At 42.1% G+C, this 116,794-nt stretch overlaps 3 protein-coding genes across 8 annotated transcripts in view; 1 reads left to right on the forward strand and 2 right to left on the reverse strand.

Annotated features, from left to right (window-relative positions):
* The first annotated feature begins 9,406 nt into the window (after nucleotides 1-9,406).
* TBCE (tubulin folding cofactor E) lies at nucleotides 9,407-62,654 on the forward strand. Of its 2 annotated transcripts, none has more exons than XM_075924789.2 (17): nucleotides 9,407-9,547; nucleotides 11,728-11,865; nucleotides 13,323-13,407; nucleotides 33,107-33,299; nucleotides 36,218-36,302; nucleotides 37,607-37,706; nucleotides 41,194-41,296; nucleotides 43,909-43,985; nucleotides 44,265-44,360; nucleotides 48,622-48,686; nucleotides 48,768-48,832; nucleotides 56,842-56,994; nucleotides 57,630-57,783; nucleotides 59,395-59,463; nucleotides 60,480-60,539; nucleotides 62,071-62,162; nucleotides 62,392-62,654. In XM_075924789.2, the coding sequence occupies exons 2-17, from the start codon at nucleotides 11,766-11,768 to the stop codon at nucleotides 62,482-62,484; spliced, it is 1,590 nt and encodes a 529-aa protein (XP_075780904.2). In that variant the 5' UTR covers nucleotides 9,407-9,547; nucleotides 11,728-11,765; the 3' UTR covers nucleotides 62,485-62,654. The 2 variants fall into 2 exon arrangements, with proteins under 2 accessions (XP_075780904.2, XP_075780905.2); XM_075924790.2 differs by lacking the exon at nucleotides 9,407-9,547 and adding an exon at nucleotides 9,557-9,827.
* On the reverse strand, nucleotides 61,431-102,061 carry B3GALNT2 (beta-1,3-N-acetylgalactosaminyltransferase 2). 5 transcript variants are annotated; one of them, XM_075924794.2, is made up of 13 exons: nucleotides 101,849-102,061; nucleotides 94,213-94,360; nucleotides 92,477-92,577; nucleotides 90,724-90,917; nucleotides 85,472-85,567; nucleotides 78,652-78,762; nucleotides 77,794-77,872; nucleotides 74,749-74,932; nucleotides 71,852-71,977; nucleotides 65,576-65,735; nucleotides 65,057-65,113; nucleotides 63,953-64,061; nucleotides 63,685-63,821 (listed from the first exon to the last, which is right to left on the reverse strand). In XM_075924794.2, exons 1-13 carry the CDS (start codon nucleotides 101,940-101,942, stop codon nucleotides 63,817-63,819), a joined length of 1,464 nt encoding a protein of 487 aa, XP_075780909.1. In that variant the 5' UTR covers nucleotides 101,943-102,061; the 3' UTR covers nucleotides 63,685-63,816. The 5 variants fall into 5 exon arrangements, with proteins under 5 accessions (XP_075780908.1, XP_075780906.1, XP_075780910.1 ...); XM_075924793.2 differs by lacking the exon at nucleotides 63,953-64,061 and having other exon boundaries at nucleotides 61,431-63,821; nucleotides 65,576-65,729; XM_075924791.2 differs by lacking the exon at nucleotides 63,953-64,061 and having other exon boundaries at nucleotides 61,431-63,821; nucleotides 101,849-102,060.
* Nucleotides 102,062-112,023: 9,962 nt separating this feature from the next.
* Nucleotides 112,024-116,794, reverse strand: part of GNG4 (G protein subunit gamma 4) — a 22,933-nt gene continuing 18,162 nt past the window's right edge. Inside the window, exon 4 of the mRNA XM_075924802.2 lies at nucleotides 112,024-114,316. Within this exon, the coding sequence (XP_075780917.2) occupies nucleotides 114,188-114,316 (129 nt within the window). The 3' untranslated portion in view covers nucleotides 112,024-114,187. The remainder of the gene's footprint in view (nucleotides 114,317-116,794) is intronic.

Genomic DNA, 116,794 nt, shown 5'->3' on the forward strand with positions numbered 1-116,794 from the left:
CAAAATTGGACAAAAACTACCAGCAACTGTCACACCAGTGCCAAATACAGAGGTAATAAAACCACCTTATCCCCCTTTCTACATAGCTGTCAGGGCTGTTCCCTGCTCTGGAACTTCAAGTGCAGAAGATGAGGGCCTGCAAGAGACCTTAAATACCTTGCCTCTATAGGCTCTGCTTACAAAAACTCAGATTCACGAGGGGAAACAAAAAACAAAAGCTGCCACCATCAAGTGATTTAACCCTGGAAAAAAAAGCAGGCGGGAACACTTGAATTCCTTCCCCAATGGTACCTCAAGCTCTTTTGTCCCAAGAGAGCTTGGAAAGAGAAGAAAAGCTGCAGTCTCTGGTAGTTGACCTCTCAGTATTAGACAGGCACATACACACACAGACCTCATGTTTTCTTCCAGGACACAAGAATCAAATCATCGCCTTAAGAAAAGGTAATTTTATTAACTAAACAAAAAGATATACTTGATAAAGAGCAACTGAGTAAAACAAATTAAAACACAGAGAAAATCTCTGGGTATACGTTCAGATAGTCAATGGGGAGAAAAGGCATAGACTCACATAGAGAAGTTTAACCAAACAACCAAAACAAAGAAAAATACCCTGATTTTGACTAAAAACACTTTTTCCCTTTACTCCCGATTGGTGCTGATCTGTACTTCAAGGTCCAGTTTACTCCCATGTCCAATATTTTTTTTTATAGGCATGGTAATTCTGACGACTGCATTTGCTTCCTCCAGAACTTATGTTAGAAGACACAAAAGAAGAGCAAACTAAGTATCTATATTCAATTCAGATTTCAGCACTGTATCCCCATTGGTTCTTCTGGCTCCCTGCCATCATCCTTGCTAGCTACTAGAGTTTAACCCCTTAGTCACCGGGTGCTGGCTAGCACACCTCCAATCCATCACAATAACCAACTGCATTAGCCTCTTTGGTCACAGAACACTAGTGGAAGTTCATATTCAATTAATGATGTACCATAAGCCCCCAGTCCTTTTCTGAGGCTCTGCTTCCTTCAGCACGGTGTCCCCCATTTTATAAACACAATCTGTATTCTTTGTTCCTAGATGTATGACTTTACAATTATCTGTATTAAAATGTGATATTGTTTGCTTGAGGCCATCTTACTAAGCACAGGCACCGAGCACTACCTCCAGGGGTGCTCTGTTCCTGGAGCATCCATGGGGAAAAATTAGAAGGTGCTTAGCACCAACTGGCACTCAGCTCTTTTTGCATAGGATGGTGGCTGCTCTTTTTGTCTCTGGGTGACAGTGAGATCAAGTGAAGATTACCTGTTGTGTTCCCTCCCTTTGGGGCATCTGATATTGGCCACTGTTGGTAAACGGGATACTGGATTAGGTCAACAGTTGGTCTGACCTAGTATGGCTGATCTTATATTCCTATGCGCCCCCAGCACCACCTGCCTGCTAGCAGCCCCACCTATCAACTCCTCCCCATTCCTCCTAGTGCTTCCCACCCACCACAGTCAGCTGTTTTGTGGCACGCAGGCTGTCCAGGGAGGAACGGGGGGGGGAGGGAGGGGAGCCTGGATGGGGTGCACTTGGGGACAGGGCAGGAAGATGCAGGATGGGAAAGGGAAGAGGCAGGATGGGCGTGGGGACTTGGGGGAAGGCCCTGGGGCAGAGCAGGGGGGCTGAATACCTCTGGGCTTGGAGGAAGCTGGCACCTATGTTATCAAGCAATATAGATCACTTTATATCCATGACAGGTCATTGAGACATATTAGCTGGCCTGTTAATTCATTTAAGGTATCTCATGTTATTTATATTCTAGGGCTTTTTAATCAAAATTTGTGCAGTACCATCTCAAATGCCTTGTAGAACTCAAAGTATGTTACATCAATATTTTCAGATTTGGCAAACAAAACACGTGGGCTCATTAAAATTGTTAGTTTGACAGGATCTGGAGTGGACCCCCTAGAGTTATGAATTGATCAGCCATCACATATCTCATTTTGCATGCAATCAGGCGGCAGCAGAGACCCAAAATAGGCAAATACAGTACAGTACTGTATTAAATGTAAACTATTACGAATACAAAAGAAATGTTTAAAAAAAGATTTGACAAGATCAAAAAACTCTGTGCTTGTTTTGTTTTATTTAAATTGAAATAGTTAAAAGCATTTTTTCTTCTGCATTAGTTGTTTCAAGGTTGTATTAAGTCAATGTTTAGTCATAAACTTCTGAAAGATCAATTATAGCATTTTGTTCAGAGTTATGAACATTTCAGAGTGACTAACAACCTCTTCTATTCCTGGAGTATTTGTAACTCTGCAGATCTGCTGTATTTTCCATAAACTCATGTTAATTGGCATTAATTACATTACCTTCAATTTAATTCTTTAACTGAGTTTCACATTAACTGTTCCATTATTTTGCACAAGATTGCTATTAGACTGACAGGCCATATAGCTAGCTATCTGCGTCATCCTGTTTATTCTTTTTAAAAATTGGTGTTTCCTTAGCTTTTTTTCCCCAATCCGCTGGAATCTTCCCAACGTTCCAAGACTTATTGGGGAAAAAAAATGTTGGTCTAGTGAGGAGTTGTATTAATTTTAGATTGCGTAAATAGACCTACAGACACAAAGGTGTTAATATAACCCTGGCAGCATCCAACAACTAAGATTTTGGATTTTCTCTTAGTAACATGACAACACACGCTATTAAAGATACTAAGAAGGAGAAACAGAACATTGTAAAAGTAAAGTACTAAGTAAAGCTTTCATTTTAACAACATCTCTTGTTTTCTATCTCTTTGGAAAAGTATGGCCCCTCCTCCTGCAACTGACAGTCTTTTAGATGGCATTAAGGATAATGGCTACTGTTAGTGGGGGAAAGAAGAAATTAGCTGAGCTGCACTGTAGATGCTGTTGTGTTAAAATCCAATTATGTTTCCTGGAAGACAAAACACACACCAAAGGGAAGAGAAAAATAGAAAAGAACAGAAAATAGAACAGAAAAGACACAAAATCCAGCTTCTGTCTTTGGTTTTGACTCTCATTTGTCATTTCCTGGATGTACAAACAGTCCGAACACATGTTTTTTGTCAGCATTACAGGCTGCAGTCCAAACCAGTGAGGGGTTGTCATCACCTACCCTGCAACTTTGTGTGCTTCACAATGCTTTGTTGGTGTAGCCTCTGAGCCTGTGCTGTTCGCATGCAGCTCATACCTTGAGTATAGCTCAGGGTGGGCAAAAGCCTTTGTGGGCCAGATCCAGCCCACCTAGGGCTTTGATCTGGCCTGCAAGGCAGTTCCAGACCCTGCTCCCCCAGCGCAGTGCCTGGGAGCCAGAAGGAGGGACAAGCCCTTCTAACTGCTTCTATTTAAAGAGCTTGCGTCTTCCCCATGCCTTGTCTAACAGCTGCAGGGAAGGTGCAAGCCCTTTAAATAGAAACAGTTGAAAGGGCTCGCGTGTCTCTGGCTCCCTAGCAATGCACTAGAGGCGTAGGGAACTGTGAGCCCTTTTAAGAGCTTCTATTTAAAGGGCTGGCACCTTCCCTGTACCTGTCAGGCAAAGTATTGCCTAGCAGCTGTGGGGAACATGAGAGCCCTTTAAATAGAAACAGCTGAAAGGGATCGTGCACCTCCAGCAATGTGCCCAAGGCCCTGCTCCTTCCACCCGAGGACCTACCCCTTCTGGGTCAGCTCATGGCCCCTTCAAAAATTATTGCCCATCCCCAGTATAGCTACTGCTCTGGCCCAGCAACTCTGATCCCAGCAGCCTGTCAGCCATACTCTGGCTTCTAGCAGCCTTGGTTATTACATGTACGGTAACCTCAAAACATCCCCAGTCCCAGATTTCCCCAAATCACTAGCACTAGCCAGTCCTCTCCTGGACAAATTAAATATTAGAGGTCCATTGCCTTTGCAAGGGGCAAATATGCAACAATTTGCTACTTTCACTGGGAGTCCTCAAACAGTCCAGTTTAAATACAGCACTGGATTAGTCATGATTTTTGAAAGTTTATTCAACTACAAAAAGATTTTAAGTGGGTATAAGATAAAATGTGAAAGTAAAAAATGGTTACAAGATTAAAACACTTTCTAGTGACGACTAATTAAGCGAGACTTGGTTCAAGATAAAATCTTTACCATGTTTCCAGCAACACTGCTGACCAAGTTCTCAGATTAGAACCCTTCCCATGTACAAAGGCCGGTTCCTTTGTCGTCTTATGTGAGAAAGGGAGAGAGAATACACCTGGGCTACGTTTACACTGGCAGCAGCTTGCGCAAGAACAGCTGTTCTTGCGCAAAAACTTGCCTGCTGTCTACACTGCACGTGCGTTCTTGCGCAAGTAAATTTGCAGTATAGTGTTGTAAAAGAGGGCTTCTTCGGAAGAGTTATTCCTCCCCCACGAAGAATAAGCCCTCTTGCGCAAGAGCTCTTCCGGTGTAGACAGGCAACATGAATTTCTTGCACAAGAAGCCCCTATGGTAAAAATGGCCATCAGAGCTTTCTTGTGCAAGAGAGCATCCACACTGCCATGGATGCTCTTGTGAAAAAGCACATGCCAGTATAGACGCACTCTTGTGGAAGACTTTTTGCACAAGAACTCTTCCACGAAACAGTTCTTGCGCAAGAAGCTGCCAATGTAGACGTAGCCCTGGGGTATTGTTACTCCCTCGCCTTTATAGTCCTGAGGATTAGTTACCCCTAGATAAAGTTCCTTTCAGCTGTGAGGGCAGACACATGTAGTCTAGTGGTGAAAGATGTTCCATGTTGTGTTAAAATGCAGATTGATCTGTTCCTGTCCCTCTACATTGCCAAAGAATGGCCACTTCGCCAGTGATTAACAGTCAACTTATGTAAGGTCTACACTACAAAGAAAAGTTGGAAAAAGATACGCAAATTGGAAACTGCAATTTGCGTATCTTTTTCCAATTTGCTTTCGAAAGAGACTTTTCCAAAATGTGGCGTCTACATGGCGCCAAATTTTTGAAAAATCTCCTCTTTCGGCACATCCCTTCTTCCTTGTAGAATGAGGATTACAGGGATGGCGAAAGAATGCATCTGCTTTTTTGGAAATTGTTCCGAAAAAGTGGACACATTATTTGGATGCGGCATTGCTTTTCCAGGATATATTTGGTATCCTGGAAAAGCTCTGCAGTCTAGACGTAGCCTTATGTTAGGAAAAAAAACTGCCCTCCCCGCCCCCGGTAAAAAGTTTGGCCAGGCTGCTCTTACTATAGTGGGCTGTAGTACTCCTCGGGAGAAACCGGCCGCACCCTTCCTGCACACCATTGCCTTTAGAAAAAGGGAAGGTGTGAAAAGGGGAAAATAGCCTCAGACTCTCCCACCCGTCACCTTGGTGTGAGAACTGCGGGGCTTACCTGGTCGCATGAAACCTGCTCAGTTTCGGCCCAACCCCTGGGACACAGACCCCCCACTTGGTGACCATTGGGCCATATATGGTAATATGCAAGTGCGGGAAAGCGATGTGCAGATTTGGGGATAAATACCCATCGCACAGTTCGCTCAAGGAGGTCTTTGCAACACACGTACCACCGTGCGTGTGCCTTCCCGTATACTCCAAAGTGCTGCTGGCCTGATCAACCGACCATCCACCTCCCCAGACTCTCGGGAATACCCAAGGCCTTCGCAACCGAACCGATATCTTGGAAATGTTCCGTGTGCTGTGTAAGTTGGTATGTATGATTTGATTTTTCTTGTTGTATAAGCTTAGTGTTATAGTTGTTTTGGGTAGTACATAGCGTTTGTAGTTATCACTGTTATTTAATTAGTGTACCTGGATATTTTTAGAATAGAGACTATTCCCCTTGCCATTCCCATCCTTATATCTCTGACACGTTTAACTAGAAATCATAGAATAAATATAATAAATACTGTAAACTCGTTATTAACACGGTCCATTAAAATCTCAGAATAAATACTATAAATTCATCACTGTTATAAATAAATATTTTTTTATGTGATAAAACGGTCCACCTGGTTCTGTCCTTCCCCGCTTGGGTATGCATCATCAGACCTGTGATTCTCGCGACACCTTAGATGATACCTGCCTAGAGGTATTAGCTTGTACTTCGTCTTTAAAGAACAACTTTACCCCTTCCCCAGACTTGTCTGGTGTAAACACTTCATCATGATTTAATTTTATCTTCATAACTTTACATATAGTGTTGCAACACCTATTTCACCATGATATTGACCAGTGAATTATTATTTTTCAAATGATACTTCACCAGGCCTTTTTTGTACAGAGTTTATTAGTGCATTGGGTGCATTCAAAATTAGTTTTACGGGGTGCTCTGAGAAGCCTGGCAAAGTTGTACTAGCATTGGGCTCTTTAAGGTGTTGCAGTTAGCTGCACCTTTCTAGTCACAAGCTCACAACACTGTTGCAAAATACACAGCCTTGGTTGACTAAGCTACACTCTTGTTAAATGGAAGACAAAAGGAGAGAGAAGGCAATGAAGAAATAAGGGGATGGAAAAGGACATCAGAGGATGTGGAAGTGACAAGTGCCACAATTGAATTAGAAATTTTTACAGTAAACTGCCGATAATCCGGCCCCTTTAGGACCCAGGGGGTGCCGGATTATCAGATATGCCGGACTATCAGAAGGGGAGACTATGAGGGGTCTGGGGTGCGGTGGGGGGGATGCCACCCAAGACCCCTCATAGCCCCCCCTTCCGATAGTCCGGCTCTACCCTAGGTGTCCCCGATTCAGCCGCTGCTGGTCAGTTTCAGCAGCATCTGAATCGGGATGCCTGCGGCAGAGCAGCTCCAATTGTCCGGCTGCCCCGAACACTTCCGGGTTCGTGATGGTGCCGGACCATCAGGAGTGCCAGAGCATTGGATGCCAGACTAATGGCGTTTTACTGTATTTCCTTTTATTAGTTACTTTCACCTTTTGATTCAGTTGAATGTCCCCTTAGTTCTTGTGTTATGAGACAAGGAGACGAAAGTTCCCAGTCTACACTATTCTATACCATTCATTATTGTATATGCTTTTATCATGTCCCCTCTTACGTGTTTCCCTTTCTAATGTAAACAATCCCAATTTTTTTCAGTCTCCCATATGAGAGTTTATTGTGCTCCGTGGTTGTTCTCTGAATCCCCTCTAATCCTGCAATAACTTTTTTCAGCTGAAGTGGAGTAGTACTGCACATAGTATTGTAAATGAAGCTGCAATATTGATTTATGGAAAGTCATCCTGCTGCTGAATGGCTCCTGCTGCAAAGGAGGCGAGCCTCTGCAGCCTGATTTCATTGGAATGATTGAATAGAGCTGTGACAGTAGAATTACAGAGATATGTTCCCTATGTTGCTGCAGGGCTGATGCTACCCAATGCAAAGTACAGGGAAGGGTGGAGTTTCTGCTCTGCCCTGCCCTGCCCAAGTCTCCCCACTCCCGTAGACCTGTAAATAATCAAAAGGGTAAGATCAGAAACAGCAGCGCAGGGAGCCCTCTGCAGCTCAGCTGTCATAGAAATAAGTGAGTGAATTCATGACAATGGAATGGCAGAGGGCTCCCTGTGGTGGTGTTCCTGCCCTCTTGCTTATCCAGACAAAATCTGTGTCCCCTGTGATAAGAAGATAATCAGGAATATACTGTAAATTTCTGAATTTGAAAAGGTTCAGATAAATAAATAAATATATAGAGATAAATCTTTATTTTTATGTTTGACTAGACATGATATAACATAGAGCATAGGTTCCCAAACCGGGGGACGTGAAGAAATTCCAGGGGGGGTGCAAGGCAACCCAGTCCCCTGCCCCACAAGTTGTGCTGCTATTTTTGGTTTTTGGCCCCGGTCAGTTCTTTTTTTTTTTTTTTTCTTTTGCTCAACAAGTTTTGCTGCTATTGGAGGGGTGAGGGGGAGCGTGAGGGTTTCTCAAAAATTAAAAAGGGGACGTGATATAGTGTGTTCTGTTCATTGGAAAGTTGCCTTAAATTTTAAATGACAGCTGAAGTTAGTGGGAGCAATGAATTCTCTGAAAATTACACACAAGGTATCTCCATTGGGAGCATCTACAATCTGAAATATGTCACCTGTAACTTGCTCAAAGTCACATAGTGAATTTATGCCTGAGCCTCTGATGCAGGGGTTCTCATTCCCAGCTGAATATCTCATCCATGAGCACATATAGGAGATACTGTATCCTTATGAGACATTGGGAGGAATTACTAAACAAAAGTGCCAATGCTAAGGTTGGTTGATTTCAATCACTGGTTTTAGTAATTCAAATAATTGAATTTAATCTTTTCATGTTTATACATTTTGTTTTCCTAAAGATAGTTTAATTTTCATTGGCTGGTAGCCATGAACACCTGTTGATTTGCCACTAAACATAGCCTCTGCACTAATATTGGTGTTCCTATTTGCCAACCAGGAGAACACATGCGATATGTATACACAGGTAAGCAATTATGTAGTTTAATTTACATTTATTCACATTTTAAATGTTTACTTTTTTGTTACATTAGAAAATGGTGAATGATGCATTTCTTTATTAAATTATTAATTTTAATTTGTGTCAAGCTATGTTTGGTTAGAAATCCAAATTAAATAAAAAATGCAGAAAACCAGCACTTGGAAATGTTTTGATTAGATATATCAAAGGATATATAAGAAGTTTTATCAAAAAGTATATGAAAACATATTTCTTGCCTATTGCGATTTAAATGTAAAACATCTGCTCATGAATTGATTATGTTCTTCACAATTTTAGAACTAGTCAATCTTATCACAAACCTAGCTTGTATTCATATTTTTGGAAGCTGAAACTTTCTCAATTCCCACTTACTTTTCTGAATGGAAGTAGTTGATTAAACTGAAATAAAAAAGAGAATATCTTTACACGTGCAGAAAAGGCTATTTATTGTTGGTTTAAAACTTTAGAAGTACTTTAACAAACTCTAGTTACAAGTGAAGCAAAATGCAGGACAATGTAGCACTTTAAAGACTAACAAGATGGTTTATTAGATGATGAGCTTTCGTGGGCCAGCCCACTTCCTCAGATCAAATAGTGGAAGAATTAATAAACCATCTTGATAGTCTTTAAAGTGCTACATTGTCCTGCATTTTGCTTCAGCTACCCCAGACTAACACGGCTACATTTCTATCACTATTCTAGTTACAAGTGATTGCCAGGGGTTTCAGAGGCTAGACTTGTTTTAAAAAAGTAGGTGCATTGTTCCTTTTTACATGAGTATTCCAGTCTTAACATAAGACCACTGTAGGGCGCCTGCGCGTCAACTAGCGCCTACTGAGTCATAGCTGCACCCACGCCGCGGACGCATGGAATTGTTCGCCCAACCAGGAAGGATGCATCATGGGATTTGTGGTCCGGGGAGCTCGTGTTTGCCGATGAGAAGCGACTGAAGAACCACGTTACCCAGGCGCCACTGCGGCGCGGATGATGAGGCCGGGGAGGGAGCGTTCTAGTGTTTCCGAGGGGGCGACTACTGGTGGGCGGCACTTGGGCGCTGTGAGCCAATGGGAAGGCGGCGGGGCGGATCGCCGGAGCTGGGCGCGCCGCTGCAGGAGGCAGGTAGGGGCCGCACACAGGCTGTGGGGTGGGTGCGCGTGGCCGTTCCGCGGCGCGGCCTGGGCAGCGCTAGGTCCCGAACCGCCGTCTCCGCGCCTCGCAGCGCTGCCCCGCGCGGACTCCTGGCGCTCCGGGCCGGGAGGCTGAGACCGCACCGCCCTCCCCCTCCATCCCCACCCCTGGGATGCGGCTCCCGGGGGGCTGCTGGCTTGTCTCCCCCAGGCCTAGCATCACTGGCCGCCCACAGCTTTACTCGAGGGGCTTTCAGTGTCAGAGCGCTCTGGTCAGTTGAGTGTCTCCGCCCTGGTACAGTGGGGGCGGCGTTGTAGGGCTGCCAGATGGTTTCAACAAAAATACCGGACACACTCGATCTCAGACCCGGGGGGAGCGGGGCTGGACGGGAGGGGGTCGAGGGGAGAGGGGTTGGGGGCGGGGAACCAGCTGGCAGAGAGTGGGGCTGGCCCGGGTGCACGCTGATCCCGGAGTGCTGCCCATCCCACGCACGGTCCCGGCGGGGCGCACGGGCAAGTCCGGGATTCCGTCCCGTCCCCACTGAGTAGTTGTGTACTGCCTGGCTGGTAGACATGCTCATGCAGCATGAGCGTGTCTACCAGCCAGGCAGTATGCAACTACGTACTGATACTCAAGATAATAATAAAACTTACTTATTTAGAAAATACTGGACATTTATATGCCCGGTATTTTCTCGATTTGTTTTCCGGACAGAAAGCTCAAATACCGGACACCTGGCAACCCTTGCTGCCTGGCGTTAGTTCTTTTCTTAAGGGATAGTGCAGTGCTAGACATTGTATTGTTTACTGGAAAATCTGTAGTGACTGTGTCTTTGGAGAAAGAATAATACCCTTTATGATTCTCCTTTGAGCTTATGTAATGTGAGACTCTGTCTCAAATATGCAGTTGAAGCAAAATGCAGGACAATGTAGCACTTTAAAGACTAACAAGATGGTTTATTAGATGATGAGCTTTCGTGGGCCAGACCCACTTCCTCAGATCAAATAGTGGAAGAAAGTAGTCACAACCATATATACCAAAGGATACAATTAAAAAAAAATGAACAAATATGAAAAGGACAAATCACATTGCAGAACAGAAGGGGGATGCGGGGGGGGGGGGGGGGGGGGAGGAAGGAAGGTAAGTGTCTGTGAATTGCTGATATTAAAGGTAGGGAGAGTGGGATGTTTGTGAGTTAATGGTATTACAGGTGATAATTGGGGAAACTGTCTTGTCTTCCCCAATTATCACCTGTAATACCATTAACTCACAAACATCCCACTCTCCCTACCTTTAATATCAGCAATTCACAGACACTTACCTTCCTTCCTTCCTCTCCCCCCCCCCCCCCCCCCGCATCCCCCTTCTGTTCTGCAATGTGATTTGTCCTTTTCATATTTGTTCATTTTTTTAAATTGTATCCTTTGGTATATATGGTTGTGACTACTTTCTTCCACTATTTGATCTGAGGAAGTGGGTCTGGCCCACGAAAGCTCATCATCTAATAAACCATCTTGTTAGTCTTTAAAGTGCTACATTGTCCTGCATTTTGCTTCAACTACCCCAGACTAACACGGCTACATTTCTATCAAATATGCAGTTGTGGGAGCATGCCCAACAAAGCAGAGTCTTTGAGATGGTCTGCTGGTGGATTAGGGTGGTGGCCTTTTATTTGCAGACCCCTACCACATTTCAAATGGGAGTGCAGACCTCGTTGGAAATCTTCTTTGCCCCACAGGTTGAAAACCACACTTCTGTGTTTTTGGCAACACTTTTTCATGGAGCCCTTAGACATGGTTTGTGAGCCCTCAGGTTAAAAACTACTGGATTAGAGGGTCAGTCTTAAAAACTACAGGTAGTTTTCCACATTGCTGGAGGCATGAAACTCAGGAGTGAAAATCTGCATAATGATCTTTAGAAAAAGATGTGTTTGTATTGTGTTCCTAAAAAGCTTGCTGAGTAATAAGTGGCACTTCCATAGCTATTCCAGTAACAATAATAGAAAAATCAGAGTGAGATGGAGAGAAGAGTCAGCATTTGCCTGGCTGACAGATGAAGAACTTTATTTTCTTATCTCTAAGATAAAATTATGGATAATGACAAACACAATCACAGTTTTTAAATTTAAAAGCACCTGTGCATAGTCAACAATGTTGTTTTCCATTTCCCAGGTCCTTAATTAAGTGTCTTGGACTCCTGCTTTCTCACAATGACTAGTAGCGTGCCTTCTGATGTGCTTGGTCGAAGAATTCTCTGTGATACCGAATACGCAACTGTGCGGTATGCTGGTAGCGTTCCTCCCACAACAGGTAAAGTTAATGTTTTGTATCTGTAATGGTTAACTTTTAATGAGAAGCCAGTAGCTGCAGATCATAGTGCCATATGCTATCTGGTTTTAAGGTTTTGGTAGCCTTGTAAAATACAGTTAACTTCAATACAGTCCCGTTAGTACTACAATTTCCAATGGTTTCATAATACCTGAAGTAAAATGGTGATGTGGGGAAGTCATAAAAGTAGTTTAGAAAGGGTAGAGGTGTAGTCTAGTGACCAGAAGCCTCACCCTTATTATAGCGATGTCTTATTCTTAGGATAGTAATCCCTTTGTATTTACTGACCTTTTTATCATAAATACAGTGTCACACTATTCCAGGATGGATGATAATATGGAGTGATGCTATCTAGCATCCCTACTATGGAAGGACCCGTTACTCTCTTAGAATATACTCACTGGATAGGGGTAGCAAAGGAATGCTGAAGAAAGAGAACAAGAGATGGCCTAGGGTGAATACCTTGCAGCAAACTCATAGACTGAACATTCGTTTTCTTGAAGTTATTATATCTTACACAAACAGTAAGGCTGGGTGGTGTCTCCAGAACCCTTTCTGTGTACTGGAGCTTTATACACAGTTGGGGTATGTAATTTCTTAAACCAAATTCTTATTGACATTTCTTAAATTTTGAGGAAGCTTTCTGATTCAGACATCCTGGGTTAAACAACTCCTAGGAAAATGACTTTGTAAGTCATTAGCCCAGAAGAGGGAATATATGTATAATTTGCGTAGCCCTTGTAAAATTTGATGATTCTTTCTGTGCTGGCACAAACCCCCATTTGTGGTCCTGGTTTCAGGGAGAGACAACAGTCCCTCTCCTACCTTTCTGTCAGACCCTGCATAATCCTGGATCCCTTTCCCTGTTGCTGATTTTTCTCTCTCCAGAAACTTGAGCCTTTTTGAGGCATTCCTTAACAGTTCCACATTAATAATCTCATCCAGAATCTAGCTTTTGTTAAAAATATTAATAAGTATACATTTCGAGAACTAGAAGGAGCAAATCTGCAGACACATTTTTCAGTGGTCTCAAGTTGCAGTGGGGGAAGACTAGGTTGGATATTAGGAAAATCTATTTCACTAGGAGGGTGGTGAAGTACTGGAATGGGTTACTTAGGGATGTGTTAGAAACTCTAGCCCTGGCTGAGAAGATTTAATTAGGGTTTGTCCTGCTTTGGTCATGGGGTTGGTCTCAATGAGGTCTCTTCCAACCCTGTGATTCTATGATTGCCTTCAAAGCAAGTGAGACAACTTTCAAGCCACATTAATTGTTGAAGGTCAAAATTATAGATGGACTTGCATGTAGGCCTTATACTGGAAACTGGTTATGACCTTTTTCTATGGAGAAACTGTTATGTCCACATCACACATACTGGGTTGAAAATGTCTGAACTCCATTTAAAAAATATTTTTTAATCAATGTATTATTATTGTTTAAGGACTTTGGCTTGGAGTAGAATGGGACAATCCACAAAGAGGAAAACATAATGGCAGCCATGAAGGAATACAGTATTTTAAATGCAGGTAAGTATCTTTTTAAGAAGATTACATATTTGGCCAAGACCACAAAGGGGGAAGAAGTGAAACACAGACCATATGTAGGAGCAATAGAAATGCTGAATATTAGCAAAATACTCAAGAGTTCTGTCCCTCAGTATTTAGGGCCTGTTCCAAGGGCCATTAAAGTTGCATTAAATCCTAAAAGCTAGATTCTTATGCTGGCTCCACTCCTAGGCATCTTGCACCCGTGTGGACAAGTTGCAGGATCTAACCCATAGCAACTAATATTGAGGTGTTTGCTTGAAAGATCTATTGCATCTACAGGGTTTGATTTCTAAGACTTTGGCTGCTCGGTGTTGAGTAAAACTATATAAGAGAAAAATCACCGTGTCTGCTGACCCTCCTTACGCAGTTCTTTGGTCTTTGTTTACTGTCTTGAGTAAGGTATAAAATTGTTCACAAATGCACTTGTAAAGGGAGGTACAAAGTATTACTTACTACCATTTTTCATGGTTTGAAGAGGAAGATGTATAATGGACCAAGTTTTTTTGCTGCATTAATGAACTAAGATTTTTATTGTAACAAAACCTGGTGAGATTAAGCATATCATCTTTGGCTTCCATTCTGTGTAAAACCAGTATACTTTCATTCTTCCTTTAGTTTTTTGTTTGATGTTACTGTTTTTGCCTGATGCTGTTAAGAATGACATTTTTGTATTTAAAATTGTGTTAGAATTTTGTGTGATTAGAAAAACAGGAAAAACTTGCAGGATTTGGAAATACAATCCTGACAAGGATAACTGGTTAATTGGTAAGTATCACTCTTAACGGGTGTTGCTTACCGGTTCTGATTAATCGGTGGTGGCTGGAGCAGCTCCCCACCTGCTGTGGGTAGGGGGTTGCTCCAAGGCCTGCGGGGCCTATCGTGGACACTGCTGCTCTGGGTGTCCAGAGCTGCCCCTGTCTGCAGCCCTCTGTGTGCGTTGCAGGCAAGGGCTGCTCCAGGCAGGCTCCTGCAGTCCCTGTCTGGCAGGGGCCATTCCATGATGGGGACTGGGAGCAGTAAAATCCCACTTAGTCAGTTAACCAGTTAAATGTTAGGGCAACCTAACATTTAATTGGTTAACTGATTAACCTGGATTTTACATCCCTAATCCTGGTATAGCTTCTCTAGTATGGATTAGGGATGTTAGCATATAGTTGTGTAAACGATTAACTGATAAGCCTAAACTTATTGGTTAATTGCCTCGACTTCATGCAGTCGCAGTGGGAGCAAGGCGGGGAGTATCAGGCAGCAAGGGGGAACAGGAGCTAGTGCCTGTGAGGAGCTGGTTTTAAGCAGGCTCCCCCCAAGCACTGGATCTGCCTCCACTCCTTTTCCCTCCTCCCCACTGCCTCTGTTAGAGAGGCAGCAATGTGGAAGGTGAGGGGGGCAGGCTGGAGGCAATAACGTGTGGGGAGCCAGCTTTCAAGCTGGTTCCCAAGGACACCCCCTTTGCCCCCCACTGTGCATTACAGCAGTGCGGGGAGGGCAGGAGAGGCTGCTGTGAAGTAGCCTGTGTCCACGGGGGGGGGTTTCCAAGCTCCCCATGGACAGAGGCTGCTCCATATCCCACGGAGAAGCCTCTGTGATAGAGAGGCAGTACCATGGGATAGCGGAGGACTTCTTGGGAGTGGGGCTGGAGTGCACTAGCTGCTGCCCCTAGGGACTATCAGTTAGTTTTGCAACTGGTAATATTTTATGCAGTTACATGATATCTAACATCCCTAGTATGGATCAAATCAGGAAAACTTGCATAAATGTAAACTTTTGTATTTAATATCTACATTGATATAATATTAAGGTTATAAATAGCACTCCCAAGTTAAGAATTGCAGTAGACAAGGTTCTCATAGCAATGTTTGTTGCCTGAATTGTACGTTGGGAGTAATTCGGCTTACAGGGGTAAAAATTATACTCTTAAGTACATAACATAATGCATTAAATACAACTTAATATTTTATGTAAATGTTAAATCTTGTGTTTCCTGATTTATGGGTCTATTAAATTAAGATTAAAAATATACCTTAACAAAAATTCTGGTAGAAATGTTTAAAAGTAAAATTATGCTGACTTTGTGACATCATAATGTTTTATATAGAAGATCTATGATTAGTGTAGTGGAAGTGACTAATATAGGAAACAATGGATTGCTACCACAAATTTACCCTTCTTTTATGGAAAGTCAGGCTCTCCCTATCGCTACTGTACTGAATAGTCTTTGAAGATCTTTAGAGAACAGCTTCTGTGATCCTTCTCACCCTGTTGTCTCCTAAAGTTCTGTTATTTCTAGAGGTCAGTTAATGTATTGTCAGTATTAAATGTTTGAACCAACATTTTAAGGATATTAAAGAGCAGTTATTCCGCTAGTTGTGCAGTTGATACAATTTGTATTGGCTACACCGTTAGGCGATAAGGGAAGCCACTCTGCAGAGCCGCAGCGGGGGTAGCTCCGAGAACTGGCGCGAGCTGGCACTGAGCAGTCCTGGCTCGCACTAGCTCTGGGATCGCTGTTCCTCTGCATTTTAAATGTTGTAGGAGCCCAGCGGCTCTTACTACATTTAAAATGCAGAGGCGCAACAATCCTATACCGGCGTGAGCTGGGACTGCTTGGTCCCGGCTTGCACTGGATCCAGTAGCCCTTCTTCGCAACGGCCCGATCTGGCTTCAGGCAGGAGTGGCTACCGGAGCAGTCTCTGCCCGCAGGCAGAGGTTGCTTCGTAGCATCCTCCCCTAACTCCACCCTTGCTTCTGTCAGAGGTGTGGGGGAGGGCAGGTGGCATTGCAGAGCCAGTATTGGGGGAAGTGGCTTTTAATCCGACTCCCACCCAGCACTGGCTCCTGTGTCGCCCCCCCCCCCCCCCGTTTCCTTTACTTCCCCTCCCCTCCCCCGCTGCCTCTCATACAAAGGTAGCAAGGGGAGGGGAAAGCGAGTAGTTGAGTACTGAACTACTTGCTTATGTCCCTACAACATTTGTTATTGTTAAAAAAGAGTAACAATCTTTTTAAATCCAACTAAATAATTAAATGTATTGCCATGATTATTTGCCATAAAAGGGGCAGTTTTTCCTGTTCACATTTTATTTTTTGTATTCTGTAATTTTTTTAAATGTTAGGTTTTTATATTTTACCATTGGAAATGACTGCTGCAACCAAATGACAAAAATAGGAAGCGCTGTCTTGTATAAGATAACTTAAATACCTCCTGTGTTTTGTGGTCGAATCTTTATGCTGTTTGTACAAAGTAAGCAGACTTTTATCCCCATTACAAATCTGAACAGCCATCTGTTCATGCTAGTTGATTTTGGAAACTTTATCTTCTTGGCATCTGCAGATGATGAGCTTTTCACTTGTGATTGATACATACAGTTCAAATTTATAGGAAAAAATTATAATCCCTGTCCCAATGCACAACCAGAGTTTCCTTAAAAAAATGAGTGAAAACTGTCTGTATCTGCCTTACTCTTACTCTTGTAACAGGAGAAATGTGATATTTGAGAGACTTTGTTCTTCCTCCACAAGCATATGTAGCCATTCTCCAAGTACCTCCCAGATATGTGTTCTCAACTTGTAGGCTTCACTGAGGCCTGGCATGAGGAATATGATCATCCATCTTTCTTTATAACTAGGCAGGAAGGGAGTCTTACCACTGTCTTCTGTTAGAATGGGGTTATGAGATAGAAAAGACTAAGAAGCATTGTTCTAGGATGTCCTGTAGAAGCAGCACTGTGAGATTTCTTTTTCTCAAAAAAAAAAAAAAAAAAAAAAAAAAAAAAGAAAGAAAGAAAGAAACTAACTGGATCTGGTTTACTCCCAGGTCACAAAAGAGCTGTTAGACTTGAATGAGAAACATCTAGGTGAAAAGTGATTCCTATAGTTGAATCAAAAATTCAGTAGCATTACAAGACTCTCTAAAGAACTTGCTACTGGAAACCTGGTGCTCTGAATTCTTAATGAGGGACAAACACTTTAGGCTCAGCTTGAAGCCATAAAGGAGTTTATCAATTATTTTGTTTAATGACTCAAATGAAAAACAAGCTAATGTTCCCCAGAAGGATTTCAAAATAGCTATTGCTCACCCTTAGCAAAGATGCAGAAATAGAAAGAATGGATTAATCCTATTTGCTAAAGTAAACCACAGCTTTCAGCCTATATCTTCTAAAATTCAGGACTTATTTGGCATGGAAGCCTAAGAGGTTTTATTATCAGCAAATGAGATGAGAAAACTAAGTTTATCCTGTTTGACAAGGAAAGGAAAGGAAAGGAAAGGAAAAGGGGAAAAGCATACAGCTCTTGAGGAATGGATACTTTTTTGCCCTATGCCTGATAATAGTAACTAATTATAAATTAGTCTTAAGGCAGATGATATTCTTAAAGGAACATAAGAATGGTCAAAGGTCCATCAGACCAAAGGTCCATCTATCCCAGTATCCTGTCTTCGGACAGAGGCCAAAGAAAAAGGAGTTTGGTAATGTGTAATTCTATAAGCTAGAGAATTCCAGTTCAGAATCCTAGGATTGCCATTCTTCTTAAACGATGTAATTAATAATGGCAGTGGCCCAAATGCTTTGTATTCAGTTGAAGAATAAAGGAGTAAAGAGCTCCTGTTTCCAAGAGACAATTAACTACACTCTGCCTCAGGAGAGAGAGATGATACAAGTATGTGGAGTGTACGTGTCTTGTGTGTGAGAGGGCAGGCACCTGGCAAGGAGTCCAGCCTGAAGAAGCAACTGACACAAAACCGTACATATTACAAAAAGACAAAAATGAGTATGTAAAAACACCTGAAGATGATGCAGGTGTTGTTTTTCTACTATCAAATATTGTGATTCTAGGAAAGGAAATCTTTGAAAGGGTATGATAGAGCGCCAAAGCTGTGCAGTTTCTCCTAGCATATTGAAAATAATTAAAAATCTGTGCATTATTTAAATTTGTTTTTAATACCTCTATTCAGAACTGTGCTTTGATTAGTGTTTCTCAAACAATCATTGGTCTATATTCTTAATTCATTAATGCAGAGTATTTACATTCGAGGTGAGGCTTTCACTTCTTTTCCTCAGAGCCATTGTTTCTGTAACTTGGGAAGACCTTTCTGGAGAATACTAGAGTGCATGATTATCACGGTCAATCAACCTGATTGACAGCTTTAAAGTATTCTGTGTACTGATCTATTTTTGGATGATGTGCCTGTTACGCAGATGTAGTTATGTTAAAAACTGTAATATCAATCTGAATTGATAATATTACATTCCCTACTCTTAGATCAGAAAGCAATTCTTCCTCATATCCTCCTGTCCTTAAGAAAACCTTTAATAAATCTATGCTACTTTCTAAATGTTAAAACACAAGATACTAAAAGAGAGGGCAGGGGAATACATGATGTCTGTTTAAATATACAATTAGCACTATGCTTTAAATATACAATTAGCACTATGCTTTAACTACCTTTCTAACTTTCTGAAAATGTACTTTTGCAGATAAATTAGATATTCTGCAAAGATGAGTGAGGTGGCAGGACTGAGAGTTACCTTGTTTTACCTTACCCCCTGCCTCCAGTGAGAGGGGGCCTTTCTTGTGGGTAGATTGGTGTCAGATCCCAGACACCACCAATCTTTCAGCCATTGGGCTTATGCTGGCCTTTGTCTAGCAGGTTAACGATATGTGTACCCAAAGGACAAGGCCATCCCTAGCACTTCTGGGGCACTTCAGGGCTGCAGGGGCAGGAGCTGGGCAGGGAGGCAACAGGAGTTGCTCTGCACCCTTCTCCCACCTGCATTCACCTGTGACATCTGAGAGCGGAGCAGGCTGGGCCAGCTCACTCTGCTTCCTGCCACCACAGGTGAGTACAGGCACAGGCCCAGGCCCAACTCCTGCTGCTGGTGCTAAGCCCTCCACTAATCCCCTGGGCCGCATTGGGGAAAGGTGGGACTGGAGGAAGGGTTAAAGTAGAGAAGGGGCATGGCAGGGGGGTTGTCCCTGGGCTCAGCCTATTGGGGGGGCAGCCTGGCAATGGGACGGGCTTCTGGAGCATGTGCTGCCCTGTATGCAGCACACTGCTGCCTAGGGTACCATGAAATTTGAGGCAGTTTTGTGCCCCAGTCTTCATAATACCCTACACAGCTGTGTATTTTATGTATTGGTAGGGTTGGCTTTCCCTAAGCCCCTTGGAAGCATTTCCTTATTGCATTTAGTATGTTATCCATTGAACTCGTAGTATAATGCCATTTATGCTGTTTCCAAAGGAACAGAATATACATCAACTTGTTTGGTTCATTTGAGGATCATCTTCTATACAACATCACTGCAATGGGACATGTGAGATTGCCTGGGATGTTAAATTTTGATTAATTAATCGAATAGTTGATGGGATTTCCATTAGCTATTCAATTAGTTGATAAGAACGTCCATGTTCTGCCTTTGAAATGTACAAGGAACTCCCTGCTGGCCCTGGGCTCCATGCTGCCTTCCAAATTTGAAATGTACAAGAGTCCCAACTGGGGCTTTTGTACATTTCAAAGTTGGCTGCTGCTGTGGCCCTGCCCCCTTCCACAGAGCTGGAGCTGCGGGGAACCGGCTTTTAAGTCAGCTCCCTCCAGCAGCCCCTCCTTTTCCCGCCCCTTGCTGCTGCTTTGTGATAGAGGCAGAAAGGGTTGGGGGGAGCGACTAGTTGACTAGTGTGTTGACTATCCACTTTTGCTTATCGGATAGTTGATTAATCGCTTATATCCCTAGCACCAACCTCCATCCCAGACCCCGCACTTCCTCCATTGATATCATGGGAGAGTGCAGCCCTCAACCACTTTTCAAATTTGTGGAATGGCCCCTCCATCAAAAGTTATTGTCTACTCCTGCAGTAGTACAAACCAGAGGAGGTATTGGGGAAGCATAAATGAGCAAGGGTTAATTTGGCTTGTACTTCCATCTTTAGCTTTAAATTTTTGTCAGTCACTGCAGTTAATGTAATGAGGTTGTCAGATAAATTAGTTTTGAAACTAGTTGCTCCCCTCTCTGGATCACGCAGATCGCTGCGCCTCTGCATTTTAAATGTAGTAAGAGCCCAGCAGCTGCTCTGTCCTGGCTTGAGTCTGCTCCTGGAGATGCCCCTCATTGCTCCTTTGTAGAGGTGCTTATCAACTAATTGATACCATTGTATCAACTATATGATTAGCCAGATCATCGCATTTTAACATCCTTACTGAACAGAGGTGAGACTCGACATATTGATAGCATGGGGGGAAACAGGCTGTGAAAAGCCTTGAAAATGAAAACTAGTAACATAGGTTTCATTCAGTAGGAGAAAGGGGTGCAAAAGAGGGGTTATATGGGTAGGAAAATGAACTTTCAACTGCTTTCTGAATGGATATGAGCAAGATAAGATTGCAGGTGGTGACACCAGAGTCACAGATCTTGCAGTAAGCAAAATGTGAAATGAGAGTCTGGACCAGAGTTTTGGCTGTGTGGAGAAATAGATAAGGCCATAACTTAGATGTGCATAGCGACTAATCGACTAGTTGACTATCTGATAAGCAAAAGCTTATTGGATAGTCCACACATTAATAGACTAGATGTTCTCCCCTTCCTTGCTGCCTCTATCAGAAAGTAGCAGCAAGGGTGGGGGAAGAGAAGAGGGTGCTAGGGGAAGCCAGCTTAGAAGTCAGTTCCCCCCAGTTCCGTGGGAGGGAGCAGGAGCACAGCAGTGGCATTCCACCTTTGAAATGTACAAGAGTCCCTGCTGGGGTTCTTGTACTTTTCAAAGAAGAAGTGTTGCATTGAGTCCGGCTGGCTCTGAGCTCCATGCAGCATTTCAAAGCAGAAGCGCCATCAACTATTCAATTAGTTGATTAATCTAATTTTAACATCCCTAGTTGTGCAGAAAGAATTGGCAAGATTGAGACCTAGCCTGGATGCGAGGACTTAGAGAAAGGTCTAAGGTTACGGGACTAAGTGCCAAGCAGGATGTTTGTGTTGTCTACAGTGATGGAGAAAGAAGATGGAGAGATGAGGAGCTCTGTCTTAGCCATGTTGAACTTGAGTTGATGGCTAGTCACCAATAGATAGGCCAAGATTTTAGTTTGGACAGAAGGAAGCAGATCTGGAACAGAAGGGAAGATCTGTGAGTCATTAGCATGAAGTTTGTAATTTGTCTGTGGTTAAAATTATCAGGAGATAAAGCATGGCAAGAGAAGAAAGGGACTAAGGGCAGAGCGTTGTAGAATCCTCACAGGCTGTTGAAGGGTGGTGTCGTAGCCTTCCCTGCTCCCATGCTTTATGAAAATTGGATTATGGATAGGAATATGCATAACTGCAGGACACTTTATGCAAAATGCATCATGTAACATCCATTTTAAAGTTATAATCTGCTAAATCTTTGTGTCCTATTTTTGCGCATGTATCATTCTTGTATGTGAAGTTAGAAATATGAAGTGTGGATCTAGTTTTATTCTGAATGTGCTAATGAAGGCCATTAGGGATACTTTAGGAGCATAATGTCTCTGTACTCAAAAACAATGACCTGTGAATAGTCTTGTCCTGTAAGCTGGATCTGAAAAGGCACATGACCATACCACCTAGTACTGTAATCAGGCTTGCATATGATACTTTTCCTTGGTGATGGGGAGTGCTAAATAAAGGATTCCCAACCAGGGGTCAGGGGTTAAGTCTGTATAAGGCAGGAGTGGGGAACCCTTTTTGGGTCGGGTTGCTGACCCACAAAAGAATCAGTTGGGGGCCACACACACGTGAGAAGCCAAAAAACAAAACTAAACCCTCAGTGATGTGGCCCCCGACTCAGGAGAGAGACAGTTGCTACGTTCCCCTCCTACTAGCCCAGGCTAGTAGATCTTGTGTGCTCCAGTCCTACAGGGGAATGGCCAGGGGCTGTAGTGCCAGTGCTGGCTCCCCAGTGCTGGGGGGAGCCCTGCTGCATCTGGCTCCTGGGCCTTAGGTTCTCCACCCCTTATTTAAGGAGTGGAAAGCAATCAATGTTTGTCTTCATCTGACCTCTGAAACTGCCTCACCCACCCTAAAAGGATACACGTAAGGAAATTTGGCAGAAAAGAATTCTGGAAAAAAAAAAAGTTGGTGACCTGGGCCAGAGTAAAGATCAGCTCTGACTTGAAGCTTTTTACCTGAGATAAGAACAGCTGTTTAGGGTAAGAATTTGCATGTAACAAATTTCTTAATGGATTAGAACTAGTTGGTGTCTTTTTTTAACTTAGTAACTTTCTTTGATCTGTCTGTTTTCACTTCCAATCACTTTCTATACTTAATAAAAACACTTTTGTTTGTTATCAAGTGCAGTGTAAATAATTGTTACCTGGGAGGGAGCAGCCACTGGGCATCTCTCTCTTTCATCGATAAAAGGGGGGCTGACCTCATGACCTTTCTGTGTGTGAAACTTTTACACAGGGTAAGACAGATTTATTTGGGGTTTTGGTCCTCTTTGGGGTTTGTGTTCGTGGTTGCTGAGCTCTTATAACTCCATTAGAGGAGTGAGGTTCTGGAATGGCCTTCCAAGGGAAGTAGTGGGGGCAAAAGATCTATCTGGCTTCAAGATTAAACTAGATGGGTTTATGAAGGGGATGGTTTGATGAGATAACATGATCTTGGTAACTAATTGACCATTCATTATCAGTGGGAATAGGTCAATGGAGGGATGATAGGAATTACTAGAGAACTTTCTGGGTGTCTGGCTGATGAGTCTTGCCCACATGCTCAGGGTTTAGCTGGTCGCCATATTTGGGGTGGGAAGGAATTTTCCTTCAGGGTAGATTGGCAGAGGCCCTGGAGGTTTTTCGCCTTCCTCTGTAGCATGGGGTACAGATCACAGCTGGAGGATTCTCTGCATCTTGGGGTCTTCAAAGTATTTGAAGGCTTCAATATCTGAGATATAGGTGAGAAGATTATTCTGGGAGGGGTGGGTGAGATTCTGTGGCCTGCACTGTGCAGGGGGTCAGACTAGATGATTATAATGGTCCCTTCTGACCTTAAAGTCTATGAGTCTATAGCTGATCCCTCCCAGAGCTGAGCTTGTTCGACAGAAACTCCAACTCTGCCTTGTCTCTCCCTCAGCCCAAAGTGTCTAACCCATCAGAGCAGAGTGGTGGGGAGCCCTAGCAGGCAGGAAGGTTGGCATCAGTGGTTTGATAGCAAGCTGGGGGAAAACCTCAATGGGATTTTTGTGATCCAACCCATCAAAGGTGGATGAGGAGATCCTCTGAAGGGCATGCTGAAGAAGCAGTTACAGAGATAGGAGAATGAGGAGAGAACAGGGTCATGAAAACTAAGGGAGGTCATGATTTCAAGAAGAGGAGCATGGTTGATCATGTCAGAGGCAGCTAATTTGTTGAGGATGAATTACTGGTTCTGAACTTTGGCTAGAATGAGGTCACCAGATACTTTGCCAAGAGCAGTTCCAATGTTGTGAAAGAGGCAGAAACCACATGAGAGAGGGTCTGAGGATGGAATTGGGGAAGATGAGCTCCTGATAGTGATTGTAACTTAATAAACTTAAAGATAAAAGGGAGCTGTGGCTGTACTTATAGAGGCAGGTCAGGTTTTTTTAGTATGGGGGAAACTAAAAAGCATACTTGAATTATTAGCGGGGGGAACTTGAAGAGTGATAGGTTATGGAGAACAGTAACAGAAGAATAAGAGTGGGCACAAGGGAAGGCGATCCAGAGTTGGAATTGGTCACTAGTCAAGTGGAACGTTACAAGAGGAGAACAGATGGGAAAACTTCTGCATCTGAGACAAAAGAAAGAAAGGGAAGGTGAACCCAGAATAGACGGGAGAACACAGAATATTTTGTCAATCCCCCCTCTGCGCCGAAAGAAATTAACACAATCGTGTGCAGAAGATATAAGCGTGGAACCAGGGCAGGGGTTCCTGTACGGGGAGGAAAGGAGGCCATGGCACCATCACTTTTAAAAAGGGGCTGTACAGGGATGGCCCATGGGAGGACAGAAAAGAGTGGGGGTGGTTCTGACACTGATGCCTCCTTTTAGGAAGCTTCCGCTGCTCCTGAGGCAGGGGTTTGAGGAGTAAATCAAAGGTGTTGTAAGGGCAGCAGTTCAGTAAAGTTGGGGGAGTAGAGTTGAATCCCTAGGAAGGTGGCAGAATTGAAGGAGAGGAGAGAATGAATTTGTGGTGGAGAAAGTTGGCATGGTGAGGATTTCAGTCAGACACACTCAACTGCATGCGTGGAAACAGAAGAAGCAGATGTTGGGGGTGAGGTAGGACAGAGGAGCAAAAGAGTGAAGTGTGGAGCATCAATAATTGTATCATTGGAAAAGAGGGCAGGAAGGAGATGGCTGAGAGCAGAAAAGGAGTCATCAGTGCTAATGGACTGGGGAGTCAGTGACAGGGCATAAAGAGGAAGTGGGGGCTGGTGGAAGGTGCTGAAAGAGACAAGGTGGTGATCAGAAAGGGGGAACATAGCAATGAAAAATGAAAGCAGTGCTTGGTGAAGTCCAAGTGATGCGAATAGCCCTTTGATGGAAAGCTGACTGGGGGGCTGCAGGTCAGGTGAAGAAGTGGAAGTGAGGAGATGTGCAGTTAGAGAGTTGGATGGTGCATGTGTATGAAGTTGAGGACAGGAGAGATTCAGGACTTGCAATCAAACAAAGCTGATTGGGAGGAGTTGGCTAGATGGTGAATAACAGCAGCATGCGGTGAGAGAGGGCAGAAGTGTTGATGCAGTGTTGTCTGAAAGGTAAGAGAGTAGGAAGGGGAAGAAGGAATTAAAAGCCAAACACCTCTATTACAGTTTGATCCAGGGTGGGGAATATGAAAGAAGAGGCCTGCATGAGAAAGGGTATAGCTGCAGAATCAACATGAAATAAAGGAATCCAGGTGTCTGAGAGCCATGAGCTAGAGGGGGAGAGAGATGAAGGATGGTTGTTCTCTTTTTAGAAGTGGGGTAGGAGTTCCAGTAATAACCAGAGAAAGGGATGAGGAGGAAGTGGGGCAGCAAGGTAATGTGGGTGAGAATGAGAATGGTGGCACCAGGGAGGCTGTGGTGGGGAGGAATGTGGGATGTGGAGTGAGGATGTTAAGTATCGGGTAATTGACTAATTGAATAGTTGATTCATTTTACATTGACTTTGATTAGTCGATATGGCGCCTCCGCCTTTGAAGCGTAGCAACAGCGCTGCTGCTACACTTCAAAGGCAAAAATGCTGCATGGAGCCCGGGGTCATCTGGGGCCTGATTCTGGGCTCCACGCGGCACTACTGCTTTGAAATGCCGCATGTAGCCTGGGGATGCCCCAGCTAGCCTCCTGGCTGCATGCGGCTTTTCAAAGTGGCAGCACCGCGTGAAGCCTGGGGTCTGGCCCCAAGGTTCAAATGGTGCTGCTTCTTTGAAGTACCCGCTCTTCTTCCTCCGCAAGAGGAGGGGGGAGTGACTAGTCGACTATTCTGTCGACTATCTGATAAACATTTGCTTATCAGATGGTTGACTAGTCGACTAGTCCTTCACATCCCTAATGTGGAGTGGGGATGAAGAGAGGACTAGGATTGGGGTAAAGGTTAGAGGTGATGAGGATATGGATGTGGGACCTAGATTTGTCCTGGTAGATGGAAAGGGGAAGAGGTTCAGGTTGAGTTAATGGTAACTGTAGAGTGCTGAGTAGAGTGAGAGAGGAGAAATGGAGCCAGTAGGGAAGAAGGAATGATGAAAGAAGGATGACAGATATGATACAGAAATGTGATAGATGGCCACATTTTTTTTGTTGAAGTTCTTCATAGCAGTCTTAATGCCGTAAGGTGGGCCCCATGCCAGTCCTAGAGTTATTTGTAATTTGAGTGTTGTGATTTGCATGTGTGAGAGGTGATAGTGAAAACCATTATGGCAAAGGTGATGAGATTTACTGCTTGAAAAAATGGTGTTTACTTATGTGGTATGTCATGCAACAGTGTGGGTTTTTTTTGTATGAGTGGATTTAAATTGATTATGTGTTTTCAAACAATGAAGGGTTTTGAGTGAGAACTTAATACAATATAAAAAATAAAGTTAGATTAATTGTTAGACTTATTAAACTTGTATATATTGCTGAAAGATTAAAGCCATAAGTAGAGGATTTTATATAATATATATATATATATATCATATTTTTTTTATATATATATATATGTTACATGAAATGCATCTTTTGTAACCACCGTAATCTGCAGTTCTCCTATGGTACACTTTACAAAACCAGTTTAGAAGTAATTTTTTAAATAAACAAGGTATACTGTTGTTATCCGGATACCTCTGCAGGATACGATAGTACTTTGAAAAGTATTTAGAACATTTGTGAATAAAATGGGTGCACACCTGCTGCCAGTACTAAATTTATCATAAGGAGAGGTTTGTAATTTCCAACGGAAAATTTGGCTGAATTATGCTCACACTATTTCCCCTGTTCTTGGTAGCCCCGTAATTTTTGAAGATCATCATGTCATTACACACAACATGATTGCTAGAGCACCTGGTGCAGTTACCTTAGAAACAGTGTGAATTTTGTAGAAGGTTGGTTGTGGGGGGGGGGGGGGAGCATTGGCTGTGTTCTGATTGGCTGATTAATCCTTTCACCTTGACATGCTATTATGTTGACATGCTATTATGTTGATGCTGGGAGGGAGTAACCAACAAACTCCCCACCAACAAATGCAAGTATCCAGTCTGCCTCCCAGCTGACATCCTAACTGCTCATTTACTTCCCACTGTGTTCTCCACCTGTCTGCCAGCTGATCTTCCTTCCCTCCCACCTATCCTGTGATAGTTCTTCAGCAACTTGCCTTCTATTGCCTCCTCCTAGCTGACATGCTGCTTTATTTCTCTGCCAACTGCTGCTGCTTACTTTTGCCGTGTGTCCTGTCTGCGTCCATATTTTCCCACTGTGACCTTAGCAAACCAGTGCTGGTTAAAATAGGCAACCAGGTAACCTATGTGACCCTTAAAGGTAAGTTGAGAGGTACTGTAATTCTAATCAGGATCATTCACTTTTATGTGGACATCAAAAGATACTTAGGCCAGGGCTACTCAACATGTGGCCTGTGGGCCCATTTGTTTGCGGCCCGTGGTGCGGTTTGGGCTTACGTGGGGCTTAACACATGGCCCACTCATGGGATTCTTTGAACAAGGCCTCCATTGGGAACACGCTCCACAATGATGAGGCATCTCCCAGGTGAGGTGAGCATTGAAAGACTCAAGCGGATGGGCTGACTGGAACAGACGGATATAGGGTGTCGACATTTCTAGCCCACAGGGAGTAGGTGCTGGGAGCACTGGGGCATTGTGAGAAGTGCTTTGTATTCATTCCCATAGTATGAAAGAAGCTATTTGCATGTATATTCAACCACACTTAAGTTGCGGCCCTCGGCATGTGCTGTCAGTATCATTGTGGCCCCCAGGGTTTCCAGAGTTTAGTAGCCCTGGTTTAGGCCATCTGTTAGTCTCCTGATACCACAGGACTCCTCCTTGTTTTTGCAGGTGCAGACTGGGGTTGTAATAGTGTAGTTGACTAAATGATTAACCGATAAGCGGGTGCTTATCAGTTAATGCTGTTGACTACATACACTTGCACACAACATCTCTACGAGTAAATTTTTTAGCTGGTTGGCTGACAGGCTGGCTCAATCCTGGCTCGTGCTGGGACCTGGCGTTAACCCTCATTGCAGCTCTACACTACTAAGTGCTATGTTGTGCAGAGCTGCAGTGGGGGTTGATGCCAGTCCCAGCACGAGCCGGGACTGAGTCGTAGCAATGCTAACCCTTATCGAATAATCGTGTAGTCGACACAGTTTTTGTCAACTACATGATTACTGAATTACATGCTTCATAACATCCCTATTACTGACTAACAGTTATCCTGCTGAGATGTAAAGTGCTAGGCCCATTCGTGTTGATAAGAAATCAAGGAAGATGCTGTGTGTATGTTTGTCTATATTCTGTAACTCTAGCCTTAAAATCGAAGATGTGATCTAGTACTAGAGGATTTCTGCAGCACTGTGACCATGAAGAATTCTTATGCCTGAAGATTTCTTTACTTTCCTATTGAAGAAGGATGGGGAAGCCACAAGAGTAGTCACACACCCCTCCACAGCAGCATGTACACCTCATTTTTGGCATTTGGAGCAGCTGGTGGAAAGGTAAATCACCACAGAGGTGGGGACACTCCAGCTAGTGGCTTCATCCATGCGCTGGGCTCAGCTGCTAGTTCCAGCTGAGCTGGTGGCAAAGGAGGACAGAACTTCCTCTTCCTTTGCAAGAAGTGGCTGCGGCCAGGTAGGCCCTGCCCCCAGAAACCTCTCCTAGTTGCAGGAAGCTCTGCACCTCTTCCTTCTTACCCCCATTGTTCCTTAGCTGCAGGGGGCAGATTCACTGGGTGGGGAGCAACTCCCCTGTATACCCAACCTCTGTGCATCTAGACCCCAGATGGGCCTCTCCCTCTGCATGTGTATCTCCTACGCCTGCGCCCAACCCATCCCCTGATGAGTTCTCCACGCTTGAAACCCCACTAGGTCAGCCTGGTGGACTAGGGCGGCAGCATGGTTCAGCTCCCCTCCCCACAACAAATTGCAGCGGCAGGAGCCGCAGGAAGTGGAGCAGCCTACTCCGTTCAATCCCGCCGCTATCACCCTGCCCTTTGTGCTCTGCTTTGCTGTGGCAGCAGCAAATGGTGCGATGTGGCCTCTGCGCCAGGCTGTTCTGCTCCCCCATGTGATGCAGGGCTCAGAGGGAGCAGGCCAGGGCTGGGGCACTCCACTTCCCACTGCCACAAAGCAGGGCAACCTGAGTGGGAGAGGGCGCTAGAGCAGAGCAAGCTCCTGGTTCATTTTCCTTCTCATGGCTCCCACCACTGTGATGGGGGGGGGGGAGACCCCTGCTGTTGCTGCTGCCACATGCGAGGCCTCCCAGGTAATCCCCTGGGTTGCATCTCTCGAGGTTGAGGGGCTTCAGGGAAGGGGTGCAATTGAGTGGAGCAGCGGTGGGAAGAGTCAGGGTCTGTGGTGGGGGTCCTGCACCTTCCTAGGGATGGCCATGCCCACATCAAACCTTGTTCCCAAACTCAGAACCCCACCTCTCCTATTGAGCCCCAACTGCCTTTACTTGGACCCCCCTGCAGATTCTCATTTCTACTGTATGCGGTAGAGTCCCTGTGCATCCAGACCCCTGTGCACCTGGGCTATCTAGTGAGTTGCCTACAGCTAGATATCCCCATATAGAACCCTCTCACCCCACACCTGGATTCCTCCAGCACTAAGCCCCTTTACACTTGGCTCTGAGCAGCCTGAACCTGCCTGCCCCACACCTGGATCTGGGACGGCGGCTGGGTGTGCTTGCAAGGCTGTGCTTGCTTTCTATTTTGGTGCACCTGGCATTGAGAGGCAGGTCCCTGGATGTTTCTGGGGCAGGCTCAGCCCTTGTCCTATTGCAGTCTCAACATGAAGTCTGTGTCCTGGGGTGGGAGAGTGAAGGAACACGTTTCAAGGTGATCTCCCACTTCCATTCAGTAAGTTTCTTCTGCTCCCCACTATCTTGTGAGAGCCTCAGCATTCATTTATTGACAAAACTAAGGAGAATTTTGCAGAAATGTTTTGACACAGTATTCCATCTGTAAAATAGTATATACTGCATGAATCTAAAATATTACCCATGTTGTCTCCATCTTACTGAATTTAAATCCATATAGCTAGCTATTTCCTGGCAATCTGAGTTGTGTTACATACCAGGCAGCATGACCCCTGCTACTGCTTATCCCTACATCTGTGGTCCCCAAACCTTTTACCGCATGTCCCTGTCTTTCCCCATTCCTCCGGAGCCAGGGCCAGGGGATATGGACAGGAGTAAGGAGGCTGGTGACCAGTGGCTCTGGCCAGGAGTGGAGTGGGAGGGTACTCCTTCCCTCCCCACTGTGGGGGGCTGTCTCAAACCCCGGCTATGCCTTTTTACTACACTCATTGCTACCTTCTGTTCCCTGGATATACCTCTGGCTTGCACACTCTTGTCTTCACTGTTCCTCATATTTTACTCCTCCTACCTTTCTGCTATATTTTTTCCTCATCTTCCCTTCCCCCCCCAAAACGGTGTCTTTGTAGCCCATCCCATGTGATGCTGCTTCCTGCAGTGTGTTTTTTCCAGTTGCCCTCTGCCAATTCTCCCCTCTGTGAAATTTCACTACTCCTCTCTCTTGCCATTCTCCATCTTATTTTTCCTTTTACCCCTAAATACAGGGATGAGGAGCTGAGTTGATCTTGCTATATATATTCTGCTTTGGTCATTTTGAGTTTATTTTCAGAGAGAGTCTGTGTACTAATGATGATGTAATTTCTGATTTAGATTCTAATTGAGCCAAAATCTCAGTTGAATTCTGAGCTGTTTTTCTGGCTACATGACAAATGAAGTGAATGACTTGCATTTTTATGTCAATTTTTTATATCTTCCTATTTGTCCATTATAGCTGTAGGCACCCAGCCAGTGCTCTACATCTATGCTCTATAATAATAAAAACTGCAGTGCCCCTTAATATGCCTTTGGGGGTGGAAATGGGTTTTGCAGGAGGCCTAGAAAGTTAACACCTCTGGCTTCTGATGCACCCAGTAGAAATGGGGTACAAGGTTCAAAACTGTGGATCCCTCGCAGAGAACACCCTGTCCACAGTCGTCATTTATGTTGAGGCCTTCAGCTCGAAGGTCTCTGCTGATCTCAAGCATAATAGTATGGCTCAGGGAGACAGCAACCAGGTCCCAAACCATTTAAGGCTTCATAGATTAAAACCACATTTTGAATTCCACCTGGAAGTTTATTGGGAGCCAATGCAGATCCTGAAGCACTGGCCACATGTGCTCTAAAGCAGAATTGCATTTTAGTAAGTGGGTCATAGCATTTTTCATTAGCTTCAGTTTGTTGGTTCCATGCTGTGTAGCCTTTTACAGAGTATATCACAGCAATGTAATCTCACAGTAACAAAGGCTTGTTTAGCTATTTCATCTATTTTTTCATAAATGTCTGTAAATATTGTATCATTTTTGTTGAATAATACAGAGCTATCAAAATTAGCCAAAGTATATAACACAGACTTATTAGATTTGGTTACATAAAGTAAACAGGTGGTCCATACCTAAATGTCTAGAACAGGGTAATGAAACAGCAGAATTTGTCTGTATCTAGGACACAGAAAATGCTTATCAAAGACTGGTATATTAGACAATTATTGCTAATTAAATCTGCAAAGTTAGTGATACTTAGAAAAAACTAAGGAGTTTATTAATGGCTAACAAATCAGGACAAATATTTTTATGATATTGGGCATACATGTGGATATGTTTCCTAAATTTCTTCAAGCTGTTCACAGCTTTCATTCATTATAATGTTTGTTCAGCTCACTTTTTTTCCCATCTTGCATTTTGCTAACTCTTCTCTTATAATACTAATTCCTACCACCAGGGTTCAGAGAATCAAATTTGTATTGAAAATATAACAAAGGAGTTTAGATGCTCTTTTGTTGTGAGTATTTATTACTTTCAGAAAAGGAGTTCTCCCTTAGTAAATATAATCTTTTAAATCTTTTTTTTATATATACAGTTCTACATGAACATTACTTTTTTGAAAGGAAAAAATTGATCCATATACACACGTTGATGTCATAGAATGAATCAGAGTCGCAATGGTTTGAACTAGCTTGGTTACAATGCTAGAGATAAACCAGATGTAAATATACACATTTGTTAATCACTAATACAGTTCTAAATTCTAAAGCAGATTGAATATTGATTTGTTCATTTCAAAAGAGACTTGTCTTTGTACTATCTCATGAAACACTGTTAGAGAGATTTTTGTCTTTGGTGTTAATACAAATATTCTCTAAGAATTAATAGTCAAAGTCCTGCATATTCTGTGACAAGGTGGCAAGATAATTTAATTTTGCTGGCATTCTGGTGCAACAGATTAGAAAATCTGCAGTGGTTTTTAGAGAAATAAATGACATAGTACGATAGTCTTGTCTATTCTGATAGTCTATTTAATTTCCCGCTGTCCTCCCTTTTTCAGATTTCAGTTTACTGTAGATTTTTATTTTGAAAAACTATAACATGGAAGCTGGAGATTTTAATATTGAACAACTGATTGTGGCATCTATGTAGGATTTTGGGATAAATACATTAGTTGGATGTTTTTGATAAAATTATCAGCATTTAATGTTAACATTTAATTATAATTTTTAGGTTTCAGAGTTGGCACACCAGTACAATTAAGGCAATTCATACTGCTCATTCAGGTTTTGTAGACAGCAAGAAAACACTGCACTGCTGTAATGTCAGTTCATATTTTTAAAGTTTTCTTCATAACTGTAACAGCCAGAAATAATTGTTTACATGTGTTGTCATAATCTCATTACGTTGGTACAAGTGCTGCTAATTAACATCTACTGGGGGAGTCGGAGATTATACTGACTTCTGTTGATTGTGGTAAGGGGTGTATAATGCTGTCTGACACTTTAGAACTGCATAATTCTACACCAGTAATAGGGTAATTCCATATTTTTCTAATGTTAAAGCAGAAATAATTTAAAACGTATCAGAAAACTATACCTGAAAACTTACCACTATTTTGTATTTTTCTCTCCTCTCTCTTTTTGTGTGTGTGTGTGTGTGTGTGTAACCCCTCATCGTGCTCTCCCACTCCTGAACCTTTCCAGTCATCCTACAGGAGGATCCTTTATCCGCCCAAACAAGGCAGATTTTGGAGTGGATTTTCTTACTGCAGTAAAGAACCGCTATGGATTGAATGATGAGGAAGATGTTGAGTGTGAGAAAGAGAATGCATTAGTCATTGGAAAGAAGACTGTGGAACTTATTGGTTTTGACTCCATTATAGAACAACAACGGCAAGTGTAATTTATATATGTAAATTTGCATTATATTATGGAGGTATTGGTATTGACTCCATAGTTTAACGGTGAGTTGAACTTTGTCCATCGGAAATTCAACTTTGTTATACAGTATATGAAAACTTGTGTAGCCTCCTCAAAAATGAAACATTCGTTGAGTTTTTTTCCTGAGAATTTACAAATGAATGTTAAGTTTATGAATTACAATTAATTGTTTCCTTTAAGATTTATAGTACCTAGTGTCAGATATTTTTTGCCTTCAATAGTCTCAGTAACAGTATACGAGACTCATCAAGCCTTCCAAAACGTTAAAACTCACTGAAATCTTGTGCATTTGAATTATCTGTAGAATTAAAAGTTTTACTCCAGCAATTTTTCATAACTGAAAATTTAATCCAGTCTGAGAGTTTGTGAACCATTGCACTGAGTTAAGATTTCTGACAAATGAGAAACATTCCCTTATTGAGAATAATGGGAGGAGAGGAGAAGGGGAATGATCATTAAACCTAAAAAAAAAAAAAAAAAAATCCACATATAGCTTGTGCACAAAATTTTAGGGAGTTTTTACTGTTTGGGAAGTTGAAAGATCTCTGACCGTGCAAACAGTTAAGATTAGATTGGGGTCTCCTAATTGTGTATTTCCATAGTTTAACATGTTTGGGATTAGGGAGCTAAATTGAACCGTAACTGAATTCTCTGGGTCGATAACACTTGGTTTTTTGAGAATTGAAGCATGTTTGTAACATATTTCACCCTGAATTACTTGATCAGCATTAACAGTATTTTAACAGAGTTGTTGTCTGGGAATTATAACATGATTTTGTATTAGCTATTATCAGACTCTGGGGAGTGGATGACTTGAGCCAGAAGCATAGCTTTTGGGCATATGTTTTTTAAAAAGTTATGAGAGTAAACTTTTCATTAAACATTTATATTTAGTTTTTTTTTTCTGGAACTTTTGGGGGGCAGAGATGGGGATTTAAACATTTGTCTAGCATTGTGAACTCAAATTCAACCGCTTCATGCAAGTATAAAAACCAGAAAGTGAAATGATCTGGAGACATAAGCTAAAACTCATTAGTTTCGGTGTTCCGGTTGAACTAAATGCAACCCCATCTCCCAAAAAATCCCCATGATGAAAAGTAAATCAGATGTCATGTTTAGTTAATACAAGATGTTTAGTAGCACAGCCTAAGAATTGCTTTTAATGGCTATCTTGACAATGCTACTTTTTAAGATTATACATCCAAAAGGGAAGAAGTTGACCTTCCTAACTTCTCTATTATATCCATGTATTGTGCATTTCTTTCCAGTAGTAAACCTTATACAGGCTTAGATTTAATATGGCAGTTGATTATTTGTATATAAATTAGTGATGTTAAATTTAGATTAATCCAGTAATCAAATAGTTGATGGAATTTCCATCAACTACTCGATTAGTTGATAAAGGCAGGGCGCCTCTGCCTTTGAAATGTAGCAAGAGCCCCACCGGCTCTTGCTACATTTCAAAGGTAGAAGTGCTGTGGAGAGCATGGGGCCAGTGGGGATCTCAAGCAGTCCCCTATTGGCCCCGGTCTTCCTGCTTTTGAGACATACAAGAACCCCATGGGGCTCTTGCTACATTTCAAAAGCAGAAGCGTTGTGGGAAGTACAGGGTCAGTGGGGGACTGCTTGAGTCAGATCTCAAAAATTAAATGGGATTGTGCTTTGTTGGGGGAGAGCCACAAAACTTATTAATATAGCACCACAGTTGGCATTGTTTTATAGACTGATCAGTTATGATCTCAGTTCCTAGGTGCTCACAGTCTGACTTCAGACAAGAAAAGGTGATGACAGTCATTTGGGGGCTAGAGTAAAGGAATGTAGTTTCTCATGAGAAGTATTTGTCATACACCATAATGGTTCCATTTAAATAAATTTGTTAATGTTTTATGACTTATATGATTTGTTAGTGTTTTAATGTCTGTATCATCTCAGCTCAGTGGTAACTACATTCTGCGAATAAAAAAAATCAATAGTAGAAAACCCACAGTAACAGTAGTTAATAAATTGTCTTCCCCAAAGCTAGGGATGTGAATGTGTATACAGTTAACCAAGGAGCTTTGGCGTATCAGTTAACCCTCATGGTTACATGCATACTAGCCTTTACCCCACCACGCAGCCTCTGTATCAGAGGCAGTAGCATAGGGTGAGGCAGGAGCCTGGTGCATATGGGAAGCTAGCTTCTGTGGAGCTCCCTACTCCCCCCATGCTGCTGCCTCCCACAGAGGAAGCAGCACATGGTGGGTGGGGGGACAGGTGGGAGCTAGAGCTCATGGGGAGCTGTCCTAAATGCCAGATCCCACCTTCTCCATGTCCCTCCCCTCCCACCCCCCACGTGTAAATGTTTAACTGCTGAAAATGTCTTCATGAATTTGGGTGGTCTTCCCTTGTAAGCTGATACTGAATCAATTCTCTCCCTCCCACACATGTCATTCATTAGTCTACTGAGCAGTTAAAAATACCATTTTTTCCCCAGAAGAGACTTAAAAGCAAATGTACTGATCATTTATAATTATTAAAATTCCTGGAGCATATTTTTTACGATCCTGGATGACCTCCCCAAATTCCAAATTAGGTTACTAAATTTTGCCTACTTAAATTACTCTGTGTGGTTTAAATTGGATAGAGTCATTTATCTTTGCTGCTCTTACAAATTGTTCTGTTGTGCTGCTGTAGGCTATTACATGAGAGCTTTTCTGTGATTTAGATGATGATGATACCACTCTCTGCTAGCAGAGTTCAAATAGTAATAATTGTAAAAAGGATAAAAGGATGTGAAATGCATAGTGCTTAGATTTAATATGTAGGTGCTTTTATACAATATATAATCTGCCGTTTTTCTCTGTGTATAAATTAACATTTTTTTCATGTAGTCAGCTGAACAAACTGGTAGACATATCTGTGAGAGAATGTGCTGTGAGCCATGCTGGTCAGAAAGAGGAAATTAGCACAACGTGTCCGAGTATCCTTTTCTAAATGTATTGAATTATATCGGGGTGGGCAGTAATTTTCACAAGGGGGGCCATTTAATGAATTTTGATACGTAATCACGGACTGACTCCACCCTCCCTTTAGGGGAACAGTGTAGGGTGGAAGGGGCGTGGCTTTGACTAGTCTCCTCCCAGTGTGGTCTGGGGCCAGTGCCTTTGAATTAAAACACAGCAAAGGGCTCATGGCTTCCAGCCCCACCACTACCACATTGTCTGGCAGCTGCCCAGGGTTGCTCATGGTTCTGGCCCCTGCCAGGGTAGTACCACGGCTGTGAGCCATTTGAAAAGGATCCTGCTGCCACCTGGCAGTTTGGTGACATGGGAAGCAGGATATACATAGAAAGTGGCCAGATGCAGTCTGTGGACCAAATCTGGCCCACAGGCTGTATTTTGCCCAGCCCTGAATTATATGCTGCTATTTATATTAGGGATGTTAAGTATCAGTTAATTAACTTATCCTGGTGGGCTTTTACTACATTTAAAGTGCAGGGCCTACCATGCAGATGGTGCTTTTAAGAGGCAGCAGGGTGGGGGAGTGACTAGTCGAGTACTCACTTGACTAGTTACTTACCTCCCTAATTTACATAAATCAAACACACACCTCAAGCATTCCATGTGTATTCTGCAGACAAAAAGGGATTAAATGTACATATTTGCAGAGGTAATTTTCAAATATGTTTGTCTTTATTAAATTTAGGGGCTTAATTCAGTCTGTCTTCGAACTAGCTTTTGAATGGTAGCAATTCCAAATTAATGGGCACAAGTACATTCTTTTTAAAAAAAAATCTTATTTGGGTAACTACTATTTTTTATCAGATGCTGCATTTATTGGAGCAGTAGAAAAAATTAGTGTAGCTCTGGCCATAAAAACTGCTGCTGTTACTTGGAGAAGCATTTTATTCATGGGCATCAGGCTGTGAATATATAATCCATAATAATACATCTCATTTGTTACATATTGTGGTTATCTTTCCAAAATACATAGCAAGAGTTATGTAATGTGGTAAATTAGCAAATAAGAATTGTATATTCTTTACTCAAGACAGACTCTCTTCTGGATCTGTAGAATTGAGATGTTTTATAAATCTTGGAACTTTCTGTATCAGATTCCAAGATACAAACTAGAAGTAACTGAGTAATAGTGCCTTAATCTTAGTCCAGACAGATTTACTTTGCTATATTTTGGTTCAAGAACACAACAGTTGTAAAGTTATACCTCTGGTCTTTGAAAAAGAGTTCAGAATTCTGATACATTTTTCTTAAAGTGAATTTTCAGATATAAGGACTATAAATCTGTCAAAAAATCTGTTGCCATCCTGGGAGAAAGTAACAGATATTGCTTGTCAGGTTCAGAATCTGGAAAGTCTGGATCTCAGGTATATATAGGAATATATTTTTTGTTTCATAATTTTTCTGCATGGTTTTGTTTTTATTTTTTTGTCAATTATCTAATATTTTCCTGCATGTATACCATCTTCCAGTAGTATGTCACGTCAAGGAAAAAATTGATTCCCAAGGACACTTATGATCATGTGAAACCAAGTTCTCCAAAAAGTGTTTAGGGTAGACCATTTTGTCTTCAAATCTCAAAGTTTTAAAGGACTACAGTAAACTTGAAAATCATAATTCTGTCTAAAAAACGAGTATATATTGTTACAAATAAAGCCCCTAAGACTACAATTGTTGAAAAAAACTCCTACAGTTGTTGTGATTGCTTCTCTTTTTTTGGCTGTTTACTTCCTGTGATTGACAGTGCCTTATGTATCCTCAGTTTAATATTTTCTAGTATATACTTGAAAAGGAGGAAATAGACTGACTAATAGATTCCTTTACAACATCAAGAAGAGGGGCTGAAAAACCCTCTAATGAGTATGGATAAGCTGTTTTTAATAAATTCCAAAAAATACTATTTAAAGGGGGCTCTCTTTTAAACTAGCCTTAAAATCAAGCTGATAAGCCTTTAACTTAGAATAGTAAAAGGGCTCTGAGCAATTTCAAAATGAATATTAAACCACCTTACTATAGTTAGTGACAGTTGCATGCCTTACGGAAGTACTCTGTCATCCTCGCTGAGAGAGCTCCTTTAGTAGCTACTAGAGACTAGATACTGTTGTTTATTTTTTTTTCTTTTTTAGACCTATTTTTCCTTGTGTTATATACAGGCAGTCCCCGACTTACGTCGGATCCGTACTTACGAACGGGGCTTTTGTCGCCCCGGAGCTCACGGGCGGCGGGTTGCCACCCGTGTCCTCCGGGGCGAGAAAAGCTTCTCCCGCTCTCCCTGGTCTGCTGGGGGGGTCCAGCAAAGCCGCTGGAGCCCCCCAGCAGACCGGGGACACCCGAGCAAAGCTGCCGCCTGGGTGGCTTTGCTCATTTGCCTGGGAGCAAAGCCGCCCAGGCGGCGGGACCCCCGCCGCCTGGGCGGCTTTGCTCCTGTCCCCCTGGTCTGCTGGGGGGGTCCAGCGGCTTTGCTGGACCCCCCCAGCAGACCAGGGAGACAGGAACAAAGCCACACGGGTGGCAGGGTCCCTCTGCCTGTGCGGCTTTGCTCGGGTCTCCCTGGTCTGCTGGGGAGGGAGGGGGCGCAGCTAGTGCCCCCCCCCCCCAGCAGACCAGGCTTTTGTTGCGGGATGCCTCGGGTAGAGCAGCTGGGGTGCTGCCGGGTTGGTCCTGTGGGAACCTACCAGGCAGCGCCCCAGCTGTTCTGTCCCAGGCTCCAGATTCAGCAGCTGTTGAAACTGATCAGGCTGATTCCAGGAAGCTGGGGGCAGAGCAACTCTGCCTCCTGCTTCCTGTAGTCAGCCCCTGGTCAGTTTCAGTGGCAGCAGCTGAATCTGGAGCCAGTTCCGACTTACTTACAAATTCAACTTAAGAACAAACCAATAGTCCCTATCTTGTACGTAACCCGGGGACTGCCTGTAGTTGATAACTTGCAGGGTTTTCTCTTTTAAAGAAGGTTTTAAAACAAACCTTTTTTTCTTGAATTATGTTTAGCTGTCTTGGGACTCTCCTGGTGCCACTCCCCCCCCCCCCCCCCCCCAGATTGTACCAATATGCTTTTTATTCATGATTCTGATTTTTATCTAGAGTATCATGTTTTATTCAGAATGTCCATCTAGCAGCAAACTAAAGTATCCCAAATACTTCAAGGGTACCCAGTGCATACCTACTTTGAAGGAATGCTATTGGATCACAGTGGCAAACCTCCAGGGAAATAGCTATGGCAATGTGGACATGTCTGTACATTCCTACTGATCACATCAAAAAACCCCTCCAGAGAAGAGGAGAGGTGGCTAAGTGGGAGCTGAGATCTCACTTTTTCATGTGTGGACTTAGGCCCAATTGTGAGAAATGGGATTGGTGGGAATTAGAGATGTTTGAGTGTAAACAGCAGTTTAACTGATAAGTGGATACTTAATCATTTAATGGTGTCAGTTACTCTCAGCTAAGCCTCCTCCTGGGGAGCTGGGCCAGTAAGGGCTGGTGGCCCTACTCCTGGGGAGGCTTTGCTGTGTGCTGTGCAGTATAAAGCTAATGTTTTTTATTACAAAGCCCACAGTGCATGTAACTGCTGAGATTTTCAGCAGTTAAACGATTACTGTGTTACGCTATTTTAAACTTCCCTAGTGGGAATGGGAAGTTAGGAGACTTTATTGCAATCTAACTTTATTTGTAATTTTGAAGAGAAAATTGGAGCATTGGAAATGTATTCCTTTTTATGTTTTATATGACGCTAGTAGTGTATTTATTAGATACAGTAGAAAGTCAGCGTTGCGAACACCTCAGCAATGGAAATTGTTGATAACTGAACAAAATATTATGATCTTTCAAAAGTTTACAACTCAAAGCTGTATTTAAGTCTGTGTTTAAACTTTATAATGCAGAAGAAAAATGCTTCTTTTAACCATCTTAATTGAAATGAAACAAGCACAGAAACAATTTACCTTGTCAATTTGTTTATATAGCTTTCCATTTTTTAAATAGCTTACCTTTAACACAGTATGATAGTACTGGTTCCAAATGAGGTGTGCAGCTGACCAGTCAGTTTGTAACTCTGCGGTAATTGTGTGTGCAGTAATTGTGCGCGCACATACTGACTGAAGAGGCTTGAGACTTGGAGCTATCATTGAAGAGCCTGTTCTCAGGAGAACAGCTTCTGACAGGGCTCCATTTTTTTTTCCATAATCCTTGTGGCCATGGAATTTGCCACAGAATTATGTTGTGAAATATTAACTTTTATTTAAATAAATAGGGCAGTCACTGACACAGGCTCTAAGAAAACCTCCAAATATGAACTGATACTTTGTGGTCAGTGGTCTGAATTTGTGGGCAGATAGTGCAAAGCTTGTAGCATGGGGTGGCAGCAGGCTCCTAGGAGCAGGGCTGGGAGTTGCTGCACCCTAACAGAGCAGAAGAGGGGAAAACTTTTGGCACCAATGTATGTGGCAGGGACACACACCTATGTTGAATGGACATGAGCAACACATCTCAAAGAACACCAGTTTCCCACCTTAATGCATCAGTGCATAAACTAAAAACATAAGTGAAAACAAACATTCTCTTCTTTCCCCCCCCCCCCAAATACCCAATGCTATCAGACTAGCAAATATAAGGAACTCAGATTTGAATAAAATTGGCAAAGAAAGAGTTTACATTTAAACTACCAAGGGATTTTTCTAAATAAATTGGAAAATTATTTAAATAGACGCAGTCCTTGACAATGTGTGTCTCTTTAATGGAATAATTGTATGTATTCCTTTTTTGTTTTGAAATATGTAATTGTAAATTGGTGATTCAGTGGAATACTTTAGTTAGGTTTGTTTATAATACAAAATTAAGAATTTGTTTATTCCTTTAAAACAGTGAAAACAAGATGAAATTTCCATCTGTTTCTGCTTCTATAGCCTGTACACTTTGTAAATTGAAGCTTCTGGCACTTAATCAAACTGGAGTAACATGGACCGAGGTAATGAGCTTCTTACATTTTATAAAATAAATTGTTTTTATATGCTAGTCATTTTGTTTCATGGGTCAGTAAAAACTTAATAGGGGCTTTTACACTAGATCATACAATCTTCTAAAGTGGAATCTGAGCTATATTAGAGAAAAGATGCACCAGTATAACAAAATCAATCTGAAATTGTTGTTTCATTGGTATGAAGCCCTAATGCAGACACCCTTAAAGCAGGTTAAACTCACTTAAATTTGTAAATTACTGAATTAAATAGTCTCAAAGGGGGTAGTCCTATTAGTTTGTAACTTTAAAAATGAAGTTTAAAAATGAATACTCCTATGGCACTTTAGAGACTAACCAAAAAAGTGTATGTGTGTGTGGGGGAGGGGGCGGGTATTATGCGCTTTCATGGGCAAAACCCACTTCTTTACTCAAGTTCATCACATCTGAAAGCTCATGGTACTATATATATATTTTGTCAGTCTCTAAGTGTCACAGGACTACTCATTCTTACATTTTTTTTAATTGAATAGGTTTAGCTTAACTAAAGTTTAACCTTGTTTAAATGTGTCTACGTTAGGGAGGTATGCTAGTATAAATTGACTTTTATATGCCAGGGCAACTTTTCTAATATAGATCAGTCCTAAAACAAAATAAAAAATGCTCTTTGAACATTGACTTTTTTAGAGCTATATTTATGTGACTGAGGAACTTTGATATAATCTTATTGAGAATACAGGCAGTCCCCGACTTACGCGGATCCGACTTATGTCGGATCCGCACTTACGAACGGGGCTTTTCTCGCCCCGGAGCTCACGGGCGGTGGGTCGCCACCCGTGTCCTCCGTGGCGAGAAAAGCTTCTCCTAGTCTCCCTGGTCTGCTGGGGGGGTCCAGCAAAGCCGGTGGACCCTCCCCCCTCCCCCCCCCCAGGAGACCAGGGACACCCGAGCAAAGCCACCGCCTGGGTGGCTTTGCTCGTTTGCCCGGGAGCAAAGCCGCCCAGGCGCAGTGGCTTTGCTCTCCGTCTCCCTGGTCTGCAGGGAGACGGGGAGCAAAGCCTTGGAGCACGCCCGCAGCGGGACAGCCCAAGCGTGCCCGGGCTGTCCTGCTGCGGGCGTGCTCCAAGGCTTTGCTCCCCGTCTCCCTGGTCTGACCAGCAGACCAGGGAGATGGGGAGCAAAGCCTCGGGGCACGCCAGCAGTGGGACAGCCGCAGCGCGCCTGGACTGTCCCGCTGCCCGCATGCTCTGCGGCTTTGCTCCGGGTCTCCCAGGTCAGCAGACCAGGGAGACGGAGCAAAGCTGTGGAGGACTTGGGCGGTCCTGTCTCCCTGGTCTGCTGGGGGAGGGGGGTGCAGCTAGTGCCCACCCCCCAGCAGACCAGGCTTTTGTTGCCTACCCCTGGGGTAGAGCAGCTGGGGGCTGCCGGGTTGGTCCCGCAGCGCCGCTCCGGACCAACCGGGCAGCACCCCAGCTGCTCTGCCCCAGGCGTCCCCAAGTCAGCCGCTGCTGAAACTGACCAGCGGCTGACTACAGGAAGCCCGAGGCAGAGTTGCTCTGCCCCGGGCTTCCTGGAATCAGCCGCTGATCAGTTTCAGCAGCAGCTGACTTGGGGACGCCTGGGTTTCTTAAGTTGAATCTGTATGGAAGTCAGAACTGGCATCCAGATTCAGTGGCTGACGCCAGTTCTGACTTACATACAGATTCAACTTAAGAACAAACCTACAGTCCCTATCTTGTACGTAACCCGGGGACTGCCTGTAGTTCTGTAGTGTAGTTTTGGCATCACTTTGTATTGTTAGTGTTTTTAATATGCTTGTGTTATAAAGGAGCTGACAAACATCCAGTAGTATAACAGAGAATATTTCTCTGAACTCAGATACAGCATTGGAAAATGTCTTAGTTGTTTGCACGTTTCCAGGCATGAAAATTGCTTTTCCAGTTAGTGACCTTCGTCTTATATCTTGTGTACACTAGAAAAATGACCCGTTGCAGATGAGGTGCTTTAGCAGTAGGTATTTTCCTAACATCATCTTGGCCTAAAATCAAACCTGCCTTTGTCAGAAATAATTTTGTGCGTTAGATCCTAACCAGGGCTATCGAAGTAATCTTGAGGTTTCTAGGCTAAGCCAATTTGACATGATTTCATAGAAAATAGCAGAGACATTTCAAAGTCCTTTATCTTAGAAAAAGCTTGGTTTGGCTAGCCTCAGAATTGTTCCAAATTCTTGAATCCATAAACCAAACATGAAAATCCAATTTCCTAACAGGCTCACAAAGAGGGAGAGGATGGGATGACACTGTATCCTAAAGCTACCGTTTACATGGCTGTGTTGTCAGTTTCCCTGCAGCCTTTTCTTTTTAAAATATGGATTCCAGTCCAGTAACAGAGAATTCTGTGGCCGTGTGAAATCCTATTGACTTCCATTTGTGCAAGCAGATGAGCAACAGGAACAGCAGTATAATTACTATTAAATAGAAAGTGTTAATGAAATAAGCAGTATTCCAGGTTGTTTATTTGAGATGCTTATGGTTACTTAGAACCCACTCACAGTAAAACTTTTATGATGCACAGATTGACCTATATAAGTTATACTGCTACACTAAATGAAGTTTTCCTATTAGGTTCTTCTGTGTGCTCCAGCGTGGCCAGCACTTGAAGAATTGTACCTTGCTTCTAATGATATTACAGTTTTAGAAAGGTATGAGGTTTAGCTTTAAATGCTAAAGTCATCCTTTTGGGATGAAAATGCGGTATGCATAAAGTTATGTGGCATGTCTGATAACAAAAATCAAACTAAATTCCAGTAATGGGTTAAATTACCATTACCATTGTAATCTTGCAGTGCAGATTTTAACATTCTGTGTTATTTGGGACACTTACGTGTGAACACTTCGATTTTATATTATAATTGTGTCTACATAAGTGTAAATATTTTGAAATTATTTAAAACATAATTGCATTTTTTTTAATGCTACAGACCCATTAATGTTCTACAGACCTTGAAATTGTTAGACCTTTCAAACAACCAATTAATTGATGGAAATCAACTGCAGCTAATAGCATATCTCCCCAGGTAATTGTTGAAAGAACTTTATTGTATATTCTGTGTCATGCTTTGTAAATTGATTAATTCACATATGCTGTGTGGTTTGAAGCATGATAATATTGCTTTGCAAGTAAAGGTTACAGAATTTTGAAAATGAAGGGTTTTTTCTCTTTGTGGAGAGTATCTGAACTATTTAACATAATGTAGGAAAGGATTTATTTTATTTTAATGTTTAATTAAAGATTGCTGCTGATTTAGATGGGTGATTCTTTGTTAGTGGATACATAATGTCGGGGGAATATGATAGATAAAATCATCTATAAAATCATGACTGGTGTGGAAAAAGTGAATAAGGAAAAATTATGATATTTATTCCCACAATATAAGAACTAGGTGTCACCAAATGAAATTAATAGGCAGCAGGTTTAAAACAAACAAAAGGACGTTTTTCTTCACTCAGCAGACAGTGAAGAAAAGTTCAACTTGTGGAACTCTTTGCCAGAGGATGTAGGGAAGGCTAGAATTTTAACAGGGTTTAAAAAAGAGCTAGATAGATTCATGGACATTAGGTCCATCAGTGGCTGTTAACCAGGATGGGTAGGAATGTATCCCTAGCCTGTGTTTCTCTGGAAGTGGGAGACAGAGGAGGGCTCATGTGAGGATTACTTGTTGTGATCCCTCCCTCTGGGGCATCTTGTGTTAGCCACTGTCAGCAGACAGGATACTGGGCTAGAATAACTCAGTATGGCCATTCTTATGTTAGTTGTTGTTAAATGCATTAAATAACTGCATATGATCACACACTTCCTATATGTCAGACTGATTCTGGAGAATGATATTGGGCAGCATGCTGAATAGTTAATACCATGATAGACATGCAGTCAACCAGAGAGGTTTAATTGGCTGGCATCTCTTGTCTATTAGCCATGGAGATGGAAAGATCTCACACACAGATTATTCCTGTCTTCTCTCCTTTAGGGTGTGTTTCTACATAGCACCCTAAATTCAAAATAAGATATGCAATTTGTGCAACGCCAATTGTCTATTTCGAATCTGTTTCAAAATAACACACCATTTCGAGCCATCCCTTAACCCTCATGCAACAAGGTTTATCGGGATAGTGAAATAGCGCACCTATTGAAAAATATTTCAAAATAAGAGGTGGCTTGTGTAGACTCGGGGTAGTTTTTTGGAATACTGGAGCCATGCAGTGTAGACATAGCCTTTGTCTTTAAAAAAAAAAAAAAAAAAAAAAAAAGGTGATCAGAGTGGAGGCAGAGCCTCACTTTTAATACCTAAAATGGCATGGAAGAAAGTACTTACACCCACCTCCTTGTTCCTCTCCTCAGTTAACACTAGGATTGTGGCTGCACTACCAAGCCTTTGTCATCACAGCTAAGTCAACATAACTCCCTTGTAGAGATGTAGCTTACACCAACAGAAAGTTTTCTGCTGGTATAGAAACACCGTCTTCCCATGTGACATTACCTATATCAACAGAAGTCCTCATCTGTCAGTATTTCTGCTTCTGCAGTGGGGATTTTGTCAGCAGAGCTGTATTAATCAGGAGCATAGAGTTTCACATCCCACAGCAGCTATGCCAATACAGGTTTTAAGTATAGACCAAGCCTAAGAGTTTGTCCACACTAGGAAATTTACCAACATACCTGTGATAGTGTAAGTATTGCAGTTCTTCCCTGGGTGGATGCTCTCTTTTGGTATTAAAGCCATGTCTACACAACTAGATTAGAATGAGTTTATTAAGGTTAATTTTTTAGCACTCAGGTTTGTAAAGTTTGTATATTCTCACTGTGCAAATGAGGTCAATAGTGTGCATCCCTAGTAGGATGGGTACCTTTGACTCTGACAGCAATGCACTGTGGGTAGCTATCTTACAGTTCCTGCTGCCCCTTTGCATTCATGTTTAGGTTCCCAGTGGCTGATGGGACAGAAATATTGCAGTTGGTGGCATGAATACATGTCGCCAGCTTCCCATAGTGTACTTATCTCTTCTCTCCGTTCCCCACCACTTGAAAGGAATGGCAAACAATTTTTTTGTGCCCTTTTCCCCCTGGTATACATGCAGATGCCATAGCAGGGCAAACATGGGTCCTGTTGAGCTACAAACTGCTATGGCAAGCATTGCAAACACCTTGCGCGTTATGCTGCAGTATGTCCAGAGCCTAGCTAGGAGCTGCTGGAGCAAGAATGTGAGGCAGCAACACAGACAGATGTGCATGAAACCGTAGAGTGAAGCAATTGGCATGTACTCGTGGCAGTCGATTCTGATGACGCAGTGGAACGCTGGTTCAGGTCCCGTGAGACCAGCGCAGACTGCTGGGACCACATAGTTATGCAGCTATGGCCAATGAGCAGTGGCTGCAAAAATTAGCATGAATAAGGCCACTTTCACTGAAATTTGTAAATTGCTTTTCCCCACCCTGAAGTGCACCAATACCAGACTGAAACCTGCTCTGACAGTTGAGAAACAAGTGGCAATAGATTTATGGAAACTTGCAAAACCAGACAGCTACCCATCAGTTGGGAATCAGTTCGGAGAGGGTAAATCTGCAATGCGGGCTTCTGTGCTCAAAATAGCCAAGGCAATCGATACCCTTCTGCTCAGCGGGATAGTGACTCTGGGAAACATGCAGAACATCGTGGATAGCTTTGCCGATATGGGGTTCCCTAACTCTGGTGGGGCAGTAGATGGAATGTAATTCCCTCTATTAGCAGCTGACCACTTTGCCCAAGAGTACAGAAACCGCAAGGGGTACTTCTCTATGGCATTTCAGGCCCTGGTGGATCACAAGGGCCATTTCACAGACATCAACATGGGATGGTTGAGAAAGGTGCATCGTTAGGAATGCTTGCCTCTTCAAAAAGCTGCAAGATTAAATTTTCCTCCCACAGCAGAAAATTACCATTGGAGATGTTGAAATGCCTATAGTTATCCTTGGAGACACAGGTTACCCCATGCTCATGTGGCTCATGATGCCATACACAGGCAGCCTGGACAGCAATCAGGAGAAGTTCAACTACAGGCTGAGCAAATGCAGAATGGTGGTAGAATATGCTTTTGGATGTTTAAAGGAAAGGTTTAGCAATTTATTGACTAGGTTATACCTCAACAAAAGCAACATTCCCATTGGTGTGGCAGCTTGCTGTGTGCTCCATAATATCTGTGAAAGTAAGGGGGGGAAATATTCTGGTGGAATCGGGGTGGGGGGGAATTGAGGCTAATAGCCTAGCCACTAAATATGAGCAGCCAGATACCAGGGCAATAAGGAGAGCACATTGAGGAGCACAGCAAATCAGAGAAGCTTTGAAAACCAGTGAAATGAATAACCAGACAGTGATATTGCAGTTGTGTATGTAGTTCTTAATAAGGTGCTCCATGTATTAAGCATGTTGGCCTGTAAGTCCTCTTCCAGCCCCCTCTCCTCCCCAAAAGAACACAAGCAATAAAAATCCTGCTGTTCAGAAATCACACACTCTCTCTCTCTGCTCTGTTTCCTAAATAGAAAAGGAATTCAGGGCATGAGCCTAAGGGGGGAGCAAGGACAAGTAGCATATTACAATCCCCCTGTTCAGCAATCATAGCCCTGGGAATGACAGCCTTCTGTTCTAGAGACAACCCTGGGAGTTGAGTTCAGGCCTGCTCTTGACTCTTCCCTCCCTCCTCTTCCCTCCCCCACATTCTAGGGTGCCTGGTGTAGTAGTCAGGTATCACCGGTGGGGTGTCCTGGCAGGTTTCCGCTTCCCACATCTTCCCAGTGGTGGCTGTGAGGCTCCAAGCCTACAGACGCTTATATAAACAAAGCTCTTGTATCCCTGGCTGGGCCTGCGACCTAACTTTGAAAACCCCTGCTGTAGTGCATGCTTTAAGAATTTTTCCACTTTTCTGAAAAGCTTAGTGGTCTTTTGTAATAACATCTTAGTACTTACTGTGCTGAGCTGGCATGAAATGCCATTTTGCAATTGCATATATGATTTAGGGAAAAAATACTGGGCCGTAAAGGAGTAATAAATTATTTTAAACAAAAATCAAGCCATTTAAAGATTAGTACCCTCAAAGCAAGCTGTTATTTTGAAAGCTTGCATCTGCATTGCTGCCCTTTCCTAAATGCCTTTTAAACGTTGGTTACCAGCTGTGAAGTTCATAACAATGTTCTTTTAAATCACAAGGCGTGGTGTCAAAGGGCTTAAAAGGAGTTGTATCATGTAAAAACGTCAGTATTTTTATAAAAATCTTTTTAACGGACTTACTTGAATGTCTGAATTTCAGATTAGAACAACTAATTCTTTCAAATACTGGAATTTCTTCTATATGCTTTCCTGATGTTGTATTTGGTAAGTAAAGTACACATTGTATTAAATTTCTGTATTTTAGATCTTCACGGATGTCTTCTAAATATGTTTTTCTTTTCCTAGGATGCAAGACTAAAATGTTTCCTTTATTACAACGTCTTACAATAGATGACAATAAAATATCACAAGTAAGAGAGATTTTGGTGATTCTTTTTCTCATTTAACTTTGCTTAATGCGAATTAGTAAAATTGCTTTTCAGTTTTCTCTGGTCACGTATCATATAATGGAAAAAAAAATCTTACGTAAAATTCTTTGACCAGCATCTAGCTTTAGTTAGATTTTTAAAAACTCAGCTTTCAACAGAAATGCTTTCTTGGGATTTTTTGTTTAATAAATTGCAGAGAAATATGTTTCTGGCTTTAAGCTGTTCCCGTTCATTGAATGGAATCCAAACACCTCAGCATTCTTCTAGTGTTTGAATGACTGAAAGTGAAATTGGCAAACTAGAGTTTCACTGTGTTGGGCTTTAGTGAATTGCAAAAAATAAACAAATGACGAAAAATTATCAGATTTCAAAATGTTTTTTCAGCATTAATAATTTATGTTGGTCATATTCAGGGCTCGCCAAACTGTGGCAAGCCCTGCTTGCAAGCCGCTCGCAAGCATGCACAGATCGCCCGAACCTGGCTCTTCCAGGTTGCAATCTACTCGCCATGGGCGAGTAGATTGCATTATTTGTCGAGCCCTGGTCATATTAGTAACAGATATAACTGGTGAAGGGAAGAATGGAATTTTATCTAGACAGTGTCCCTTCTTTGCTCTGGAAGAAAACCTAAAAGGATGTAGGCTGGACTTGCATGTTATTTAAATGATGGGGGGGGACTCTATCCTGGGAAGAAGTGACCTTGGAAAAAGGTTAGCGATTCTGGTGGATAATCAGCTGAACATAAGCTCCCAATGTGGCACTATGGACAAAAGGGCTAATGCAATACTTGGATTAACAAACAGAGGAATGAACTGAGAGGTTATTTTGCAGTGGCACAGCTACTGCTGCTATACTCTGTCCAGTTCTGGTGCGCACAATTTAAGAAGGATATTGATCAATTAGAGGAGGTTCAGAAAAAACAGCTATGAAAATGATTAAAGGGTTAAAACTATGGCTATGGTAACACTCAAAGTGTTCAATTTAAATATATCTGAAAGGGAAGATTAAGGGTTGACATGATTATAAGAATCAACATGGGAAACAAATATTTAATAATGGGCTCTTCAGTCTAGCAGAAAAGTGTATAACACGAGCCAATGGTTAGAAGTTGAAGCTAGACAAATTCATACTGAAAGATGTCAATTTTTTACTGAAAGTAATTAACCATTGGAACAATTTACCGAGGGTCATGGTGAATTCTCTATCACTGACCATTTTAAAATCAACACTGGATTTTGTAACATCTGCTTTAGGAATTATGTAGAGGAACGTCAGTGTTTATATAGACGTTTGGATGAGATGATAGCAATGGTCCCTTCTGTCCTTGGAATCTAGGAATTGTCTAGCACAGTGTTTCTCAACCTTTTTTTTTTTTAAATAACGTGACCCTTTTAAAAAAAAAAAAAGTACCCCCAATACTTACTTTTCAGACATACACAACTTTTTTCTATAGTTGAAGCACATTTGTTTAAACAAAATTGTAGCCGGGCAGGTGGTGAAATTTTTGGGTGTAAAAAGTAAAAAAAATAATAAAACTAAACAAATTCATAAGAATGGCCGTACTGGGTCAGACCAAAGGTCCATCTAGCCCAGTATCCTGTCTACCGACAGTGGCCAGCACCAGGTACCCCAGAGAGGGTTGACGGAAGACAATGATCAAGCGATTTGTCTCCTGCCATCCCTCTCCAGCCTCTGACAAACAGAGGCCAAGGACACCATTTTATCCCCTGGCTAATAGCCTTTTATGGACCTAACCTCCATGAATTTATCCAGCTTCTCTTTAAACTCTATTATAGTCCTAGCCTTCACAGCCTCCTCTGGCAAGGTGTTCCACAGGTTGACAACACGCTGTGTGAATAACTTCTTCCTTTTATTAGTTTTAAACCTGCTACCCATTAATTTCATTTGGTGTCCTCTAGTTCTTCTATTATGGGAACTAATAAATAACTTTTCTTTATCAGCCCTCTCCACACCACTCATGATTTTATAGACCTCTATCATATCCCCCCTCAGTCTCCTCTTTTCTAAACTGAAAAGTCCCAGTCTCTTTAGCCTCTCCTCATATGGGACCCGTTCCAAACCCCTAATCATTTTAGTGCCCTTTTCTGAACCCTTTCCAAGGCCAAAATATCTTTTTTGAGGTGAGGAGACCACATCTGTACACAGTATTCAAGATGTGGGCGTACCATAGTTTTATACAGGGGCAGTAAGATGTTCTGGGTCTTATTTTCTATCCCTTTCCTAATAATTCCTAGCATCCTATTTGCCTTTTTGACCGCCGCTGCACACTGTGTGGAAGTTTTCAGAGAACTGTCCACGATAACTCCAAGATCTCTTTCCTGATTTGTCGTAGCCAAATTAGCCCCCATCATACTGTACGTATAGTTGGGGTTATTTTTCCCGATGTGCATTACTTTACACTTATTCACATTAAATTTCATTTGCCATTTTGTTGCCCAATCACTCAGTTTGGTGAGATCTTCTTGGAGTCCCTCACAGTCTGCTTCTGTCTTGACTATCCTAAACAGTTTGGTGTCATCTGCAAACTTTACTACGTCACTGCTTACACCTTTCTCCAGATCATTTATGAATAAGTTGAAAAGGATTGGTCCCAGGACTGACCCTTGGGGTACACCACTAGTTACCCCTCTCCAATCTGAAAATGTACCATTTATTCCTACCCTTTGTTTCCTGTCTTTTAGCCAGTTCTCAATCCAAGAAAGGACCTTCCCTCTTATCCCATGGCCATGTAATTTACACAGGAGCCTTTGGTGAGGGACCTTGTCAAAGGCTTTCTGAAAATCCAAGTATACTATATCTACTGGATCCCCCTTGTCCGCATGTTTGTTAACCCCTTCAAAGAACTCTAATAGATTAGTAAGACAGGATTTCCCTTTACAGAAACCATGTTGACTTTTGTCCAACAAATTATGTTCTTCTACATGATTCACAATTTTATTCTTTACTATTGTTTCGACTAATTTGCCCGGTACTGAAGTTAGACTTACCGGTCTGTAATTGCCAGGATTGCCTCTAGAGCCCTTTTTAAATATTGGTGTCATGTTGGCTACCTTCCAGTCATTAGGTACGGAAGCCGATTTAAAGGATAGGTTACAAACCACAGATAATAGCTCAGCAATTTCCCATTTAAGTTCTTTTAGAACCCTTGGATGAATGCCATCCGGTCCCGGAGATTTGTTAACATTAAGTTTTTCTATTTGTTCCAAAACCTCCTCTAATGACACTTCAATCCGGGACAGTTCCTCAGATTCATCACCCACAAAGGACGGTGCAGATTCAGGAATCTCCCCAACATCCTCAGCTGTGAAGACTGAAGCAAAGAAATCATTTAGTTTCTCTGCAATGGCTTTATCATCCTTGATTGCTCCTTTTATAGCTCGATCATCTAGGGGACCCACAGGCTTTTTAGCAGGCTTCCTGCTTCTAATGTACTTAAAAAACATTTTGTTATTTCTTTTTGAGTTTTTGGCTAGCTGTTCCTCAAAATCTTTTTTTGCTTTTCTTATTACATGTTTACACTTGATTTGACAGTGTTTATGTTCCTTTCTATTTATCTCACTAGGATTGGACTTCCACTTCTTGAAAGATACCTTTTTGTCCCTCACTGCTTCTTTTACATGGTGGTTAAGCCATGGTGACTCTTTTTTAGGCCTCTTGCTATGTTTTTTAATTTGGGGTATACATTTAAGTTGGGCCTCTATTATGGTGTCTTTAAAAAGTTTCCATGCAGCTTTCAGGGATTTGGCACTAGTCACTGTGCGTTTTAATTTCTGTTTAACTAACCTCCTCATTTTTGTGTAATTCCCCTTTTTGAAATTAAATGCCAGGGTGCTGGACTGCTGAGGTGTTCTTCCCACCACAGGAATGTTGAATGTTATTATATTATGGTCACTATTCCCAAGCGGTCCTGTAACGGTTATATCCTGGACCTGATCCTGTACTCCACTCAGGACTAAATCGAGAATTGCCTCTCCCCTTGTGGGTTCCTGCACTAGCTGCTCCAAGAAGCAGTCATTTAAGCCATTGAGAAATTTTATCTCCGCTTCTCTTCCTGAGGTGACATGTATCCAGTCAATATGGGGGTAATTAAAATCCCCCATTATTATAGAGTTCTCTATTTTGGTAGCCTCTCTAATCTCCCTCAGCATTTCTATGTCAGTATCGCTGTCCTGGTCAGGTGGTTGGTAATATATCCCTACTGCTAATTTCTTATTATTGGAGCATGGAATTTCTATCCATAGTGATTCTATGGAACATGTTGATTCACTTAATATTTTTATTTCATTTGATTCTACATTATTTTTCACATACAGTGCCACTCCGCCACCCACCCGGCCTGCTCTATCCTTTCTATATATTTTATATCCCGGTATGATTGTGTCCCACAGATTTTCCTCATTCCACCAGGTTTCAGTGATGCCTATTATGTCTATCTCCTCATTTAATACGAGGTACTCTAGTTCACCCATCTTATTAGTCAGACTCCTAGCATTTGTGTACAAGCACTTTAAAAATTTGCCACTGGTTATTTGTCTGCCCTTCCCTGATGCATTGGATTCCTTTCTATGCGGTTGTTTGTCAGCTCTGGCCCATGGTTTGCCCTCTTTCCGACTACAGCTTAGAGAATCTCTATCAACGGATTCTCCTCTAAGAGAAGTCTCTCTCCGATTTACGTGCATCTCTGCACCAATCGGCTTTCCCCCATCTCTTAGTTTAAAAACTGCTCTACGGCCTTATTAATGTTTAGTGCCAGCAGTCTGGTTCCACCCTGGTTTAGGTGGAGCCCATCCTTCCTGTATAGGCTCCCCCTCTCCCAAAAGTGTCCCCAGTTCCTGATAAATCTAAACCCCTCTTCCCTACACCATCGTCTCATCCACGCATTGAGACTCTGAAGCTCTGCCTGCCTATCTGGCCCTGCGCGTGGAACTGGAAGCATTTCCGAGAACGCCACCATAGAGGTCCTGGATTTCAGTCTCTTTCCTAGCAGCCTAAATTTGGCCTCCAGGACATCTCTCCTACCCTTCCCTATGTCATTGGTACCTACATGTACCACGACCACCGGCTCCTCCCCAGCACTACACATAAGTCTATCTAGATGCCTCGAGAGATCCGCAACCTTCGCACCAGGCAGGCAAGTGACCATACGGTTCTCCCGGTCATCACAAACCCAACTATCTATGTTTCTAATGATCGAATCACCCACTACTAACACCTGCCTCTTCCTAGCTGGCATTCCCTCCCTAGCAGAGGTATCCTCAGTGCAAGAGGATACCGCAACATCCTCTGGGAGGAGGGTCCCAACTACGGGATGGTTTCCCTCTGCTCCCATTAAATGCTCTGTTCCCTTGAGATTTTCATTCTCCTTAAGAACACTGGGGCTCTCAGACTGGAGGTGGGACAGTACTACAGTGTCCCGGAAAGTCTCATCAACATAGCTCTCTAGCTCCCTTAGCTCCTCCAGTTCAGCCACCCTGTCCTCCAAAGCCCAAACTCGGTCTCTGAGGGTCAGGAGCTCCTTGCAACGGGTGCACACATACGCCACCCGCCCACAGGGCAGGTAATCATACATGTTACACTCGATGCAATAAACGGGATAGCCCCCACTCTGCTGCTGGGCTTCTGTCTCCATGTTTGTAATGAATAAGTTTAAGTACAAACTGGGATTCTTTTTAAACTTCTGGAGTATAGATTATTCTAAGAGTTAGGTTTTAAAGAAGGACACAAGTCACTCGTGCCCTCTAAACTCCCTCTCCAAACTCTCCTGTTACCTGTTCCTGGTCGCGCTCTCCCTGGTCGCTGAGTCACAGGCTTATATAGCTCTGGTAGCCCCTCCCCCTGACTGAGGCTCAGCCAATTAACAGAGGCTTCTAGATTTCAAACCTTTTAGAAGCTCCTTCAAACAAACAAACAAACCAAACAGACAAACACAAGCTCAGCACACTGCAAATAACTCCCCCACACACAAACACACACTCCAGACAGCCACTTACCACAAGGGTCCCATTTTTACTCCTCTTTTACCTGGAGAACTCCCTCTCCAAACTCTCCTGTTACCTGTTCCTGGTCGCGCTCTCCATCTCACTAAACTTCAGTTGTTGACGTACCCCCCAGACTTCTCTCAAGTACCCCTAAGGCAGTGAGTGGTCTCCAACCTTTTTACACTCAAGATCACTTTTTAAATGTCAGAACAAGCCAAGATCTACTGCCCTATCCTTCCCCCAAGACCCCACCACTTCCTTGAAGCCCCGCCCTCTCGATTCTCCTCCTCTCCATCACTTGCTATCCCCCGCCCTTATACACTCTACACTGCCGCTTTTTCGATTCTTCTGTAGGAAGAGGTTTTTCCAACATTTGGCCTGTCTAGACTGGACCAAATGTCAGAAAAACCCCTTCTTTCGGAAGCCCCCTTATTCCTCGTGGAATGAGGAATACAGGGGTTCCTGAAAGAGCATGTTTGCTCTTCCACTAAAAAAAGCAGGAGAACAAACACTTCCCTGGATGTGGAAGAGTTTTTCTGGGATATCTCTGGAATCTTGGAAAAATTTCTGCAGTCTAGCTGTACCCTCACTGGATTGAGACAGGATGTGTGGGCTCTGGGGTGGGAATGAGGGATTTGGGTGTGGGAAGGGGTGAGAGGTGCAAGTTCTGGGAGGAAATCTGGATGCAGGAGGAGGAGGAGAAGGGGATGCTGGCTTGGGGAGGGGGCTCCAGGCTGGGGAGTGTTGGGGTACTAAGCAAGCCACAGGCTTGTGGATGTGAGGGTGCAGGAATTTGGGCTGGGGTACATGAGGGGTGTGCGTGCGTGCAGAAGTGTTATGATGCAGCAGCCAGATGGGGGGCTTGTTGGCCAGGCTTCATTTTTAAATAAAATACTATGTCAAACACAAAAAATTCTGCATTGTCTTTCTTGATGAGAAGGGCAGGGAACCTGTTTTGAGTCAGGGGTCACTGACCCACAGAAAAGTCTGTTGGGGGCACACAAGTGAGATGCAAAAAAATAATTTTCAACCCCCCCCTCCTGTCTCCCCCCCCCCCCCCCAAAGCCTCACTAATGTGGCCCCAACTGTGCTGGTAGGAGCCGAGGACAGGGTACTGGGGAAAGGTGCTAGTGGGTGCTGGGGCAGGGGACAGGGTGCCAGGGTGGAGACAGGGTGCCAGTGAGGGACAGGTGAGAGGGGACAGGGTTCTGCAGCAGGGGACAGCACACCAATGGGGGCAGAGAGTCCCCTGCACCCGCTCCTCCCACCTGCAGAGGAGGGAAGCCCTGGCACATGCCTCCCCCGGGGACGACTCCGAAGCCGTGGTGTGCACCTCCTCTGGGGACTCCGCCCCTCCCCCCACAAGTTCCCAGCACATCACAGACCTGGGGGAGGGGAGCAGCCAGCACACTTCCGGAACCCCCGGAAGTGGTGCGCAGCTGCAGGATTTCTGTCCAATCCGCAGGAAGCCGGCACTACCTCCATTGTCGCTGGAGGTAGGTAGCGGGGCTTCTTGAGGTTGGGGGCCGAACGCCTGGCGATCGACTGGTCGAGCCCTCACGATCCACCAGTCGATTGCGATCGACGGGTTGGTAACACGGCCCTAAGGGTACTCGTACCACTGGTTGAGAAACGCTGGTCTAGCATAGGGTATGTCTTTCCCATTGTGTCTGACTTGTCATAGGGGAGGACTGTGAGATGAATGAATTTACCATTTCTGCAGAATATCTGTGTGATACTGTCCATTTGTTTTAAGTGTGAGCCTGAATCATGAGTCTCCCAGTTATTAGTGCCACACTGTCATAGAACAATTTTACATTGAAGCTGGAATAAGAACTTAAAAGCAGGTAAGGAGTTGCAGAATTCAGTGTGGGAAGGATTTTCGACTTAGTTAACAATAGTGTGTTGGTGATGTGGTGGTTTTGTTTTTGTTTTCTCCATCCCAAACAATGGTGTTCTACGGCTAGCAGTATTACTCTTTTACTGTTCCAGTGGTCATTCATCAATGATCTTGACAAGCTACAATGTTTGCAGTCACTTAAGTGTCAGAATAACCCTTTGATGAGGACAGAGAAGTATCCAGAGACAGTGAGGCAGCTTATCATTGCCAAAATAGGTCAATTGAAGGTTCTGAACAAATCTGAGGTATGTGGTGTGTTTTTGTTTTTTTTTTTTTCCAACTAATCACACACAGGGCTCTGGAAAAAGTGTCTCTGTAAAAGCATGTGGGACAGTGGGAGGGTGTCTCAATCAGTGCATGTGTGTATCTAGAAACTTTCACTTTGAAAACGGGGAGAGTCAGGAAACCCTGGATTCTGTTTTTGGCTGTGCCATTAACTTCTTGTAACCTTGAGCAGGACACATGGGATACATTTTTCAAAAATCCTAAGTCTTATTTGTTACAAATAGATCTTTTCCCCACAACATAGGACTTTTGAGTTAAACAGAATAATTGAAAGTAGCTTCCATTTTTTTTCTGGGACGTTGAAAATATAGAGAACTTGCAAAACCCCATGACTTATTCTACAATTAAGAAATCATTGTGCTCTTTGAGCTTTCATGCCTCATGCTGTTTTCAGACTTGGCACAAACATCATTGAATAAACTGCGTTTGAATCAGTTGTGGGAGTTGAGATTTTTTTCTGGAATCTTTGCAGTTTTATAAGGTGCTGAACACATACACAACTACTATCTAGGAATCTTGACGTTTAAAGGATCCTGAACTTCGGTGGTTTGGAATTGTAGTTTAGTGACACTGTGTTTTGTACTTGTCAGTATAGGTCTTTCCTGATGAAAGAAAGGGAGCAGAACTTGACTATCGCAAAAAGTTTGGCAATGACTGGATAGCAGCTGGTGGAAATCAGAATCCAGATGAAAACAAACCAAATGAGGAATTTCTTGCTGCCCATCCTAGGTACCACTTACTCTGCCTTAGTAAGTACAGTGGAGGTGAAATGAAGATTTCCTTGTTTTTAGTGTACAGTATGTCCTTTTGTTTGGGGGCCTTGATTTCCACCATAAAACAGTCCTGTGCTGTCTGAGCAGTCAGCCTTGTCCATTTTTAAGGATCTGTTTATAGCCCACCTGCCTAACAGGACATTCTGGTCCATTTCTAGGGGTCTTTGGATAAAACCAGACATACTGTGTCAGACCAAAGGTCCATCTAGCCCAGTATCCAGTCTTCTGACAGTGGCCAATGCCAGGTGCTTCAGAGGGAATGAATGGAATGGATGGTTATTCATCAAGTGGTTGGTCCCTTGTCGCCCATTCCCAATTTCTGGCAAACAGACTAGTGCCGTTTGTAGCCCCGTCCTTCTTAATGACTGCTAGTAATTGTCTCCAGAAACTTCAGCCAAAGGGGCGCTCCACCAAGCTAGAGGTGTGATCCTATGCCCCAGAGGGAAGTAGATGAATTTCTTTTAAGACCAGGATGGGGAACCTTTTATGGGTTGGGAGCCCCTGACCCACAGAAAAATAACTAAAACCCAACAAATCCTCACTGATATGACCCCTGACTAAGACAATTCCCCCACATTCCCCTTACACACCAGAGGCTAGGGGCCCCAGGCTACTAGATTGTGTGCTTCAGCCCTGGGGTGGGGCTCAGGGGCTGGATACAGGCAAGCTGGGGGCTGCATCCAGCCCCTGGGCCTGAGATTTCCCACCCCTGTTTTAAGACAAGGCGATTCTGTAGTTAATCAAATGTCTTCTGATTCCTTCAATATGCAAACAAATTTTATTCTTCTATTTCCCATTAAGTAAGTAGCTCTTTGTTCCACTTTTTGTCCCTATATAGAAGGGCAGTGTCCTAATTCTGTTCTATCCAACTACATCAAATACAGGAGAGGCTGCCTTCTCAATCAGTTTTTCAGCTTGTAAAAAGATTTAAGTCCAGTTCCTCAGACTGAAATTGTAATTTTTAAATTACATTGAATTGTCTTGCTGTTATATTGCAACCCTGACATTTCTGCAGTTCCTTGGCCCTGCTTTACCACTATCTTCCTATTTGGTTTTCTTTAATTAGTCCATAACATTTTTCAGATGTATATTGTTATAAGTACAGGAGCATGCTAGCCACAGCTACAGAGGAACTAGGGCTCCTCTCCCTGCAACTAAGAAATGGTGTGAATGGAAAAGAGTTCTGCTGCTTGACTTTTTAAATGCCCAATATCCATGGTAAAAATCTTCTCCGTTTTAGGCCTACGAAAGCTCATTATAGACTAACAAAACATGTAGATGATATCAAGTGCTACCCGACCCCATTTGTTGTTTTTTCCTAATTAATTTTGTAATAGAATTACTGGAGCCCAGCTACTGAGCTCCTGGACTGTGGAAAGCAGGAGTGTTTACCCCTATAGAAGCATAACAGTGTGAGAGAGGCATTAGAATTTTACATTCATTGCATGATCTGGATACCTATGTTGTCCCACAGACTAATTATAAGGAAGTTTTTGTATATGATGACTTATTGCTGTAGATATTTCAGCTAAAATTATAACTTTTTCATCACTAATCTAGTTTGTTGTTTGTGTTTTTCATGAACAGAATACGGTTTTCCTGATGAAGGTGAACTGAAACAACAGCAGCCTTTCTTTCTGAAAAATCAGCTACTAAGTAAGAGACCAGAAACTAATAAAATATGTTTTGCATTTAAAATATAAATCATACCAAGCAGTCCCTCTGGAACAGTAAGAAAAAAGTACTTATTCCTTTTTGGTGTATAAATTGGCTTCAAAGGTACTAAGTACAGTGCTCAAAAATTGCCTTCCAGTTCATGATGAATACCTTCCCAGGGGAAAAAAAGTACAGGCTGAAATTCTAATCCGGACTTCCCTAGTGACTCCCTTCCTTGCTGACCCTTTGGGGCCAGGAGCACTGCCAGAGAAGGAATTTACCTTCCTCTTGCCCCCTGTGCATCTAGTCAGGCTGGATCAGTCAGGTCCCAAGGGTGCTGGACACAGGGAGATTCAACCTGTAGTTGAGGTTGTATATATGGGTACGTCTAGACTACATGCCTCTGGCGCCAGAGGCATAGGAAAATGAAGCGGTGACTTAAATAATCGCCGCTTCATTTAAATTTACATGGCTGTGGCGCTGAGCCGATCAGCTGTTTGTCGGCTCAGCGCAGGGGTCGACATAAAAGGCATTTGTTGACCTCCTAGGTGTGCCTAATGGGTATCCTTCATTTTGCTGACTTGATCAGAAAATGATTTGGGATTTCTGTCCAGAGCAGTGGATTCCTCCTGCCCATTAGAAATCAAAGTATGTGGAAGTCCTAACCTGCCAAGGTTTTACATGTAATTGATTGGCAGAAGGGCATCTATATTTAGACTTTGTTAAATCTGCATTTTCATTGGGGGCTTAAGAGGGTGGCAGTTTGGGTTTTAGCTTTTGGGGCTGTTCATTCCCAAATTATTTTTTTTCCTCATGTCCCTCAGGGGGAGAGGAATGACTTTGGAACATGTGATTCTTTTTTCACATCTTGGATGACATGTTCACTTAAGTTAAAATTTCCTGCCAAGTGCCCAAAGGATTTATGCAAATTGTATTAATGCTTAAGCAGAAATTATGGAATTCTGCTCAAACTTCAGTTACACTTATTGTGACTGACTCTCAATTTTTTTTTAAAGCTTTGACAATTAAATGTCCTGACAAACCTGATCAGAAACCCATAGAGAAGAAACTACCAGGTAAGAACATGAATGTTTGCTTGTTTTGGTGCCACAGCAGATGCTTTGTGGTCTTTTAAAAATACTTTTAAATACTCCCTTTCCCACCTATCAGCAGCATTCTGAAGCAGCTGCCTGTGGTTTTCTTCAGGAAAGACCAGCTGATGCTAGTTTTGGGTTGAGTTACTAGTAAGATTATGGAACCTTTCAAACTGGAGATTACTGACTTTGACCCAATTACATGGAAAACAAGTTTATATTCGGTCCTAGCGAACACCTACACATCACATGACTTCCCTGGCCACTCAATGCCAACTTATGAACTGACATTGACTGAGTCGTGCTTATACCTCTGTCAGTTTTGAAACGGGGGGGGGGGGGGGAGAGAAGAGAGAGAGCCTGGATAACTGGCAGCCCCTCTGCATTTGAAAAAAATAGTTTGGGTTTGACTCCGGTGCGGACAAACAAATGCTAATTGTACAGAGGTAAATGTGATAGATGGCTGGAAGGCCATTAACATATATGGCGTCCTAGAAGTGAAAAATGAAAAAAAAATTAATCATATACTTTGTGTAGTGATATAGCCTAGATTAATTCCCATATTTGGGGAGAGGAGGGGAGGGTTTCAGTCTCTGAGCACTAAAGTAAATCATTCTCCAAGTTAGAATTGGGTTTCATTATTATAATGGAAGGAGATTCTGCAGAAATAGACATCTGACTTTGAGGAAAAGGTTTTAAACTGGAGTGTTTTCCTGCTTGATTCTTTATATGAACTCAAGACTTTAAACCAGTTTGAGGGTCTGAATTCTACTCACCTAGCTGGCAACAGTTCTTCCCTTGACATTTAAACACATGCATACTAAATATCTATTAAAAGATGTTTGAATTTGTTCTAAAGAAAGACTGACTCAGTTTTATTCTAAAATAAAAACCACATTTATTATTACAAATGGCATAAAATCTGATACAGCTTTTACAAAAATGCTTAATAGAAAAATAGTTTTCTAAGTACTTTAGGTGATTTTTTTTCTGTAAAAGCACACATTGTTGTGCACCTTTAGATAAAGCTTCAAAGAAACTGTAAAAAAAAAATCCAATATCTTTGTACCAGACACACACAATGGTAAATCTCTCTTGTACAAACTAAACAAAGTTCCATTACAGAAATAATGCCTTGTCACTTTATATTATGAACTAATTCATAACACTACTAGCAGTTTGTTTGGAACTAATTAATGTAATTAAGTTCTAAAACATACATTAATTGTTCCCAAATGATACACATTTCTTTGGCACCAGGGGATCAAAACTTCCCCAGCACAAAGAAAAGAGTAAGATGTATAACAGAATAAATCATGAAGCTATAACTCAGTTTGGTATGTTGGATGAAAATACTTTTAGGTAGTAGCACATTAACAACCAGTTACTTATTAGTCTAATCTATGAAAGACAATGAAATTGATTCAGAAAGAAACATTTGATCTGGTATAAGATGCTAGGCTGCAAGTACATAACCACATTTCTGTGTTAAATACTTAATTTTTCTTGACAGATTCTATGACTGTTCAGAAGGTCAAAGGATTGCTATATCGTCTACTTAAAATTCCCGGTTCAGAACTGAAACTGTCCTATGAAAGTTCTAAAGTAAGTTAAAGCTAAAGTAATTGGTTATGCTGTTGAAGGTGTACACTGCATTCTAAAATATTATATAGAATGAAATAGATTTCACACTCTAAAGTCAGAAGCTCTTTTAGGGCCTTAACCAACTCCTTTGGGCTTGAAAGATTTCCAGGGGGAAATTCCCAAAAAAGATTTGCTCCAGTGTGTATTTCAAATGAGCCTGATCAAAATCTGATTATTTTTTTTCTTCTAGATGGAAGGCAAAGAAATTGAACTAGAAAATGATTTAAAGCCCTTACAGTTTTACTCTATAGAAAATGGAGACTGTATGTTAGTACGGTGGTAACATTTTTTTAAAGTTGCACAGTGCTGATCAGTCCAAGTCTACCCCAGGAGAGCATCTACACTTTAATATATTTAAATGTTAAACATGGATTTTATGGAGAGCTATTTGAAATAATGTTCCTAACTCCTGCATGTATATTTGCAATAAAAAAAATAGTATATATTCATTTACTTGAGTTTATTAGAAGCGTATAATTTCAAAGGTTCTTATAAGTCCCTGATTAAAAGAAATAGCATATGGGTTTTCTTCAAGTTTTGTTCTACACTAGTGAGACTTTTTCTCAATCAGAACATGTAATCTGAAAATCTCATCTCTGACATTTTCATTTGTAATCTCTTTTGGAGCACTTTAAGTTAATGTAACACTTCTATATATGTAGAGGTACCTAGAATGGTGTGTGGAAAGTTTAGATCAGTGTCTTTTCCAGAAACTATGGATATGTAAATAGGATACAGATCTGTCCTAGAGAAAAAAGAGCACAGTTAAGACTAAGCTGCTGAAGTGGAGGATTTATTCAAAATAACTTGTCAGCATATTGCAGAGCTATGCAGTTTATTCTCCATATTATTGGTATGTATGTTGCTCAAACATCTTTTATTTAAGCTATTCTAGCTAGTCATAGTTACCTGAAAATGTAATCTCTTTAAATATGGTTATATTATTTGCTCTAGTTTAAGATTTGGTATAAGCAAAGTTTGATATTTTGCATCATTCTCATCCAAATCACTACAAAAAAAATACACAAACTCAATATAAATTCTAAAAGCTAACTATCCTAAGCCCCCATGAGCAAGTATCATTTACACCCCTCTATTTCCCCCAGTTTGCAGTCTTAGGTTGTGAAATCTGTGCCAGCACATATATTTAATTTAACTTTGCTTGCACCTGCTGACTCTCACAAATAGCAGTGGTTCTGTACCAGGGTCAGATCAAGGCCTCTCATGATTCTAATAATACATTTAACAAGTAGAGCTCTAGATCTTTAACAGGCTAGTTTGAATTCACATGTGCAATAAGTCCTTTATAAAAAAGGAAATATCTTAAACTTCTGGTTTTGTCAAACTAACACTTACCCTATAGAAAATGCTACTCTGGACAATGTCTGTCCATTTGTCAAAAGGCATGGGCAAAAATATGAATTACAATTTCAACTATAAAACACCACCTTAGTAGTCCTGATTGTGGTAGCTCACAAGTCTTTATCATCTTTCCTCACATCTACAAGGATCGCCGCACAATTCTTTTACTTCCCAAAGCTCTGTTAGTTCCTGTGGAGAATACTGAGGGGATGATAGCATTCCAGTTTCACATGTCTTCTCACACAGCCACAGGCTATCCTGTTAAAGACAATGATTTCATTAGGCTTTGCTTACAACAATTTTTCACACACTATATATTAAAACTAAGTTTCTGTAGACAGGGAAACTTCTAGTATCAACAGGGGCAGAGTTTCCTTGTCTAGGCATACCTGAAGTCCCACTCTCAGCTTTGCTCTTAACCGTGCGAGTGAAATTTTCAGCTGCACCATTCTTCTGCCTGGAGAGTACAACACTTCCAAACTTGACCTCTGCTACAAACTTACATGAGTGCAAGAGACACAACTGTAGCTTAAGATGAAAAACATGACTCTGATTGCAGAGGATAGTTTCTACAGGTGAACGTTTTGTTTGAAAACAAAGTATATCCAGGTTGGTTTATCTTAACTGAGTTAGTGTAAAGCTACTGAGAACAAAGGAGGAAGTTGTTTGTCTTATATGACAGCTCAGGATACTCCAAAGTACAAAATGTCACATTAACCCAGTTAACTTTTGTTCTGTATTACTGCTTGGTATGCTCAAGGAAAGCTCTCTGGGGTAAGGATTATAAATAACTGACATTTTTTGAAAAGGGCCCAGATAACAGGGAAGATTTTATCAACCTGACCTAGCCATTCAAGATCCATTACATCAATAGGGAATGAGATGCAGGAACACTTAAAAAAAGAGGATCTGTAGGATGTATATAGAAGATAGTTTAGATGCTCCTTGTTACCATCTCAGTACAAGACTAGGTGATATGAAACTGAAAGGCAACTCAATGAAAACTGATAACCTATGGAACAAGCTGCCCATGCCTTTGGCAGGAGTAAGAGAAAGGATTGCATATGCATAGGGACAAGATCATCATAAATTGCCTCAATTTGTTTTAATGTGGACTGTAAGCTTGCAGATGCATCAGGGCACAAGCCAGTCCCTGACTGATAGGTAGTCCTGTGGGTCAAATAGTTTCATAGTGGTCTGAAATATGTATATGTGGGTGGGGTTAATATTTACCTCACCCACTAATAATCTATACACCAAGAAAGATTTTGTCCTCATTACTTAAAATTTGACTGAAATGTTTGTATATTGAAGTGCTCATGTGGATTAAAAAAAATCCCCATCTGAGACTCTTGTGTATGCATTAATTAAAATAGCTACTGCAGGAATGCCCACCATGATGAGCAAAATTGTATTTCCCCAGGGAAGCTCAATCTGGTTTAAGAGCCATGCTACTCTACCATGAAAAACAAAATTTCTGGAGACTTGCTCACCTGATATCGCTTAGGCCCTATAGCTGCCATCCAAATGCCCATGCTCACATCTTCACCCTGCAGATGCATTTTAAAAACTAACATTAGCCTTAGGAAATAATTACTTGGAAATGCACCAAGTAATTGAAATTCTGAATCAAAGTCTCTTGTCCACCACATATATGCAGTTACCATTAAGTGAACAAGCAAAATATTAACTTTATTTATACTATGAACTATTGTTTCTTCTCCCTATCTGTTAAAAATATCTCCCACCATCCCTGAGGAAACTAGGTATTAAAATTGTGGATTTTACAGGATAGGAAACTAAGGCAAATATGGCTGCAGTGACTTTCAAGGAGAGAGAGAGTGCAAGGGTGGAGTTAGAATTTAAGAGCTCCCAATCGTATATCTCACTGTCAAAATCTATGAGTTAGCTAGAGCTAACAAGTTAATACCCGGATCAAGGGTGTAATGTGAGAAGAGTAGGGAAAGTGGGAGACCCTAACTTCCCCCCTCCCCCCACAAAACATTAAGTACCTGATATGTCTTGAGTCTTCCAGAGTTGCTTGCCAACCACTGAACAATGTCTTTGGAGATAACATAACCAGACCCACAGGCAAACGCTGGGTATGCTGGACTGGGATACTCCAGTTCCTGCCACTTCCCCGTCCGATCAACTGCCCAATTTAGTCTGAAACTTAAGACCAAAATAATCATGCAAACTGAAGAAGACCGTTTACTTCAGTTTTATTCACTAAACTGCATGGATTATGGAAGCTTTTTATAAATAAGTCATAAAATTAAAGAAAAAGTGTAGAAAACTTTTCAGTTTTGATTCAGACAGTCCTATTTCACTATAAAGCTTAACCATGGTAAGCCTATCACTGAATTTTTAAATTAAATATTTCAAAAGAGGCAATTATGCCCGGTTTCTTTCCACTAACAAGATCTGTAAACACATTCACAGGAAAAAGCAAAGCTAGCCAACGTAGCCAAGCATCTGCACTATTACCACCAGCTTCAGTTACTGAAGCACAAATTCACTGACAAAGTGATGTGTTTAAAATCACCATTGTGCCCTGTCAAAGTCCCTACTCTATACACTCTTTTTTTGGTATTTTACTAGTGACAAACACAACCCATACCTCCATAGGGCACGCAGTTACTGTAAATTGTTAAAACATTCTGGTATTTGGTCCACTGACAGCAAACAAAAGCAGCAATCAAAGGGAAAGAGGCAGGCAGTTCAAGGGATATTTGGTATCCTTCACACATGGCTCAAGACCCCTTTCTCCCTCCTGGGGTCCCAGAGCTCAGGCTCAAGCTCAAGCCCAAACAGCTAGATTGCAATTTTACAGCTCCAAGCCCAAGCCCAAGCCAGCTGCTGGCGCTGAACTGTTGCAGGTGTACCTCAAAGCTAGGCAGGGCTCAAACCACCATGTTAAAAATCTGCAGGGTGACTATTGTGTGGTTTGAGCCAGGCTGCAACACCAATACAGCAATCTCTGGTAGGTTAGCTTGAGAAGAGCTAGCATGAGCCCATCTATCCGGGGTGGGAGGCTGGTTCCAACTGCAGTGTGACATACTGGAAGAGGCTCCCTTCATACTCTCTTCTCCTGTGGAAGGAGACAGCTCCTGTATCCCCTTCCGAGCATACCGAGCAGTAGAGGCTTTCTAACCCCATCAGCCTCCAGGCCTAACCAAGGAGGTGACCAGGACCAGGCTCTGGCCCCAAGCCCTGGACAGACTCAGCCGTCTGTGTTCTTTTTTGACCCACAAACTTCCACCATGGGACCACTTCCTCTCGCAAGTCTGTCCTTCAAAATACAACTCCTCACAAGGCTTAATATGGCCCCAGTGTCTTCTCTTCCCTGCTCAGTCTTAAAAGATCAAAAAAATTTGCTCACCTTCCAAAGGATGTTTGGAGAAAATGTGCTATATAAGAATTAAGTATTTTTACGAACCGATCCTAGATGTATTCACAGCCGGCTGCCATAACTGTGTCAATGGGTCACACTTTTAGTATTTGGAAACAGGTCCTAACATGGCCTAGGTCAATCAAAAGCTAAGTGAGTTCTTTTAAGGCACACAGAGCCACAACACACTGGCATGTCAGTTGCAGAGTGCAGTAAATGCCTAGTGTGCTACAGCAGAAGGTGAAAACTGACATGGATTGGCAGAAGCGATCACAATACTCACCACACACTGGCTGTGTCTAATCACGGTTAGGGACCTCTATTTAACAAACACTGAGGCTATGCCTACACTCACAGCTTCTTGCATGAGTAATATGCAAATGAGGCTAAGCATGGAATATTGCCAGGCCTCATTTGCATACCTAATGAGCCACCATTTTTTTCAGAAGAGGCTCTTGCGCAAAAAGGAGCATCTACGCTGCCCCTTCTTGCGCAAGAAAAATCCTCTTGTGCAATGCCGTTCTTCCTGAAAAGAATAGGTGTAACGGCATTGCGCAAGAGGGGTTTTCTTGCACAAGAAGGGGCAGTGTAGACACTCCTCCTTGCGCAAGAGTCTCTTCTGAAAAAAATGGTGGCTTCACTAGGTATGCAAATGAGGCTCAGCAATATTCCACGCTTAGCCTCATTTGCATATTACTCTCGCAAGAAGCTGCGAGCGTAGACATAGCCTGACATTCCCCCAAAAGTACTCACCTTTCCTCAGACTAGTTACCAGGAAGCACTAACTGATAGTCCCCCAACAAACAGTCGTTCTTCAGAAATGTTGCTAACATCCGTAAGTATATTTAGATGGCAAACACCGTGCATTCTTTATCAGACAGCAGCACAGGGTGACAAGCAGCCAGTCCACAGAGGAGCTGGTTTTAAAACTGACTCCCATCAAGGACCAGCTCCCACCTGGCAGGGGTCTTCTCAGGAGTGAGGCCAAAGTGCTGACCTCACCCCCAGGCACTACCGAATAATTAATTAACCGATGAGAATTCTTGAGGTTACTCAACTATTCTATTAACCAATATTTAACATACCCAGTTATTACAATCTTGCCTTTGTCTTTACTGAATTTTAGCATATTCAGTTATTTTCCTACACAATGCTTGAAGAACACAACACCACTCATACTTGGTTGCTGGTATAAAGAAATGAACTGTCTGAGCTACTCAAGAAAATCCACAGGCTGTTTTGGCTCTGACAAGAAGTGCCAAGGCACTGGGACGTAGCGAGGGTATGTCTGAGCTGCAATAGGGGATGTGACTGCAGCAGAGGCTGCCAGAGCTTTAACCTAAGTAGGCTGCCTAAGAATAGCAATAAAGTTTCAGTGTGCAGGCTAGCACCCCAGGAAAGACTCTCACATTCCCGTAGAGCCAACACCACTGTCTCTTCATTGCTACTTTTAGCCATGCAAGAATGGATATAACAGCCCATGCTAAGAGTCGTGCCCCCAGCTGCACAGTCACCATAACCTTTACTCAGCCCCACCCTTCCAGTCCAGCAGGGCTCCTGCAAGGTGATGACATCCTCAAGACAGCAGCATCACTGAGAAGAGTTTACAAAAGCGCTGCCAAGGAATTAGCCTGAAATTATGTTTATTTCCACATCCCATCAACATGTCACGATTGTAATTTAAGGTATTAACAGCAGATGCTGTTAAACACCAGACAGTTTGTACTGGGTACTTCTGTAGAGGAGATACTAGGTAACCTTTATAAACAGAGAGAAGTACAGATTGAATCTCCGGTCCAGCACACTCTGGTCCAACATCATCCATGGTCCAGCATGATTTTAGTTAGCTGGATGTCTGCTTATGATGGGTGTGGCCAAGTTTGCAGCAGTCCTCAACCGGGCTGTGGCAGGGGTACGCTTCGCTTCCCCTCCACCATGGCTGTTGGGAGAGGTGTGTCCTGCCCCACCTCTCAGCCAACCAGGGCAGGGGCAGGGTCTCCTCCTAGATGCAGAAGAGCAGTTTGCTGCATAGCCAAAGGGCCACACGAAGCCTGGCATGGTAGCCTTAGAGCCACTGCTATCTGGGCAGCAATGCTCAGGTGGTGGCTGGGAGGCAGTGTAAGGCTAGGTAAGGGGGGTGGAGCTAGTGCTGGGGGAGTTCTGGAGGTGAGGTGCTCAGAGGCATGGGGCTGGTATGGGGGGGGGCTCTGGCAGCAAAGCTAACTGTGGAAGGCTCAGGAGGCAGGGCTAGTACTGGGGAGCGCTAAGGGGTGGGGTTTCTAAGAGGCATGGGGCAGGCACTGGGGGGTGTTGCAGAGTGGGGCTGACACTGGTGGGTTCTGAGGGCAGGAGGCTTGCACTGATTGGGAGGTTGGATGCAAGGGACTCTGGGGTCAGTGGCTGGCGCTGGGTGGTAGTGGGGGGATCTAAGAGTTAGGGCTGGCACTGGGGAGCTCAAGGACCCAGGGTGTACCTCAGCCCCAACCCCCAGAGCGGCCACGAACAGCTGGCTTCAACTATGGCAGCCACTTGCCATGTGGCGACTGCCAGAGCTGAAGCCGGCTATTCACAGCGAATCGGGGGGCTGGGGCTTTTGGCGGACCGGTAACATTTTATTTGCAGATTTGTTATTTACACAATATGCAAATAAAACTTTATTGGTCCACCAAAAGTTTGTGAATGGGTTTGCCGGTCGCTGTTTAAAAAAGGTTGAGAACCACTGCCATAAAGTTTGTTTACAGCCACCAGTCCTGGCTCAGTGTTCTGTGCTGTTATTTAGCTCTAATTTACCCCTAAAGTCTTCTAAGAGCCCAGCAAGCAGTGGGGGTAATGCTGCTAGGCAGTACTGACCTCCTGTAGCTCAGCAAATTCTCTGGTTTGGCACCGGTCAGGTCCTGAGGGTGCTGGACTAGAGAGGTTCAACCTGTAGTGGGTTTTAACCTGAAATAATTATTTTTTTTGCCTGTTTCAAGTCTGCTTTACTGAATGGCATCTTTTAAGTACCCAACTTTAAATACTTCCCTCCATTTCAGAGGCCTCCATTAAAGCTCATTCAATTCATATTTTTCATTCTATTGAGCAGTGGGCCTGGCTCTACAGTTCTGGTCCTGGCAGTTTTGTGTCTCATCACAGGAAAATCATGGCTGAAAGGAGTAAGAACTATGGCGGAGTGGTGGCTCAATCTCTTGAAATCATCAGATCAAGATTGTACGCCTTTTTGGAAGATGTTTTAGTCAGACACCACTTCTCGGCCTCAAAACAGGGGTAACCGACAGTCTTTCAACAGTCAGTTTGAGTTGGGAGTAAACAGCAGCCAGAATCTCAATGAGTTCATACAATGTGGTACTTTGCAAAGAGTCCATGTGAGGTTTTGAGCTGGTTAGATACCATGACATGAAGGGAAGGACAGGACTTGCACGCTCTTTCCTTCCGTAAGTTAGACTGTCCTGGGTAGGCCTGCTAATTATCATCATCAACAAATCTCTGCAGCCTCCTGTTTTTGCTTTTAATCTGAATCATGCCAAAGGGCCAATTTCTGAACGTTCACCCATTTTTACACCCTTGACTCCAAGCAGTTCTCTTCAAGTTGTAAAAGAAGAGTGTCAAAATTAAGCTCACAGTTCAAAAACTCATATGATCGAAGCTACCACCGTTGACTGCGGACACCCCCACTGAAGCCAAGGAGGTTATGCTGCAGGTGAATGTGGTCCTGTGTTTGCAGTTCTTAATAGGGGGGCAGCATAGTTTTCATTACAAGCAAGGCCCTGCAACATGAATGTAAAATTTGGGCCTAGATCCCTGGTTTCTATCGTTTGCTACAGCTGTCTTGGAACATTCTGCAGTAGCAAAAGCATTTTTAAATGGTGTTTTTAAACCATTTTAATTAAAATCTGAGAATGTGTGTAATACAACCACATACCATATTTCATAGATTAAAGCCAGATGAGACCACATGCGATCATCTAGTCTGACTTCCTGAACAACACAGGCTATAGATTTTACCCAACAATTGGCTGCGTTATGTCTGCAACTCCTGGTTGAGCTACAGCCTGAGGAAGACAACCAATCTTGGTTTAAGATTTTGAAGGGATGTAGAATTCTCCATATGTGTTGGTAAACAACTGCCAGGATTAAGTATACTCACGGTTAAAAAATATATTTTACAATAGTAAAATCTGTTTTCAGTGTGTCACAGATTATTTTACATTGACAATGCCTAGCTGCCTTGTAAAACTATCAGTGGGGGGAAGCTGACATTTTAGCTTGTGGGCAGGGGACAGTTGGGATTTCTTGGCAACTAGAATGATGTGGTAAGTGGTTTGGATAAGCACATGAGCTGGATATTTCTGGTAACATGATCAGTAATGAAATACATAATACTGACTTTTAGCACATGTAAGCTGCAGAATACAGGGGGTACCAGACAAATAAAGCCAATTTTATCCCCTTATACACAACCCAGATTCCAAAAAATCTACCGGAAAAGTCATACTGGCCAGAAAATTCAAAACTCTTCTATGTTGGTACATGTTTGCAGTTTTAAACTTAACTATTTCTGTACAGAAATAAGGTGATTTCCTACCACTTCCCATATATAAAAGAGAAACGCTTTGTGCCATCCAAAGCATGCAATAGACCAGTATCAGGGATGGGAAAGAGTTCTAGCTCTTGTTTAGGACACATTCTAGAACAGTTTTCAGCTGGTTTCTGCAACTCGGGGTCCAGATCTCCTTTGACTGAAGTTATGGAATTTGCTAGTGACTTGATGTGGGCAGAAGGGGGGACTCCATAAGGAGACTGTTGAACGGAATTTCACAGCAGTAAAACATTCCATAGACATATGGAGAAAATGGAAAGATCCATGAAAAACCAGTAACCAGATGAATTTGAGACTCACTTGCCCCACCAGATATTTGGCCTGTCCAGTTTTTCATTCATTATCCTGTTGAACACAGCTTCCAAATTTATGTAACAGTCATCATCAGTCTTCAGCAACAAATCAAAGTTAGCTGATTCTACCGTCCTGTAGCCAAAACAAATAAAGAGATGATTTACTAGGAGATAATTTTAAAATACATTACAACTCTGCAACATAACATGTATACCACAAACAGCAAAAGGACCCATTTGAAAGCCATTTGCTCTCCTTTTAAATGTTTTTCCTACAGACTGCTGGCAAGGGCTAAGTACTAGTTCTAAAGAAGAAACAGCTATTGTGTGATCGTCACGGGTTTGTACAAAGTATGAAAGGAACTTGAGGTAGGATTTCTGCTATCCAGTACAGCTGAAGGGTTTCATTTACAATGAATCTGTCTGAAACAGTTACTGACCTCAAAAGGATATGAACTCCTGCTGAGGACTATATCACGGCTGTTAATACAAGGGGTTGTATAAAAGGCTAGAACTCCAGTTAACCTTCTGTATGAGAACAGTTGGTTCAAGGGCAGTGCAAATGGAAAAAGTTTACAAAAAATGATGTGCAGGAATAAGATGGTGCTTGCCCTCTCTAAAGCACTTTCCAAATATTAAATCGGTAATCCTCAATGTTGCTGTGAGTTACAGATATTATTTTACAAATTGAGAAACTGACTGTAAGGAGACTCACAGAATTAGAGTGAAATGATTCTGTGGTTTATCCAGAAAGACAGGCTATGTTTTGAAGGCGATTCCTATATATTCACCTCCCTAAGGGGCAAACTATTTACCTTAAATCCTTTATTACTGAAAAAGAAACGATTTTCTGTTAATGGGCAACCAGTCACCGTAGAGAGTTAGATGACTTGAACTTTACCTCCCCTTTTAACAATCAGAAGTGTTCTACAGTTTCTCATTTGTATATTATACACTATTCTGCACATTCTTTTGGTGGATTAAAAAAAAAACCAACACCACTGGTAGTATTTAAAGTAGATATTTAACAAGGGAAGAATCAGCCAAAGTTACGCATTAGTAATTCCAGTGACTTCAATAGTTACTCTTTATAGACAAGAGTGTGAACAAAGACTTAAGCCCACTGTCATTACTGATGTATGAGCATGTATTTTGGAATATGTATGCATAACTGTAGGAGAATGCTGCACATATCTAAACATATTTCCTAGATTATTTGTATGCAAGAGGTGCTATAAAATGTTTGAGCTTTTCAGTTAAATCTTCTCCAGTTAATTATCAATGCTGTTTTTTAAAGTTCCGATGACTCCGCTCTGATTGTATTACTCATTAAGGCCTTGGTCCTACAATGGGATTATTCATTCATGTGTGTAAAGTGAAGCCCATAGCTTTGGGGATCAAAGGTGAGTTTTTGGGGGGGATTGTTGTTTACACATCATAAATACCTATAGATATGGTAAATTGAGCTGACAGCTGGAACTATGCAATGTTCAAAATACTCCGGTATCTATTTTGGATCACTGCTCCTATTCACATCTTCGAATACATTTAGGTTGTGCAAATGTAATGAAACTAAACAGAATTTAAAATTTTAAAAAATTCTAATTTTTAAAATAAAAGGATGTGTTTTTTCAGCTTTTATGGGTAATGTCTCCGAGAAACTGAAATCTTCAAAGTACTTGTTATAGGTATTATCAATTCCTTCTTCAATTCATGTTCTGGCATGATGCTTCAGGCACTGCTTAGACCATATTTTCACGCAAAAGACAGAGGGCTCTGGCAGAGGCAGGCAGTTCTCGGGCAATTGTTGTCATGACAAAAGGTGCTCAAAGATATTTGGAAGGCCTTTCTGGTCTGAGTAGGGATGTTAAATTGCAACTGACTGATTGAATAGTTGATGCATTTTGCATCGACTATTAGACTAGTCGATAAGGTGCCTCCGTCTTTGAAGTGTAGAAACAGCCCTAGGGCTGTTGCTACAATTTAAAGGCAAAAGCGCCATGTGGAGGCCAGGATCATCTGGGGACTCCCCCGCTGATTCTGGGCTCCATGCGGCGCTGACGCTTTGAAACGCCGCATGCAGCCTGGGGACACTCCAGCTGGCTCCAGGCTGCATGCGGCATTTCAAAGTGGCAGTGCCTCATGGAGCCCGGGCTCTGGCCCAACTCCACGCTATGCTGCCGCTTTGAAGTACCCCCTTCCTCTTTCCCACTCCCCTTGCTGCCTCTTTCTGATAGAGGGGGTGGGGGTGGGGGGGAAGCAATTAGTCGACAGCCTGTCGACTATCTCATAAGCATTTGTTTATGAGATAGTCGACTAGCCCTTCACAACCCTAGTGGGGAGCCTCTCTAGGGACCAGACCTCATGAGGCATTCAGCATTTAATGCTAAAATTTACCTTGTGACAGAAACTGAGAGCACTCAGGATCTGACAGGATTGATCCTGATCCAAGGCCCACCAAAGTCACTGCCTGTCTTTCTGATGACTTCAATGGATTTGGGATTGGCCTTTTGTTTGTAACCAAGCTGACAGACAGCCTTTACCATTTAAATGGCTGGTATTCAGACTGGTTTGTGATTTCGTGCCATGAGCAAACATCCCAGGTAAGGCTGTGGACATGATTGAACCCTCACTTGCACAGTTAGATTTGTGGAGTAGAATTCTGTTTTAAAAGTGTTTAGGGTGGGGGAGGGAAGAAATTCAGTCAGTAAAGATCAATCCTAAAACCTGAACCCTCACTTTTAATCACCAGAAAAATACAATTTTGTCCCTTTTAACATGAAAACCAAACAAAAACAATGAAGAGAGTAAATTTCCAGGTACACTGTATGTTTTCAGAATAAAGCATGTCCAGGACTATCTGGCATCAGAAATCCCTGATAAAAATGCTTTTTTCCAACCTACCATCGGTAGAAGTTCAGCAGTTTGGCTGGAACATTTCTGTAGGTATCCACAATGTCTACAAAAACAATATCATCATAGGCACTGCTTTCTTCCTGCAGCAATGCATCCTCGTCTTCAAGGTTTTTTAAGTGGTTTACAAACCTCTCAGGACGAGTATGTAGGCTTTGCAAAAGAGCATCACCTTCTGAAGGGGAGGGAGGAGAAATTACACATAATCAAAACTACATATTCACAGTCTCCATGCAATACGCTACATACAGCAGTGTATATTTCTCCTGTTCTAGAAGCAGCATATTTACATGTTTATTTTGTCAGTAAGTGTCCAGTTAAAATCTTAATTTAGGAAATTCTGCAATCAATTAAAAAAAAAAAAGCTTTGGGAGGGTAGGTCACATATACACTTAGGGTCCTACCATATTCATGGGCCATTGTGGTCAATTTCACAGAGGATTTTTTTAAATAATAAATTTCATGTTTTCAGCTATTTAAATCTGAAATTTCATGTTATCATAGGGATGCTGGCCAAAACCAAATTGTTGGGGTGGGGCAGATTTGCAAGGTTATTGTGTGAATGGGGGAGGGTGAGTTACGGTACTGCTGCCTTTGGCACTCCTGCAAGCAGCAGTGTAGTTATCAGGGCCAGGTAGCTGGAAAATGGTGTCTGCTGGCCAGGAACCCAGCCAACGGCAACAGCGCAGAAGGAAGAATGCCCTGGAATGGTATTGCCGCCCTAACTTCCCTGCTGCTGCCTGCAGAGTGGAGACCTCAGTCACCAGCTATCACTCTCCAGATGTCCAGCTTTGAAGGCAGCAGTGCAGAAGTAATGGTAGCATGGTATGGTATTGCCACACATAGTTCCACACTGCTGGTGGTGGAGTGCTTCCTTCAGAACTGGGCCCCCCGTCAACAGCTGCTGCTCTCCAGCCAGCCAGGCACTGCAGAAGTAAGGATAGCAATTCTGCAACTCCCCTAAAATAACATTGACACACCTGCCCCAGCAACTCCCTTTTGGGTCAAGACAATTGGAGAAACACTGGACTCCCCCATGAAATCTACATAGTATAAGGCAGGGGTCGGCAACTTTTCGGAAGTGGCATACCAAGATTTAACTTATTCACGTCTATTTATGGATCTGCGTGCTGGGGGACGTGGGGACAGGGGCAAGCTGGGTATGGTGACCGTATTTTTTGAACCAGCTGCAGCTATGGAGAACGGTTTAATTTAAATTATGGAACAGATTAAGCGTTTTAACGTTCTCATGTCAGTTTATCAAACTTAATTTTAAATAAAAAAATATTAATTTCTGTCAAACACAAAAGATTTCAATATTTTCTTTATTTACAGTGGGGTGGGGAGAGAGTATTAACCCCTTAGTTCCTGGGAGCTGCACACCTAGACTGGGCAGGGGCAGCCCTAGGGACGTGGAGCCCAGTGCAGGGTCATGCCGCCTGCTCTGCTTGCCTCTCCTCCCCACCCGCCCACTTCCCCTTCCAGCAAGAAGCCAGAGCTGGTTCTCCAGCCTGCAGCTGTGCAGCAACCGCAAGGCTCCAGTCGTTGCTGGGTGGAGAGGGGGGGCTTCTGCAGTGCGTGCCATTGAAAATCGGCTCTCGTGCCACGTATGGCATGCATGCCGTAGATTGCCGACCCTTGGTATAAGGTAAAAGCACACAAAAGGAGGCAGGGGGGAAGGACACGATTTCACAGTCCGTGATGAACGCATTTTTCATATTTGTGAATTTCGTAGAGCCCTATAGAATGTCCCAATAAAAAAGAAACAGAATTCTTTACTGAAAGAATTCAAGCCTTAAGAAAGTTTTATACAAATAATTATCTGGCACTCTACTCTCTATTGCATAAGACGCCCAGGAGGGCTGCCCAAGTTCATTATCAATTTATCCTAAGCACATTTACTGTAGCATAGAAAGAGGCTGAAAACCAGGTTCTCACATACTGCTCTGATAAAGTTCAGCACAACCTATTTTCATGGTACAGTCGTGCTGGCCTGTCCCCAGGTACCACACTGCAAGCCAGTTTTGCATAAGCATATTCTGGGAAAATCAGGGCAGGCATTCTGTACTACCTGAAATGTTGAGGCTAGGGGGAGAAGAGGGAGGCAGGTTTTAAATATGATTTCAATGCACTTTAAGATCCTTCTGCACAGAAATAAGGGAGATGACACTGCTCAATCATTTGCCAGTCCTATTTAATCAGCCTCTTGTAGTGAAGCTTTAATTTCCTGACAATTTTTTATAGACTGAAAGTGGTTTGTTTGCCCCCAAACCACATTTTAAAAACAAAAATTAGTTATTTTACTTAAGAAAAATACATTTCTGCTTTTCCATATCCCTGGGCAGATAAACAAGCCTAATTTTTGAGGAGTGTTAATACGAAGCAAGCTCATTTTTTTCCATTATAGCAGCTGCTCTGTAGTGCCAGTTTAGATGCCAGCTTCATTGCTAAGTGGCCCAGAGACCAGGCAGAGTTTGAAAGGGCTCTCTGAGGCTTACACACAACCTGCTGAAATAGGTGCAAAAGCAACAGCATTGATTGGAAAAGCTAGCCACCACGTTAGCTTTAAAGCCACTATTTACCAACAGTTACTCCACAGTGGTACCAGAGACACTGCAGTTATTTCCCATTCTCAATTTAGGGGAAAAGTGGCAACTGTTAACACAAGTTGACTTTTTAAAGGCACCCAGTGTAGAACTTTTTTCTTTAGCTTTGTCTTTTGACAACAAGAATTGAGGACAGGATCAGGGAAATCCATTTGGATAGAAAGGGAAAAGATGATTATGTTAATAAAAAGACAGCAAGAGATAAAATTGGCTTCGCTAGGCGCTAAGGAGCGCCTCGAAAAAGATCTCAGCATGTCACCAAAATTGTATTTAGAAGATGACTTTTATGGAAGAGGAATAAACCGATTATAATAAAAGTAGATCTTAGTCAAATTAATATTAGACACAACTTGATCATTTCAGAGTTGTCATTTAAATGTTCTATTGTATAAGGACAGAGAAGTGCTCCACTACATTTTTGCAGTCTTACCTTGAATAGTGTAAATAAAGCCTCCTGCTATTCCTTCCACACCTTCTGTGAATTCATGTGGCCATGAACCTTCCCCTGTCTGTTAGAGATTGATTAACAGCATTTCAAGAAGAGAAATGGGTCAGTAGTGAAAGCTGAGCTAACTCCTTCTCAATACAAAACTTTGATGTAACAAAAATAAAACTATGTACAGTCTGCTTTTTAGATATCTGCATATGCAAAAGAGTAAAGCTTTAATTATAATTGGAGAGTGATATTGTCAAAAATGCCTAAGGGATTTAGGTGCTCTGTTGCCATTAAAACAGGCATCTTTAGAAACAGCATTAATATCTGTGTTCTATTCTGTTCACAGATCCTGCTGGAAAGCTAGATTTTTAAATTAAGAAGAAAGACAAACTTTAAATGGCTAAAATATAATGACTCGGCATGCCGTTTGTCAATCAGCAGAAAGTGGTGACAAGGAAAGAGAATTAATTCCTGTAGGGCTGCAATAACTGGGGAAGAACGCACTGCTGGCAAAAATGGGCTCAAGAGCATAGCGTCTGATTAGCTGCAGTGAATCTGACCCAATATCTTTGAACGACACAAAAGGGGAGGGTAAACTTTATTCCCATGAAGAGTGGAAAACAGGACTTGAATTCAGTCAGTAGCACCATTTTCTTAGTTCACCAAAAGGCTGTAACCCAAGGTTGAAGTTGAAAATTAAACCAACACGGGAAGATAGAGGTCATCTGACTGGACAGTTACAGAGAAACTGAAGGGAGCACAGGGAAACGGGACAGAAAAAGATCTGAAGCTAAAGATTTACCACAAAATTACTTATGATTGGAACGTGAGTAGTGTGAAGAGATGACACACCGTAGAGACTCTGAGGACTCCTCCTCCATCATTAATCATCACTTTGTGCAGATTCCTAGAAACAAGGCCTTGAAGATCCTGGCTTTCCCACACAATAGTCCCTTCAAAACTCTGTTAAGAAAGCAAAGTACAATTCACTATTAGCAGGACTTTAAAATATAAAAATAAATACAAACACACGCGCATACACATCCCTACATAATGTGCAATATTGCAGAAACTGTAGATCACAATATTTGGCTTCCACTGTAATTTGACAGCCACTCTCATCCCCAGGCAGCCAAGAGTAGGAAAAAAAAAATCGAATAATGGACTTTACTACCGCAAATAATTAAGTCCAATATTACTTTCCGGCAATTTTCCATGGCTTGTCCACATTGTAACTACAGTTTTACTGACAATCATCCTAGAATTAAAATAGGGCCTTACATACACCCACACTCACAAAAACTTAGAAGATGGAATAAAAAATGGTAAGCTTTACAGAACTGATGGTAAGCTTTACAGAACTGATTGATATTCACACACTGTATATGTTTTTACTTAGATTTCACTGCAATAAAATCAGTAATGGCTAAAGGAATGCACCTATGAAACAACCAGACAGTTGTAAAGGTTAGACTTCCCTGGTCTGGCACCCTGGGAACCTGACTGGTCCTGAAGGAGTTTCCTATGCTAGACCAGGGGAGGTTGGCCCCTCTGCAAGGTTCCCCTGCTCCAGGGCCACTGGGCTCCCAGCTCTTCGGCCAGTCCTGGGGCTGCTGGAGCTCCGCAGACAGCTCTAGGGCCACCACAGGGCGCCAGGACTTTGCTGCCCCGAGCTGTGGTTCTCTGCTCCAGGGGCTCTCTGCTCCAGCAACATCCATGGTCCTCCTGGACCACAGATGATGTCAGACCAGAGAGTCCCCAGACCATAGAGGTTCAACCTGTAATTATAAATAACTTCTCTCTCTGCATCAGGAATGATATTAAAACTTTAAACTAGAAGTCTAGATTAAAAAGTTTTTTCCTTTTTATTTTAAAACTTTAAAATTGTATTTAACTGAGAAGATTTTTAAACATTTAACTATAAAAGCATATATTACAAACAGAATAGATTAAAATGATTAGAAAATCAATGCCAAGACTTGAGATTAGGGACCTCTGTTGATCCTGCAACCATCACTGGTATCACCAATACTAAAAGGAAACAGGGAATTTCCTTTCTTCCCTTGCTATAGGCGTCATGAATTATATAGAAGAAGAATCAGAGAACCCTGGCCTCAGTCCTTGGAATATAAGTAAACTACTGCTCTTCTTTTCCTTTTTAAACTGTATAACACTTTAAAAAAAAACCTCTAAGAGCCTACATCACTAAGAGGCTACATGTATAATTTAATTTTTAAAAAGAAGTTCAGGCCACCTTTAAACTGATCTGCTAAATGCTGCGTATGAGAGATACTGCATGGCTAATATTACTATGTTCTGCTGAAAACCTATAAAATGCTTAGGAAGAGACAGAGGGGATGCAGTATCAAAATAAAAGTTTAAGTAGTAATTTAAAGTTCTGTAATTTGTTTAAAGTAACCCTGCTTTCGTCAAGGGATTACACACTAAATATATTAACATTAGTTTCATGAATGTTAAACCGAAGCAAACGATTCTGTTTAAAGCAATTGGCATAACTTTAAATCAATTCCTCTGCTTCTAAAGCAAAAAATGTTGAGACGCTGTAATAACAGACGGTAGCTATTCGAGCCCAGAAACACCTCAGCTTGTTTTAAACTTGTTTACAAAGGCAGACAGATTCCTCAATGTTCAGAACTGTTTGCTAAATTTCTGCTACCCAATGCCTCAGACCCCACCCACTCTTTGGTCTCCAGTCATCTCTCCTTTGACCTTTACCCAGCTCCCTTGCTTGCATTCACCTCTTCTCCGGATTGTCTCCATTTACTAATGGATCCAAAATAGTCCAGGTTACTTTCTTATCACTTCCTCAAGCTCTTAATCATCCTCCACCAATAGGTCTTTTATGCTCATAACATGCTTGATATTCAGTAACAGCCACACGCTTGAAATAATCTTGTCTCCTCTAATTGCTTCTCATTTATTTTACATTTGAACAATGGACCAAATCAGTGCTCATGCTGGTCTGACCTTCGTGCTTAATACTACCACTTTGCTACGTCTAATTATTTGTCATTCTAATATGACAAATGGGCCATTACCAAGATTTTCGTGAATGCCAATGGCAGGATCCCCTATCATCCTAGGCTTTGAAACCTGGATAGCAGCACTTACCTAGCATCTGTATATACAAGGTTTTCTGATAATTGCCTTTTCCTCCCTAACAATTTTTGACCAACTGCTTGCCCTAACGGTGCATTTCCCTTCATCTTCCCTCACTCTTACAGGGATGAGCCACAAAACCAAAAACTAGCACTTTAGTTGAAAGATGTTTTAAGTTCTTTGCAAAAAGCAACGAGAAATTCTGTAGCACCTTAGAGACGTGCGGCTATGTCTACACTGCACTTCTCTTGCACAAAAGCCTATGCAAATGAAGCACGGATCAGCATATTGCCACGCTTTGTTTGCATAGTTAATTAGGGGCCGTTTTTGCACAAAAAACCCTAATCTTTTTCAGGAAGAATGGCTCTTGTGCAAGAAGGGCTTTTTGCACAAAAAGGAGCCATCTACAATCCAATATTTCTTAACGTGAAGAAATAGGGAAAGGTATCATCTCATACCAATCTTGTGGCACTTAAACACTTCACTACAAACAGATTGTCAATATATGTGCATTGATCTCTTTTGTGTGATCTTGAATGCTTCAGCATCTTAAATATCACAACGAGTATGTGACAAAGCATGAGCCCCATCAATCCAAATGAGAAATGTCATGCCATCCTGGAGATATACAATGTCCATAACATAGTAAAAATATCAATAAAAAGCACTTGCAGTTTGTCTCTCTTCTCTAAACAACGCTCCAAAACATTTTTTCAACAAGAATGCAAAAAAGTACTGGTAGAACACTGTCAAAGTGGGAGGATGTAACTAGGTGGAGTCTTGCAGGGGTGTGTCATGTGTCCACAACTATTCAATATTTCATTAATGCAATTAAGGACCGGGGAATGTGTTTATAAAATTTGCAGGTAATGCCAAGCTAGGACAGGTTACGAGCACTTTGGAAGACAAAATTAGACTGCAAAAATATCTTGACAAATTGAAGAACTGATGTGAATTCAACAAGATTAAATTAAATAAAGATGAGTACAAAGTACTTTACTTAGGAAAGGAAAAAAATCAAATGCACAACTACAACTGAATAAGCAGCAGGACTGCTGAAAAGGACATGCAGATTATAATGTATCACAAATTGAATATGAGCTAACCATAGCATATCTCATTCTAGGGTGTATTAACAGGAATGTCAGATGTTAAGACACGGGAGGTGACTTTCCTGAGCTAACTGGCTTTGGTGAGGCCTCAGGCTGCAGAATGGTGTCCAATTCTGGACACTACACTCTAACAAAGATGTGGATAAACTGGAGAGAGCCCAGGCGAGAGTGAGGAAAGTTAGAAAAGATTTTTTAAAATCTGATTTACGAGGAAGGGATATAAAAAACTTGACATGTTTAGCCTCGAGCAAAGACCACTCAAAGGGTACGTGATAAATCTTCAAATATATCAAGGGCTTTTATAAAGACGATTGTGATCTATTGGCCTCCACACCCACTGAAGATAGGATAAGTAATAATGGGCTTAATCTACAGGAAGGGAGATTTAGATTCTTTCAGTGCTATACATCTATGAATTTATGTCATAGCTTGAATATGCATTAGTATTTTGAGAGAGGAAAAAATTACAAGGGCCTGGGAGTTTACTATATTGGAAAAAAAAAACCCAAAGATTTACAGGAATAACATTCAGGTTGTGCAGAAATCCATCCCATCCCACTGTACTGTTGGACAAAATATATTCTAAAAATTAAAAACACACAGCATCTGCTGTGCATTACTTTAAAATAAATGTCTTACCCCTGAAGAAATTTAAGCAGCATTAAATTACATAAGCAAACCTCTTGCAGTATTTTGTGTATTTGACAAGCCAGACCACTGAAATGCTACTCTCTGGTAAGCTGTTTAAGGAGCTAAACCAGGGGTTCTCATCCTTTTTTTTTTTTTTTTTTTTTTTTGCTGGGGCCCCCTTTGAAAATATTTCAGGCTGGGATGATCTCCCTCAACAAGTGATAACCACATACCCCACACTCTTACTTCTGTGCTGCTGTTGGTAGCAGTGCCATCTTCAGAGTTGGGTGCTTGGTCAGCAGCTGCTACTCTCATGTCTCCCCTACAATAATCTTACAACTCCCTTTTGGATCAGGATCCCCAGCTGGAGAAACGTTGAAATAAACTAACCAGGTTACTACAGGGGATTGAAGGTCAAATTGATTCCTGTAGTAACTCATGTGAAATCAGTGGAATGACATCATGGACTAAACTGGCCCTGAATACCTAACTTACTCAGTCAATTCATTTCTTCTCATTTTACTATATTTCTTCCATGACATAAGACATAGATTTCTGACACTGGTTTACTTAAGACACAGTTATCAGAGCACTGGTTTAACATCATAAGAGAACAAGTTTTAATATAAGGAAGCAAACTTTTAAAATTATATCTGAACTATTTAGAAATTAGGAACTCACACTGAAACAGCTCCTCAGATGGGAGCTTCCACAATATTCCCACTTGAAGTCTATAGAAGTTTTACTTGAGTAAGGACTGTAGGATTAAGCCCTCACTGTAGTAATGTTAACTATTTTCTTTCCACACTTTTTTTTTACTATGTTTAACCACTTCCTTCCAATATAACCTGAAAAAAACAGTTTGTTACCATATTCCTTCAGAACAACCCAATCTGAAGGTTTAGGCACCATTCCCAACTGGGATCTCAAAACATTGGACCCAGCCTTTAGAGCAGGGGTGGGGAACCTAAGGCCCTGGCTTGCCTGAATCCGGCCCCCAAGGCTCAGGGCCCTCTCCAGCATGGGGGACCATGCACTGGCACTTCAGTGCCCCCCTCTGGTTCATCATGGGGCTGGAGCACACAAGATTGACTAGCCTGGGCCCTCTTGACTCTGGTGTGTGAGGGGAACATGGGGAGTATCTTTCTCCTCAGTCAGGGGCCACATCAATAAGGACTTGGAGGGTTTTTTGCTTCCCACTTGTGTGCGGCCCCCCCCCCCCCGACTGATTCTTCTGTCAGTCAGTGGCTCTCAACTCAAAAAAGTTCCCGCTCCTGCTTTAGAGCTTAGCAAATGCGATGCACAACCACCACTCGTGTTAATAATACCAACCCACCCCACACAGCAGTGTTTACCGAAGTTTTGACAGCAGAGCCCCCGCTTCAAGAAAATGAAATCAATCATATCACAGCAGCTCTGTTGTTAAAGGCGTATGTGTTTTAGTTTACACAACTTCTGTAAACCCTCTCACCTATGGCTAATATTTCATGCACATTCCCCCTCACTTTGAGAAACACTAATATAGTATAATTCATTGTGTGATGGTTCCGCTCCTCTCTTACATGCTTTGATGAGCAGTGAAATAATATTTCAAGTGTGACCACTGTTAGCTATCATCTAAATCCCAATTAGCACCCGTTGAAGTGATTAAGGAAGTTTACACTTCAGAGCTATTATTACAGGCTCTCTGTAAACTCAGGCACGTGCTTCTGCATTGCTGATACCCATCTCATACTTTGAAAGGTCTCTTTGCACCCATAACAGCTAATGACTTTCAGTTTTCATTCTGAAAACAGACTCAAGAGAACAACTGAGATCTGCCTGTGCCCTCTGGATAGTCTTTTGCAATCACCCTAAAGGAAGGGGAAATAACTTGCTGCATGGGAAACACTATCCCACAAAATCTTAGTATGCTACCTTTATAGACCAAGATTTGGAGACAGTTTTTCTCAAGCTGCCAGAGCTAGCTCTACATCATTGAATCATTTTTAAGAGAACTTATGACAATGAACAGTAACCGAAAACCTCTTGAGCAATAGTTTAAAAAGACCTACTAGCATCTAGAATGAGCAGTGTGGTTAGTTCACCATATCATGCCACTAATAGATACAAATCTCTCTATATGTTAAAAAAAAAAAAAAAAAAAAAACCCTTTTCTTGCAGGACAACAGAATGACATCACATCACTCTGCATCCCGCCTGCCTCCACCATCCCTCCCTCCTTTCCCCAGGGCTCAGCTGTTTTGCAGGGCCTGGGGAGGTGCCGGAGCAGGCCCCCCTCCCCCGGTGCTCGGGGGAGGGGGGCTCCACATAGCCTTTTCCCTCCCCCCTCCTCTGTGCTCGGGGGCAAAGCTACATGCCATGCGGCCCCACAAGCCATGCAGCCTGGGAACCACGTGGCCTTTCCCCTCCCCGGTGTTCCACGTGGCCTCGGACCCTCCTGGGGAAGAGAACCTCAACCTGGACCAGATGGCCGGAGCAAGAGGGCCATGCCAGGCCAGCCTCAGCCCAATCTCCAGTAGCTGGAGTGAGAGAGCTGGAGCCAGCTTCGGCCAGGAGCAATCCCGCCCTTGGTGGCTGGGAGTGGGGGGAGGGAAGGAGGAGGGAGCTGGGGCTAGGGTTGGCCTGGCCTCAGGGATGGCCCAGTGGCCTGTGGAAGATAGGGCTGGCTGACTATACCCAGAGAGGGAGGTGGGCGAGTGTAGCAAGCAGGGGGCCCTAGTAAAGCCTGAAAATATAAACAGATGAAAAGTAAATGCCAGTTTTACAAATCAAATCAGCATGGGAAATGAACTAAATACTGCACGTACCTCTGGTAAAATGAATTGTTCTACAGGTTTATACCATAGTCTGTTAACTTGCACTCCACAGCTAGGTGGGCTAAAACGAGCACTGAAGAGAGCTTCCTGTGTTCAAAATAAAGAAAGGCAAATAAAAATAAGAAACTTACATTCTTAAATCACAAGGGCTGTAAACATGATGCTAACCTACATTTTCTTAAATGGATCACAACAGAAAGGACAAACCTCTTAAAGCAACCCACAGTATGTTCTCTTTCAAACAATGTTACCTATTTTTCATGTAGTAATAGCCCTTAAAACTAACTAGTATTTTGTTTTGCATTCCAGCCCCCCCCCTCCAAATATAGAGCTGAAAAGACGTACTGAACTGACAATCTTGCAGAAGGAAACAAAACATGAAGTGGTAATGCAACTTTTCCCCTATACCATACTATCCCATTAAGGATCTCTCAGTCTCCAGGCTTCACCCCTCTGCTGAAATAACCCCATACACCGGGGTGGGGAACCTTTTTTGGGTTAGGAGCCGCTGACCCACAGAAAAATCAGTTGGGGACCACACACAAGAGAGAAGCACTTGAGTGAGAAGCAGAAAGACACTCTTCACGTTCTACTTGCAAAACAGAACCTACGGAGGCCCCGACTAGTCGATCTTGTGTGCTCCAGCCCTACAGCCATGGGGGGAAATCGAGTGCCAGTGTGGGCTCCCCAATGGTGCGTAGAGAGCCCTGAGCCTTGGGGGCCAGATACAGACAAGCCGAGGGCCACAACCGGTCCCCGGGACTTAGGTTTCCCACCTCTGACTTATGCCAATTCTTCTTATGAAAGTTGCTGATTGTCAGGAACTGACCTGAAAGTGGCAACTTACATCACATATATCAATAAACAGTTTTCAAATGATAGCTAGCAAGTGATTGGGCTGTAGGGACTAAGGATGTTAAATATCAATTAATTTACTAGTCAAGTAGTCGATGGAATTTCAATCAACTACTCAACTATTTGATAGGCACTTCCACATTCCTCCTTTGAAATGTACAGAAGTCCCCAGCAGGGGCTCTTGTGCATTACAAAGTGGAAGTGCTCTCAGGGAGCCTGGGTCAGCAGGGGATCCTGGGCTCCATGCTGTGCTGCTGCTCTGAAATGCCATTCGGAGCCCCGGGTCTGATCCTGGGCTCCGTGCGGCATTTCCGTTGACCCCGGGCTCCACGAAAACGCCGCGGCAGCAGCAGCGCACAACTGATCCTGGGTCAGCTGTGTGGTGCTGCCCTTTGAAACACCACCTCGGCGTTTCAAAACAGCGCCTCATGGAGCCCGGGGTCAGCTCTGTGATGCGCTGCTTTGAAACGCCGCCATGGCATTTCAAAGTAGCAGCACCGCACGGAGCCTGAGTACAGGCTCCATGAGGCGCTGACGCTTTGAAGTACCCCCCTCTTTCCCCTTCCTTTGCTGCCTCTATTTGATAGAGGCAGTGGGGGGAGGGGAGAGGAAATCGACTAGTCCTTAACATCCTTAGTTCGGTCTATTTCCTTCACTTCCTCTACACACCAAACATTGATTAAGTCCCAAAATGTCCAAGTATCTAATTGAGGCATCTGGCTAGCTTCTTTCTTTCCTCCTTTCTCCCCCTACCCCTTTCCTCTTTTTCACATCCCTAACCCACAGAAACTAGCATATCCTTTGAATTTTTTGCTACAACAGCTTTATGCAAGAATTTTATAGATTCCCCCCCGCCGCTTTTTTTTGCATTACATGTAAAACTAAGTCTCTGAGGGGTAGCCAAGTTAGTCTGTATCTTTTAGTCTCTAAGGTACCACAGGACTCCTAGTTGTTTTTATAGAAAACTAAGTTGCAGCAAAAAGACTACAGTATATTCTCTTCGCTCAGAGATCTGCTTCATCTCTATCACTACAGAGTTAGCTTTCCACTGCCAAATAAACTGGAGTCCCACAGAGCTCACATCACTGATTTTATGGTGAATCAAGTTCAGGACTGGTGAAAGCTATCCATCATATGATTAGGTTGCCAGAAGAAGTTGCTCTCCTAACAGCACCTTTCCATATTCACTTTGATAGGGAAGGACTGTTAACTCACTTCTCACACTTTCACCAAAATGGCATATTACACAGTGTCCTAGAAAGTCTATTTAATGTTGAATAGTTTGTCATTATAAGCATGATTCTGATGTGCATCTACCTCTCATTTAGCTAAACAAAATCAATTCAGATGAAATGTATACTGGGGCCCTTTGCGAGAGTAGAATTTTTATGGGGAAAATCTGCAGGTGGTTGTTGAACATGGTGATAGAACTGACAAATTTTAAAAAAATCTGTGATTTTCTATGTGGGATGTATTGTTCTGACTTCTCCCCCTGCCCATAACTTGGGAATGGCATGCCCAAGAAATTTTGCTTGCTGTGCTGATTGCACAAAGTGTTATAGATAAGGCTGAGATTTTGTCATAGATATTTTTAGTACTAGTTATGGACAGGACAAGGGCAATAACGAATATCCATGAGGAGTTGCTGGGCAGCTGCGGGCGTTAGCTGGGAGCATCTGTGTACCTTTCCCCTGGGCCTGGGAGCTGCAAAGTTGCCCCCACCTATAGTGACTGAGAGCCCCAAGAGCCCATGGCTGTGAGATTCCTTGCAGATTCCAGCCATTGTGGGCAGCAGCAGGACTCTGCAGCTCCGAGATGCCTGCAGACTGAAATCATGCAGGTCTTTGGAAATCAGATTCTGTGACTTACACAACCTGCATGACAAAATCGTGGCCTCAGTTATAGGATGCATTTGATCTGAACCTATGAGAAATCCACAAAGTTTATAAAACCGACATGCCATCAGACCTGGAGTTTAGGAAGTCTTTATACTTTTGGATTATACCAGCATCATTAGAATCCACTGTGAAGAAAAAGGTAATCTTTAAGAGAAGACATGGCAATAGCCTGTGCAGTGATAAGATGGCAGATATGGAAGGGGGAAAAAAGGAGGCCAAAAGAAGTATTGCAACAACTACATATTTGGCCTGCGATGAGCTATGTAACTAGCTACGAAAATATGAAGGAGAAAAGACCAGCTGGAAACTCATTAAGGCAAGAGAAGAAAATGGTGAAAGATGTGAACAAGTTTGCTTATATTAGAAATGAGAATGGTATTTGCATACAAATTGATGAACCAATCAACAACGTCTGGAGTGATTTTTTTGGGGGGGAGATGAATAAAGAGAACTTGAGAGAAACTTACAACATTTAAGCTGAACCAGTGGGGACAGACAGTTACAATAGGAAGAGGTTATAAAGGCATTCAGAAAATTAGAAAGGAAAAAGCACTTGGGCTTGATAAAGTACCAATGGATGTGCTTAAGTCTTTAGGCAGAGAAGGCGTCATGTATTTTACAAGTCTGTTCAATGGTATTCGTAAGAAAATGTCAGATGAATGATGTAAATGCTTTGCAATGCTCATTTTTAAACAGAAAGGAGACATTACAGTGTATGCTCATTATCATCCAATTAAAGTGATGTACATGCTCTGAAAGTACAGGAGATTACCACGTAAAAGTAACTGCCTTGAACAGTTGAAATTTGGAAGGGCGAGTATGGATTTATACCAAGAAGGATCATCAATGATGCCATATTTTTGCAGTATGAGTCTTCCTGGAGAAGTCTAGAGACAAGAGATAGCCTTGGGTATAGTCTTTGTGGACTTGGAGTTCACTCACGTGCCAAAAGAATTAGTTTGGTGGAGTGTGAGATGTGCCAGAGGATGTATCCATTTTCTTCAGGATATGTATGATAGAGCGACTACTGCAGTCAAAGCAAATTGAACTACATACTAGAGAATTTTCAGTCAACGTGGCCCGTAAATGGGGTCAGCACTGAGCCTTTTTTTTGTTTGTTTGTGGCTCCAAGGGTGCGACATGTAATAACATACAAAGGGGAGCTGCCTCAGAATATGCTGTTCATGGATGACGGACACATGCAGAAGATTGTGATACCCTGAAAACAAAGGGTAGTAACATAGGAGCAGGCAGGACATAGAACACTGGTAAGGACTAAGGAATTGACCACTGAGGGAGTAGGACCAACCATAAAGGGTATTACGGGCAGAGGTCTTAGAAGAGTGAAAGAATTTAAATACCTAGAATCAATGAATGTTGCTGACAGTGGTACCCTCCTGAGCGATGCCCAGCATTGTACTAAAGCTGCTTGGTGCACATGGCAGGAGCTGACCCCGATTCTGTGTGATAAAAAGATACCAATAAAGTTAAAATGGCAGACTGTATAAAACTGTAATCTGACCTCTCCTACTCCACCAGAGACCTGACCAGCCACAAGAAATCAATTTGCTAGGGAAATGAAGATGATGAGATGGTCAAATGGTTGGCGATTCCATGGTAGGAAACAAAATAAAGTTGAGAGTCCAATGTTTGTTCCCATCTGAAGACAAGGTGAAAGAGGCCAGGCTAGCCTGGTGTCAGTTATATTGGTAAGATGTCCTTTGAAATGACCATGGATGGAAGACAACAAAAGAGGAGGCCAAAGACTTAGTACAAGGACCAGCTATCAGAGGACCTTAGAGAGACCAATTTACATGACAGACAGGGTTTTGGAAGAAGGCTATAAAAGATGTCATCCCAGAATAGGGAAGTGGAAATAAGGAAAATGACAATGACTACAGGTGACCTAAAGTCTGGAGTCCATAACAGAGCTGGAAAACTATATGGAGTAATTATACTCATTATGTGTTAAACTATAACCATGCATGACAATACTTAGCTGTATAGATAGAGAGTGGATGAGACTACAAAACAAGAATTACTAGCTTTACTGTATTTTCTTGCTTTCAAACATTCAAAAGGTGGTGATTTTTGTTTGCATATACACAAGTCTTAAGTCACTGATAAACTTTCCTAACCTTAATTTCAACTAAAGCAGTTTTATCTTGGAATTAAAAAGAACATTTCATCGAGAAGCATTTCTGTTAAAACACATTACTAATCTGAAAAATAGTTACATTTATACAGAAAAAATATTTTAACATTTAATGTTTGTAAATCCCCTTTTTTAACATTCTCTAGTGAAAAATAAGATTTATAGTTATTCAGCTGACAGTTTTTAAAGATTGCAGTGGGAAAGAAAATTCTCTCTTATTAATGTAGGTAGGTGAAATCATTAATTTACTAGGTCATTAACACATACATCTGCGTGTCTCCAATTCACAATAGAAAGAAAAAATGTGCATTGGTAAGATAGCTGTAATACTGTACCTCCTGTTCTGCCTGGTACAGTTTTACAGTGATATTCCTCTGGAATCCCACATCATCAGCATCATAGAATACACCAAGACTGGTAATGACGATAGGGTAAAGAACTCGAAAATTCACACTGACAATGCGGTCTTCAGAAAGCACTGAAGGTGTATCCTCAGGGAGATTGAATGCTTCAATCTCTTGATTCAAAACTGTATTAAAAAAAAAGAATGAGGATTATACCAGTCATGTGAGCAGATTTATCATTCTGGAATTGGGTACAGTAATTCCTCATTTAACACTATAGATGTGTTTCAGAAAATGATCGTGTTAAGTGAAAACATGTTATGGGGGGGGGGGGGTCAATTTTCCCACTGAAAATAATGGAAAAGGTGGGGGTTGCGTTTCAAGCGGTGGTGTCTGTTGGGATCAGGACATAAGGTTGGGGGAGAAAGGGGACTGTGTTACATCAGGTAGGGGAGGTGTTTGGCTCTGGGGAAGGGAAGGGAAGGAAAGGGGAGGGGGATTGAGTTGGGAGTATGCCCCTATGATGGGTCTGTGAGAAGCCCTCCACCACTTTGCAGGGAGGCAGGGGAAGCCCTGCTCAGCCGCCAGCAATGGGCCGGCTGGAGAAATCGTGTTATTCCGGGGATGGTCATGTAATTCAAAAAACGTTCCCTAAAAAAAAAAATCATGCTATCGTGAAAACGTGTTAAGCGGGCACGTGTTAAATGAGGAATTATTGTATAAATGGGAATGTCTGATGAATAATTAGCATAGCTGATGAAGTGCACAAAGGTAATCAAATTACAGAAAAAAGATGACTGCACATCACTGTAAGGAGAAGCTTAGAATTGTTTAGTAGCCTGTTGGTTACCAGTCTATGTAAGTCAGTGCCTGAGCATGCAAAGGGAACTGAATGGAAGCACACACTCATATATAACACCTTATTCTACTAATGAGGACAGCTTTTTTATTCAGTCTCCTTCAGAAATGTGATTTATCTTTGGGAGGCTGAATGGCAAGGACTGTTGCTTAATTGGAACCAAATTAGCAGACTTTGCATTTAAGGTGACTCATTCCTAAGTGCCAAGTATTTTTCTACCAGGAGTTGGGATCACAGTATTGAAATTTTAACATAATAGTTGCAAATATTCAAAAGAGGAAAAATGGAAGGCAGGAAATATAATTTTACTTATGTATTTATTCATGGTGATGTTTCAAGTATTTTCTGACACATATTAAACAATTGCCTTTTCTCCTACGGACAAATTCTGGAAACACTATCAGATATAGTACTCATTTCTACTGAAGTGAACTCACATGGTCTTGTGGCCAAGATGCAGGACCTGGATGATCTGGGTTCAGTACTCAGCTCTAACACAACACACACTTGTGCAACCTTGAACAAGTCACTTAATGCTCTCGGACTCAGTTCCATGTCTGTAAGACAGGAACAATAGTCCCTACATGACAGAAATGTTGAGAAGGTAAATTAATTGGGGGAGATTTTCAGAGGCACAAAAGGTATCCAACACTCATGAAAGTCAATGGTCTGTGCTATGTACTTGGAAAATCTCCCCCATAAGTGTCTGTATATGGTGCTCATAGGTGGGCTATATAAGTGTCTCCATAGAGAGTACGTGCTATGTCCAATAGTATTTGCAGGATCGGGCCCTTACTTAGAATAGTCACTAAACTATCAGTGTGTTGCATCACAGAGGGTTCTGTTTAATATAATATAGCAGTGTAGAAGATTCATCATTCATACCTGGGTTAGTAATGTTCAGAAGTTTGCAGGAGTAAGGATCTTCTCTGTCCTCCACCGGCACAGTACAGCCATGAGCACCTATTATAAACTTCACAAGGACACTAAAATAATTTGTTTTTATTAACCCCAGTAATTTATTTACATCTCAATACAAAGATCTCTCCTATAGTCTAAACTTTCTGATCCCATTAAAACATAAAATTGTATTTAAACAATTGCATTTAGATATTCTTGACAATCTATTTATTTTTAGTGCATTAGCTGTACAAATCTCCAATGAAACACTGTATCAATACACACAAACAGCCAGGTGCTATTATTTGAAGAGGATTAGTAGTTCAATTTAAAAAAATAGTTAACTAAGAAGCTAGTCACATCAGGCAGAATGAGGAATTGCCCATTATCAGTTGTTTTATTGCTCATTTTATTAAATAACAGGATATATCTGCAAGTTCTGTAACTATTAAAACATCCATCTCATTTTAGATATTCCAATCGTGAGGAACAAGCAATTCAATATAGAAAATAGAAACCTACTTCAATGCAATTTTAAGGTTGAGAGTTCAATTCCAAAACGGAAGGGAAATTCAAAATTATAGCTCCCTTGGCAAGCATGATCCTCTCTTGCTGTGCTCAAGTATTCTCTGCTAAACAGCTTGCTACACTGAGTGGTCATGTAACGTACACATTTTTGTAACGAAGCATAAGGTAAGCTTACAGTGGAAAACATGACAGCACTTCCCGATTTTGATGTGATTAAAACTCTGACCCTTGATGTTGCATTAGCACTGAAAGTTGCTAATTTCTTCCTTTGACTCACAGTAAAACACCCAAACACTGCATGAAACCTTAGTAAGGGCTCAATCTTGCAAGGAACCAAAGGCCATTTGTTCCGAGAGATACATAACTTCAGGGCCTATGACTTAAAGCCCCTAGAATCATAGAACTGGAAAAGACCTCAGGAGGTCTTTGAGTCCAACCCTCTGCTAAAATCAGGACTAACCCCAACTAAATCATCCCAGCCAGGGCTTTGTCAAGCTGGAACTTAAAAACCTCTAGGGATGGAGATTCCACTACCTAGGTAACCCATTCCAGTGCTTCACCACCCACCTAGTGAAAGAGTATTTCCTAATATCCAACCTAATCTATGTCTGTAAGTGAATGATCACAACAAACATGGGAAATGTGGTTATTTGGCTGTATACAAACAACTTCAAAAACAGGGATTTCAATAAACAGCCTTTTAATGAACAGAGATTAGTACTTTGATATAGCTTTACACCCTCAACCAAAATAGCTTTGTTGCACATGCTCAGCAATAAATCCTTACTATTGTTTTATCATGCTACCACATTTCTCCTGACATCGAAAAAGAACTAAGTTGACATGGATGCTAATTACTACAACTTAAAAAGAAATCCACTTATGTCATCCAATTACACCGAACAACACTGTGAGCATTTCTTAATGGATGAAAAACCACTTTTGCACACCTTCAAGTAACAAATTTTAATTGCATTCAAAATATCCATTTCAACCCAGACTGCATATGACTTTTATAAAATTTTAAGGAATTAAGAAAGTGTCCTGTCAGCCATAATAAAAAGTGTTTGCAAGCATGAGGCCATATGGGATTTTTTTTTTCAAAATAAAGGTTAAGAAACAAACAACGTTTACTCATTTTGCTTCTAGTTTCTCACTCAGCCCAAATACGATACAAAATGTTGGTAGTTTACCGAGGGCCCAGTGCTGGATGTTGTTTCAAGTGCTTCAACCAAGTGTTCCTTATAACGTTCCGCAGCTCATGATTGTGTCGAGCTGATAATACACCAACAATAACATCGTAATGTTTCAGTTCCCACTGAGGAAAGAAAGCCAGGGGACCTAGGAGTTTAAAACAACAATTTACTATAGAAATATAATCCCACATGTCTGAGCTGTAAACTAATTAAAAACACATCAAAAGTAAGTGTATTTAGTGTCCTCAGCATTAAAAAACAAAAACAACATTTGTGTTATGTTGTCAAAACCCTGGAAGATGCTCTCAACATGCAGCAACTACCATAACACAACTGTGAAATTATTACTGGAGAGAATTGAGAAAATGACTGCTGGTAAACTAAAGTAACAAAGTGCATGACACCTTCAAAGCAAACAAAAGAAAACCCCTTTGTTGGCTGAATGATGAGAGCGCCAATTATGTGAGAGCCTGGCTGCATTCTGAGCAAGCTGCTCCATGAAAGCACATCACAGCTGTTCTCATTTTGTATTGGCTACCAAAAACCTTTTGGGTGAAATTTAAGGTGCTGCTTACAATCTGCAAAATCCTAAATAGCCTGGCCTCAGCTAACCTCATGAGCAGCCTTTTCTTCTCTGACCTACCACAAAACCTGGCGTCTGACCATTCTTGGCATTGGGCTTTCACCACTACACTATTCTACCAACAGATATCCACTTAACCTGAGCGTGATCACACTCAGAGTGTTAAGAAGCATGTCTTTGGGCATTCTGGCCTAATTTCCATTGCCATTTAGTTTATTGGCAGGGCCTTCCCTAGTCTCTTGTAAAGTTGTGAGAGTGGGGAAAAGTGTTGGGGGCATTATCTTCCAATAGATGGTAAATGTTTTGCCTTAATCAGCTGTGGCCGTGAGTTGTCCCAAGAGATATGAGCAATGGGTTTCATTATAAATGCTAATAATAAATAACATTTAGTTCTTGCTAAGCATTGTTTTTAAAATGTAGCGATTACAAAAATCATACTTCCTTTACTATGAGAGTTTAACTAGAGAAAAACCTGAAAAGTACTGCTCAGAACCCAACACCAATCAGGGACATCTTTAATGTGGATCTGCACTGTTTGGCTTATTCAGCCATTCTAACGCTGAATGAGACAGGTTTATATTTAGCTGGAATGAGGGATCACTTTCATCTCACTCTCCTTAATCCCAGACCTAAACCAAACAATTTAAATAAAAAGAACTCTGGGACTCAATGGGTTTAACACAACTACTGCAAACATTAAAGACAAGGTCTAGCACAAAAGATCTAAATTTCAGCGCAACTAAAAATATCTGCCAGTTACCCATTATAACCAGAGTATGCAATGTTATCTTCCAGATTTCTAGCCATTACACCACTGCCCTTATTAAAAAAAAGGGATGGAAATGTGTGCCATGACAACTGAACACATGGTACCTGGGAATTAAGTGGAAGAGAAGTAAAATAAAATTTCTGAAAATCATACAGAGTGCTCACTCTATCTTTGTAGAATTTTACAGTAAGGGACACAATATTAGTTTTTGAAGTACTTCCGTAAGTTGTTTAACATGGATGTTTCCAGCACACTTTCAATCTTCACATGCCATTGATAGAAAGTTGTTAGTTTAATTGAAAGAATGTACATAACCTAGGAACTTAATCAGAAGGGTTAAAAAAAATCCCTAAAAATATTTTCTTTCTACATAGACTAGCATTTCTCTGTCTCCTCGGGAGCCTGCATGTTTTCCACTAATGCTTATTGTTATGGATCTTATCCACCATATATCTGAGAAAGTTTGTCTGTGAGTGAGCTAGCAAATCCATCCATCCATCCATCCGTTTAAGAACTCCTTCTAAAAGGTCAGAGCTAGGACCACCAAATTTGGTATGCAGCTTCCTCTTATCATAATGTAAGGCAAGGTCAGGGTTTGGTTGTGCCAGGATAATGGGATATGCTTGGAATGTGATTGTTTTTCATAATATGGAAATGTAGGGGGCTGCTAGCAGGGACAGTTATTGTGTAATGACCACAGGGAGGCAGCAAGGGACCAGATATGGGGTCTGTGACAGCTATAACCCCACGGGGGTGGGGGTGGAGATAAGCGTCTCACCCCCTCTCCTCCAACCAGCATGGCCCCTTGCAATATCAGAAGTAGCTCCCATTTCCTCTTGCAATTCCTACTCTTCCCCCTTTTTCTCATATATCTTCTCTTAGCTGGTTCTGCTCCATTTATTTCCTTATGCCTTATATAGCCTTGGCAGTCTTACACACATGCCATTCAGTGCATGGCAGTAATACTATCTCATGGGCAGCTGGACACCATGTACCACAGACTGGACCCAAGGCCTTATTTATGCACACACTTGCACTGTTTTAACTAATGATGCATTCTTGAACTAGTTTAGTTAAATCACTGGAAAAGAAAATGTAGACTCTAAAGAGGCAAATATTAACTTAGCTTAATTTATTTCTCCCAATTTAAGATAACCAAACTGGCTATTTAATCCAAAATAATAGCATCTACTATTGTTCCCTGTAAGCTATGCACTTATGTGGCCACTTGGAAGAGGCTCAAATGCTGCCCAGCTGTTTAGCAAAGTGCCCATAGTTAGGTTTTTAGTTTCAATTGGTGGTGCACATTTGCCTATGCCTTAGTGCACTAAAATTTATTCTGCACATGGATGGATAAAATCTGCACATGGATGAAACGAAGTAAACTGAAAGATTTCCATGGTTACACAGTTACATGCACTCACAGTGGGGGGTGGCATCCAGCTATCTGGGAGCTGGTGTGTGCTGGGAGCCAGCTTTTAAGACAGCTCCCTGCTCATACCAGCACCAGCCTGCCATCCCCAGCATGCCGGTCACCACCATCAGGAAGGTGTAACCATTTGGGTAACTGATAAGCATCTTATTGGCTACCCATTTAAAGAGCTACACTTTTACCTCCCTAGTGTCTACACAGGATTTTGCACCAATTAAATTAGTTTTAAAACTGCTGAAACTCTTTGATGTGGATACAATTTCTTAAAAAGCACTTCATAGAGGAAATTTATGTTCGAGAAAAGTACAGCTACATCACATCTGCCAAACCCTCATTTTATAATTACATTTCCAGACTTATTTCTCCTTTTTTCCAAAATGCATCTGACTTATCCAGACACCAAGCAACATGAACAACTGTTAACACACTATACAGCTCAATTTCTAGAGGAAACCTCCATTCAAAGAGCAAAATAATCACAGTGCAAATACCCTTACCACAGTGGAGTAACATTAGGGTGAACTTGGGTCAGTATGTTCTGACTGATCACTTTTACATTGCCTTTGACCCATGCTGCTGGCTAATTATGAGACTGCTGTGATGACAAAAGTTACTTAAATGCCAGCACACACACCAGTAATACAAGTTTATGCCTCAGCTACCACAAAATACTTTTGAAACCAATTCAATTTTTGTTCATTCCAAGTAATCCAGGTGGTAAGTCATAAGGAGCAGCAGGCACAGGAAATAAAAATAAATACTCAACAATAAAATGCAACAAGGGTCATTTTATCATACAGTACTGTATCATTTTATTAATTCACGTTTCAAAAGCTATTTCCAACTTTGTACATCCTCACTTCATTAATGTTCACAAAGCACTTTGAAGAACAAAAATCACAGAACAATAGATTCAGCGGTGTAGCTGTGTTAGCCTGTAACTGAAAAAAACAGCAAATAGTCCTGCAGCAGTTAGAGACTAACTAAACATGTAGATGGTTTCCTGAGCTTTTGTGGGCACAACCCACTTCTTCTTCTGAAGAGTGTTTTGCACACGAAAGCTCATAACATCATCTACATGTTGTGTTAGTATTTCAAGTGCTACTAGACTATTTGGGTTTTTTTTAAGTTTTTCCTGTTACAGACTAATTCGGCTACCCCTCTGAAGCTTTTCTACATTTTTTGTTAGTCTCTAACGTGCTGCAGGACAATTTGCTGTTTTTAAAGTTTTTTCAGAACAACAGATATCAGAGATGAAAGAGGTCTCTTAGCTCATATTTTTTTCCTCTCTGCCAATGCAGGAATGTTTCCTACTGTGTGTTTCTAGATGCTTTCATGAGCTACTAAATATATATAATCCTTTCACTTACTGTGCAAGAGTGCTCTAAAATGCTGGAGTTTTCACTTTCCCCAGGAAACTATTCCATACCATCAAATATTTCATTTTTACACTTAACATGAGGGAAAATTTCCTATGTTTCTCTTTGCTCAGGTTCATTGATTTATTCTATAGGTTAAACAAGTTCTGCAAAATCGAATACATCCGGGAAAAATATTGTGCATTTACTTGACTACTAAAGGGCTGATCCTGCTGTCTGACACAGCACAAGTAGTCTTATGGGCTACTCGCTATGGTGAGCATAAAGGATAGTAACAGGAGCATTTGCAGGACTGATCGCTCCAAAACAGCAATACATTAATACCCAAATCATCAACAGTTTGACACTTAGGGGCAAATATTAGTCCTACTGAAATGAATGGAAGCTTTGCTGTTGCCTTGAAAGGAACTAGAGTTTGTCGTGGTAAGAGTAATTGATGTCTGGAAATGGAAATCCACAGCATGGAAATAAAATACTGTCTTCATATACAAATACTATATCATTTACCCTAATACTGCATTTGTGAAACTGTGAATCTGTCTTTCCTGGGTAGAGTTTGACCTCCCCCCCCCTCCAGGGATACAAGTCAGCACCAGAAATGAGGTGTGGGAGAAGATAGAAAGGAATCTCTCTTTCTTGCTGGATCACTTCCCCAGGGAAGTCATCAAATCTGAAATTATCTAATAAGAGCTAAATATGAATGATTAGTTTTACTACAACTTGTGAAAAAGTAGAGCAGTGAAAGTATAAATGGCTCAGTAACAGGATATGGAACTATAAACAGCCTATACTTATTCTCATGTGTAAATATTTTTCATCAACCCCTAAAGAACATTTATCTTTCTCTACAAGGACATTTCTCCACCTAGATAGATCATCTTCTGAAAACATTTACATCTGAAAGCTATGCTGAAAAGTGACTGTAAAGAAGGCCTCATGGGGTTACATGTTTCCTTCCTCTCCACAATTCCAGATCAAATTTAAAAAAAATGAGGGGGGGGGGGGTGTCCCTGACAGAGAGTTCTGCAAGTTCAACCTCAGAACTGGAAAATAAAACTACTTTTTTCCTGCTCATGCATCAACATCTATGCCAAAACACACCCTCATTGACATCTACATAACTCTAGTGAGACTGTATCTGTTAGACAGGTGTTACTATCTGACTGTTTAATTTAGTGAACAATTTTCAGAGAAATGCCCAAGAAAGAAATAGACTACAGCTCATTCCTTCTTACTTCAGTAGGCTTTGCCTAGGCAATAGGAATTAGCAGTACTATAAGCATATTTTTGTTAATAAAATTAGCTATCATGACTCCAAATACAGCTCCAAGTAGATCAGCTGAGTAATAAAACACCACTTTTACTTAGTCACTTTTCAAAACAGAACATTTTAAAACTCCACAGCTAAGTTTCAGAAACTCACTAACAGGTAGTGTGGAAAGTTAGTAATGGTCACCAACATCTAACAATCACCATCAGCAGGGTAATCTCAGTGCCTGTTCTGACCGGGGATATCAGTGCAAACCCACTGTATATTAAGGGTGATACAAATCCTTGTTGGTTCTGCTTATACAACAAAGTCCAAACAGAGCCTTGTCCTGCCTGAGCAACTGAAATCAAGCAGAATTTTGTCAGTGACTTGAATGGGAACAGGATTTTAAATAAAGCCTTTAGGCCCACACATGTTCAAGACTTAAGTGCTGCCGTGGCAGCAGTGCGGTCATGGCAGAGTGCTGGTAGAGAGCTTTCCTATCACTTGTAAACCACCTCCACAAGGGGAGTAGCTAACAGCACTGGAATCCTGTTTACACAGGTGTTTTACAGTGCTGAAACTTGCTGCGCTCTTGGGGCGAGGTGGCTCATACCCCTGAGCTAGAAAATAATGGCACTGTAACTTGCCAGTTTAGACACGTCCTTAGTCTGTGAAAAAAACATATTACTTTCTACTTTCCTGAACTATAATGAATTAGCTCACCTTAAAAATATGGGTACAAAATTATTCTTCTGTCCTACATAATTTTTCATTGTTTTCCTATCCACTTTAGCTTTTCATGAATGTTTCTTCTGTAGATTATCTAATAACAAACAAGCTTTCTACTGTCTCCGCACTAAATCTATATATCAAATATTTTCAGGCAGCCTGCTTAGAATTTCTCAAATAATGTAATGCCTGAACAGCTGTGTTCCCAGCATGTGCTGCTTCACTCAATCATTTCAAGAGTTACACAACAATCAATCCTTCCCTAAAAGGGAAAAGGTGGTGATCTTTAATACAATCTGTCCGCTTTAGGGATGTAATACCCCATTTAAGAAGTTAACTGGTTAAATGTTACGTTTAACTGGTCAACCAGGATCCAGTGGATCCAGTTGGGCCGGAGCGGTGCGGTGGGGTGGGCCTGGCTGGGGAGTGGGTAGGGAGCTGCTTCAGCCCAGCTGGGCCAACCACACTGATGGCTGCCCAGTCCAGACCCAGCAGGGCTCCCAGTTAGAACTGCTTTCCCTGTGAGCATCACCTGGTAAGGGGGAAAAGGGTTAACACCCCTAGTTTGCATGAATAGACTCACTCACCTAAGTCAATAGTAATAGAGAGATAGCCTTAGTCTGATCTTGCTAAAACAAAAGATGCTAATTACCTTACCCATTACAAAGATAGCTTCCCACTTATCACCCCTGATTCATTGACTCAAATAGCTATTCCCTCCCTCCCCCTCACCCCACTTTCTGTACTAAATCTGATTTGTCAGTTTTTTAATGTGTTCACTTTTTTCCACTGTATTCCTTTGGTCTATATGGTCATGCCAATTCTCTTCCAGAATATGATCTGAGGAAGTGGGTCTGGCCCATGAAAGCTCATCACCTATTAAACCATCTTGTTAGTTTTTAAAGTGCTGTATAGTTTTTCCTTTTGTTTCACCTAAGTCAAGTTACACATATGCTTAAGTGTTTTCAGGGTGGGAGCCTCACTGCTACCTCTCTCAACTCAAGGGACTAAGTCAATTTGTTGCTTGTATATAATCTAATGGCTATTTAGCATTTATTTTAACTGAAATAAATAGTTGTTGTCAGTGCTATGGCTGGCCAAACGCTCTGCAGTTGATTTGATCTTTCAATGTCTCCCAGCAGTCCTCAAATGAATGATTTGCAAGCCCCTCCAGGCTACTTGACCAGGTTGGCGGCTAGCAGCCCACCTTTGCGCTCGGCCGGCCTTACAGCCCCTCTCCCGGATTCTCCTGTGAGAAAGCTGGGAAAGGCTGAGCGGGAGGGGAGCGGGAACCCCGCCGACCCCAGAGCAAACGGGGCATGCACCTGTCCCTCCTGCCCCAGCCCTCCTCCTCGGGGTGGGTGCCTGACCCCTGATTCACCTCCACACGCCCCCTCCCCGGCTGGGGAGCGGCAGCAGCCCCCACCGCCCCGCGCGCCTGCAGCCCTCCCGTGTCCCCGGGGGCGCTGCCCCGCCGCGGGCTGCCTACCTGCCGGCTGCTTCCCGGGGCCGCTGAGCAGCAGCCAGAGGTGCAGCGCGACCCCGACCGCGCACGGGCACAGCAGCACGAGCCACTTTCGCATTGGCCGCCGGCGCCCGCCCTGCCTCGCCCCGGGGCCGCGGGCTCGCCCGGGCGGGAGGCTGCCCCGCGCTCTCCCCGCAGCGCTGCGGGCCGCCGTGCCCGGCTCGCCCCGCCCGCCCGTCTGGCCGCCGGGAAGTGGAGTCCCGCCCGCAGAGCGGCGCCTCCCCTACTACAATCCCCACAATCCCCCAGCGCCGCGCCCGAGAGCCCCGGCCGCTCCCTTGGCCGGCGAGCTGCAGCCTGAAGCCTCCTTCGCTGCGGCTGCCAAAGGCGCGCAGCGTCCCCCGTGGCGGCGCCTCTTCCACTCACCGCGTGCAGGCCCAGATTTCCAGCAGGGCACCCACGTGAGAGGAGAGGCAGCTCAAATGGAGGCACCCCACGGCGCTAGGCACGTTGAAAAAAAAAATCTCAGCGAATGGTTCTTTCCTAGAGAGCTCACAGTCTGCCCAGGCTGGGCTTTCAGCCCCTGGACAAACTCAGCCTTGACAAGATGTGCGCTGCTAGTGCTCGTGCTCTGGGGGAAACTGCACCAGTGCAAAGCTTGACCAGGTTAGGAGCGAGCATAGGCAATGCCAGACCACCCGTAGGGGTGCCAGATGGTTTCAACAAAAATGCTTGACATTACATCACAATCTCCATTACATCTTATTTAGAAAATACCATTTATATTTCTCAATTTGTTTCCCAAACAGAATGCTCAAATACTGGACTGTCCTGTTCAAAACTGGACACCTGGCAACCCTAACCACCATCCCTTTCCCTGGGTCTGCCATAATGCCTTACAAGTGAGGGCTAGGTTTCGTTTGGGTTTTTTTTCGGGGGGGGGGGGGGGGGGGGATGGAAGGATTGAGTGTATAAGAAATGGGACAGCTTTTTACCCACACTAATGTCCAAATAAACCCATCAGTCTTTAATGTGCTGACATAGACGAACATGACTACCCCTCCAAGACAAACCACATAAGCCTTTGAAAGCATTTAAAACATGCATTTGAAAACATGCTTTTTATCTGCTCGTATGCTTGGTGTTGGGTAAGAAATATGTCTAGTAAAGCAAAGGAAAAAGGGAGGCATTTAATTCAAAGTATAACATAGGTCAAGGTCAACTTTACTCAACCATGACAGGAGGTTAGAATGTAGCTCTTGAGCTCCAAGTACTGAAGGAATAGAGATTATCAGTGCCATTTTTTATTTTTATTATTTCCCAATGTAGACAACTGCTCTCAAGACAGTTAAATACCAAAGCGATATGACACTTAATACTGTAGGTAAAATAGATTCTATAAGGTGAAACATCATATATAGACTACCTGTTTTTATTTACATATAATACCAAGAAAATCCTAATTGGTGGTATGGGCTCTGCCAATTATGCAACTTTCTCAACTTTCTTTACATGTTTCTCAAGCCCATCTGTAGAATAATATGGTCATTTCCCCCCCATTCTGGATAAAATGAACCCTTGAGCTGCTATTCTTCAAAAAGTCCTATTTTAGAAAGTCCAGGATTCAAACTGAGGAAGAAATACAGCACTCCTCCTGGCAGTTTCTCTCAGAATCAATTGTAAACAGTGTGGTCATCCCAATCTTGTGTCTATAAAAAATTTCCCACACCATACACCATCATTTCTTCATAGCTACAATATAGAAATGTCCAAAGTTATGGTTGTTGCATGCTAGCAGCTCCCTCTGCTGCTATTAATACTTAACAACACCCTTGGAAGACAGCTAGTAGTGCTTCCCTACTTCCACAAGGAGAGAACTGAACCACAGAAAGGTTAAGTGACTTGCCCAGTGTAATTCAGAAACTTCATGGCAGAACCAGGTGTTTAATGCAGATACCCTCTCCTCCATCCTGAGTCAAAGAATCATAGGGTTGGAAGAGCCCTCAAGAGGTCATTGAATCCAATCCTCTGCTAAAAGCAGGACCAATCCCAACTAAATCACTCCAGCCAGGACTTTGTCAAGATGGGACTTAAAAACCTCTATGGATGGAGATTCCACCACCTCCCTAGATAACCCATTCCAGTGCTTCACCACCCGCCTAGTGAAATAATTTTTCTTAATATCCAACCTAGACCTTCCCCACTGCAATTTGAGACCACTACTCTTCGTTCTGTCATCTGTAACTACTGAAAATAGTCTCTCTCCATCCTCTTTGGACCCCCCCTTTCAGGTAGTTAAAGGCTGCTATCAAATCCCCCCTCACTCTTCTCTTCTGTAGATTAAATAAACCCAAATCCCTCAGCCTCCTCTCATAAGTCACGTGTTCCAGCCTCCTAAGCATTTTTGTTGCCCTCCGCTGGACTCTCTCCAATGCATCCACATTCTTTCTGTAATGGGAGGCCCAGATTTGGATGCCATACTCTAGATGTTGCCTCACCAGTGCCAAATAAAGGGGACTAGTCACTTCTCTAGATCTGTTGGCAATGCTCCTACTAATACACCCCCAATATGCTGGCTATAAGGGCACAGTGTCACTCATATCCAGCTTCTCATCCACTGTAATCACCAGATTCTTTTCTGCAGAACTTCTGCTTAGCCAGTTGGGCCCCAGCCTGTAGCAATGCTTGGGATTCTTCCCGTCCCAAGTGCAGGGCTTTGCACTTGTCCTGGTTGAATCTCATCCAAGCCCATACGCAGGAATTTCTGTGTGTGGGGTGTATGTGTGCGCTTTTTTGTAAATGTGGCCCTCAAGGGTGTGAATGCATGCTCCATGGTCCCCCAAGTAAGCAGAGAAATCATCTTCAGCCTTCCCTTGGCTGGCCAGAGCATGAGAAGGGGAGGCTTGGGCAGCACACCATTCCTGCCTTCCCCTGGCTGGCTGGAGCATGCTTATTTGGGGGCCCATGGGGCACCCTCTCCCCTGTGTACGGGACCATCATCAGATTTCTTTTGGTCCAATCCACGAATTTGACTACGTCATTCTGGACCCTATCCCTGCCCTCTAGAATTTCTACCTTGCCCCTTAGCTTAGTGTCATCTTCAAACTTGCTGAGGGTGCAACCCATCCCCTCAGTCAGGTCATTATTAAAGATGTTGAACAAAACTGGCCTCAGAACTGACCCTTGTGGCACTCCACTTGATACCAACCGGCAGCCAGACATTGAGCCATTGATCACTATGCATTGAGCCCAACAATCTAGCCAGCTTTCTATCCACCTTACACTCCATACTTTACTTGCTGGCAAGAACACTGGGGGGAGACTGTATCAAAAGCTTTGCTAAAGTCAAGGTATAGCATGTCCACCACCTTCCCCAATCCACAGAGCCAGTTACCTCGTCATAGAAAGCAATCAGGTTGGTCAGGCACAATGTGACCTTGATAAAACCATGTTGACTATTCCTGATCACTTTCCTCTCTTCCAGGTCTTAATAGGCCATGTTCCTGTGCTCTTTCATGGTGTTCTATAAAAGGTAAAAGAGTCATAAGTGTTAACGGCAGCAGCCTGTGAAGAAATCCCAGCATAAGGCAGCTCACTTAGTAATATAGAGCTGGTGGAATATCTCTGTGCCAGCCCCCCGTAGCCTATAATGCAAGGAAGCATGTTGAGGAGGGATGCGCCTTAGCCAGAGGCACATGCTATGCTCTGACTATCCTTGTCAGCAAAAATAGCCCCCTAAGATGTTGTTGCAGTTTAGCAGCCCTGAGGTTGCTCTAACTTGCTCTGGAGGTCAATCAGGCCTCAGAGAAGAATCTAGAATATGGGAGGCAGAAAGCTCTCTATATTCAGGTCTCCCCTGCCTGCATTCTTGTGTCAAACATAGCTCAGAAAGATCAGAGGAAACAGTCCCATTTCCCACCATCTCCTCACTGAGGGACCAATCTTGTTTTCGGTAAAAGTGATGGCAAGCTTCAGTGCTACTTGGGATAAACTTAAGCACAGAACTTTAAAAATGCAAGAGGAAATGTGTTCTGTTCTTGCTGTGCAGACTAACTGTATATTTCAACTGTTCAGACTCTCCTCTCTCCTTAGTCTAACAGATCATCAAACAATAACCATCTCCTAATGGAACAATTCACTAGTCAATGGAACACAATACAAGCTTTTTAAAAAAATTAAAAATGACTTCCGGTCTGGGGCTCATTCACAATAGAGATACTGGATTAATGCTTACACAGTTCAAATCCTCTGTGAAATAATACAGTATCTTGACTAAATATTTGTCATCTATCCGTATACCTTTTTCCTGGTATTGCTTTTATTTGTTTGTGGAACAATAAGACCGAGAAAGATTCTCTTTCTTCCAATAATTCATTTTATATTAGCAAAATAGACTTCTACCACCACAATTACTCCATTAAAGACAAAAGAATACAAGTGCCTCACTTTGGCAAAAAATCAGGTCTCCCACCACTGAAATGTAGTACCCATGTTAAAGCACTCAAATACAACTGCTTGAAAGGAAGTGAGGAATATCTTATGCATCTAAAATTACACAGGGAATTTCAGACAGAATGTAATTACCATGATTGGAATGCAGTCAATGTTACATTTTTGCTCTGGCAAAAAGAGCCATGGGATCTTTAATAATCAGGAGCTCCTTATTACATCTCATACAAAGCCCACCATCTATAATAGTGCACGCGTGCATGCAAACACACACACACACGCGCACGACTCAACCACAAGATTCCCATGGAATCACCCACACCTCTTCCTGCAGCAATCACTTTTTCCTCAGAGGTCACAGATCCAAATCCTGGACTAGGACCAACTCAGATTAGTTTAATGGATATGATGTGGTTAGATCCAAAAGACATTACTTAGGCACTGGAAAAGTAACTGGTCTTGACATATATATTATGCCCATATTTACATAAGCATATGCTAATTTTTCCACATAATCCCACCCCACGTATTGCACAGAATGGATCCACTCTGGAGGATGAGTCACAGATGTAAAAGAGCCAGTTGTCTTTAGGACTCTGCTTTATTTGTTGCAGTATGTAGCAAATGAGACAGGAGCTTGTAGGAAGAGAAAGGATAGTATCATGGTAAGCCAGCTGACTGCTGTCCTGAAGATTTAAGTTCTGTCACTGAATCTGGCCACAGACATCCTGTGTGATACTGGGCAGTCACTTAAATCAGTCTTTTCACAGGTAGTCATTAATTCTATGTAGGGATGTAAATGCCCCTTTAAAAAGTTAACCAGTTAAATAATATAAATGGTTAGCCAAGGTCCAGCCCAGTCCATTCTTCCAGCCCTCTGTGGATGGCAGGGCTGTTCTGGCCAGCCAGGGTCCTGCTGGCTGGGCCACAGCAGGAGGGGGCCCATGCCCCCTGCCAGTTAACTGGTTACCCAATAAGCATGCCAGTAACAGTAACGGTGACTAGATACCCAGTTCATCTTTACCCTAATTCTACTTTTTTCATTTTCCAGGTGTTCAACTTGAGACCCAGAGGTCTGATTTGCAGAAGAGCTGAGCTTCAATTGCAGCTGTGCTGAGTCTTATATAAGACTAAATACTCTGAAATAATCAAGTTCTAGTCAACTCAAATTGGGCACTTAAAGTAGTTGGAAAATGTTTTATCTTGATCTCTTTATGCTCCCCATCTGTAAATAAATACCAACCTTTCATCCTCACAGGGGGTATTGTGAAGGTAAACTAAATCATATTGGCAAAGCATTACGAAATAAATAATTTTGTAGTTAAACACAGATTTGAATAAAGTAAATAAGTGGAGCTACATACTTAACTACGAGGCTAAAACAACACTGAATAGTTGCTCATTAATGGAGCACTATCCACCTGTATGCTGAATGAAGCAGACATTCTGTAGAAAATCAGGTAGGTAAAATATCATAATGCACAAGCCTAAGAGTTGAATTAAGGCTGCACAAGCAACCATATTTCTGGCATTTTTTAACTTTTGAGTGCTTGAGACTTTGCAACCTTTTACAGTTGTGTATGTATTATATATACATTCTCTCCTTTGAAGAGTTGTTTGGCAGGGGTAGCTGTAAGACGTTATTCTGCTGTGTGTCACTTTATACTAATGGACACTATTTGTTCTCCTTTTCTTTTGTTTGAAATCAAAGAATGAAAATATACATTTTACTCTTTGTGAATGGCAGCTGTTACAGGTTTTGCCAATCTGGTAAATGTCAGCATTGGAAGGTTATAAAACAAACTCTGAAAATTGTATATCCATTGCATTCTTATTTATTTTTTGTTGGGCTTCCTTTGAAAAGAAACATACTAAATTTAACTCCTGAAATTTTGTTTGATCCTTAAAGTATGAAAAAAAAACCCTCACGCATCAAGACTCCTAGGATTCCTTCCCACAGAGGCATAAGTAAGGAGGCAGCTGCTTTTATTTATTTATTTATTGTGGCACATCATTTAGTCATGGAATAGCCCAGGAATGTTGACAAAAAGTGACTTCAGTCATTTATGATAAAGTTGTTCTATTAAGGCTTTTTAAAATCAAGACCATTGGAAAGTCTAATAATATACAAGTCTTTGCTATAATTGCAAAGTTAACAGAAAATGTGGATCCTCCTTCCTCATTAAAAAACTTAGCACATCCCTTTACAATATGCTATACAAAGAACAAGATTTGTGTCTTGAGGAGCCTACAGAGGGTAAAGGCAATATAGGGTACAGCTCAGAGACTAGAGGTGTCGGAGAATCAGATAATTTTCAAAAGTTTAACAGACAGAAGAGACTACTTAGTGTGATTTTTTTTTTTAACTGAGACGTTACCCAAAGCTTAAGAAATGGCCTGAGTTCTATATCTAGGTTCTTATTCTGTGGTATTTACAACACAATCTGACCTACACCTCAGAAATTAATAAACGAAATAGTAAGGAAAAATAGCTTGTGAAGATTGAATGAAGAAAGGTGAGCAGAGATGTGAATGGTAGCAGAGTTATGAAGTGCTTTGGAAAGGATTAAGAGAAATCTGAATTGTGCATAGAAGACCAGAAGCTAATGCAGATTTGGATATGGGAATTATTACAGGTCAATCCCAAACCAATTTTGCATCCAAAGATACCTGAACCTACTGACAGATTAGTTCTGAACACCTTTAGTGTACGCAACAGATACCTACATCTGAATCACTCCACCAAATTTCTAAATTCATGAGTCCTGAATTTAGAAGTCTGGATCTGGAACTGAACTTTAAGTCTAAGGTATGCATTAAGTAATATTGTACAAAACCTTGGTCTGGCACTTAGGTCATATAAATTAAAGTGCTCTCCTTGAGTTGCAGTTCAGGGGGCTGTTCATGAATAAAAATCCATTCTGGAGGTTTCTCACAGCTAGAGCTGGCTATTTAATCCTTTTTTCTTAAACAAAAAATCCATTATCAGTTTATCCAAGAGGTGGCAGTAATAAGTCACTCTAAGACATCTTTTCAATGAGAGAATTTGGAAAGGGAAATAGTTGTTTAGTGTCAATCTGCTCTTTCATTCAAAGAGTTACATACTAAAATTATACTTCACAAAGCCTGCTATCTGTCTTTTTTTATCTGATAGGAAAATAGTTCCTATGTAATGTTTCATCACACCTTGCATTTGGTAAATGAAATGGGTTAAATTTAGTCTGTTGTCATTTGGTGCCCACCCTTGATTTAATAATGATGCATAAATTTGCATCAAGCTGAATCTGAGCCATGGCTCAGATTGCTTTTAATATATTTACATAGTACTTCCTCCAATAGTTCCACTGCTGCTACTCTAACAATGCAACAGGAATACTTTTTAAGAAATAAAGATATATATAATTTCTCATTAGTATCACTAAAGTAACAGTAAGATTCTATGGCAGTCCTAAAGGGCTGTGATATCTGTTTTCTATACCAATACATACAACTGTATGGAGTTGAAAACACATGTAAGAGTTGATCTGAATGAATAACCAATATTAAGAGCAAAATTTGGCCTATCAGCTAGAACTGTAATAATTCAGTTTAAACAGATCTTCCTCCCATATTCCCAAATATCTGTAATCAATACAGTGGCAAGAGCAAACATAAATGTCTTACCCATTAACAGAACAGATTGCTTGCCAGATGACTATGGGAGTGAGAAAAGAGAATTCTGTCATGTGGCAGAGCAAAATAGTTTTCAGTGCAGGAAAGAAAACATTTCAATTGAGCAATCAGCAAACAGCAGAGCTGATGGACAACAAAGTAAGGCCACCCTTGGGCACAAAATAGCCAGCCTCAGAAATGCCATCCATCCAGTTATGGCAGGGTTATACAGGCAGTCCCCGGGTTACATGGATCCAATTTACATCAGATCCCTACTTACAAACGGGGTGAGGCAACCTCGCACTAGCTGCTTCCCCCCCAGCAGACCAGGGAGACATGAAGGTAGTGCCCTCCCCTCTCCCCCCAGCAGACCAGGGAGACACGGAGCGGCTTTTCTCAGCAGACACCTCAGCTTGAGAATAAAGGACTGAGGGAAGTGAGGTGTGGGAGAAGAAAACTGAGCTCTGGAGAAATGTTTGGCTAGAGTTTCCCCTACAATATGTACCAGTTCCGACTTACATACAAATTCAACTTAAGAACAAACCTACAGTCCCTATCTTGTACGTAACCCGGGGACTGCCTGTACTTTATTAACTCATCTTGGGGAATCTTACTTTTCCAGAACAGCAAGCCCCTGGATTATGTTCCAAAAGAACGAGTCTTTAAATCACAAGTTGGAAACACGACATTTAGCTTCCTTTTCTCAGTGCCTGATTTGGTGTGGCACTGAGTGTGTTCTGCAAAGGATCAAGCAGCCTCACCTTCCAATGAGAGCCATGGGTTGTGCACCAGCTTCAGGAACTGATTCTGAAAGGCGTAAATGTAGATTGACAGTGCTGAGAGCAGAATAGACAACATGCAGCGCCAAATATAAAAATTAGACCACAGGCTTGATTCTATTGTCACCCAGGCCATTGGAAGCAGGATCAGGCCCAGTGTATTGAAGAAAAAAAAGTTAATTTACCTTTCATATCTGTTGTTCTTCATGATGCGCTGCTCATGAACATTTCAATATGTGGGCATATGCGCTGCATGCACAATCGTTGGAAGATTTTCCCTAGCAGTACCTGTTAGGTTAGCTGTCGTGCCTCCTGTAATGGTGCCTCCTTGGCTGTCTATATACACCTCTGCCAACTGGACACTCGCTCAGTTCCTTCTGACCAGTATAATCTGATAGAGGGGAGTGAATGAGTCTGGAATGGACACAAGCAACACATCTCCAAAAAGTTACTAAAGTAACCATTTTTTCTCTGAGTGATTGCTCATGTGCATTCCAATATGTGACTTACCAGTAATACCTGTTTTATCACCTGTAATACCATTAACTCACAAACATCCCACTCTCCCTACCTTTAATATCAGCAATTCACAGACACTTACCTTCCTTCCTCCCCCTTCCCACCCCCCCCCCCGCATCCTCCTTCTGTTCTGCAATGTGATTTGTCCTTTTCATATTTGTTCATTTTTTTAAATTCTATCCTTTGGTATATATGGTTGTGACTACTTTCTTCCACTATTTGATCTGAGGAAGTGGGTCTGGCCCACGAAAGCTCATCATCTAATAAACCATCTTGTTAGTCTTTAAAGTGCTATATTGTCCTGCATTTTGCTTCAACTACCCCAGACTAACACGGCTACATTTCTATCACTGACTTACCAGTAGTTTGTGCAGAGGAGTCATCAAATCTCATCTCATGGCAGATTGCAAAACAGTTCTGCCGAAAGAAGCGTCATCCCGTGTCTGCTGTGTAATGGCATCATGTGTAGTAAAAGTATGGACCAAGAACCACGTCCCTGCTCTGCAGATAGGGACTTGCACCAAGAATGCCACCGGGGAGACCTGCACTCTAGTAGTGTGTGCAGTGAGAGGCGGGGCAGTTACCTTGGCCAAGTCATAGCAGAGCTTAATAAACAAAGTGATCCAGGAGAAGAGGTGTTGAGATGTAATGGGGAGTCACTTCACACACTCTGCGATAGCAATGAAAAGTTGTGGTGATTTACGGAACACTCAATATAAAATGCCAATGCCAGCTTCATATCTATAGACAGCAATAGCCACTCCCTATCAGTGGCATGAGATTTTGGGAAGAACACAAATAGAAAGATGCTCTGATTTATTTCCCCATTGTATTCACACATTCTAAATGCTAAACAGAACATGAACAATCTATGAAAGCGGGAGAAGGCTAGTCCATTTCTAAATGAAATTATGCAGTCAGGTGGTATGCTCTCAAGATATATTATATACATACAATACACCAGGTACAGATTACATATTTACAACCTTTTTACTGAAAGCACAGAAGAGTCTCAGTAGTTATAACATTAATTATCTTGATTTGTCTGAGTTTTGGATTGATCTTGTTAAAGAGGATGAAAGTTGTTATAAACATACTAGTGGGTTTTTTTTTTGTTAGACAACAAAAACAGACACATTTAAGACTAATTTCATCAGGGTTTCAGGTACAGATCATCATGCACAAAACAATTACTTGTTTTCATTTCAATATAAGTTTACCAATGAACAGACATCATGTTTGTAAATGCAGCTTTTTTAAACGATGCTCCAGAGTACTTGAGGTGGCTCTTTAATTTGAAGACATTAGAGGTAATTTGAAATAGAAAACAAGAATTCTATTTAAGGGGTTGCAATATTATAATGCTAGATGAGACAGTAATAATGAGCCACAAATGCAAACTTATACAAAACCTTTGAGAATACAACTGTGTGACCTACATTCCCCTCACTCTCCATTCTATTAAAACTGTACATATTGACTAAGGGCAAGTGAACATGTTACCATGGTAACAAGCGCAGCCTTAAAGTTACAACATCATTTCCTAAATAGAAAGGATTCCCTAAAAGACCTTATTAAGCAAGAAAAAACACGATTTTTTCCAAGTTTTCAGAAAACAATTTTTGCTCCACTTATAGTAAGATATCTGATATATCTGTATTTCTGTATTCAGTTTTTATTTAATTTTCCTGGGAATGTATCAGTGTTTATTATAACAACAAAACCAGGTGAAAAAATCAATGGAAAAAAAAATCTAGCCCTGAACGAAGTCTGTGACAAAACTTCTATCGATTTCAATGAGAGCAGGATTTGGCAAAAGCCTTACGTTTTCACACACTGAGAACATTCTATGCAATGAACTAGGGTGTTAAAACAACACAGAATAGCTAACCTATAGAAGTCTTATGGCACATTCAGTACTGTGACTCATCTGTGTTTACCATTCCAATGCCATGACACTTTGTTCTGGAAGGATTGTACAGATATATATTGAAAAATAAGCAATACTGCAGTGATTGTTTCAGTCTTGGTGCACAGACTATAAATATAATTAAGGTGAAAAATATACTACTCATGCTTAGTGCATATGCTCATCTTTTTCTAAATGCATCCATTTTAAACAAGTATTTATAGTTCATATATTGCTCACTGATGGCAGGTTTGAGGCTTTGCAGTCTGTTGCAATGAAGTAGCAAGTATTAATGAAGGGCCTACTTTACTTCTGTTCAAAAGCAGCATCGTAATGTGCTCCACAGCACAGCCAACTAAAAGAATGAACAAATATTTACTCAGAGCTTCTTACAAAAGCTTATACCATTACAATTTTAGAATGGGAGACAAATGGCTTTTTGTATTTCAATAAGCCTTCTTGGAGTAGAGCTAAGATAGCAAGCCCTACGTTGCGGGCTCCTTTATTTTGTTCAGTAAAGGAAATTTCAGACACACAATGTGGCTTAATTCCACTAAACACCACATTTATAAATACCATCTATCATACAGGATTGACCATTCCAGGCAGCATTACAGCAGCAACTGGCATTCTGCTTCAAGAGAGGACAGTCTGCATTTGTTAAGATTCAAATTTGTAAAGGCAAATGAAAATAAATTATTTACCTTTCTAAGAAAACAAAAGTTATAAATAGGCTCAAGAATCTGTATGACTCATTTTGTACTCAGAAAAATCTGATTGGCAAAAAATAACAACCATTTAATATAATATTTAATTCTTTCATTAAAAACAAGTCTTTACTGATAAGTGAAATTATTAAATGTATGCATTGGCAGTAAAGTGAGGATATCCTAAATCTGCATGTAAACCACTTATTTACCATAAAAATGTAGTGTGCTTCTAAAAATATTGTTAACTGTGGGTTTAATTGTTGATAACTCAGGGAAAATCTAATGCTAAAAGCATGCACCATCAGTAATAGATTTTCACAAAGGACATTTTTAATTATAAACTGACTCAGAGAATAGTACAAAAGAGTTTCTTCTCCCTGAAGGGATTTTCAGATGCAGGCACTGGTATAATAAGGGGATCTTCTCCGATATGAGCCTCACAGTATGCTAATAAATCAGCTGCAGCCTTGGATACCTAACAGGAGAAAAGAAAGTGATAACCATCATTAAGCTCTTCTGATACTGAGATAGTCCGCGTTGTTTAAACATTTCCATTATGCATAAAATATCAAGAAGTTCTCTTTATGAAGGCAGCAACAAATTAGTGTATCCACTTTTCAAGGTGGTCTGAACCTGCTCTCACTCATTGGGCCCGATCATTCTTTTACAAGCTTTTCCAACACAGGGGATAGGAAACAGTCTTGATTCATGGAATATCTTTCTAACCATTTCCTTGGGGCAAACAGAGAGTTTTTAATACCCTCTGTGAAATCACCAATTAATGTGATAAATACAGTATTAATTATAATCTGAATCTAGCAGTAAATGGGTTTAACATTTATTTGTATTTATTCTTTTATATTCATGGGATAAATCTTCCAAAATATACAGGTAACAAGTTTTACTGTATCTGTTCTTATGGAAAAGTCCCATAGAAATTAAACAGAAAATGAAAACTTTCTATAGAGATTTTTGAACTATACAACCTAAAAGAGACCTACCTTCCTGTTACACAGTTTTGTGAATGCTAACCTTTCTATGTACAGGCAGTCCCCGGGTTACGTACAAGACAGGGACTGTAGGTTTGTTCTTAAGTTGAATTTGTATGTAAGTCGGAACTGGCGTCCAGATTCAGCCACTGTTGAAACTGACCAGCGGCTGACTATAGGAAGCCGGAGGCAGAGCTGCTCTGCCCCAGGCTTCCTGGAATCAGCCGCTGATCAGTTTCAACAGCGGCTGAATCTGGACACCTGGGACAAAGCAGCTGGGGCGCTGCTGGGTTGGTCCCGCAGCGCCACTCCTCGGGGCTACTGGACCAACCCGGCAGCGCCCAAGCTGCTCTACCCCAGGCGTCGGTGAGAAAAGCCTGGTCTGCTGGGATGGGGGGGCCCCCCAGCAGACCAGGCTTTTCTTGCTGTGGAGGACGCGGGCGGTCCTGCCACCCACGTCCTCCACAGCAAGAAAAGCCTGGTCTGCTGCGGGGGGGGGGGGGATAGGGAGAGGGGGAGGGCTGCGCCACCCCCAGCAGATCAGGGAGACGTGGAGCAGCTTTTCTCGCCGCGGAGGATGCGGGCGGTGGGACCGCGGCGCGTCTGGGCAGTCCCGCTGCCCGCGTCCTCGCGGCGAGAAAAGCCCCATTCGTATGTAGGGATCCGACGTAAGTCGGATCCACGTAAGTCGGGGACTGCCTGTATTTTAGCCACTATTAGAATGTACAGGTTGCACGATGATTTCTAAACGGCTCTATTCATTTCATTCTTATGAAATTCTATACATTTTTCCATATGAAGTACCCACACACTTTGATTTAGTATTATACAAAATACATATTGATTGGTATACTGGGGTCAATTACAATATATTGATTTCCATTCCATGCAAAAATGTTCTTTAGAGTAATGATGCAAGATTTCAGCTAAATCTCAATAAGTTTCTTTACCAGGGGACTTTAAAGGAGCAAAGGATGCCCAGTGCCTTGAAGAATAAGGCCCATTCAGTATCAATTGTTAGCCCTCAGGATGCACTGTAAGTCCCACTTATTTTCTTCAGGACTTTGCCACTGATTTAAATAGGCTTTTAACCATGCTCCATGTGAACTTTCCAAACCATTTTCATATCAAGAAATAACTTATTCCATACAATTTTGTACCCACTAAAACATGATGATCTGCTAGAAAACTTAAAACCAACCATGCATTACAATGGAATCCCATTACAGACTACACTCCTAAGCTGAGGAAATAAAAATGTTAAAGTCATTGATAACTAGTTTGTAGCACGGGAACCATGCTGGAGTGGGGGTCAGGCAGAGGTCTTATAAATGAACAATGTCTCACTGGAGCAGTACAGAGCTAGGAAAAGCAGTATTACACAGGGCAGGAAAATAGTAAGTTGAGCAAATCTTAAAGGGAAAGAGGTGTGCAGAAAAGAATAATACTTTAAAAAAAGAAACAGATCAGACAACAGGAAAACAACATGGATGAGTGAAGCCAACCTTCAAAAGCAGGAAGCAAAGGAGATGGGTGGAGACCATTGTCCCCATTATTTTCAGACTCACTCAGATATCTACTAGGTGAGATATGGCAAAAGAAAAGATGATTTTTCACTTTTTTTCTGGAGTGATCAGTGGTCAGACAGCTGTGAAATTGTAACAACCAGAAAAAACTGCAGGATCTTTTCAGCAAATTCTGACAGGATTTTCATTTAAATTCACTGGATAATTTAAAGGGAGCCTTCAAGGAGCCTTCCTGAATGTAAGGAGGACAAGATTATCATTGCCCACACTCCAGAAAGGCAGGCCAGAAGATGGCACAACAAGCTCTCCCTTGCTAATGACTCTTGCAAGAACTGTGCAAAGTACAACTTTGTGTTCCCTTGAATGGTAAGCACACTACTCTGGCCAATGGGTATGGCACAGACGTAGAAGGTTATGTATGCTCCTTGTATACTGAAA

The sequence above is a fragment of the Pelodiscus sinensis genome, chromosome 3, assembly GCF_052426305.1.
Source record: "Pelodiscus sinensis isolate ZL-2025 chromosome 3, ASM5242630v1, whole genome shotgun sequence".
Taxonomy (NCBI): Eukaryota; Metazoa; Chordata; order Testudines; family Trionychidae; genus Pelodiscus; species Pelodiscus sinensis.

Coding starts and splice junctions, on each gene's coding strand:
- TBCE (XM_075924789.2), top strand. CDS start 11,766: ATGACTAGTAGCGTGCCTTCTGATGTGCTTGGTCGAAGAATTCTCTGT. Junction 48,687..48,767: donor CTTTCCTGATGTTGTATTTG/GTAAGTAAAGTA, acceptor TTCTTTTCCTAG/GATGCAAGACTAAAATGTTT. Junction 60,540..62,070: donor CATAGAGAAGAAACTACCAG/GTAAGAACATGA, acceptor TTTTCTTGACAG/ATTCTATGACTGTTCAGAAG.
- B3GALNT2 (XM_075924791.2), bottom strand. CDS start 101,942: ATGCGAAAGTGGCTCGTGCTGCTGTGCCCGTGCGCGGTCGGGGTCGCG. Junction 77,873..78,651: donor GAGTCCTCAGAGTCTCTACG/GTGTGTCATCTC, acceptor AATCTCTAACAG/ACAGGGGAAGGTTCATGGCC. Junction 65,114..65,575: donor GAAGACTCAAGACATATCAG/GTACTTAATGTT, acceptor ATGCATCTGCAG/GGTGAAGATGTGAGCATGGG.